Raw genomic sequence first — 144,179 nt, forward strand, 5'->3', positions numbered from 1 at the left:
ATATCCGAGGCCACAGGGTCCATAGTTGGGGGGCTCAGAAAAGTCTGGGGGCCAGAATTTTCTGAGTGGCGTTTTTTCCTGGGTTATAGTTGGTAGGTCTGTTTACAGTTACAGTTTATTGGTTGGGAAAGGTCACTCTTGGAGCACGCAGGAAGGGGAAGTAGCATAGGAAGGTTACATAGATAACTAGGTTAAGAAAGGTTAAGAAGTTGCAAGTTTTGGGCTTTATAAATGGTTGCAAAGGAGAAACTTTAGGGGAGGGGATGGGGAGTAAGGTAGGTGGAAAATATTTAGTGAGGTTTAGTTTTGTACGCCAAGGAATTAGTTTGTAAGGTGCACCTGTCTTTAATAAAGCAGCCTTTTTCACACCAACAAGCTGGTCTGTGGTCTGTGCTGCACCCCCCCTGTTGGCCCAGTCTACATGGCAAATTACATCCAAACAGAAAACACAAAAGGTTTTTTGAAACACAGAAACAATAGACACGGTTCCGGAATGGACATCGATTCAATAAAATCTGTTTGTTTGCCACCCTGGAGCAAAATATGGAAACTTAGGGAACAATACCGACATTTGAATGAGATATTCCTTTTTATACCTAGGAGAAGACTTCCTGAGTCAGCCACTACAGAAACTACTGAAAGTACAGAACCTCTGTTACCAACTTCAACCTATGGCACACTTCCAGTCCGTTTCATCTTAAAGATTTTGGATGCCCAGGGGCAAAAAAAAATGAGGGCCCCAGTACGGAACAAATTTTACTTTTACTAGCAATTTACTAATAATCCAAGCCTGCATGATGCCAAGCAATTCTAAATTATATGTTAAACTTTAACAGGGTCCCCCAAAAACATTTGAAAAGTATATTGCAGGAACTCCCCAGGAATCCTTAATATGAGACTGAGTATAGAGGCAGCCGGAGATAGATGTTGGCAGAGAGGTTTGGATAGAGACTGAGACAATATTTGGAATATCACTGTCAAAAAGTAAAAAGCTTTTTGTGCTGAATCATCTTGAACTAAAATAAGATATGTATTGGTGAAAATTGGTGCTGAACCATTTGTATTGAAGGCTTGGATAGAGAATTAGACTAGACAGAGGTCTAACAGAGACAAGGTTCACTTTCCTAGGTAGCCCCGTGAAAGGTGGGGGCCCTGGGGAAATGCCCACTTTGCCTATGCCTTAAAACGTCTCTGCTTCTAGTGACGTTCATCTTCTGGATACTAACATAAGTGTTGTAACATAGAGAACAATGAAAACAGAACAAAACAAAAAAAACAATTGCAACACATATCTGCTATCATAAAGTTTGAACTCGAACTAAACGCAGACTTCTATATCAGCATCTGGCGCTAAGAAGTCTTCTAGACCACATGCACATGAACAGGCACAAACCGCAACAGCCAAAGTGATAGAAATAGAGTGAATATCACAGAGAATCTGCTAATACATATTCACAACTAAGAGACTGACAGTTGTAAAAAAAAACTGACGTTTACCCAGGGCTTTAAGTGGGATAAAAATGCTGGAGGGTCTTTCAAAGCGGCGTGGCCGATGCAGTTAAAGGCGTGGCTTAAAAACGCATAAGCTAAAAATCTGTGCTTAGCATATTGTGCCACCCGACTGGTAGTTTGCTGCTTCTGTGATTGAATCCAGGTATATAATAGGAGGAGGAGCATTACACCTACAGCAAGCCAGGGCTATTGGCTTTGTCAATGGCTGTTAGTTGCATAAGATAAATAAGCAGCAGTTATGGCTTTGTTGTATATAATATTGAAAATGCTGCTGTTCGGATATAATGACACTGAAAGAACTATAACGAGTCTCTTTGAAGTTACCTCAAAGGCAGTGAAGGGTGGTACTGCTGCAGAGTTAAGATTTTCCTTCTTTTCACCTTGAGGGTGAGGGCAAAAATAGAGAGCCTGATCGGGACCCGTCTCATCGCCTGCTTTTTAGAACAGCCGGTGCTGAGGACCGGCAGGACCCGGCCCACTTAAAGCCTTGCTTTTACCTCTTACTGCGCAAGAAACACCTCAGGGAACAGTACATGGGGAGACCAAACATGCAATACAAACCATTTTCAATTTGAACAAATTCACCATTTTTAAAACCATTTTTCACAGGAGTGGCGCGACATTCCCATTTTAATTTTGCAAAGTGATCTTAAGAGTATAGAAGACCAGCATTCATGGGAACGTATTTGCAATTGGTTAACTTTAAGACTGTGGGGCTAAATCATGGCATAGGATTTATGACTCACTATGGAAAGCTGTGAATTCATTGAGCCTTTCTACCATGAACAACCAGGCACCATTTGCTATACTTTGGAATATCAATAGATGACTCTCTGAAGTCCTGGCAGATGTTCTCCTATCCAGACAGACATAATGTAGACATTGACCTGTCCCAGACAGTCGCACTTTTCCAAATGTTCAGCACAGTAATTTATAGACAGTTCGAAGCGACTGACGTTTTTATACATCAATGTCTGCTCAGTACAGGGGAGGTGTCGTAACTGTGAAAAGAGCGACACCCTTCCGACCACTAAGGGTTACAGCAGATAGTGGTTGCAGATTAGTAATAGTGCAAGGTCTGTTCAGCACTACACATCTCACAACTATCAAAGTATATGGGGCATATTAACAAGCCAGGCGATAAATTTATCGCCGCGTTAGCAGTAGAAAACTGCCGCTAAAACGGCGATAATGGGCTTGATAATATGCTCTATGAAAATCCAGTTGAAGCCCATGTTAGATGCCCTTCACATCTAACATGGGTTTCAATTGGAATTCCATAGAGCAAATTATCAAGCTCATTATCGCCGTTTTAGCGGCAGTTTTCTGCCGCTAACGCGGCGATAATTTTATCGCCTGGCTTGTTAATATGCCCTTAATGCTCCCATTACAGGCTGTCCATCCTTCTTTCAACACTTAATGGTGCACTGCTTTCACCTGTCTCCACGCACCATACTTTGAGGAGGAAACTTCAGTGTTACTCAGAAAGTACTACAGCATAGTTTCACACCCATGGGTGGAAATGTTACCGTTGGTTGAGGCTCAAGAAAAATAAAGGGCAGAAGTGTTCTATTCATGGGTTAGATTCCCGGCAGTAGACAGCACAACAGGGCTATTTCACAAATACAATCAAAACGAAGTTCCAAATAACTATACCCCGTACAAAGAAATAGAGATACTTTTAACATACCAAGAACACAGAAATTGGTTTGATGGCGCCCTACCACACATAATAGAAGACATTATACTAGGTCCCCTCAGTAATAAGGGAGCAACATGGGCAGTCTGAGCTGGCTACACACCACATCCTAATGCTGATAATTTGTCAGCTGTACAATTGTTTAGATTTTATAAACACTTAGTCACAATATACAGATGTTTGACACCGTTTGCTATGCAAACATTGACACAACCTTGCTCAGACTGTTCAAGCTGCACAACCACAATTAGCTACCCCGCGCATCAGCCCACAAACACTAAATTCAGTAATGGGTAAGGTTCCCACCAAATGGGAAGAGATTCCGTTTTGGACTGCACAAAAAGAAGTCCGCTTGAAACAGTATTTCCCCATGTGGAACAGCAGGAAAAACACAGAATATTAGCAATATCCTTGAGATGGGGATGGCTCCCCCTGTGGAAGGCTACACCATGTGGGGTACAGGCTTTGCTGCGGTATATACCAGAGCACACGGTACCCCTTCATTAGCTGTTTTGCCAGAAGTGCTTTAACAGATTCAAAATGAGTATGGGGCAGCACCTGCCCTGGATCTGGGGATTAAACTGATGGGCAATTTTGCAGCGGTATCCGCCATTATGTTAAGTGACATGAAGGGGGAGGAAACAGTGTTGGATATATAACAGCGCCTATAAGATTCACCTCCAGGGCAACAAGAGTGCGAATGAAAATTGGAGACCGTGCGACACTATGAACTGGTGATGATGGGAAATGCTACAGCATTAGGTACGAAGATACGAACAGGCCTGTTAGAAGAAAGACTCATGGTCTCATAGATTAAAGTGAATTTTCCTGACAGAGAACAAGGAATATTTTCTCAATTGCAAAAGATCGATTATGAAAATTATCACCTTGTTCATGACTGGTGACAGCTTTCTGGAAGTTTTAGAAGAAGCTGTAAGCTAGGAGATTAATAAAACGGGAAACAGCCTTTACAACGTGGTTGTTACATTGCGTTACCTGTACAACGTGGTCGTTACAACAACTGCGTTGTTACAACGTGATGCCTTTACATCGCAAGTCATTAGATCGACTTGCTCTAGATGGCGCTCCAACCTAAGCGATTGTATAATTTACTATTCCAGCACTTTCCCTACTGTTGCGCAGGGTGGAGTTGGAATAGTAAATTATACTATTCCTAAGGTCGAAGCACCATCTAGAGCATGTTGGTCTAGTGACTTGCGTTGTAAAGGTATCAGTTTCTAACAACGCAGTTGTTGTAACTACCGCGTTGTAATGGAACATGATGTAAAAGCATGCGTTGTAACATGCTATATTCTAATAAAACATCTTCCACTGGGCAGGATATTTAATTCTATCTACAAAGTTAGAGATCCCAGTTTTCACAGGATTTGTCCAAGGAGAAGAACCCCCATCAAAGTTTAGGCTGAGGACTAAGCAGTTGTTCTGTGTGGAGAGTGGGAGAAAAACAATGTTGGCTGATGGGGGTTATGATTCTTGGGATTGCCTCAAGGATTCAAAACTGTACGTGGAAATTGCCACTTTGTCAAGTTTCATCGAGAGGTGACCCTTCAAAGAAGGGACATCAACCTGGTCAGTGTTAAGGAGGACCTACAGTTAAAGTGAATTGAATCAGGTAGTGGTCTGTTATAGTGGTATTTATCATGAATTATCATGTTGGAAGTTGACGAAATAAGGTCAAAAGTTTGGCCAGCTGAATGAGTGGCCATCGATGTGCGTTGAGAGCGTCTGTAAGTTTCACAGCTGCAGGTTAAATTAAGTGATGAAGGGTATGAAGAGTTGTCCAACCAAACTTCGAATTTGCTTGAATTTTACTTCAGGGCTGAGAGGCCTGCATATAAAGACGAAGTAAAGGAGAGACAGAGAAGAAGAGCAGTAGAAGACACAGTACAAACACAGTATCCCAGTCATTGTTGGATATCAACTTGTGGATGTTCAGAGGAGTAGCAAAGCAGTGAGTGTATGCTAGGCAATGATCACTTAAGCTTGGATCGGTGAGAATCTAAAAGGGGAATGAGCGGGGTCTCTGTAAGCGGGGATCAAGTTTTCCAAATGAAGAGTCATGTTTCTTTAGCTGGAATATGGCCCCATTTGAAAAGGTAAGTGTTGCATTGCTTTAGTAGCACACATCTTGATCCATCAATGCATTTTTGGCACAGTGTTGTGTAAATGGTATTGCTTTTGGGGCATAGTTGGTGTAGGTGTATCCATTGCAAGCATGTATGAAGACTGGTTTTGATGTCAAGCTCCAAAAGAGGTGGATTGGTGAAGCAAGCCTGGCAGGTCTGGAGGAACTCAGACCTAAAAGAGAAGGCCAACATACACTAAAAACATACCATGAGGAAACACCTAATAACAGAATTTGGGAGTAAAAGCAAACAGAAACAAATCAAATACTAGAGTATATAGAAGAACATAAACGGGCTAAACATAAATTACACAGTGATTTCCATACACTAGTAGTGGATGCAATAGCGTAGTGAAGTTTGCAGGCAGAAAGGCAACAGTTGTATACATGATAGAAAACAAGTAGTATCCAGCAACCATCCACCGTTCAACCAAAAACTTTAAAAGTACATGACACAACTTTCAAGTAAGTTCATTATCTTGTACGCCTTCCTATCTAATTGCTAGGATTCCTGCCTGACCTCTGAAAGTAACATCCAGAAACAGGATTCTGTGGAAACATCAACGTTGAAAGGGTCACAAGAGAAAGAAAGTACAGCATGGGGAGCAGTGCAAGATTTCCTTAGCCACTGGGAAGCCACAGCAAATGTACAAGATTTTCCAAACAAAATGAGCATCACATGGCATCATTGAAGTATCCGCTTACACAGAATAAGCACTGCATTGGCAGCATCAGTGAGAACATCCTTCAATCTGATCAGGCACAAAACCCAAAGCACACCCTCACTCGAATCAAACCAAAAATAAGCTTTATTCGATTTCATATTGTAAATCAGAAAAAGCGTAAAAAATATAAAATGCATTATCACTCACAGCTGCAGCTGTGCAAACCACCTTCGCAGCAGGAGCAGTTTCTTTGCCAGCATCCCCCACATTAAAGAAGAAAGAGGAAGGAAATGGATCCTATAACACAAGAACCTGCACCTGACGATGTAGGAAAGATACCTCATTAAAACAACCAACTGGAGACACACGACTGGTGGGATAATTGCTCATGTGGAGTAGGGAACAATATATGGAATAGAAGTAGTTAAGTTGCAAGCCAAACAATGTAGACAACCTAGATGAGAAGTAAAACCATAGTCTTCTTAGGAATTTCACCCATCAAGAGATCACCAATAAGAGATGGAGTAGGTCATGTGCGCCGTGTTAGCTTGGTACCAATGAGTTTCAACTGTGAAGGGTTCCTTGAATATTTTCTAGGTGTGTTGTGCGAGGGTATTAAAAAACTGCCCAAAGGGTACCTAGATGTTTTTAGTAAGTGAGCTGTGGGATTTTATGGATAGTGGATCCCACAAGATGCCCCTGTTTAGGGTATTCAACACTGTGCTTGAGTGGCAAGGAAGAGGAAAAGGCAAGATGTGAAGGACTTCAGACTGCCTCTTCTACTACCTTCCCTCTAAGCTCCCATTCATCACATTTTGTGTCACTCCCATACCATTGTGTGTAATTACAGGTGGCATGGCATGTGTCATGAGCAATGAAGTGCAGGCATTAGAAGACCTGCACTGTCAAGCATTGCACTTCTAAGGTTGACCTAGGGTGTGTTCATCCCTCTATACTCCCTAAGCATCTCCTATTTCCTACCTCATAAGCTGATTGGGAGCCACACCGGCCTGGAGCAGGTGAGCAGAGGCCTCCACCAGAGCCCGTGCATCTTCTGTACATTTCTGAGCTTCCTTTTCCTGCACTCAGCCTTAAAGATTGTGTGCCCGAATATCGTACACATATGGTATGAAATGAACATTATATTAGAAATGTAATTTTCAAAACATTTGTGACATTACCTGGAGATTTTTTATTAGTAACTCCAATCTGATTTTCCAACAGATTAATCGTATCAGACGATATTCTGGCACCACACCCCCATAATCCCTCCCCTGCTCTCTGTAACCACATATGGAGAGGTCAGAGATGCGATGGAGGTCTGGCCAGGCACCCTTAACTCTTCACCTCCACTTCCAGGTCTGCGGGGCAAGCAAAACCCCACGGTTGGAACGCAGCAACTGAGTTCACTGGAAGGAGAAAAAACACAACTGGCAATAATGGAAGGAGAGAAAACACAACTGGCAATAAGAGACTGGGCACAGGCTGACACCACTTCCCTGGCCACCATATTTCACAAATGCTATGGCGGGTCTGGCCTAGGGCTTGGAAAGAGACTTGAGAGGTCGCAAAGATGGCATGTCCCTCTGTGAATGAGGGAAGTGTCTGGCTGTGTGCTGGACTCTCCTCTGGTTCACCTTGATGAACAAACATTTACAGCCTGCTATTTATTTTGACACCTGCAGTGAATTTTGTAGAGGGTCACTTTGTTCTGTGGATGTCAGCATGCACAAAATACAGATTTTTTCAATATTTTTGTGAAAAGGTTCAGGGGAAGGGGCTTTGTAAATTTGGTCAAATACAAGTGACAGCAGAGTCACACTTTCAAAACATGGTACATGGTACTTGGTATTTGTACAGTGAAAAGGTTTTACTGAGATAGAAGAACTCCGAATTTCCCCGAGAGGATCACGAGCCGAGTGTCTTCATTTAGCCTCCTATCTTCTAGTTATAAAATGTAAAATATGCCCGCTGCAAAGAATGTGGGGTTTGTGAAAAATGCTTCTGAACTGTACACACGTCAGGATTTCAAATAGTAAATTGGTGTGGTTCCTCCCGGTATGGTGACGATGAATAGCTGGCTTTGTAAAGCGCACTGTTATATCTATGCTCTTATTTTTTTTTAAACATTTTTAACTTTGTGAGTAGATTGCTCAAAATTTAGTATGCGTTAAACAAAATACTCAAAATACGTATGACGCGCTGCAAAATTCGAAGAGGAGGCGAATCAAAAGTGCTTGGGAAAAAGAATTGCAACACCCTAGAGCTGCCTAGAAACCCCGGCCCACAGGCTCCTCAAAACACAAACAGCAGCGGAGCGAAACGTGGCTAGGGGAAGGGGGGTTAAGGGGGGCGGGATGGCCAAGAGCCATGAGGCCAGTGAGATGCTACCTTGACAGCATTCATTTTAGAAGAGGGCGGGGGCATGTGCAAGAGAGGGCAGGCACGGGATTGGTAATGGGGCTCCCGTTCCCTCCCAACCCCAGGAGTCCTCCAGACTGCCGAGAAATAGAGCAGTGTATGAATCTACATGGCAAATTACTTCCAAACAGAAAACACAAAAGGTTTTTTGAAACACAGAAACAATAATAGACACGTTTCCGGAATGGACATCGATTCTATAAAATCTGTTTGTTTGCCACCCTGGAGCAAAATATGGAAACTGAGGGAACAATACAAAAATATTAGAAAAAGATATTCCTTTTTAGGTCTCGCCTACGCAGCGCACATGTGCTGCGTAGGAAAGAGACCTTTAGCTGTTGATTCCCTTTTTGAGGCAAAAACGTGCACGCGTTGCATTTCTTTGAATGGCACAGCGTGCACGTTTGGCGATTACCTTGCGGGAGCGAGCGCCGCCATCTGGTAGCAATTATCGTGCTCGCTCCCGAAGGTAAACGCAGCCTGCTTTCGGCCGCACTCCCCCCGCCCCACCTTTACTTGTTTAACTTTGAGCGCGAGGAACGCGCGCGGCCAATGCTTGTTGTAAATGGCCAGGGATCCTTGCTTTCTTTTGTTGTAGTGTGTTTTTTCTCATATGCATCAGTGAAGGAGGGCGTGAGGAATTTGACACTCGCAAGTAACAAGTAAAATGTTCTTGAAACAAAAGCGATCTCTCCCTGCAGCACAACTTAAGTACACATTCGTTTAAATACTATTTCTATCCTGATGTGAACTGCTGCAGATAGAGGGAACATATAATATTTATGTCTGTTGGGAAAAGGTAACTTGACTCTTAGCTGTGTCAGATGCCGGAGGATGCAGTTTAAAGACTAAATGATGCCCCCACACTTGGGGTCAGTGGTTGCAGTTTGCATTAGCAGTGAGATTCTGTCCCTAAAACAGCAGGCAAAAGGGATCGTTTAGCAAACAAAAAAAACACGATAGCACTAGAGCGCTGGAGGGAGAGTGACGTGCCATTTATCACCAATTACTTGCTTGTATTACTTCCTAGCATTGCACATTCCATGCCATTTGCAGCCCAGAGATGGGTCGTATTAATTTGAGTAATGGGCAGAGTTGGTTGTCCTTATTGTGCAAGTGTGGAGGGGGAGTGTCTCACTGCCTTTTGTTTTTTTAGAAACGTGTCTTTATATAGCGCCTTTGCGCAATGTCTTGGCTTTGTAGTGCTGTGAATTAGAGAGGCGTTGGTGAAGTGAGGTAACTGGCAAGTGCCATATGAGAGGTCTGTGCGCTGCATTTTGGATAGTTAACAGAGGTGTGATCACTGGAGGTTCAGCCACATGTTGCAAAAAGTGTAAAATTTGCAGGTTCATGTTTAAGTGCCTGTAACATGCACTGGAATAACTAAGAGGGTTGAAGAGCACAAGTGTTGCCTGAGCTGAGCTTGCAGACGAGTGAGGGGGATATATCCATCCCCACACAGCCTTTAATAGTAGTTTATAAATGTTGCCGTTCTTTGGCAGATAAAGCAACTTTGGCATACGTGAACAGTTTGATGCGCCCAGGTTCACACGGCATGGTACAATTTGGCAGGGAAGATAAGAAACCGTGTTGATTGTTTTCACATTGACTTGTCATTGGGTCATAGCTTTTTCATATCTGGCTATCAAAGATGAAACCACTGTAAAATCTTCCACTAAGCTTGTGCAGTACAGCGAGCACTTGGAGGAGCTGCCTTTTGTTCTTGGTCACCCATGTGCATTGCCTCATAATCGGTTTACACTTTTGGTGTGCCTGGAAGCGTGGTTGAACAAAGGGGGGGGAAGCTGCGGACCTCTGCCTGGTACCCAGCCCTGCTGGGAGGGGTTTTGGTGACGGTGCAGGCCGGCCTGAACACACTGACTGTCTGGCAGCCTTTGCTGTGGCAAGGCGTCGGTGCGACCCACGTGCCTGCTGGTGAATGGGCTCGGGCCAGTCACAGCTGACAACTCTTTACAGCCACGCTGGCCGGGGAAGCAGTGGGATTGGTTACAGGGCTAATGTTTTTGCTGGACAAGTGTGACCTTTGTGCACGTTCCTGGGGTGAGTTGGAGATGACTTGTGCGTATGGAGCTATAGTGCTAGGCTCGATTAAACAAGCATTTGCAATGCAATAGGTTTCACATTACTGAAAGTTTGACCTATTAGAAAACTTTCAGTAATGCGAGATCTATTGCATTGCACATACTGTGTTTTTATCTGTCTTCGGTTCTAAATGCACCATTAGCTAAAAGGGCTATGTAGGGTCTTTTCCAACGGGATTTCCCCGATAGATGTTGTTGCCCACACAATAGCATCTGACTTCTGAATCCTGGCATTTGCACAGTTATAATATTTAGCTATGTTGCAGGCAGCACAGCTAAAATCGCCAACCGCTTTTTCTCCAGCATAATATATCTTTTTGTTGTTTTTTTCTGTTTTGTTTTGCAGTTACAGTCTTACACGACTATTTCAAAAGCTTTGTAGTTTCGGACCTTAACATTTCAACATTTTTTAATGTTTAAACACTATTTTACTTAGCTACAAGCTGCAGCTTTTTGTAAAAAAAAAGTTCATTTTCCCATGCTGAGGAACTAAATTGCGGGCACACGCTTTCATTTAAATTGAACAAGAACACAAAGCATTACAAAATACAAATGACACAAAGGGTTGTAGCCGGAAGTTGCAGTTGACCGCTCCCTAAAAAGCAGCCATTTGTTTATTTTAAGTAAGTACAGTTTCTTGCAAACTGTTCACACCACTTGAAAGCAGTTTTATTGGTGCTCTAGGAAGGACACAGCCTGTTATATAGCATGCAGGAGACAGCCCTATAAAGATAAGGATGAGGAGTGAAACACTGTCTCCATTAGTTGACCTGCTTAGCCATTTGGTTGAAACAAGCACGGCTTGTACATCAAATAACCAGGCTGGATGAACAACGTGACCATAGAATTACATAGAAATATTGCACATAGCTAAGAGCGCTCAAACAGAGTTCTTAACTCAACATCTAATTTCTGCAATGATAGCACAGTAGTCGAAATAGGGGATTCAATATTGTTTCCATGAATACATTACACAACATATAGTGAACACTCATTAAGTTTTGAAGAATGTATGACTGGTTGATTTCACTCATGTAATGAGACAAACATGTAACATATTTTCAGAGAACTGTTTAGTATTCTGATTAATTATGTGACACTGAAGTTTAATGAATGTATTGTGAAAAATACAAAAAAGAAACTTTATTGATTCAATTCTCAGTCCAGACAAAACAGAATTCAGCATGGTGGCATCAAGCAGAAAAAAAACAGGTCACCCACATCAAAGGAGAGAGCTACCAATTCTTCTGGAAATAACGTTTTCACTTTTTCAACTATAAAGTCCCATTTTGTTGGTTTGCATTTGAAAAATTAAAACACTGTTGGCTGGTACTTGATGCCATCTCAGAAGGGCCGGCCGGCATTGCACAGTTTCACTGAATGTGCTCCAGCTATGCCACCAAAGGTACTTTTTGGCCAAGAAAAAAACACTGTATGGATGAGGCACTTCGAATATAGTGAAGGGATTGCATCTGGGTGGTATAAGTGCTGCAAAAGAGCATGCTTAGGTGGTCTCTCCATCACACATGGATATAGCTTTAAACCTAAACAAGCATTTGCAATGCAATCTGTCTCGCATTACTGAAAGTTTGAGCTATTGGCGTTCCTAATAATAATAGCTCAAACTTTCAGTAATGCGAGAGATATTGCTTCTTAAATTTTTTCTATTTATTTATTTTTTACGCAATCACAGCACCCGTGCTTATTTCTTAAAAAATAAATAAATAGAAAAAAACATTTGCAATGCAATATCTCTTGCATTACTGAAAATTTGAGCTCTTGGCGTTGCATTATTATTAGCAATGCCAAGAGCTCAAACTTTCAGTAAGGCGAAACCGATTGCATTGTAAATGCTTGTTATACCTAGGAGAAGACTTCCTGAGTCAGCCACTACAGAAACTACTGAAAGTACAGAACCTTTGTTACCAACTTCAACCTATGACACTCTTCCAGTCCGTTTCATCTTAAGGATTTTGGACGCCCAGGGGCAAAAAAAAAATTAGGGCCGAGTACGGAACAAATTTTACTTTTAATAGCAATTTACTAATAATCCAAGCCTGCATGATGCCAAGCAATGCTAAATTATATGTTAAACTTTAACAGGGTCCCCCAAAAACATTTGAAAAGTATATTGCAGGAAGTCCCCAGGAATCCTTAATTTGACACTGGGTATAGAGGCAGCCGGAGATAGATGTAGACAGAGAGGTAGAGAGGTTTGGATAGAGACTGAGACAATATTTGGAATATCACTGTCAAAAAGCAAAAAGCTTTTTGTGCTGAATCATCTTGAACTAAAATAAGATATGTATTGGTGAAAATTGGTGCTGAACCATTTGTATTGAAGGCTTGGATAGAGAATTAGACTAGACAGAGGTCTAACAGAGACAAGGTTCACTTTCCTAGGTAGCCCCGTGGAAGGTGGGGGCCCTGGGAACATGCCCACTTTGCCTATGCCTTAAAACGTCTCTGCTTCTAGTGACGTTCATCTTCTGGATACTAACATAATCGTTGTAACATAGAGAACAATAAAAACAGCCCAAAACAAAAAAAAAATTGCAACACATATCTGCTATCATAAAGTTTCAACTCAACCAAACGCAGACTTCAGCCAAAGTGATAGAGATAGAGTGAATATCACAGAGAATCTGCTAATACATATTTACAACTAAGAGACTGTCAGTTGTAAAAAAGCTGACGTTTACCCAGGGCTTTAAGTGGGATTAAAAAACGGGAGGGTCTTTCAAAGCGCCGTGGCCGATGCAGTTAAAGGCGTGGCTTAAAAACACATAAGCTAAAAATCTGTGCTTAGCATATTGTGCCGCCCGACTGGTAGTTTGCTGCTTCTGTGATTGCATCCAGGTATATAATAGGAGTAGCATTACACCTACAACAAGCCAGGGCTATTGGCTTTGTCAATGGCTGTTAGTTGCATAAGATAAATAAGCAGCAGTTATGGCTTTGTTGTATATAATATTGAAAATGCTGCTGTTCGGATATAATGACACTGAAAGCCCTATAATGAGTCTCTTTGAAGTTACCTCAAAGGCAGTGAAGGGTGGTACTGCTGCCAAATCCTACATAGATCTGCTGGCCCGAAGCTAGCTGAACTCTATAACTTGGCGCTATCCAAGGATATGCTAACACCCTCTATGCGTTAGGCCCTCTTGATCTCCCTCCCTAAGCCAGGACGCGAACCACTAGATGTTGCCTCTTAAAGACCCCTGGTCATGCTTGGCAGCGACTATAAGATCCTCAGTTACATCTAAGTCATGCCCACACTGGTTCATTCAGACCAGAATGGCTTCATACCTGGAAGACCTACGTCCGTCAACATTCGCCGCCAAATAGATTATTAGAGAAGGCCTCCCCGAAGTAGCCCAACTCCAGTTGTTTAGTACTATACTTGCAAAAGGCTTCCACATACTCAATTGGGAGACATGTTTGCAGTACTGCAGAAGGTTGGTTTGCGATGGAGGGTGTTGCAACTCAATAGATTGCTATATTCAAAAACGTCAGCTAGGGTCAAAATTGCCCAATTGATTTCTCACCAATTTCCCATTAAAGATTAAAGGGGCATGCAACAGTGTGTCCGCCTTCACCCCTGTTGTTCGCTCTGGTGACTTAGGAATTAGCTCATTGTTTGCGCCAGTCAGATGGGACTTGAGTATTCCTACTACGGGAGGGACACACACCTAATCCCTATATTCAGATGATATACTTATATGCAACAAGGACATTCACCTGGGAAGGGAGGTGGTGGAACACATCTTACACTCATCTAAATTGGCCTCTGGCCTAGTGTTAACTGGTCTGAAGGATGTATATTCTCTCTAAACCCTAATTGTCCTACACATGATATAGAAGTACACAAATGCAAATTGCGGCCTCCTCCTTTCAATAGCTTGGCATTAACATATATCACTTGAGCAAAGAGCTGCTTGATGAGAACTTAATGAAAGCGGTGTCCCCCCTTCGAGCATAAATTTCATTTTGGTGATCCCTCCCCCTGACAGTACAAAGCCTGGTTGCCCTCGCCAAAATGGCCACGCTGCAGAGGCTTCTTTATTATTTCTTTAATGTACCCATTCCCATACCCAGGAGCTTATTCCGTGCATTGACTGCCATGCTGGGGATTTAATCTGGAAAAATGGCAGACGTAGAGTTGCCCTGGCTGAAATACAGCTCCCCATGGAGCACTATAACCTTGCAGCTCAACTGCAGTGTCCTATTCGCTGGCTGGCTCACCGGCATTCAACCAAGGTGAGAGGCGACGACGTGCGAGGTGCCCAAAACGCCATTGAGGAACACTTCCTTCCCAAATCGATCTTGCCTCAATCCTCAAACAAATTAATACGTATCGCCAACGATAGCTATCAAAGGGCCATGAGGATCCCTTCAAATATCATACTAAGAGGCTCCTGAAATCCCTGTGACGAGCATTCTTATGAGAGAACTCTGGGATCAGCTGGATGGATGATTTGTTCCAGGATGGAGCCCCGACTCCTCTTACTACAATGACGGAACACTTTGAATTCCCAGCAGGACGGTCCTTAACCCATCAGCATCTCATTGCAGAGTTGGAGTCTGTCTGGGGTATTACTGACACTGAGCCACCGACCAATCCATTGCTCCAAACCCAATTCACAATTAGGGCTGGCTGGAGATGGATTTCCTGGTTGGTGAGGTCTATTCGGATCAGTCAAGGGCTCTCGAACGAAGTGGAGGCAGATGCCAGCCGCCCCTTCACACATACAAATGGGACAGGTCACCTGTGCACCTGCATAAGATTCCTCGCACCGTGAGATTCCAGTACATTCAGCATAACATACTCCAATGACCTATTGAACCCCAGCGTGGCTTGATAAAATGTACACAACCGCCTCTCTTGATTGCCTATGCTGTCATATACCAAATGCAGAAATGAAACACGTGTTCTGGGCTTGCCAAATTGCCGGGGCGTTCTGAGATACTGTGTGTGGACTTCTCTCACCCGCCACAGGCCGGAATGAGTTAAAACATTTGGAGTGCTGTATACTGGAGCTGTACAGGCATCCGAAATCTGGTACGGCGACAAGCCGCGTCTTAGCCCTGGCCTGCCGTGTAGCCAGGTTCTCCATCACAAAGAGTGCAAAGGCCTCAACCCTATGCAGCCCGCACACCTCACTGGCTTCCACGGAGGTCAGATGGGCCAAGGCAGGATCTGTATCTCTGTGACGGGAGGAGGCAGGAGACTCCGCAAATATCCCATTGCTAACCTGGGGGAGTGGATTTTATCTTTCAGAGACTGCCTCAAGGATGACAGTAGACCACCTTGCACACAACTGGCTGCATGAGTGCATCCTTAACCTACCCAGATTTCTTCGGGGTCATTTAATTGTCCACAACTTGTGCATGTCCTGTCTCTCCTACTTCAGCTGCAGCCTGAATTAAATGTGGTTCCTGTTTTTCTAGATGTCACCAAGATATTTGATTCCCTTGAATGGAGTTTCCTGCTTGCTTCCCTGGAGTGACTAGTGGTACGGAGGGATTTAGCCTCAAGGCCTGGCTCTTCTGATGAGCCGGCGCTGCCGAAATCCCCACCCCCCCAGCGCCTTGAGACCCTCACGGGTGAGTAGTGTGCTTCACAAATCCCTGATTGATTGAATTGGATGGCATAAGCTACTGTACTCATAAACCATAGCTCACATCAGGATTAATCGGGCCTACTCAGCATTGATTAACATTTAGATGGGAAAAAGACAGGCCGTCCCCTTTCCCCAGTCTTATTTGCCACTGCCCTAAGGTGGCTGGTAAGCGCACATCACTAATATTGTACTGCTAGGGGATACTAGTCAGATCTCACGGTCTCCTCTTATTGCTCTAAAAGGTGACATTTTACCATTCCTCAGAGATCCTGATACCAATCTGCTCCACCATTATCTGTGAGTTTAGCAAACTCAGTCACTTATCTGGGCACACTATAAACGTGTTCAAATCATTGATCTTCCTGGTAACATCCGGCATTAAACGCTTTGACTTGGATTTCCACTGCTTTGGTGTGACTCCTTGGTCAGGTCCTTGAAGATACAGATCCATTGCGACAGAGCAAACCACCAGGCATAATTATGGAGCGGCATTTACAAAAATCCAGGAGGAGGTGAATCAGTGGACTCACCGCCCATTTTCCATAGCAAGCCAATGGCACTTAGATAATAATATTAAACTGCTATATTTCTTTTTGAACGTTACAATACCACTGCCTCATGAGTTCTTCGCCATTCTCAGATCCCCATGAACAGACTTTCCTGGGCTTAAAAAAAAAGCTTAAAATTAAATGGGACAAGTTAACTTTAGCCTGTGAGATGCGTGAATTTGTGGCCCTTGATTTTGAGCTACACCATCTATGTACTCAAGCCACCTTCGTCTACTACTGGTTCATCACCACATTATCACCGGTATCTTATTGCAGAGACCAGTATTATCACACCTAGATCTGAAATATCAGCTATAATAGCGTCCGCTGAACTATCTATCCAGCACTGAATGGAGTCTGAATAGGATTGTAGACAGGGAGGTTCTCTACTCCTGTGATTTGCAGCCACCAGGACATTCATTATTCTCTCTTGCAATGGGGCCCGAAGGGCCAGGGTGTTTGGTACTACTGGGCCTGTCAACACTAGGGTACATCCCTGAAGATCACTTTTTAACCCTACAAGTAATTACGAGCAGTACATGCTCAACCCGCTAGACACATTTCTATACTACCACTTGCAGGATGTCTGTTGAGTACTCTCATCGATGCTCCCCATGGAGCCCACGCAGCTTTCAAACTAACACAGATAATAGTTAATTCTGAATCAAGACTGCTGGTCTCCTGGGTTATACAGTTCCGTACAGGAGGAGGGGGACCCGGGACCAGGATACTCTAGTTACTAGCAACACATAGAAGGCAGATTTGGGAGCATCAGATAACCAGAGGCTGCCTCGTTGAGCTCCAACTGGAGAACGATCATTCAACAGTAGACACTGACTAATGCATTATCAATATTTTACACAGTTTTTAATACACCCCCTGAGAGAAGACGCCAGTTTTAGTTGTTGCCATGACGCAGATGCAGGGTTTCTACACCTGGCCTGGACTTGTCTTACTGGGAGCCTATGTTTCTTGTGATGGGCACACCTTACATCTGCCCCGCTGGAGGCCCTGCTTGGATATGTTTGGGCTATCCCAACAGATTTATGCAAATATGAAGCTACTGTAGTTTGCTGGCAAAATAAGGCTTAGTGAGGGGATGGGGTTGAGGTCGGAGCCCTGACCCTTTAGCTCAGGACTGGTCGATTTGTGAAAGAATAAGTGTCAGGGCCCAAAGATTGGCTCTGAAGCCATCCTTTCACCACCGTATCCACGCTTTCTTCCATCCATGTTTCGTTCAGTCCCTTCACCCTTCCTTCTTCCCCTAGTTCTTGCTTTTACATTTCAATCTACTAAGTTTTTTTCTTCCATCTATACTTTTTTAAACTTTCCCACTCTCACTCTTTCTAGTTGCCTCTCTGGGTTTTCCTTATTTCCCCCTCTTTCTCTGTTTCATTCAATGTACATTTGCTAGACTTTGGCGATCATGACGCCAAAGATTGAAGGCAATGACAAACTCAATCCTCCATGCAATAGACAGCAATTCATGGTTGTGAAAACATACAAATGTCAATGTCCTATGTCTCACTCACACACTCCAAAACACGAGGATCTTAAACAAAACAAAATGGAGCCACCACCAAGCACTACACTGAATGCACAGAGAGCAAACACAAAGGTGCTCAACTTGCTGGGCAATGGGCATTACAGACCTGGCAAACATGAAAATATTGTAACTGTGATGCCAGAAGAATGAGCCTCGGAGGGGCTGGGTGTAGAAGAGGGGAGAGTGTTGAGCCCATCACTACTTTTCCAGCCCCGGTGGCAGTCTTGGATAGGGTGGGTTATAGAGCCTGGGAAGGCTTCAAGAATCAGTCGTATCCTCACCCAGAAACCCTGCACGGGCTTCTGACACTGCCACCCATGTCCTGGGGCGGTTGCTAAACCTCTGATGGGCATCAGAGGCGCAGACTCCACTCTGCCGGGGTTTCCAGCTCATCTTAGGCTCAAAGTGTGAAAGTGGTTCTTCCCGGGACACTGTGTGAATAGAGACAATATTGCGTGACTCATGGTGATCCCATGCGAGTGGGCAGGTGTGCATTGCAAAATCCCCAAAATATAGGCTAAGGGCACCCTTTTATTGCCGAGAGCGCTAAGAGGATACTCTAGTGGCAGATATGTGCTATACAACCATTGCTAACAAAGTAATAAATGGGCACGGTACCAGAAAACAAGCTAAAATGCAGTAGAAGAGTAATAATTTTACTTACACCCTTAAATAACAGATTTTAAGTTCAAATCAACACTTTGCAAGCTATTGCTTGCAGTCTATATTTAAAGTGCTACTAAACAGAAAAAAAACATGTAATTGAAAGCGCCACCTAAATCAAGCGATATATTATTAAAGTGAAGCTTTAATTAGTTTTGGTTGTAAGTTCTTAACATACCTTTAAAAAACCTCAGAAATTTGTAGAAAAAGAATCACAGGTAAAGTATAGTTATTGTTACAAAACAAAACGTAAAAATCACTAAAATGCACCACTTATGGTTAGGTACATTAACCGTAACCCGCACCCCAGTCATGCACTGCTTAGACTCACTTAGGACTTACCACCCAAGACATTAAATGGCATAATGGATGACATCATTGATGACAGCATCCAGACGTATCAATATTCTGCCTTTGGCCATGCAGCAGGAGTTAGTTGTAGGACCAGGTCGAGGGCCTCATTTACGAGGCCCCTTGCGGCACTTTTGCACAACCGGAGCAGCACTTTTTTGACGCTCTGGTGGCTCAATGTGCCGCAGCATATTTACAAGGCCACGCAAAGCCACTTTGCATGGCCTAGTAAATATATGCTCCTTTCAAACAGAACGCTGCATGAAAGGGGGGTTCCATGGATGTTGCTGTGGGTGTCCCAATGCAACACAAATGGAATCTGAAGCATTCCCAGGTTTACGAGGAATCGTAAACCTGGGAATGAGTCAGATTATAACGCCGCCCCTGAGGAGAAATATTTTAATTTCTCCTCGTTTTTTCATCTTTTTATGTGTGCTGCATTGTGCAGTGCACATGGAAAGAGTAAATCACCTCAATTGATTGATTTTGTCCAGTAAGGTGTCCCTTCCTGACCAAAAAACAATCAGCCCCACAACGTAGCCACCGCATTGGCGCATGGCAAACCATTGCGCACCAGCGCAGGGGAAAAGGACAGGAATGTACTTTATCTCATAGATACGCCGCATTCCGGCCCTTTTCTTTTGACGCAAGTCAGCGAAACAAGATTCCTTGCGGCACTGCCCTGCGCCAAAACCTCGTCAATGAGGCCCCGAGTCCTCTAAAAATTGCCGCAACATCCAATAGGCACCCAGCTGTAAAAAAAGGTACCCACAGACAGTTTTTCAAGCACAAAAACTGCAAGATTAGCATTATTCCACACATTTGCACTCAATCTAAAACATTTTTTCAGATTATACAATTTAATGTTCGGAGGCACACGCAGCATAGATTTGCTCTGCCAAATACTTTTTTAATTCATTGCTCGATAGTTCTTCTTTGTTAATTACAAACTTCATATAGTGCATAGATGAGATAAGGAAGTTCCTAGGCAGTTGGGGACTTCTTGGGATAATAATTTATGACATGTGATGGTTCTCCACATGGAAACAACATCACTGTCCTGTTCCTATTGCTCTCTCATAGTAGGTCACATCATTCTTTGGCTTGTTACTATTGTGCTCACCTAGATCACATTCATAAAATCTATGTACTATTTAACCAATACCAATTCAACATGCTATGTAATATAGCCTTACAACACGTATCCCAGAATCTAGCTATAGGAAGCCTTTAGTACCCAGTGTTCACGTTTTAGGCATGTAAGTGTCCCCTGTTTTGTGTGACATCTTTTTCCCGACTGGCCTTTTTTGCCAAGAACTCTTTGGATGCATATTATATATTATACAAGCATGCATGTGTGTGTGTGACTGCACACACATATATATTGATGTCTACAGGCACACATCTAAAGACTAGCTTGTGTTACATAGTGCTTGCCACAGGAGATCTTGCGAATTTAGAGAAGTACATATTCGCAAGTGTTTCGATTATTAGCTCAGTGAAGCCCAGCCATAGACAGGGAAAAACAACATTGCAGGTCACCCAGTGAAAGGAGTGCCTGAATGGGGGGGGGGGGGGGGGGACACATAATGGCGGGTGAATTGACAGTTTTGCGATATAAAAAACTTTTGATGAATTTGACTGCCATCCAGTTTGTTTATTTGTAAGAATACAAAATGTTTGTGGCAAGTGGGTTTATGACATGGGCGGCAGTACTGATGTGCACAAGTCCCAGTGAGACAAACCAAAGCCAAGTCCTCGTGTCTGTGGCGGGTGGATCAAATCTGTAAAGACATGGGGGGCATTCCCAATGGGAAGCCTTTGAAAGCCTGGCAGAGCTGCAGCATGAGCAGTGACTTGTCAGGACATACATGGCAGATGTTGACCAGCTTGGGACCATCTCATCCTTGCCTTTTTAGGGGCAGTACCATTTCGTCTTCGAGCCTCTCCACTTCGCATAGTGTCCACCTAGAATGGCCACATTGCTTGACCTGTAGCTCAACGTTTACCACTGACGTTCGATCAAATCTATGTCCCCGAGCAACCTGGTGGCAAGAAGAAGACTGATGATCTCTAGGACCAGGAGGACAGCTGCAGCGGTACCGAGGAGGCCGAGATTCCTACTGACCCAGCGTGTCAACTGGGGCATGCACCCTCCCAGATAGACCAAGCTCTGTGCCACCATCTCTTCGGCGCCAAGGGCTCCAAAGCCACACTGGGTATTGGCAACTGTCCCGTTCTGGAGAGGATCAATGCAGCAAGAGAAGGGCACCCCACAGGCATTGGCTCCAGGAGAGCTGCAATTGAAGTATCTGCAAAACATTGACAAGGAGATAATGAGTGTCAGGTGGCTGTATGGGTTAAAACAGCATTACACAACTTGGACCGTGCATGCAGGTGAACACAGTCTCGCAGCTTCTCCCTTACTCAGAGTTCCTTGCTTCCCCCAAAACAGTAGCATGGACAGGTGCCCTCCTCTTACTTATATTAAAGCTTGACAAGGGGAAACCCGTAAGGTAGGAAGGACCCAGGGTGCTTACTATTTTGAAAAACAAGAGGTCCTTCAAGAACAATGCATCATGCGATAAATATAGACCAGAATCGGCTCTATATCACTTATACAATGCCCAGCCGGACATTGAAGTTTAATGATCAAATAGAATTAATTTCTGACATACAGTTAGAATGTAGAGTGGGACACAGTCCTGTGTCCTTACAAACTAAACAGAAAGTGCAGACAATTAAACACAAAGAACATACATCAGGCTGAAGAATGAAGCTTATAGCCAGTACGAAATACAAGGGCAAGCTTTCTTAACGGTACAGTAACATGCACAATTTTTAACAAATGCGTTTAAAATGCATGTTTGTACATGGGGTCGACGACGTTTCGATCTATTCAACCAATACATAGATCATCATCAGGACTAGAAGGAGTAAAAGCCTGAATTTACAATTCCTGTACGAATAGAAGGGGAAAAATAAGAGAGAAGGGAGAGGTACATTAAAACCTAACAATACTGTGAGAAAATTACTGTCAGTAACCATGCACGGCATGCCATACGTGAGAAACACACCTGACGGCTGGTTGTTGATGCGAAGGTAATGATATGACCTGTGAAGTGAACCGAATGAACGGTGCAACCACACACGCTCAAGGCTGAGTTGACAAGTGCAAGGGACTAGGATGGTACGTAGTGGAGTGTGCGGTGAAACGCCAGAAGGTGTTCGGTGAAGTAGTACATGAACACGCTAGCGAAGGTCAAGAGGACGTGAGGACTAACGGTGAGCCGGTAGCGTCGTGACTGGGAACGTAATTAAGGCGGGAAACTAACCCAAATCAGAACCGAATCGCTCCTAGAGTAGTTTGCACAAGGGTCCAAGTAAGGAGTTGCTTGCGTGGATCAGCCAGGATATTACCAGGGGTTCAGCTGAAAACTAAGGGCGGAAACCAATTAAAACCAGAAAAACAGGGAAGGGAAGGGCGGAATAGAGGAATATGCGCTCACCAATAGTTCGCTGTAACAAGTTGCGGGAATTTGAGGGAACGACCAACTTCCCAGCAAAGCGGCCTGAGAATCCAAGGTCCGCCTGTGGAGAACCATAGCACGGGAATTAGGGGTAAGGGGAGCAAGGTCGTCGAGAGCGAACACACTAGCGCGCCGATATAGCACTTACCAGCATCAAGGGGACTACACGATCGCCAGTTGGTAGTGACTGGCTAAGCTGGAAGGTAGAAGAAGGACTCCGGAGTCACGTGATAACGGACCAGGGTCATGTGACAGGAAGTGCCGGTTGTGCTGGGACGTGATTACGTGAGTGAATGGATGGCGGCCATGTTGGGTCAGTGTCAGGAAAAGGGTGAAATGGGAACCAGAACGTGGGTCAGTTAAAACAATAAGAGGATTTCTACAATTGTCACAGGCAGGGAAAAAAATAATATTTACAGAATTACCAAAATTAGCAGAAGAGTCTAAATAAGAGAAAGCCAATCCTCATTTCTGTTTAAACCATTGCGAATTGTGTCAAGTTGAATGATAAGTTTCAGCTCTTCTTTGTTCAGGATTAGTGCCAGATCACCACCTCTTGGTGGTAGCTTGATGATTCGCAGGACAGTCCATTTGATCTCATTGTCCTGGTGATTAGCCTGTTTAAAATGTTCTACCAGTGGTGCGTTGGGGACATTACAACGAATCCTGCTGCGGTGTTGACCAATCCTTGTTTTAATCTTCTGGGTAGTCTGTCCAATATAGTTTTTCTTGCATGGGCACTGGATCAAATAAATCACATTACATGTGTTGCAATTTGAAAAACCATTAGAATTGATGATAATGTCACCGAACGAAAAGGATTTACCTTCTAACGTCAGATCACATAAATTGCAGTTGCCACTTGCAAGTTCTTACTTATGCACATACAATATTTTGCAAAGCTGGCCAGATAGAGGAGAGTTCACATTTAGAGGAACAGGAAAATGTATCAAAATCGTAGCACGTGGTGCAGTATGGCGCAGCGGTGCAGTATGGCGCAGCGGGCCAGCAGCTTCGCGCTGAGTGAAAACACAACACGAGTAAAAGGCCGCAGCAGCATTTAATTGGAACATAAATTAAATGTACAAAAAAAGAGACTCAATGGCACCTGTCCAGTTATGTACATAATTTTCAAGAGACAACACTTGCTGAATACAATTATACTTCGATAAGCAGGACACAGGTCATACACAATGAAGGCACAGAGAGCGGACTCCGATATACTCTTCCTGTCACACCCAGGTCCCAAGTTTATAGTCAGGGGTTAGTGAGCTGAAGATAGGCTCAATCAGGGCTCTTTATCCCTCAGAGTAGCAAAGGTGAGCACTCCAAGGCTTACTCAGGGAGGTGTTGTGGGGTTGAAGGCTCAGAAATCAACAAACTGGCCAATTCACGTTAGGGTGTCCAGTCAGCGCTTAGTCTTTAAATGGGTAGTACTTTACTTAAATTGCATACACATACACACACACACACACACACAACATAATACTCTACATAATTGGTTCAGAAATAGCTACTACAAAAATACAGCAGACGTTTATAATCCCCATCTTGTGATTATAGCAGAGATATCTCAGATACCTGACAACCATGTAAAAATGTTTCCTGTGTCACAGTCCCCAATTAGTCTTGGGCTCGCCATATCAACATGTAGGGGGTCTAGGAAAACTCAAGCGGGAGACAGGCTATGATGGGGCCTCTGTTTATTGTCCTTCCTCTTCTAGAGTCTCTCAGGGAACCGGTCGGTTTCCCTTAGTGTGCACAGTACATTGGGTTGTCGGTCAGTTCATAGCACAGGCCATGCCTGTGGCGTTCAGGTGTCACAGCTGGTCCACGCTGCCTGCAGGTTGTGCACCTCAGGGCCCACATAGCACAGCAAGCAGACACCACAGCACAGCTCAGGTCTTCAGCTGAGCACAGGCAGCATCAGCACCAGTCACAGGGTTGGCAATGGAGTCACATCACTCTCATTTCAGTGAATGTTATAGATTAGTATTCTTCCTCGGGGACAGATATAAAACCCACTGCCAAACAAACCCCTCGAGAGTACATAGTGGTCAGGATGTCAGTTCTTCTGCTGGGGGGGGCAGTTCTCCTCTGATATTTTTGTTTGTCTTTTGGGTGGACCGCAGGTTGTGACCTGGTATCCTTTAGTGCCTTGTGGCATTCGGAGCTCCCAACTATCCTCTGACCACAGAGTCCCACAGCTTAGGCACCAGTGGCGGCTGGTGACATCTGAAAGTGGTGAGGCGCAAACGTTGCGATGAGTGGACAGTGGCGAGCCAGCGTAGCGAGTGAGCCCGATCAGCATAAGAGGAGTTCTGGTTGGTGCTGTGGAGAATAGCGACTTGTACATGTTTAGTGGTACAAGGTTCCAGTCTGCGACAGTAAGCACAGACCATGTAAGTCATTATTTTAAACTTGCATTACACTCAGTATAAAATAGAGTGCTACAGAATGCACAAAAATGTTTAAGTGCGGTTTTTTATAATGGTCTTTTAAAAGCACACACTTCACAGTTTAGCTGGTGTTGGTAGCGCCTTACAATACCCCTCAAAAAGAATGAAGGTGTATTAGGAAGCTTCAATTTATTCCATCAATTAAAGTCAATACCTTCCAGGCACCCTTTACATTTGCATACTGACCAGCTGCGCACATTTACGTTTCTTTCAGGGAAGTAGGCAAACTGGCAAGAAGGCTTGTTTAGTTGTCTACCGTCCCTCGGTTTCAAGGCAGAGGGAGACCCCTGCCTTACACAGCAGCTGAAGAATTTCAAATGGGAGGGTCGGGCCCTTCAGATTCCCCCTGCCTTTCGCAGTTTGCAACGTTGTGCAAACAACATTTGGCGGTCATTATGCGCACAAAGAGGGGAGTAGAAAGACAAGACTGCTGTGATACATTGCTCGCAGTGTCCTCACTCGGCCTGTGCAAAATATGATAATATGAAGCAAAATTCCTAATGCGGATACCTGTGCGCAAGTCACGATGCACGCACACTGAAGCCGAAACACGCAGGCACGCAGCGGTGTGTAGACAGAGAAATCAGGCGCGCACACAAGACTTGCCATCAAAAGGTTCTGAGCCACATGCTGCAATCCTAGAACCAAAAGGTTTCTGAAGCTTTGAACCGATAAAGAAGTACTTTGGAATTGCAGCTGGTTTTTCACCTCTGTCATTAACATATAGTTTTGAGCCTGCCTTCAACAGTGCATAACAGCCAACAGCCATGACACCGATATTGATGTACATCACAGAGATGCCGAAATCCAATGTTAAAGTACACTATTTTCTGATTATCAAGAGAATGCCACCGCAGTATAAATACCGTTTTGAAAATTATCGGATTGTTCATATTTTTATTGTGCGAGCGAGACAACCGTAAGATGTTACTTTTACCATGCAGTCTTGTTTTTTGCTACTCAACTGTTTGTGCACGGTGACGTGTTAAATGGTGGAGCTGAAACCCTGCACCCGTGGCCCACAGAAACCTACACATCGAATACATTCAAATGTATATGCACTGTGCCAGCCCAAACCTCACACAAAGGCACACTTAACCTGATAGCAAATCCCACTACATGTACATACATAAAGCTTTCTTTGCACGAATTTCAAACATCTTGCATACTTGCATACCAAGATCAATATACTGCGTCAGCCACAAATCTATACTGGACAGGTCGAGCTTACCTAAATCACAACACTACCTCGCAGACTCGTAGTAGTAGACGGGCTCCAGTTCAATTACCATAAACACGAGGAGGTAAAAACCTCAGCCACTTACTTACGCTTCTTATCTTATTACACCATACACACGCCAAGTGCGTACTTATGCTTATTTAAATATGGGATTTCTGTTTCCTTTGATTTTAAAAGAATAATGCATGTTTTTTGCGCTGACCAGGCCGATTCATTTATTTTAATTAGCCCATTTTACTTCTCTGTATTATGCTATGACCTCTGCTGGAGGTAGCAGAGGCCATAGAAGAGACTAAACACCTGGGAAAAGGCTTGCTGGCAGGAAGGAGAGGCGTCTTACCTTTGAAAGGAGGCTAAGTAGAAATAACATGAACATTCAATTAACATTCATTTACTCAAAATCTGCAAACTCCTTTATTTAAAACAAATAATGCAGCACAATACACGTTATGTAACTGTAATAAAACCTACTTTTATTTGCAGGATGAGTCAGAGAGGTCAGCTAGAGGTGCATTCTAGCTGCACTGGCTCCGTGGCTCGCCTTCTTTGAACTCGGAAGGTCCGTTACTCTCTAATCTGTGGTAGCACCTGCGGCAGAGCGATCAGGCCGGCACTTCAGTTCGAGGCTGGCAGGACAGAGAGCTCGGAAGGCCCGGGGCCCGGGGCCCGGGCAGTAATCCAAAATGCTCCGTTCAGGGTTAGACAAGTAGCGTGCTGTTCTGGGCCATTGATTAAGTAAAATCTGCTGCTTGGTTCTTTTCTTCGATTCCAAACACACGTAATACCACAGTACACGCTGCTGCGACGTGGATGTTCCTTCAGTAGGCCCCAGCCCACCAATCAAAGTGAGCAACAGCAGTTGCAGAGGCCAGTGACACGCCCAGCCTTTCCTTATCTTCATAGACCTACCCCGCCCCTTGCCATTTACTTTAATACACTGCTCCAGGCACGCCCTGGGCCATTGCAAAGAACGCCCATATGGAATTCTGAATCTCGAAATGAACAATCGCCACTCCCACCACTATTGACATCACATTTCAAGCTTATGCTTGCAGGGCGAGCAAGACCTCGCCCGGCCAAGTGTAGGATTGTCACATGCCATTAGTTCAGACACTCACCCCTCCGAAAAACAAATAATCACACAGATTTCAAACGTAAATTTTATTTTAAGCTGCCCAGTGTTATTTTTCATCCTCTTCTTTCTCCCAAAAGGTGGGAGTGCAACGCCCATTCCGACCATTAATGCCAGCCGTGTGCACACTGTGAAGCACTTCAGAGCTTCTCCCTCAGGGACTAGCGCCGATCTCATGCTGGTGCACAATGGACGTCTGAGTCTCGAAGCGCCTCAGATACTTCACAGCCACTCTTCTTCTGAGCAATATCTACCTCGTGCAAGGACACACCCTATGTCCATCCTGGGCAGCCGCTCACAGGAATCTTGATTGTAGTTCCCAGGTTTGTGATCCCAAACTTGGCAAAGGGAGTTGACGGTTGATACCCTAACCTGGAGTACAGAGATTTTGTCCTCTCCACTGGTGCAGAGACCCTGGATTGCTGGTAGAGCAAAGCTGCCACACTAGCTGGAAGCCTCTGTCCCATCTTTATACTATTGTGCCAGGCAGGGGTTGTGTATTTCACTAGTTCAGTTGTTAGACCATTTCTACTAGGTGTGAGCAAGACGGTGGGTTGGAAATGGGAGACTCTAGGCAGGAAACAAGAGTAGTGGAGCCTGCCCTACTAAACTACCTGTTATACTGCGGGGTAGCCCTTCCATACGACCATAGGGCAAGAAAGGGAAGTGGAAAATTCCATATCTTCAAAGGGGCACTTTGTTTCCTCTATTTAACACAAAGTAGATGGAGTGAGCCCTGCAATTCACATCTACTGCCTGGATTTACGACCAACCCTCCGTCTTAGGTACCACTTTAATGTAGCAAATCCGAAATGGATCCCAGTGTGGTTATGGCCATGTGTGTCACATACTCTATAGATGCATCCTCTACACACTGTAAATGGTTCACCTGTTAAACACCCATGTGCAACAAAGATGGGTGAAGGACTCATTTGCAGGGGACCATAAAACTAGTTAAAAAAAAGAAAAGATGAGAGAAGCTGGTAGGTAACTCTCCGTGACAAGGACAGGTAAAAAAAGGCCATCTTACCACTAGAAATGGTGCCACTACCACCACTATTAGTGTTCTGTGGCCCAGTGAGCTGACGCTAGTCACGCTTGAAAAATATGGTGTGCCCTCAAGGCATACGGTTTCAATCTAAGTCACAAATTATCTCCAAGACATATGTATATCGTACTGAGTGCTAGACAGGAGTCAAAAAGCTATCGCTTGACAAACTCAAGTTAGGGATGAATTCTCCCCAGAACAATACAAGTACAGTTCTCCAGCCCAACAGTCCAAACTTGAGAATAGGGCTTGGAGGTAAAGACCAATCTACCAATCACACATTCTTAGTTTCTCAGTGCCTAGACCCCCACACCACCTCAGCTACACTCATTGACTAGTGAAAGATCTATCACTTCTTCTCTTTCATACTCACTTCCAATCTGACTTTATCTCGCGCATGTACTGCTTTTACACCATCTTCTGGTTAATATTTTGCTGTGGTTCATCCCTTCCCTCCTTCCCCACCTAAGGTCTTTGCCTACCTCTTTGCTCTTTCTTCTGATCTAACCTCCTTCTCTCAAGACCTTGACTTACCCTCTTTTACGCGTTTGCTTGGTCCTTCTCATTCTTGTACCCCATGTCTCTGAATCTACCTTACCTGTACCTCACTCAGCAGTGGGTTCTTTTTTCCTTGATGGTTATTGTTATTTGCTTTACCCCGCATGCAGGAGTGCATCTTCAGGTATCTGATTCTCTCATTTGTAGGTCACCCCCTTTTATTTCCTCCCTATGTCACCTGAAAATATAAGTGTGTTTGGCATTGATCCATTTTACATGTGGAAAGTAGTTTAGCTACTTTTCTTTTCAACCTCAGTTTTGTCTTTTGTAAATCTCTCTATAGCACTTTGGCTACATTCGCGTGATATAAAAATGCAAAAGAAATTCATACTTAAACCGTGTCAAGATGTGTTTATAACATAGTATGGACCTTTGTCTCTCTCTAATGTAGAGAAAGCCCTGAGATATAAAAGATTCTTAAAGCAAAAATAATACAAAAGAAGAAACATGTTTATATAATAGCGAGAAGGTACAATTCTGCAAAGCAAGCAATATATAGGTATGTATGCATTAATATGTAAGTGTGTGGTATTTGTATAGTCTGAACCTAGCTAAAAGGCAGCAGAGAGCAGTACAGGGTCAAAAGCAAGTGTATAGTCAAGAAGTGATGAGACGTTGCTTGATGGTGGGAGCAGAAGTGTTTCTGTTATTGGGTTGGGATGTAGTGATCCTTATAAGGAGTGTTCTTCAACTCTTCTTGAAACTGGATGAGCCTTGGTGCGGCCTGGATTGATACATGGGCGTTCTTCTAGATCTTGGGTGCATAAAAGGAAAAGACCTGCTGCTTCCTTTTTTATTTTGTACAATCCTTAGTCTTTAGTTCCTGGATGCTGTGTGTGGAGAGCCATGAGAGATGGTGAGCTTGTCTACAAGATAAGGGGGAGCTGCTGATTATGATGGCTTTGTAAATTAATCAACTGGTTTTGAGGATGGTGCAGGCCTGGAAGGGGAGCTAATAGAGCTCCATCAGAATGTTGCTGATCACCGATGTGATCGTATTTCTTTAGACCCAAGGTGAGTTGTGCTGCAGCGTGTAGACGTGGAGTCTTGAGGGTCCGGAAGTATGACATTACCACTATCCGGATCCGAGAGCACAATATGAGACATTAAGTGATATTTAAACCTATCAGTTTGTCATCTACATCTTAAGTTAATTCTTCTGATTGGGAAGTAGGACTGAGCAATCTCAAAACAATTTTTAATACAATACACCACTTGCAGAAACTATCAGAAAGAGGTAACAGAGCAGATGTCAGAGGCCACTGGCAAGCTGATCTTGATGAAACATCTGACGGTTCAAAGCAAATTGCGCTGCCAAACAAACAACTGACTGAAGGTGCTGTCGCCAAGTTCTGGTCTTGGAAGGCACCCTCTTATATCGACACAGAAACAAACAAACAGTTACTAACTTAGCACACAAAACAATCGCAGCTGCGGTGATTTCAGCAAGGCTCCGCTGCCTGCACTCGGGTTACTGGAGTGCCTCGCTGAGCCGGTGTTGGGTCCGCTGTTTGGCTCTCAGACGCTACGGAAGCCAGAGAGGAGAAGGTTCCTTTGCGGTAACAATGCCTCCCAAGACTGCGAGAGGGAGGGCTCGGCCAAAGATGGATTCCAGCAGCGATGGCTTGAAGCTGGCGGGCTCAAAACTCTGGCCACCGACAGTAAAACATCCAAAACGGATGCAGCCGCTAAAGGACAAAAAGTGACAAAAAATGCGGGTAAGTGCACTATTCCCGCGCTGTTCTCTGCTGGTAAGGTTAAAAGGAAAGGCTCGCATTCCCTTCAGAATGAAGTGGCAGAAAAACACAGTGGGGTTGATAAAGACACAGCCCTCAGTGGAAATGTTAGCGCTCCATCTCCTCATGCTACCGAGGGCACTCTAGGAGCGGGCGCTATACTGTATAATTCATGTAGTGCCTCTACCTCTGAGAATGCCCCTAACATCGATTTCCTGGAGTCAAGTCACATTTTAAAGCCGCCAATGGCCGATATTCAAGGGCAAGGTGGCGCGGGGGTGGAAGTGGATACTTTAAGCTCCAAATCTCAACTGAAGGAGATAGAAACCGGGGATTACTTTTACTCCCTATCAGATCACTCAATTTCATCAAGCGATGATTTAGAGTCGATATTTAAGGCTCAGGTTGATGGTGGTAGTGATCACAGCAGTGTACACCTAGAGGACACGGGTGATACTTCGGAAGGAAGTCCTCGTACAGTTCGGAAAAGATCAGATATTAGAGCTGGTGGTAAGCTGTTGCTGGATAGTAGCAACAGGGGCAGCGCCAATGGTGGTAATGCTCTACAGTGCGACTACTCTTGCTCAGGTGATATTGGCACTGATAAGTAGCAAAATGATGGGCTTGATAAAGAAGACACAGTCAAGCCATCGGAAGATATTTCACTAGCCCTGATCTACCAATCCATTATGTCTCAGAGATAGGAGACACAGGTTGAGAGCCAGAGTGTAGAATTCGTGACGGAAGCTATAGAATTCAGTGCGACGCATTGCTAAAACCTGTACAGAGTTCACACCCAGATTTAATGAAGCGGAAGCTCGCATTTCATGTCTTGAAGATTAACTGATAGCACAGAAGGCTCTGACTGAATCTCTGAGATCTATGAAAGATGACACGCAATGGAAATTAGCCGACTTGGAGAATCGCCCTCGCAGGAACAATCTTAGAGTCTTGCAGATTCCTGAGGATTGGGAAGGACAAGATCCTCGCAAATTCATTATCGATTTGTTTAAAGAGGTCTTCCCTGAGCTAACTAAATGGGATTGGCAGAGAGAAATAGAAAGAGCACATCGTTTTCCGTTTCTTCTCCGCCCCAGAGTTGGTCAAACCTTAGATAGACCTAGAGCATTTTTGATATCTTTTAATAGCTTCTTGGCCAGGGAAGATGTATACCAGTTGGCTCGACCAGATAAAAAGAGGGCTGGGAAAGATGTTGAGTCTTTTGTGAGACCTGACTTTTATCATTTCACTGTTGAAAAACGATGGCAGCTACAACAGCTTATTGATTTATTCCAGGCTAAAGGGGCTCAAGTTTTTTTGTTAAGCCCAGCTAAGCTGAAGGTTATTTATAAAGATCATACTCGATTCTTTACCTCTGAGGTTTTGGCAAAAGAGTTCTTACATTCTTTGTAAAGGGGGTTTATTTGTCTTAGGCTTTTTTTGTGTGTATTTATCAGAAGGGTTAAAGTCAACCTATTCTGCTTCTGGATCAGAAATGTACTATTTCTTCCTTATCTTTCCTTGTTTCCCACCCCATGTGGAACTTTTGTTTACATGTACAAAATGAATCTGATAACAGTTGAATGCATATAGATTTAGCTTGTTGTTTCACTGTTGGTTTTTGTCACACATGGGACGGGGGTATTTGCGGGTGTGAGCTCCCGGGTGACAGGAGCTTGCCATCACAGGACCATGGGTCCTAAAGCCTCTTTGAAGGGCTGGGGTAGGTGGGGCTGGGTGGGCTCGGTGGGGATTGATGGCAGATTGGGGTGGTTGGGGGGGAGGGCCAGGTTGGGTAAGATGGGGTAAAATTGGAAAAAGAAAATCCACAGTATTGCTTCATTTTTTATTCTTATTGATTTAATGTTTGTTTTTAGTTGTATGAGTAAGGGCTCGCTCCCTTTCTTCTCTAATAATTAGAACGGGATTTCAAATCTGTTCTCTAAATGTATGTGATCTTAACAATTATAACAAGAGACATAGAGTCGCTGCAGAACACCGTGTGATCCAGCCTGACTTATTATGTATACAAGAAACACATATACCCTGGGGGAAACTGAAAACGCTGTTAGAAATGGGTTTTGTATTACTGGCCTTTTCACAACAAGCTTCAAAAACACGGGGTGGCAGTGCTAGCTAAACCTGCTGTACAGATATCGGGACGAATCTTAGTGGATAAAATGGGACGTTGGGCTACTGCCAAATGCAGTTTAGGGGAAGCAAAGTTTACTCTGTGTACTGCCTATGGTTCCAATTTTGACGAAGCCATGGTCCTGGAACAATTGAATATAGAACTTGCACTCTGGCCTACTCCTCTGATATTATGTGGGGAGTTTAACATTAATCTGACCAATAAGGAATTCCAACGTGGTACACAAGGCTATAAAGGAAGGAAACCCAGGGTATTTAAGGCATTGTATCATTTAATGATGGATCATGGCTTGGTGGACGCTTGGGACTTTCTCTGTGCGCCCGCTCCCAGGTTCATGTTTTAATCCTATACCCATCTGAAGCTTGTACGTCTTGATTACTTTTTTATATCTCCTGCATTACTTACTGAGGCCTCGATATGTGTATTTCCGAGAGTTTCCTCTGATCATGCACCAGTAGTGTTGGAGATTCCCTCATTGGGTTTAGTTAGAATCCCAAGAGTTTTCTCTTTTGATAGGAAGCTTCTGCTTGATAATGCCTTTAGAGATCACATGAAGATTTGGATCAAGGTTTTTTTCAAAAATAATCGGCATTCTACTTCGGTGGGGGTTCTTTGGGATACTTTTAAAGCCTGCTTTGAAGGCGAGGTCCTGAGCTATGGTTTGTATCAACAAAAGAAAGCTAAAATAGTAGTACAGGAACTGTATACTAAACTTAAAATAGCTGAAGAAAGGCTTGCTCAGGGGATATCTCTTCACAAAAATAATGTTGATTTACAAACCAACGTGGCTAGATGTCGTGCTAATATCAACCTTTTATGGAGCATAGAAAATGCCATTAAATACCTGGTTTACAAAAAAGAATGCTAGGAGTATGGTGAGGTGGTAGGCCGCTGCTTAGCTCATAGGCTATGCTCGAAGGAGGCCTCTCATAGAATAGCCGGTTTGAAAATTGCGTCAGGAAGTATGGTCCTTGATCCCCCAGAGAATCTTAGGATTTTTCATAAGTTTTATACAGATTTATATAAGGAACACAAGCCGGGGGACCACGTGAGTAATATTTGGTTTCAACATGTATTGGAGTGGGTAGATCAGGAGGAGGTAGAGATTTTGGATAGCCCCATCACAATGGAGGAGTTAGAGCTGGCTAGTAATAGCATGACGATTGGCAAGGCGGCAGGGCCAGACAAGCTTCCTGTTGAGGTTAATAGAGCTTTCTTTCAGGATATTAAAATAGATATGTTGACTGCCTTCCAAGCAGCACAAACCGGGGAGGCACCACAATCTTGGGATGAAGCCAGCATTGTTATATTTAGGAAGAAAGAAAAACCATCGGAATTGCCAGGGTCTTACCGTCCGATCTCGCTTGTCAACTGTGACGGGAAAATCTATGCTAAGATTCTGGCAAATCGATTAGCTAAGGTCATCTCTTCTCTAGTCTCCTTAAAACAACACTGTTTTATTCCTGGCAGAGGGACTGTGAGTCATATTAGCAAAGTTGTAACCTTATTTTATGTTGCTCAGGTGGAGTCTAGGGATCTCGGGGTGATTCTACTCGATGCCGAAAAGGCGTTTGATTGTGTTGCCTGGGACTTCCTCTGGGGAGTTTTGCAGTGGATGGGGTTTGGGCAGGGGTTTATTCAGGCTATAAAGGTATTTTATCGATCTCCTGTGGCCAGGATTTGCTCCATGGGGCACGTGTCGGACCCTATAATGATTTCTAGAGGTACACGATAGGGGTGTCCTTGCTCTCCCCTGTTGTTTGTCTTATACATTAATCCCCTTTTAAACATGTTGGAAAGAAGCACTAGGATCAAGCCATTTAGTGTTCAGGGATATCACTACTCTGTCCTTGCTTATGCGGATGATATAGCCATTATAACATCGGACCCTGTTAGTGCTATGCCTGAAGTGGAACGCTTAGCGTAGGAGTTTGGAGAAATGTCTGGCTACGAGTTAAACATAGCGAAAACTCAGATCCTGTGCACAAATAATATTATGGCCAATGACTCTAGAGTGGTTAGGGAAGCCACTTATTTGGGGATTAACATTCGGGCTTGTCTGAAAGAATTGGTTGAGGTCAACTGGGGGGCTATTATTGGTAATGAAAAACAATCTCTAGAGAGATGGGACTGCCTGCATCTCTCGTTGGTGGGTAAAGCCAACGTCCTTAAAATGAATATACTACCCAGGGTTTTGTACTTCTTTAGATCAGTCCCTTTGGAAGTATTGCGTGGTCAACTACAACATCTTCAGGCACTGTGTGCTAAATTCCTTTGGGCTCTTGGGAAACCACGCAGGGCTTCGCGATTTATGACTCTTCCAAGAGAGAGAGGAGGGTGGTTGGTTCCCAATTTTACACATTACTACAATGTGCGCATTCTATATAATATGTGGATATTATTGACAGGAGAAGAGCCGAGTAATTTAGCAGAGGCCCCTTCGATATATCAGATGGCAGTGGGAACAGAGGCTAAGAACTGTTTGTTCAAGAAATTAGATGGTAGTTACTACAAAAAAACGCGCTTTAAAATCTTGGGTGATGTTCTCAAGATTTGGAAAGCTATTCGAAAAAATTTGCAGACTGAGGGGTTAACTTTTTACACACCTACTAATGCAGCGGGGAGACTCCCGTACATTTTTTGGGACTATGTGGCGGTTAGCTGGAGATGTAAAAGTATCACACAAATTGGGAACTTTTATGAGGCAGGGGGGTCATATTCTTCTTTTTTGGACCTAACGGCTAAATATCTCTTGCCAAAAAATCAGTTTTTTTCATTTTTACAGATTCGGGATTTTCTGAGTAAACAGACTACTGTGATGACACTGCACAAACTGATAGAGGCTATTAGGCGTCATTATATATATTATTTATAGCTTCTTCAATCAATCAAATATCAATCAAATAATTTGTGAAGCGCACTACTTACCCGCAAGGGTTTCAAGGCGCTGAGGGAGGGGAGTGGGGGGGGGGGGGTTCTGTTGCTACTGGTCGAACAGCCAGGTCTTGAGTCATCTCCTGAAGGTTAGAAGGTCTTCGGTTTGTCGTAGGTTGAGGGGGAGGGTGTTCCAGGTCTTGGCGGCGCAGTGGGAGAAGGATCTGCCTCCGGCTGTGGTTCTACGGATGCGTGGGACGGTAGCCAGGGAGAGGTCTGCGGAGCGAAGATTCCTGTTGGGTACGTAGAAGGAGAGTCGACTGTTGAGATAGGCTGGGCCTATCATGGCCTTCATGGCTCTAGTCTGAATCACCATCTTTTGAAATGTGGCGCACCCGGTTCTATAGCATATTTAATTTGGAGTTTAGTTTGTATTCTGTTAAAGGACAAAGGAAACGCAAATTGGGTATTTATGTTTGGAGAATCATATGATCATATGAATTTGTGAATGTGATTTTGGTATAACTGTGTGTTTTTCAATGTTTACATTCTTTTGATATCATATGTGTCTGTATTCAGCGATGTTTTGATACTGTGGAATTATAATAAAAATATAAAAATAAAAAAAAATAGGAATGCTCAGATACAAACTCTCCACCCACTCACAGAAAGGCCCAGCCTCTCCTCAGATGATGCCCCTAGAAGTGCATGTTGTTAGTTGTTCAAAACTTGCTCTCTGGCAAAAAATCAATATCTCCTTTATGAGCTCACCCTACATCATAAGCTACATTTCTTCTGTGCCACGGAAATGTTGCTACAGGAGTCCCAGGCCCAATTATGGCCAGCCTCCTCACTTCTAGTAGTGACTAAAGTTATAGAAGTTGTTGTCAAATGGGAGGAATCCCAGTTCTTGGAAAATCATGTTTTACTGGATCCTGTGACTCTTGGATTTCACCTGATCACTGCCCCAACTCAGTTCTGGTGGCTGCGTTTGAATATCCCCAGGACACTTGACAATGGCAACGGAGAGGTTTTTATTCTTCTGAACTTCTGTGCCACCATGGACACTGCATCTGATGATATTTCGTTTGAGCATCTAAAATTGTTAGGAGTGGAAGATCAGGCTACGTGGGGTTGTTATAATATCTTCAGCACAGTAATGGCTAGTTAACAGGAAACTGGGTTTCTGGTTGAGGGGAGTGAAACCCTTTTCAAGCAGAAACCACTACCCCCAGTCAGGGTGAAGTCCCTAGCAAACCCCAAATTAAACTCTGTTTATCCCTCTGGTAACATGGCAGAAAAGCAGCCAGGCTTATCTTGGAAGCAATGTGTAAAGTATTTGTGCAGGGCTTCAAACAGTAATGAAGTGAAAACACAAGAAAAAAACGAAAGCAATTTGAAAAAATAGATTAAAATGTCAATGTTTTATGTAAAAGTAGTGCCTACAAACACAAGGCGCCAACTATGGTTATATGGTCACGCTGTACCAGGACAAAGTCACAAGTTCAGGCTGATCACGATGGAGCACAGGCCAGATACAGGGACCAAGCTAGGCCCACTGAGCAAATTACTTTAAATCCTGGTTTGCAGAGCGTTGCCGGATCTCGCGTTGAGGATGTGTCATGCAGTGGCGGTTTCGTGGGCTGCGATGTGGAGTCCTGCGTCGTCATCGAGGATGCCATCAATGATGGACTTGCGCTTCAAAGGCCTGCATCAAGAATGCACCACACAGTGGCGGTTCCAAGGAAACTGCGAGCTGCGATACGAGGTCCACAGTTGGGGATGCATCTTGCTGCTGCCGTTGTAATGCAGCTGTTGGTAGATGCATTGCACTGCACCGGTTCTGCTTCACAGGACCACATCTGATTAGGCAGTGCACCTTCGGGCCCACTTCCAAGGTTCTAGGTGGATGGAGCTTTTTTTGTTCCTGAGGCTCTGATCAGGAAGCCTACCAACTAGCCCTTGATGCAGGTCCAGTCCATTAACTCAGTTTGCAGGGCAAAAGGCAGCAGGGTAACAGAATTGCAGTCCTTCCTGCAGAGTAGCACAGCAGTCCTTCTGAGGCTTCCTCGGGTCCTGAAGTGTACTAAAGTGCTGGGTCTATGGGTCTAATACTTATAACTGGTGCGGACTTTGAAGTAGGAGAAGGTTCTGGAGGTTTCTACCCCAGAGGTGCCTGGAATTTCCTGCCTCCCTGCCCTGGTCCCAGCTTGTCTGTGGTCACAAAAGACTAGTGTCAACCGTTTTGTGAGTGTGCTCAAGCAGAACTTTTGTGATGTGCAAGTGTGGTAGGTGACAGCTACTCCACCTCATCAAGTCAGAGATATCCCATCCTGCCAACAAATATTGCCCTTTGCCCCACTGTCTGGGATCAATACACACAGACCAACTGCCAGCTACACCTTGTCATGTCACCCAGGATACAGGCTGCAGGCAACAAATGATTAGGACACGAAAATGTCAACTTTCTAAAAGTGGCTTTTTCAGAGTTGTGATTTAAAATCTGACTTTACCATTAAAAAGGGTTTTAACATACCAAACCAGACATTTCTATCTGCTCCCAAATTAAAGTTATCACTTGTTAAATGTAATACATTAACACAATGTTAGCTAGGGGAAAGGTAGGCCTACAGTGAGAAACAAATGTATGAGATTTTCACTACCAGGACATGGAAAACTGAAAAGTACATATCCAACCTTTTAAATACCCTGCACCCTGCCCTCTGGGCTCTTTAGGGCCTACCCTAGGAGGTACTTATATGTATCAAAAAGGGAGGTATGGGCCTGGCAAGAGGTTTATCTTCAAAGGAGAGAGCACAAATACTTTAGCACTACTTAGTAGTGGTAAAGTGCGTAGAGTACTAAAGGCAACAAAAACGAAGACAGACAAAATGTTGTGTGAAAACCACGCCACTGGTGTGAGGTCCAACACTTCTCTACTGTTTCCATTTTAAGAGACTTAAATGTGGAGTGCCTCTTGGACCATCACTAGACACCACCACCACAAAATGTAATATTTACTTCACCCGACATGCTCATCCGAGTCATTCTTCTGCAGTTCAAGCCTACACTTATACAGATGATACACAACTAATTATTCACGTGGATGTTCAGTCCCTCAAGCATCAAAGCTCTAGAAGATTTCCCACCAGCATTAGAGCTTTATCTACTAGCCCTATTTCCACTTAACTCTGAAAAAGTTGTCTATTCTCCTCTTCTTTGCCTTTATAGTTGACTTTTTGGCTACTTTTCAAGGTCACTCATTACACTCTACAATTTCTTATCCTTTCCATGGAAGAAAACCCAAAATAAGGGTTATTTTCTGCACTTTACCTCACCCTTTCATAGCCTACTTTAAACATGACCATAGACGTCATGGTAAGTTCCCATATGGGAACAATATTGAGAAACCAGTAAATTTTGTTCTGGATCAGGAAAGTGTGGTTTGCATAACCGAGAGGAACATTTTTAGTTCTATAGTTTCTATAAAACACATAACATATATGATCCTCACTGAAACCAATGGTATATATGAAGCAATTGAATATTACATTTTAAACATTTTAAATATTATTAATTTATGGAATATACACCAGAGGTCTATAAAATATATATTTAAAATGATGCTGACGAATTAGACATGTTCCTGGTAGGCGCACCATCAATAGTGGTCAGAACAATATTTAGGAATTGCTATATGTAAGTGACATGGTACTAAAAATATTTTCAGCATAAGTAGCAAATGCTTCAATGCGCAATACTTTATAATTAAGATGGCATTTGAAAGATTTTATTGTAGGCAAAACAATCAAAGGGTTGTTTATTTTACACTTTCTTTTATAGATTAGATATAGCCCTCTCTTAAATGAAAGTGCAATATTGTTTTCTTCGATTTTGAAACTCGCCCATAAAATATATAAGTAACCTCATATAAACTGTAGGTAAATGTACAACGCTGCAACTTGACAGCTCACTCATAGGACCTGATTCACAAAGGACCTCCGCACTCCAGGCAGAGTGGCATTCTCATTGCGAAGATTCCACCCCGAGTGCGAAGACTCCTCCATGACTGGGAGCCTCTGCTGAGTGTTGAGGCACAGTGCAGAAGGCCCTCTTTGAATTAGGCCCCTAAATTTTTATACTTTTCAGTATATGACTCTCCCGGTGAGATCACCATGGTTGTGGGCTTATAATGTTGTTCAAAATGCACTGTGGGATATTACCTGCAAAAATATTCACAACTGTTTTGGTTCCACCATATACTTTAAGTAACTGGATATAATTTGATATAGCATGTTAAATAAGGGTATTAAAGTGTGAACTGCCTAGACGTTATAACAATTGTAGTGCGTCCCATTCAATAACAATGGACTCCATGCCTCAGACATGGTGAAAGCAGTGTTTATACTCACAGATTTAGTTTCCAGTCTTGATAAGACTCCACTCCACAGCACTCTAATCCCATTTGGATTTCGTCCATGATAAATTTCATATCTGCATCGTCCTGGTAGCGTGCAATCGCCAGCTGCATGAAGCCGCCTAGAGATTTGCTAATCTGGCCACTCAGTGTATAAAGTACTATCCCAGATAGAACCTGCAGAATCACAAAGACTACAACAGAAATGGTGAAAAACTTTAGCAGACAGGCATTCTCCCGAAGTGCCCCCATACTGCCAGCAACAGAGACCACAGTCATCACAAGGCCCAACAGGAAAACGAACAGCATGGGGTCACTGCCCAGGTGCTGGATCCTCTCCCATATGAGAGATTCCTTGTCGATGAGCCCCCAGATGCCTACGCCCAAGGTCAACAGTCCCAACACAGAGAACCCAAAGTTGGAGAAGAAGAGGATGTACTTGGCACAGCAGCTTTCTGGATTGCATGAATGCAGCTGATGCGGCTGAGAATCAAGTAGGTGCTGCTTTTCCAAACAGGAGTCTGAATCACCATAATCAGTCGAGTATCTCTCATCTTCCGATGCAGCCTGAATGTTCACGGTCTTCAACCCATTACTTGAATCATGCTCGTCATCTTTACCAGAAAAGTGTGATGATCTAGACACCTGAATCAGTAACAAAACAAAAACACAAAGCACAAGGTTTTACAAAAATGTGAATGCTGTGGTATTTAAAAAGCACTGAATACTTGTGGACAGCAGGTTTCTATGCTCTGCCAATGTTTGAAGAGGAAGAGCAGGAAGAGAGATGAGAGTGGAGGAAGGAGAATGCAAAGATGCAGGAGAGGAGGCTATGTGTTGAAACAGAGAAGATGAGATGTTTCAGAAGGTAGGAAAGAGTTCCTCTTGTGAGCTCTGTCAACAATTCAGGCTGTACTTAATTCATGTAAAATGTTCTAAGAAGCCACCTCTCTGCATGTGTTCAAGGACATTGTTAGAAATTGGGTTACTGGTTGACTGGGTAGCGCTGATCAAGAAGTAATCAACACTTTAGTCAGTATAAGGCACAAGCAACCCCAAATGAACCTGTGCTCAACTTCCCTAGTAGCTTGGCACAGAGCAGTCAGGCTTAACTTAAAGGCAATGTGTAAAGTATTTTTGCAACACTTCAAACAGTGAAAACACCACACAAAAAGATCCCACACTAGGTTAGAAAACATAAAGCAAAATTTACTAAACAAAACAAGACCAAAATGACAAAAATCCAATCAGTAGAACCGGAGTTATTCATTTCTAAATAAGGTGAAAAATAGTGCCTAAAAACAGAAAGCACCAGCCCCAGCTATCTGGTTGCGCTGGACCAGGTCAAAGTCAAAAACTCGGGCCAAACGTCATCGAGCGCAGGTCAGATACAGCCCCAGATTAGCCCTGCTGAAGGATTTGCGCCATGTGTCACATTCACGTTTGAGAGGGCCGTGAGGAGCAAGCTGAACATCACAGGCTGTGGTTAGCGTGGCGTGGTGTGAAGAGCAGGCTGGGTGTCGCGGATGGGGGGGGCTGGAAATTCATGCTGCTGTTCTTCTGCAGGCGATCGATGCTTGCTGTACAAGGAGACAGGCTTGTGGCAGTTCATGCTGATTTTTGGTGCAAGCAGCGCATTTCCGGTGCAAAAGGGCACGGTATTAAAGAGCCCCAGCACTTGATTTAAAGTGCCCGTGAGCCACACCAAGGGTCCAGGGCCTGAAAGACACCACTTGGATGGTCAGGAACTCACTGCACCTGGGTCCAGGAGCTGGTTGGGAAGCCTTTTATATGAGTTAGTCTCAGATCAGGAGGTCACCAGACTAGCCCTTTGAGTCACTCTGGGTCCTGGGTACAAGATAAAGTTGCAGGTCCACTTCGTCTTCCCCAGGCAAGAGGGCAGCAGGTAGCTGGTCAGCACAGCAGGGCAGCAGTTCCTTTAGAGCAGCATTCCAGTAGTGTGGCAGTCCCTGTAACAGCACAGCATTCCTTCCTGGCAGAGTATCCATAGGTCCAGAAGTGTTCTGCAGAGTTGCTGTCTAAGGTCCTTCTTTTATACATAGATGTCCCTTTGAAGTGAAGAGAAGCTTCTAGAGGCATGCCTTTAAAGTGCACAGGTAGTTTGCTATCCCTGCCCTGGCTGCCGATTAACAACAGTGGGTATGCAGCCCTTTGTGTGGAGACAGGACACAGCCCATTCAAGTGTAAGTGGGGCTGTGCCCAGCTCCTACCTCCTATCCTGCCAGTGGTGGCCCATCCAGTCACACCTAAGCTCCAATTGTGTGAGGCTGTCAAGGAGGAACACACAAAGCCCAACTGCCAACTACACCCAGTCATTGGACCAAAGACAGGTTGCGGGCACCAAATGGCTAGGGCAAGAAACTGTCAACTTTCTAAAAGTGTCATTTTCAGTACTGTAATTTAAAATTCGACTTCACCATAAGTTAGCATTTTAAATTAGTATTCCAGAGACACCACACATGAACCAGTTATATGTTCCCATTTGGAAATTTACACTTATAAGATGTGATAAGACAACTCCAATGTTATCCTATGGGAAAGATAGGCCTTGCAGCAGTGAAAAAAGAATGTAAACGTGTTTTACTACCAGGACATGTAAAATTTAAAAGTACATGTCCACCTTTTTAAATACACTGCATCCTGCCCTTGGGGCTGTCCAGGGCCTACCTTAGGGGTGACTTATATGTATTCAAAAAGAAAGTTTTGACCTGGTAAAACATTTTTAGCCAGGTCGAAATGGCAGTTTAAACTACACACACAGACTATGCAATGGGGGGGGGGGGGGGGAGGGAGTCTGATAGATGTCTAAAGGGCTACTTACATGGGTGGCATAATCAGTGCTGCAGACCCACTGGTAGCATTGAATTTACAGACCATGGGCACATGTAGTGCCACTTTACTAGGGATTTATAAGTGAATAAAATAGTCAATTGAGTATAAGCCAATTCTACCATGTTTTGAGCAGAGGGCACAAGAACTATACATCTGCTTAGCAGTGCAATGCAGAGTCCTGAATGCAGCAAAAACGAATTTAGCGAAAAGTAGGAGGAAGAAGGTAATATGTTTGGAGATGACCCTGCAGAAAGGACCAGGTGCAACACACATTATTTTCAGTTCTGGAGTTTTATGTGACCAACTGATACATTCTTGTTATTGTATTTATAATTTGCTTTCATTGTGCTAATTAACAAGACACACCTGATTACTATGATTTGTAAGTTAAAAGCTTAAAGCTAGAAACGGTGTCCACAGTGGTCAAAATAGGACAGCTGTACAATTTTTCTTTGATTGTGTTTTCTCTTTTTGTATTCTTTTTTAATTGGAACCTGTTCGTTCACTGTGCCATCAGTATGTTATGGTGCATTTATTTAGAGCTGAAACCCAACCAGGAAGCCGACAACTTGATATTGGTTGGCTCTGTGATCAAAATGACCATGGCAGGTCCAAGAAGGCCAAATCCATGCTAAATTTCAGTATATTCATGTAAGATAAATGTACATAAAATAAATATAAATGGAACTAATTGTCTTACCTCCTGGTTATGCTCCGAATCTATAACACACGAAACACAGGGGGTCTAACAGCCAAATTTGAGAGGCTACACTGTCGATACTGAGTCAACATGATCTCAAAATATCTTTATCGCACACACATAACGTATTAATAAAGATAAAGAAGGAAAAAAGGCTAACACTACATGCATAGAGGAGACCGGTACATCATCGATTATTCGTAAAATGGCTGATTAATCCACAACAGATTGTAAAGCAATGGTGACCTGAGCCACCGATCTGACCACGCCTTTTAAGTGACAGCGATCGCACTGTGTGTTTTGTGACAGAAAGGTACGTGAATGAAAAGCAGCAAATGCACATTCATTGAAAACTCTATGAGGGTTTACGAAAAAAGGTACTGTTTTCTCACTGATGCAGGCGATGATTTGATGTTTTTACGTTATAATGTATGACACAAAAAAATCTGTCAAATCCTACGGAACGGGGATAAACAGCAAGGGAAGAGAATGTGTTCTCTGATATGCATTTTGCACGAGTTTAAAAAAATGTCCCTCCTGTAAATAAAGGTTTCTGCCAAATAGGGGTATATTACGTTGGTTGTTGCCTAGTGTTAAGAAAAGTCAAGATAGGTCATGTTTCTTAGAGTATGTTTTTAAATATTTATGCCTGAAATAATTGCACATGTCAAAATAAACAAACAGCGTGTCAAACTAATGATACTTTTGTAACAGTGCATTTCTCAACAGTTGCTTGATAAGGATGGCATGTATTTGAATCAGCGCAAGGCTTACTATGGCGCGTAAATCAAGTCTATTAATACTGGTACCTCTATATTGCATTGTAAGGTAATGTTATGATAACTATATTGAGGAAAATCCATGTTACCAGAATCTATTTTCCTGTTTATCAAAATGAACCTATTTCTGGTTTTATTTAACTTTTGGTTATCACTTAAGCCACTGAGGGAAAAAAAACAAAGAAGTGACCACAATCCTCTTTTCGATGTAACTATAGGAATGGAAGGAAAACATGAGATGGCAATACTGAAATATTTTAAAATAAAGAGCCTTGATCACTGGCTTGCCACCATACCTAACTCAGGCCTACTGTAAGCAAAAACTAAAAGACGAGGATTTTCATTTCTTTCAGTGAAAGAAGACACCTTCTGTCCAATTAAAAACCTGGTTAGATGAAGCTGTGAAGCCAGGCCTAAAGTTAAGGGGAAATAAACTGATCACCCCTGATGTAAGAAGGTTAGTGGCTTTAAGGTGGGGAAAGGGGCTGTATTTTCAAGTTGAAGTTCACTAGACAGCAGAAACAGCATCTCCACTCCATTCTGCCCAGGACAGCTATCTAGTAAAACGGTCATCCCTCTGTCTTTTTTACTTAGCTTTAGGTCTTCCATTTAGTGCCTTTAAAAAGGCGCAGTATTTTCTTTTCAATGGTTTCTCTTTGTGCCGTGCGGCTCCTCTTGTTTCCTTGCGCTGGCTGGGGGTGTCATCTCAAGTAGCGTGTGATGGTAGTAGAGGGGAGCAGATCCTCGGCTGGTGGGTATGGCCGAGGAAACACCAACAGTCCAGGCAGGTTCAGTTCGGGGTAGTCGTCAGATGGCTGGAACGTGTCTACAGCGTATACTCAGAGTTTGAGTCATTGGGGTAGCATCCCTCTGCAAATCACGTCATTTGCAGAGTTCACAGATGTAAGCACCAGCCAAACAGGGTGACAAGCATCTGAACAGGTCTTCTCTAGCCTAGGCCTCGCCAGGCCTCTGTGTCAGGATTTAATGTGGGACAGATCCAGTGTGTCTTCCAAAACAAAAACAAATACTCGTGATAAGAAAATCCTTTTCAACTGTTCTAGGGAGACTTTGCAGGCTCCCTCCAGGTTGAGCTACCTGGGTGGGAATGCTGTTGTATCTCCCAGAAGAGGTGAGAGGGAGATGGGCACAGGGAGGAGTTTAACAAAGGGTTTGCCAAGAGACCTTTACTAGTCACCGCAATTTGAGCCACAAGAAAAACCCAGAGGGGAGGGAGGGGTGCGAGGGGTGCATCAGCAGCAGAAGGGAGGGGCCTGGGCTTTCCTTCCTTCCATCTTGTCACATACAACTCTAGATGCAAGTAATATAACATTTAAAAAAAGGTAATTTAAGAGTCAGATTTTTCTTTTACTGATTATTTGGCCTTTTGTCTGCGCCCTTTATGCATCTATGCCACAGCATGGCGTTGGGCAGACGCCAGTAACTTATTTGAGGGAAAGATGTTATCTATTGGTGAACGGGGAATGGTAATCTCCACCGCAATTAGTGACATTAGTGACAATTTGTGGCATTGCTGGCTCACGTGCGGCGTCAGTGGCTTGTAACTTAGATGATGCGGCTAGGAGTTTGCCTGTTATACAACTGTGATCGCTCTTGCTATGGATCGTCCGCTGAGGTTTCCCGTCGGCTTTTCCTGTGTCTTCAGGTAGGACGATTTATTTAGTGTTGCTTCGTCCTTTCAGGTGAATAACATAACTTCAGGAGTTATCATGGTGCTTGCCTGATTTGTACAGGCAGGTAATGAATTAGGTGGTTTATTCCTGGTTCTGTACACAATGGTTGTTGAGCACTTCTTCATTCAAAAAACGGTTAAATGATTTTGCAGCACAATGCAGTTAAAAAACTATATAAAGAGAATATAATGACACTTGATTCTGTGTTTATACATTCAACATGTATGCGAAATAAGGTATGTCGAACAACACATTTCTTTAAAATAATAATAGAATATATGACACAATGATATGATACGGGTTTTGTCACTTGCGAGGATACGCCATATTTTACTACTATTTACACCATGGTGTTTATCTGTACCTAATGATGAGTGGGACTTTTTTTCACTGCCAGGTAAGTATGCAGTGGTCTATGTTTTTTCTGGGCCTGGTTTCTTAGACTGATCTTTCATGAAAGGTGATTTCGATTTTTCTTTCCTTGAGTCTCACTTTTCTGACTTTTCTGTAGCAAACTAAAAGGCATCATGAATTACTCACCCTCTCTAGCTTTATGTAATATACATAATTGTAACCAGAATATGGTTTATTTCTTTATATATTTATTTGTTTGTTGCTTGTTTGTTTATTAATTAATATAACTGCTATTTGTTAATTTCTTGTCACTACCTTTTATTTTCTGTAACTCTCTTCTCTTTAATGGTTTGTTAAGGTTGTGACATTGTTGGCTGACCATTTATTGTTAATCTTAGCACTGATGAAGCAACAAACGACTGAATTAAGGTCGCAAAACACGTGTTGGCCTTTCTTAGTTCCATTAAAAAATTTGAGAACAACATAGCAAAACATAATAAAATAATTAAGAAATAAACTTTTAAACTGAATGGTTTCATTCCTTGAAGAATTATATATATATATATATATATATACGACCTCAGAACAACCAAGGTGCTTTACAAGCTATTCCGCTTTGTCAGGCCGGACTGGAGGTTGTACAGTTGGTAGTTTCTTCTCGGCAGACATCATACGTTTTGTAAATCTTCCACTGAGTACTGTATCTTCTCCTTGGAGGCAGGCTAATACTGCCTGTCTACAGGTTTGGATACCTTGTCAAGTTTCAAGTTTCAAAAGACCTTTATTCGAATTTGTTAAAATTCATAAAAGTACCGACACATCAAAGAACATATACATACACATAATACAAAACAGTTAAATAATTTACATTTCATAGTAACAAAGCAATTCATACAGAGGATAGACAGTAAATTCCATTAACTTATAAGGTTTTAGCAGTAGTATTTTTTGACTGAATCTGATTACAAGGACTTTCCATAGTCTTGCGTGCACGTATGGCTAGTCTTAGAAAAGTGCTAGTGCGAAATGTCAGTTCATCATTGTCCAGGGTGAGCAGCAGCATGTAGGATTCCTGAAGTGTAAGAGGTCTGAGCTTTCTAAAATATGGGGTTAAAAGCCATTTGGTATATCTCACATAATATTTACAGAAAAACAGAAAGTGCAAATCATCTTGAGTACTTGTACCGTCACAGGGGCAGGGGGTAAGGACAGTATGGTGTTGATACCCCAGAGGAAAAGAGAGCAGAAATTTAACAGTTCCTGCCCTTAGACGAAACAGTAAAGATCGTTCCCAATTTGACATAGGCAGTGATAGGTAGGGTGGCATGATTTGCATACAGAGACCATTACCAATGTATTTTTTGACCCCTGATTTCTGTAGTTCAATTCCAAGCCGTTCATTCCGATAAAGTGCATAGAGTGCCTTTTGAACCTCATGTTTGTCCTTTGGTTCAATAGCCGTTGGCTCAGTAAACAAAATACCTCTTCCTATTTCATTAAATATTTTAAAAACTTCTTTAAACCAGGGGATCTGTATGCCATTATCACTATTGAGGCAGTCCCTAATGATGTTTTGCGTAAGGGCAGCAGCCTCATTCCTCCAGATTCTGATCCAGAAGAGTGCTGGTCTTGCTTTAATAAAGTCGTTTATGAATGGGAGGTTAAGTTCGTTATGACAGATGAAATTGGAAGAGGAAATTGGTGCTCCCAGCAGTTTCCTGCAAAAACGGTTTTCCTCTCTTTGAATACCAATGCTGCTGGCCGATCCCCAAACTTCGGCTCCATACGTAGCAACAGGGGAACACTGTAATTTAAAAATTTGAACAATAGCTTTAGTGGCGCCGATTTTCTTAGGGCGTGGGAGACTCAGGACGGAGTTGTTGGCTTTCGAGAACTTGCTCGTGGCGTGGGCCACATGCCCACTCCAGGAGCCGTTCGCAGCGAAAACCAACCCCAGATAAGGGAACTTATGGACAGATTCGAGTTTATCTGTTCCAATTTGAATAGTGCCGAGTTTCCTTTTGCCCGGCCCACAAGGCATAATAAAAGACTTTTTAAAATTAACTTTTAAATCCAGTCCCTCCATAAAATTTACAAAACTATGTACAAGCAGACGTAAGGCGTTTGGTGTACGTGCCAAAAGGACAGCGTCGTCTGCATATAAAAGTACGGGCAAGGGATTTCCTAAAATGATTGGGACATCGGGGGTAGCTTTCTTTAAACAGTTGGACAGGCCATTAATATAAATGATAAACAGCAGGGGTGCTAAAACGCACCCCTGTCTCACCCCCCTCCCTATCTTAATGGCTCCCGATACCTCTCCGCCCATACCAATACGTACCCGAGCTTTCAAGTCAGTATGGAGATAGGCTAAGAATCTAACAAGAGTGGCATCGAGACCATTTGACAGGAGAGTTAACCATAGCTTGGATCTATTCACAAGATCGAATGCGGATGAAAGATCCATAAAAGCTAGGTAAACGGGGGATGAGCGAGCAATGCAGCATTTATCTATTATCAATTTTAAGTTTAGGCATTGCTCGACTGTTCCTACCCCACTCCTAAACCCCATCTGGCAGGGGTCTAAAAAGTCAGAATCAGACGCCCATACCAGTACCCTATTATAAATTATTCGTCCTAGTATTTTTAAAGTATTGTCCAGGAGGGAGATGGGACGATAATTTACTGGGTCAGATCTGTCTCCCTTTTTGTAAATGGGGACAATAATACTAGTAGCCCAGGTGGCAGGCATGGCTACATGTGGAAGACTATTAAAAATATTTAAAAGTATTGGTGTCCAAAGATCAACGTTAAATTTAAGGATATCTATAGGGAGGCCGTCTGGCCCGGGCGCCTTGTTGCCTAGGCTCTCTTTGATAGCTTTCCTGACTTCTAAGTCCGAAATCTCTAAGCCTGCTGTTTGGTTCAGGTTAGGGAGAGGTTGCTCATCAGAGGGGGCAGCATAAATATTAGAAAAATGGGTCTCCCAGGCTGTACTGGTTATGTTGCAACTAATTTTAGTAAGCTCTTTGCCCATTTCCCTCGTTCTCCTAACTGCCGTCCAAAATGGGCCGCTGCCACCCAGATTGGCGCTGATAACCAGCTTATCCCAGTGATCGGAGAGCAAATTTGCCTTCCTTTTCGATGTTTTATCTTTATAGTTTTTCCTGGCGGCTCGGACAGCGTCCTTACACCTGGGATTGGCAGAGAGGGCCTTTCTTAACTCTCTATTGGCCACGGAGCAAGATGTATCAAACCACCGTGGCTCTTTATGGTCAGTAGAGAGTGGGACTGACAGGAGAGTTTTTATATTGGTGCATAAAGCTTCAAAATCAGTAATCAGTTCTTCATTATTTGTACTGGGGGAGGAGAGACATTTCAATAGATCCGGATATGCCTCCTGAATCGTATCTATAATGGCCCCACAATCAATTCCTCTCCATTTAAGGCGAAGACCATCAATTGAGGGTGTGATATCCCTAGCTCCATTTAAATTCATAAAAATCGGACTGGGTGCGAGGTTAAAAATAGCAAACAAAGGATTATGATCGCTGAAGGACGTTTGCACCACAGAAGATTTGATTAAACAGTCCGTTAACACAGGTGATGTAAAAATGTAATCGATAATTGAACCGTTATCCCTGCCCTTAAACGTAGGGGCATAGGGAAAATTCATATCATACCCTACACTCATTACATCAACAAGATTAAAATCAGAGAGTATGCTAATCAGTTCCAAACCCCTGCGGTCATTACAGTGATCAAAGTTAGTGGATCCATAGTTATCTATAAGTTTCACATTAAAATCTCCCCCGATCAGAATACTAGTCTTAATATCTACTGACATGGAACAATCAATTATATTTAAAACCTTAGATAAAGCAACAAAATTTTTGTTCGGTACACCATTAAAATCATTATTGTAAAAATTGATTAAATAAATTGTGGTCTTTGATTTCAATTTATATTCCAGAATTTGAATGTTGGAATTAGCAAGGTTATCTGACTTCAAAACATTAATTGTACCGCCTGCCAAAATTCTAATCCCCGTAAAGAGTCCACCCACCGCTCGGCCAAAACTAGGTTTTAGAGATGTCAGGCTGAAACAGTGGTAGCCTTCGATATACAGGTTATCAACAGCCCAAGTCTCTTGGAACATGAGTATGTCTATGTCCTTAATTAGTTCGGTCCAGGCAGGGTCAGAGAGCTTGGATTCTAAACCTGCGACATTCCAGCTTAGGATTGATAGGCCGTGTTTGAACCCCTGGTTAATAAATGTGCACCTAGTATTCCCATTATCATAGATAGTTGATTCGTTTGAAATGGCCGGAGTGCTATCCGACAATATGATTTCTGGAACTACTGTTTTAGCATGGAGTGATGCAAGTGAATTTATAATTGTGGCATCCTCTTGGTTACAAGCTTTTGCATTCTTGCATGATTCATTATTAAGGGGTATGCTCAGTCAATCCTGTTCGTCTAATGATGATAGATAGTCGAACCGATTGAAAGTTGGGATATTGTACATTTGCCTAACTTGTGTCGTCTGTGCAAACTGGAATGGGTTAGGGATTGGGTAAGACCTATCCCTGTGATTGCTCTGATGCATATTTGGGGCTTGAAAATGTTGTGGATGGTTGGGGGTAAGAATTGGCATTAGAGGTTGTGGATGCCAATTGGGGTTGTTGGAAAAGGCGGCATTTAGGTTCTGGTTTTGGGCAAAAAAGGGTGATTTGACCCTTGCACCAAAATTCATCTCTTGGTATGAGTTAATGGGGAAATTGTTGGGAGGGTTAACCGTGGCTTGTTCTGGAGGTATCAGGTGTCGATAAAAATATCCTAAGGGAAGGAGCGTGGTGTTAAATTCCCATGGCGATGGTAAAGGGGCGTTGGCTAGTGTTTTCTCTGCCCAATGTGGTTTTCTAAAACTAATAATGACACAGTCGCCCTCAAATTTTTTCCTAAGGGGTCCAATCCAACCCACCCGCTGTGTGTTAATAATCTCCCTTGCACCATCAATCGGGTAATTGCAGTTAGTAATTAGCCAGTGCAGGGTTTTATTTTTGAGTGATATGGGATTTTCATCCTGATCCTCTCTTAGTTTAGTAACATTTACTAACACTAATACATATGCACCGCATTCCGGAGGAAGATTGATGCGGGCCGGAACTTGTCTGGGCGGTTTTGGGATGGGTTGGGTCAAGATAGGATTGCTTGTAGAAATTGAAGGGTGACCTGTGGTGCTCGCAGTTGAGAGTGTGGTATTCGCGGTGGTATTGATGCCAGGATCCTTTCTTTTATCTGTGGATTTGCTATTAGTGTGTGGTGTTGCTGTTTTTTGTTTAGTAATTGGGCCATTGGCCAGCGCAACAGGTACAACTTTATCTGCATTATTTGGGGCGGCTGGGGGTACTTGTAAGATAGTTGTTTTGGGGCCTACTATATTGGTGGGGTTACTATTTTTTGTACTGGTTGCAGGACCTCCCTTTAGGAAAATCTTAAGAGGGTTGCTCAATTCATCTAGCTGTTTTTCTAATCGAGCAAGCCTATTATCGATTGGGGATAGATAGATGCTTAATAAATCCCCCAGTCTTTCCAACAGGGGGTCATATGCCTTGTCTATATTTCCGTTAGTGTTCGTTGTTCTGCCCTGCTGAACAGTTTCACTATCATCCCTCTGGGGTATTACCGTAACCTTAGTCGCGTTATGATTATTGTCAGGGACAAAGTTGGTATTTTTCCCAGGTTTCCTTTGTGCCCGGCCATATTTCCTGATCGTAGTTACCCGGGGCTTGGGTACGTGTAACTTCAGTTTTTGAACTGCCCCCTCACGCCTACCTCTAGCATGCCTGGTGTTATCAGCAGATTGTACTTTGGGAGAGGGGTTAATTAGTAAGTCAGGCGTTTTTTCCAGGTCTGTGCTAGTGTCGGTATCTGTGTCTAACAGGGGAATTGAGGCTGAGAGGTTAACCTCGCTAGGAATGGTGTGTATGTCAGCACAAACATCAAGTAGGGGTCTGATGTTATTAGGCATAATTTGTGCAGGTGTAGTGGCGGTAGCAATGAGGCCAAGCGAAGAACGTTTGGCATGCGCCAAGTCTTGTGATACCCTGCGTTCTAGTAGGTTTATGCCCTGGTTGATGGCATCATTGGCCTTAGAAATAAAAAGGTCAATGGGGCCAGTCACAGCGGCAGCAGTTTTGCTGCGGGTGCCTCTTGGGGCCATGCTGACAAATAATAACCCCTGTTCTGCGGTTTGGGTTGTTACGCAGGACTACAGATACAAGTATCAATGACACATAGCAAACATTATAGTTATAAGGCAGATAGTCCCGGAAATGATAGCAGTACCCACAGTTCCCAAATGAGGAATGGCCAGTGAACCAATGAACAGTACCTTCAAGTTGTAACGAATAGGTGAATAAAAGGAGGTGGCCCCGTCCCGTCCTCCTCGTGCCTCTGAGGGCCTCAGAGGGCCCGCCCTTGTCCCGGGCTTCTCCCGGCGCTGCCCGCGCGCGTCCCGCGTCGCGCACAGTGTTGGGAGTTTATTATTAGGAGGAGGAGGGGCTAACTGGCCACAGGTGCTCCTGGCTCACCGATTAGCGCTGGGCTGCTGGGAGTGGTAGTCCGTGTTCTTCCAGGTACACGGAGGGTGGATACCTTGTCTTATGGAGGGAATCCTTAGTGACCGTCTTCATTCCTCCACCAACACTGAGCATATGCAGAAAATATGAATGAAGTCCACCCGCACAGCCCAGAAACAGTCTCAAGAGAAGTTCTTTTCGAGTGAGGGAATTATGTTGGATGGCGAAGTTGCCCAGTCCATAGTCCATTAGCTTCAATCGTACCTTATATCCATAGGGTTCCCCAAAATAACTTTGCAGTTTCAAGATCTGCCATGGAGGAGGCTCATCTGCCAGGCCAGAGTTCTACCCCCATCAGATGACTCCCAAATATGTAGGTGTCTGTTTATAGCCATAAAAAAGTAAATCAAACTAAAGTACTGACTGAAATTTGCGGTAACATTATTTGAAGCAGTTAAAACTGAGTCACCTTCACAAAGGGATATCCATTTTAATAAATGAGGGATCTGGGCTCGCTAATTGGCCGAAATGCACCAGGACAACCATCGCCCAGTTGTGGTGTTGTATTCAACATAACTGTGCTTGAAATTGTACCTCATTTGCATAATGCGTGGATTACTTATCTGAATCTTAATTTCTCTGATTCTTCCTTCCTCGTCCAGTACTACTACTTTAAGGTTTGTCCTCGTTTCCCAAACTGGCCACCCCTTCAAAAGCTTTCTTCTCTCTCTATGCAGCATGACAATCGTGCCCTCAGCTAATCAATGTGAGATGTCAGCGAACAGCCAGATGAAAGAAGACTAACAAAAAAATAACACTCCCCCTCCCCCTATGTGTTTAAATGGTAATTTCTCTTGTTCTAATATCGAGCACTTGAAGCAATGTGAACTCCGTCCTGGAGAGAGATATTGTGCTATTCTACCATGTGGACTGGATGTTTGGTTTCTATAGTGTATTACATGATGGATTTTATCCAGGATTGGGAAGTCAATCCGACTTGAAATCTGATTACCACCAGTGAAGAAATACATGAGCAGTACTGGGGAAAAATGGACTCCTAGACTTTCCAGCATGTCATTTCAGTCTCCCCATATGTGGTAATGCCACGTTATTCCCTGCAATACATCCCTATCCACTAAGCCTCAAATAGACAGGACCAGTTCAACATAACACCACTGCCTCTCTCCTGTGTCCCGCTTTATACTCCAACCCTGCTGGGAGGTATATTTTGCCATGCATCCCTTTCCTGGTACATTAAAACTTCAGTATATGGCACTAGCACAACTTCTTAAAGGTGCATGCCTTCAGAGGAGGGCCGGTCTACTCGCCCTTCGCTGCTTGGGATTGGATGCCTCGCCACTTTCCTCCTCCTCGGGGGCCTGGAATAGAACTGACGGGGCTTGTGAACTGGGCTGCCTCTAGGCGCATTGTGGAGGGACGATGCGCGAGGTTGCCTAGGTTGTGGTCTTACAACAGAGGGGTTATGTGTTTGCTGTTTTCTTCACTAATTTGTCTACTTAGGAACTGTCAAGATGCACGCATTCTTTAAGGTACAGCCCTTTTGCTGTTTCTTACACACACTCATCCTGCACCATTTTCATGCACAAAAAATATTCACTCTTTCTTTCACCCATGTAGAGCAAATGTATAGCTCTTCAATTCCTAGTGGCACAGCACCCAGGATAATGTGCTGCATGGCTAAACACTTATAAGGTCCAAAAGGCGAGACCTATTGGCTATGCCAATGCTTGTTACATTTTGGACTGTTCCTATCACGAAATGGACTAGGGGACATAAGTAGCTGGGGGCATCTCATATTTTAATGAGTCAAGCGCATGGACATGTAGTGGAGTTGAAGCCCATTAATACTTTTTAGGTTCCGTCTGCTGGACAGCGCAATCCTGCCCCCTGCTTACCATTGGTTGGCTTTTTTGTCACTCATTTTCTTGTTTCTTAGTAATTAGCTTGTATGGGATTTATTTTCTCTTACTGCGTTTGCCCTCCCCTTTAGCTTTTCCACATTATTTGTGTCTTTCAACAGCTCACTTTTTAAACACTACTTTTTTCTTTTACGTAAGCGCACCACAGGGGGCATGTTTTCCAGCTGTCTCCCTTGCATTCTTCTCTTCCCACTAAGCTATGCTGAATCCTGCTCTCTTTCACCCGCCTGCTTCTCCCTTGCTTTCCCTCAATGATTTTTTTTTTTTAAACAGAATTTATCAGCATTTTCATTTCTTTTCACATATCAGTATACATCCATTTAAACATCATTAGCAAATCACTTGGTTGTTACGCAGCGTACTCGCTACCTAGTTGACAATAGTTCCTGGTGTTTATTCTCCTCACTATTCATCGTTGTTTGTTACTAGGGATCATATTCCTAGCAATGCTGTTCTCCTGATTTCCGTTAAGAACCGTCCCCCCCCAACTCCCCAACTAGTCCCCCCTCCCACCCCCGCGCTGCTGTCCACTAAGAAATCTATGGTGCTCTGTGTGTGCGTGGTCTGGATCTTCTTCTACTATGGCCAGGTGTGTTGGGCCGTGTGCTTCTCTCCGGGGCTACTGGTGCGGCCTGTCAGTGCATTCCATGCTACTCATGCTGTCCCCCCTCTGGCCTACTGGGGCCGGGCTCACAGGGTCGGGACTGTCCGTGCGGTGTGCCAGGCACAGAGTCCTGTTCCTCGTTCCTTATGTCATCGAGTATTGTTCCCCACGCCTGTGCCCTCTCCAGACTCCCTATTCCTCGTTCCGCATTTCTGAGCAATATTCTGTGCTCACCGCCTGCCCATCTTGCTAACTCGCTCTTCCACCTGTCGACCCCAGGGCCCTCTGGAGCCTTCCACCTGCTGGTCAGTTCTCGCTTCGCCAGTTTGAAGGCCAAGTCCTGGAACCTCGCAGTCACTTTAGTTTTCGCTGAGTGGGGGAACAGGTTGAGCAACACGTGGCTTGGCGTGCATGGTACCACCCTTCCTGTGTGTCGTGCTGTTTCCCGGGTCACTTCCTGCCAATATATGTCCAAGTGTGGGCAACTCCATAGCATGTGAATGTAGTTAGCATTTGTTTCTCCGCAGCGTGGGCAGCCTGCATCATCCCTATGGAAGTATTGATTAATTCTATCTGGGGTGATGTATGCACGATGTAAGGTATAGAAACTGATCAACCGAAATCGTTCGTTATGGGATACTTTAGTAGCCCTCTGAAGTGCATTTTCCCATTACTTATCTTCCAAAGGGTGTCCCAGGTCTGTTTCCCATTTGGTTCTCAGCCCCTCCAGCGCTTTGATCACACCGCCCGCCAGGCTAATGTATTCACATGTGGAGTGTGTGGGTGGGTCTGTCTACTAATCTAGGGGCTATCTCCGGCAGATAGGTAGCGTAGAATTCCTGAGGAAGTCCGTCAGTACCCGGGGTTTTCCCCCGCGCCATGGCTTTGACGGCCACTCTAATTTCTCGTTCATTGATCTCAGCCCCCAGCAGGTCCGCCTCTTTGTCCGCAAGTGTGGGCAGAGGAAGTTCCGCCAAGTAGGCTGCGATCTCTCCTGCTGCTCGAGGTCCAGAGCTTTTATACAGATGTACGTAATAATCGCGAAATCGGGTATTCATCTCTGCTTGGCTATATAGGGGCTTCCCCATCTGATCGTGAATTGCTACAATATTATTACCCCGCCTTAGTGGATTTGCAAGCCACGCCAGCAGTCGCCCCGCCTTATCCCGCTCTGCATGTGCCCTATCTGTGTATGCCTGATAGTCAAAGCAACGCAGTTTTTCCTCCTGCACTGCCACAGCCTCTTTATATCTAATAGTTCTTGCCTTAGCTCCGGGTGTTCTGGGCGTCGTGTTTCTAGGTCCCTAAGTGCCTTGTCTGCCTTATCTATGTCCGCCATGAGCGTCCTGCGCACTCCAATCGACGTGGCCATGCACCTGCCTCTAATAACGGCCTTAAATGCCTCCCACTCTGTAGCCCTAGAGTCCGTGGAGCCGGCGTTATCGGTGAAATATTATTCAATGCGGTCTTTAACCTCCTGTCTGAATGCGTGATCTTCCAGAGACTCCGGTTTGAGCACCACATAGGGATTAGTTGTGGCTGCACCCCCCTTGTAATCTAATCAGTAGTGGATTATGGTCAGAGACTGTTCTATTCAAGTATTCTGCTCCTCCCAGCGTGGCGTGTATATCGGGCGAGCTCAAGAAGGTGTCTAGGCGGACATGTAATTAATGGGCACGAGAGAGGTGCGTGTATTACCTGTGGAGTGGTTGTGTATGGCGCCATGCATCCACCAATCCCCAATGAGTTTGCCATTCCCTGAAAGTTCTGGCCACGTTATGTACTAGGGTGTCTCGGAGCGGAGGGTGTGACCTATCCAAGTCAGGATCAGCAATACAATTTAAGTCTCCCCCTATTAGGACTGGTCCGGTCATGTATGGTGCTAGGACCCCTGACATCTGTTCCAGAAAGCGGGCCTGATCTATATTCGGGCCGTATAGATTAATGAGGGTAATGTCCCGACCGTCCAGTCGCCCGCTCACAATTACATATCGTCCCTCTGGATCTATTTTGTGCCCAACCAACTGGAAGGGCACCCCTGCCCGTATCGAAAGCAACACCCCCCTGGCATAAGTCGAGTAAGATGTGTAGAATGCCTGACCCCTCCATCGTCTCTGTAATGCTGCCCCCTCCGCGGCCAGTGTATAGGTCCCCTGGAGCATAGCTATGTGTACTCCCCGCCGAGTCAGCTGGGGAGAATATTTGATACCTTTTGTGCATGGAGTGCATGCCCCTGATGTTCCAAGATAGTATGTTATATGTAGCCCGCGGCATCTGTGGTATTGCTTAACGCCACCCCCCCTTGGGGCTCCCATACCCAGACCAGCAATATGATTTTCAGGATCCCCCCGGAAGGGATATTGTGGCTTGTTTCCTTCCCCCGTCGACAGCAGTGCCCCCGTGAATCTTCTAAAACTATGAAAACATCCCAACTCCCCCTCCCCAGGACAAGCGAGAACAGCTCCCCCATCCAAACCCTGCACTCTCGTGCCAAAACAGTCAGTATCTGACAGTGGTGGCTAGGCCAGCATCGGCTTGGAGGGAAGCCCTCCGCCCCGCCACCCCAGACTCCCCCACCTAGTATGTATTTCATATGTTACTGTGTTGGGGCCCCACACTGTATTTCTCATTGCAGTGGTAGTCCATACCCCCCTCCCTTGCCAAAAGTGTCCGATTTGTACTTGCCATCCGCCGATCTGGGGGTTACATCTGGGAGGATCTGGCTGGCGTACCCCATTGTACTCGAGCTGGCCTCAGAGTCTGAGTGTTTTTCCTCCTCCCCAGAAGGCGAGGAGGCGTCTTGCGAACTTACAATGCTCAGGGACGCCACAGCCGCCAGCGCATTCTCTCTGTCTCGACGAACCTCTGCAAGGGTTGGGTGGCTCTTGGGCTGCATCCCTCTTCCCAGTGATCGCGTGGGCCCTTTCTCCGGTGACGATGTTCCGTTTCACCTTCGGTCACGCGGGTCCTGCTCTTCCATCCAGTCCCACACGTCCTGAGGCGCAGTAAAGGATATAGTCCCCTCTGCCTGTACTATGCTGAGTCTAGCTGGGAACACCATGGAGTAGTACACCCCCATTTGGCGCAGTTTCCTTTTGGCTGGGACAAAAGAGGCTCGCTGTCGTTGCACATCCTTGGAAAAATCGGGGAAAATCCTGACCACACTATTGTCTATTTTGAGTTGCCCTTTGAGTCGTGCTTGGCTCAGTACATGGTCCCTATCCTTATAAAATAAGAGGCGAGCCACCACCGGCCTCGGTGGTCTTCCAGGTAGTGGTGCCCTGGCAGGAACTCTATGTGCCCTCTCTAGGGCGAAGAATGTCGAGAGGCCCTCTTCTGCCACCTCAGTGCGGAGCCAGTTCTTGAGGTATGCCACCATGTTGTTGCCTTCCACTTTTTCGGGCAGCCCTGTGACCCTGATGTTGTTTCGGCGCGCCCTATTTTCAGCGTCTTTGGCACGTTGCTCTAGGACTTGGACTCATTTTTCAAAGTCCGTGACTTTGTGGGTGGACGTGGATACTAGTGGCTTCATGTCTTCGATATCTTCCTCCACTGTCATGACCCAGTCCGCCAATTTTCTATGGTCTGCTCTCAGCAAGCCCAGATCTTCCCGGAGTGTGTCTATCTTTGTTTCCACCGCCATCCGTGGTGTTTTAATGGCTTGTAGGATGTCGTGGATTGATAGTTCGCCCTGGGGTGCGGTCTTTTCTGATCGAGTCCCTGCGTGTGCGCACGTGTCACCATTATCCTCTCCCGCTGATTCATGTTGTTCTGCTTCACGTCTCTTCTTGACACGTCCCATGGTGTGCTTGGGGCACGCGCCGCCTGCCAGGGCCGAGTAGCAGAAGTGTCGTCCTGGGCGATGCAAGGGTGGCAGTATTGACGTTGCTTCAGGGATTACGAGCTCATCAGACCACTACTGCCCGAGTTCTTTGTGCGTCCTCAGTCGTTTCGGTGTGTATTTTGCTGCCTGTAGGTTCTTGCCTGCCTGGTAGAGATGGTTGTGCAGGCCCGGGAATAGTGCCAATTCCGGGTCTCTGTGGTGTTCACCCTCTGGTGGTACTGCGCCAGTGGCCTCTGTCTTGTGGTCCTATTCCGGAGACCGCGCAATCTCCCGAGGTGCTGAAATGCTGTGTGCGCCCAAGAACAGCCTCTCGTGCTCTCGGGCCCAACGTCGCACTTGATTCACACTCTCGCAGTGTCAGTTCACCACAGGCAGCCCAGGATTGTATGCACCGTGGTCGCCGCAGCGGAGGGGCTGCCGCGCCCCTGCAGGTGTCATCACTGCCCCCGTGCTCGTACCTTGTAGTGTGGTGCCAGTCCAATGCTCTCTCCAGTGTCCCCAGACCGTTATGCACAGTTTTCCAGGCTCAAGCCGGCCCCTCCAGGTGCAAGCCCCAGTCCTCAAATGTCTATCCCCCCTGTCTTCCCTTCACCGCTGTCTTGCCATATGCCAAATAGTGGGTTCACAATGGGCCGTCCACAGCTCGTTGCCCACAATAATGTGCCTGCCTTAGTGAGGTCTCACCGCTCCGTTGTCCTTTTCTATTGTCAGCCTCCTGTCTGGCCAATCGCCTGTGGGCTCCCTCTGTGTCCCGGGCTCTCGCACCCGCAGAGGGAAGGACCGGCAATACCCCTCGTAGATGTCCTTGTGCTGTCTCTATCTGCCGCGTCGCTGGCTCTTCTCGCTCCCAATGCCCCAGAGCACTATGAGCGCGAGCTCGGTTGCGGCCTCCTCCCCATCCAGCCTCGCTCGTTGCTCAGGGTGCCCGCATTCGGCACAGTGTGCGATTGCTCCTCCAGAAGCGGTCCCAATTGGCTTCAGGACCCCGCTCGCCGCGCACTCTCCGCCTGCTGCCGCTGACCTCTATGCCGTCGCTATGCTCCCCGCAGCCCTGTCGGTAGCAGCTTCACCTGTGCTGTTTTGTTCCCGGCTCCTTACTGTATATTCGGCAACGGTGGCTGCTGCACTGCCCCTCCAGTCCCAGTGGGTGGCAGGCACCTCTCCCTCTATTGACGGCGTCTCCGATTATTGCTGCCTCTGCCGGTCAGGCCGCGGCCCCCATTTTGCGCAGCCTCGCAGTCCCGTCACAGTCCGTATCTACTTGCTTGTCTCCTGCAGTCACCGGCTTCCGCTGCAGTTCCGCAGCACTCCCAGCACTTCTGGGATTAGGGGGTACTTCGCCTATGTCCGGGGCTCTTCTACATCAGGCAGGATGGCACCAGTTGGGGGATCACCGACGGGAGCTCAGGCTAAAGCTCCCAGCTCCATCGGCATTCGGCCACGTCCCCCTTTGCTTTCCCTCAATGATGTGCTCACCCCAGTGGCGGCTGGTGAAATTTGAAAGTGGTAGGGCGTAAAATTATTGCTGTACTGCACTGTGGTGAGCGAGTGTAGCGAGCGAGCCCGAACAACCTACGGGAGCGTTCGTGGGTTTTCACACTGAGAAAATTTTGAAAAAAAAGTGGATAAATGGTGCATTCTCATGCAAATTTGGGGAAGCAGGAAGGTTAATAAAGCAATACGATGTAGTTATTTATCATTTAAGAAATTGCCAATTTTCATGAGCTATAGAGGGCAATATTTGCATATGCTGATGTTATGACCATCAACTGAAGAACAGGGATTCATTTCAAATAAAACGTAGTGTGTGGTGCGCACACTCTAAAGTCCTATTCAGAATACATGGACATGCATACTTTCTTGTAAGAATAGATCAAATACATAAAATGACACTGCAGAAAGCCTGAATTGCATAAGCGTGATGCACATCAAAGAACTGAAACATGCTCTTTTCAATGTTTTCTTCTTACTTCACCGTAACCTAATTTACAAAATGTAGTACGTTCTTAAAAGATTGATAATAATTGGCGGATGTGAATTATCTATCAACATACAGTGTAGATCTTAAGGACTCAACATGAGACCGACAGTCAGCAGCACTAACTGGCTGCAAGGAGCTATTTGCAAGCCTTGGTAAAAAAATACAATGGAGGAATTCCAGTTCCAGAAATAAATACGTAGGTGTAAAGTATCAATATTTCACCTTTTGTCTGCCCAACAAAAACAAAACAGGAGAAATACAGCTGGTTCGCATCATAGATCTTAAGGGTCCCTTTTCACAATGCATTCTTTGTTTCAGTAAAGGGTCAGATCTGCCATTACAGCTTTTTCCACGCGCTGCCTGCGCTTATGCTTTCCGCACAGAGCCTTGTAATACATCTTGTGAGTTCAAGCAAGCTGTACATGCCGTTTCAGGTAGCTTGTCTGTGAGGTCCACAGAAGCGACCTGAGAGGGCCAGAAAGCAACGTCGTAAAAACGTATTCGCATGAGAACATTGGTTAAGAAACAGCGATGGATGCAAAAACTGCTGCGAAGTGTTCGGTCCGTGCAAACTTCCTCACAGTCACAATAAAGAGTGCTGGGATAACAGACGCAATGTCGGATATTGCTGTCCAAAATTTAAGTTGATCACATTAGAGACAGTGATTTAGAAAGTATGTGGAGCACACGCCTTTATCGTGCCCCCACCCCACAAACAGACACACACCTTAACAGGACAAGAACGGCAGATGAAAATCTTGTTCTCACGCGTCCTTTGCTTGTGCAAAAATTAAAAAAATAAGACAAAATCGCCGGGGCTGCACTTTAAGCTGCTAACTGCTGGTGCCCTCTGCAGTTCTAGTTTGAATGTGCTTAGACATGTGTAGAATCTATTAAGCGTAACCCACTTTTGGATATGTGGTGCCCATGAAGCTTTGCTATCCAGCATTATTCCCAAATATTCAAAGTTGGAGACACGTTCCAGTTTCTCCTTGTCCAAATATATGTTGCCTCTCAAACGACTAATCGGTAAGAAATTGTAATTCCTTATGCCAGCTCCGGCAAATAACATTTCTTCATCAACAGCGCAGAGGCACAAATCATTTGATGTTGAGGAAAAGCCCAAAACACGCAGCCCATTTCATTTATCACATAGTTCTGTTTTTCCTTCCAGTTCGTACCTTCAAACAAACGTGAATAACACGTCACTGCAAGAATATCTAACACATAAACTGAATACACGTTAGTCAAGACATAAAAAAACAGTTGTTTCAATAAAGCAAATTGACACAGCTCTGAGACACAACCATTTGGTGACGTTTAAAGGCTTTAATGTGAGGTCCAAATTACGATTAAAATAGGAGCAGCGAGGGGTAGAAAAAAGGGTACAGCACACACATATACACCAAAAGACCAACAACGTGAGTCACGCGCGCCAGGATTGGCTGAAGGCACAGCCTACGCTACGCCCGCCGCCTGCCCATTAGGAGACCGAGGGGCTCCTAATGGGCATGCGCAAGGCAGCAAAAACACAAGTACGCATGACTGGGCACGGAGTAAAAATTAATCTCCATGCCCACTCATGCGCACTTGTGCTGCCTTTCCCTGCCTTGTGACAATGCATGTCAGTCAACATGACGCCGGACCGCCCACGGTCCGACGTCATGCTGACTGACATGCATTGTCAGTTAGTTCTCCCCACCCTCTGCGAGACACCGACGAAGCTGCGGGTGCGGGCGGGGGGGCTACGCCCCAACGCCCCAATGGACGATCCGCGCCTGGCTCACCCTTGTGATCTTCTCTCCCTCACATGTTGCTTTCTCGCCCATGTGCTTCTCTGCCTGGAAGGTTCATATCACCCTCTCTCTCACCTGTTTTCTTTCCACCTCACCTGCTGCTCCACGCTGCTCTTTCTCACAATTGTTTGCTCCCCCTTCCACACCGCTCCTATTGCTTCAATCCCCCCTATAGTTTTCCCCCACCTACTTTCATTACTTACTGATCCAACTTGGATCGGGAAATGAACAGAATAAAAAGGGCCGCCATCATTTTCTAGGCGCAGAGCCAAAGGCTTTTTTAAATTCTTCTTTAGCCATATGCAAAAAGGGTTCCATGCATTTGGCTTTTATTGGCTCATCAAGTGCCTTTGATCTAGTGAGTCGTACCCATTTTATGGAACCTGATGGGTAGGATGGGTGTTGAATTGAACATCTTACTCTCATCAGATGCCTACACCAAGACCTCACAGTGAGGCTGCGTTATGGCCCTTCAGGCGAACGTTCCCTGCACATTAGTTCTATTCTCGGTGTTAGACAGGGGTGTATATTGTCCCCTTTCTTTTTCTGCTTCATATCAATGGTACCAACAATCACTTGGGGGAAAATAGAAGGGATGTGCCATGCATGGAAAATAAATCTATACCCATCCTGCTATACACCGACGATGCAGTGCTGGTTGCCCATAAAGCAAATGGCCTTCAGACTCTAATAGATTTGTTTTTTGCTTACATTAATGATTTGGACCTCCAGTTAAATTACTCAAAATCTTACCTCCATGTAGAACTGTTTAACTATTTAGGGATTCTTTTTAGTCAATCCCTCTGCTGGGCCGCACTTTTTTATGTGAAGACTGCAACACGTCAACAGCAATATCAAGTCCATGTTCAGATTTGCCCACAAGCTAAAGAACAACCCAATCACAGAAATGTTGAGAAATTTTGAGCCTATAAATAAGTAAATGCATTTCAGTTTGGGCATATGGTGCCGGGCTTTGGGACTATTGTTGAGCGGGCATCCTCCAACGGGCTGAAAACCGCTTTACGTGTAGAAAATTGTCAGTCCCAGGGGTCACAGCCACCTTCATATACTACAAGGAACTCAGGATGCCATACCTGGAGGATCTGATTGAATTTACTCCATGCTTATTATGGATTAAAGTTTGGGAACCCCCTCCCCTCCCCCGATGCTGGCCTTGTCAGAACCTGTATCACAGATTGCCTGTCACTCGATAGGGAAGACCTGATACTGTGGCACTTTTACTTGAGGGAATCATTTAAGATCATAGGCCTTCAAGAATTATACAATAATCCCTTTACAATCGGGCAAGAACATAAAATACGGGTCTAGAAATGCTTCCTGGAATAGTATATGAACCTGCGCATGGAAAAGGCCAATGCTAAGGAATAGATAGTCAAATACTCATTAGTGTCAACAACTAGTGGCATAGAAACTTACTTAGGATGGATCGCAAATCCCACACAGCGCTTTTGGCACACACTTTTTAGGCTCTGCATATTGCACTTTAAATTTGCTTTTCCCACGCCAGGGGCCTGGCAACTGGATTTACCTCCATACGGTTTTGACAATGTCTTTACACAAAGCACTAGTCACTCTACTTTGTTTTGCACTTTGTTTTCAGCCCTGAGGCTTTCTTTTTTGTTCCCAATTTTGCGAAAGTCTAACCTGAGACATCGCAAGGATGGGCTTGTATTCCTGCAGTGCCTTGGATCTCCAGAAATTTGTTATATGATTTTAAATTTCATAAGAATAGCTCTTAATATAAGGAACATATATGAATCACAATCACTAGCCTAATATTTGGGATTTGTACTACATTAAAGCACTTTATATTTAATGAATGAGCTCATGTCTATGCTAAAATGCTTTCTATGCTGATGTCAGGCTTTTAGTGTTAAGGAAACCATTTATGATTTTTATATTTTGTGACATACATGTCCCATAAATCTGCACTTCAGCACTTTAGCTTCCATTGTATTGAGTATGCCATTGTTGAAATGTTTTGTATTTTTAGGTCTCGCCTACGCAGCGCGCAAGCGCTGCATTAGAGTGACCTCTTGGAATCGCTCCAGGCTTTTGTTGAAACTCGTGCATGTTTTGCACTGTTTCCTATTGGTACTCGTGCATGTATGGCGTTCACCTTGTGGGAGCGAGCAACGGTGCCATCTGTTTGCAATTATCGTGACCGCCGCGGCTCGCTCCCGTAAGGTAGACGCTGTAGATGTGGACTTTCACTTTTGCGGCTGCTGCGCACACCTCATGCTTTTCTCCCTCTCCCCTCAGCTCGCTCCCTCCCCTCCCCTCCCCGTCCACCTGTCTTCCTCTGTGCGGGCCTCCAAGCTCCCATGCTTGCCTTTCAGTGCCTGTTTTTTATTTATTTTGGCGTTATACCGAAGTCACTGTGCTGTATTTTGGAAGGTAGTGACTTAGATGGCTTGCAGAGGCGGCCTCTCTCCACAGTTGGCACCCTCTTGCCATAATCCCGTGCCCCTTCCTCCTGTCCACACCGGCGCACTTTCTGCTCAGCCTCTCTGTAAGTGCAGCGCGCACCTCATGCTTTTCTCCCTCTCCCCTCAGCTTGCTCCCTCCCCTCCCGCCTGTCTCCCTCTGTACGGGCCCCCGAGCTCATCTGTCTCTCCTCCGAGGAGCTGCGGTGCCCTCTGCACCTCTCTCTGGCCTGCCTCTCTCTGCTCCTGCGCTGTGTTGTTTCTCTCTCCTCAGAATACTTCCTGTGCTCACCTGTTTGGGCTTAGACTGGTTGCATTCTGGTTAAAGCTGCTCGTGAACCCTAAAGCCAACCCTCCTCTTCCTCCTCCTCCACCCCGCCCCTCCTTGTCCTCGATCTCCGGGAGCTCTGACGTCCTCTTCCACCGCAATGACCTCCACTGACTACATCCTCCTCGGAGACCTGAACTTTCACCATGAGAACAACAACAACTCCACAACCCTGATCGATAACCTCGGACTGAAGCAACTCGTCACAACGCCCACCCACTCCGCCGGCCACACGCTCGACCCAGTCTTCTCCTCAAGCCCGCACGTCTCCATCAGCCACACCACCGAACTCCTCTGGACCGACCACCACTGCATCCACTGCCCCTTCCAGAAACCCACCACACACCACCACACCCAACAGAGCCCCCCACCGCTGCTGGAGCAAAATCACCGAAGACCAACTACATGCAAACCTTACTCTCAGCCCACCCACCAAACCCTCCAACGCCTCAGACGCTGCCCACAGCCTCAGACGCTGGATCGAGGACTGCGCCAACACCCTCGCCCCACTGAAGAAACCCCCCCACAGAGACACCAGCAAGAGGGCCAGCTGGTTCACCCCAGAACTCCTTGCCTCCAAGCACGCCTGCCGGAAACTAGAGAAGGAATGGCACAGTGAACAAACTCCGGACAGTCACGCAGCACACAAGGACGCCATCTGCAACCACCACCACCTCATCAGAGCGGCCAAGAGGACCTCCTTTAAAGACCGCCTCGACAACAACGCTCACAATAGCAAGGAGCTCTTCAACATCGTGAAGGAACTCTCCAGCTCCAACACCAACGACATCCCGCCGTCGCAAGCCCTGTGCGACTCCCTTGCCACCTTCTTCCAAGAAGATAGCAGACAGCCCGGCACGCATAGCAATGGTTAAGCTAACAATGGGATGGTATGATGGGGGAATAGGCTTGCCAGACCTGCGCCTGTATTACCAGGCCTCGCAACTGACAGCCATCAGCAATTGGGTGTTCGGGAGACATGACGATCCGAGCTTCCGCAAGGACCACTGGCTAATGGGGAAGGGGGGCTATAACAGAGCCCTTTACACCAATCACAAGAAATTGGGACTGACAGGCCCGACGGCGCGCACAGTGGAGGTGTGGCATGGGGTGCAGAACCGGGATGGGATGTCGGGAACGCCTAACGAAAGCAACCCCACTATGGGAACCGGACATCTTGGGGAGACTGAGTACATATGCGGGGTTCGATAAGTGGGAACTGATCGGAATTTCCAAGGTGGGCGACATGTGGGTTAAGGGAAAAAAGGCATCATTCCCGGAACTTGAGGCCAAGTACCAGTTAGCTCCATCGGAGGGATTTCGTTACCTGCAGATTAGCCATGCCATAGAATCGGCTCGACCCAAAAATGCACCCCTTCCGGATTCCTCTCCCCTGGAGGATAGGCTCTTGTTGGGCCCTATGAACCGTAAGGCCATATCACTCACGTACAGGAAGCTGATTAACAACCGGGCAGACCCGATGACTAAGCTCAGGGCGGCTTGGGAGGCAGAACTTGGGGATCTGACTGATGAGGACTGGCGTGAGGCACTGTCCTAGCCCAGAGAGGTGGCTATCCCAATGCGTCTTCGCCTGGTGCAGCTTAAAGTCCTACACAGGGTATACTATGATGCCATTTTGTTGCACAGACTTAATAGGCGGCCAGACTCGCTATGCCTTCGGCGTTGCGCTCAGACAGGAACATTCCTTCACGTGTTATGGGGCTGTCCCCTCATACAGAGATACTGGGTCAATGTTACCAGACAAATAGCTAGGGCATGTGGTAAGGCAATACACCCGTCACCCACACTGTGTCTACTTAATATATGGGAAGCGACGGACCTCACACAGATTGAGCAAGAGTGGGTCACAGTGGGGTGGTGTGTAGCAAAGAGGAACATTGCCCAGCGGTGGGGAGTAGATACCATACCACTAATGACAGAATGGGCCAAGGACATGGATCATGCCATGCTTGCTGAGAAAACGGTGTTCAAGGGGAGGGGGTGCCCACGCAAATTGTATCACAAGTGGGGAAAATGGAATAAGTATAGAGGAAACATATGTATCTCTCCGACGATAGAACTCAGGAAAGAGAGACAGCAGATACTTATGGGGGGAGCACGGGATCAATAGCACACTGGGTGAAAAGTCCTCAATGGTCAGAGAGACACGACAACTCCTAGCTCGGAGACATGTAAGTCTTGTATAAGCTTTATTCGAGACAATTCTCATAAAAGCACATAAAATCAACACAGTTATACAATAATACATTATTACGGATTAAAAATTCATTAAACATTGAGTACAGCTCATACAACATTTTGCATATAAAAACCATATTTACAAATAGTATTACATTAATCATTGTTGAGAGGAATACCTTGTTACCTGCTTCCCCCCAGGGACCGTCTTCTAATTGCCCATGCCCAACCCAGGTATTTAGCTACCCCTATGACTATCGAATCCTGAGTTGTTGTACGTAGGATTCTTAGAGCCACTGTGCTGTCTCGTGTCCCCAAGTTTTTGCATACCGGCGAGAGCCATTTTCTCCTCGGATTCACATAAGCGTGGCATACGAAAAGAAAATGGCCTATGCTCTCCTCGGCATTTTCGCATGCTGGACATAAGTTATTGGTGGGTCTGTGCCAGCCAGATGTCAGTTTCTTGAGGGGGATAGATCCTGATCTTAGCTGAAATACAAGTTTCCTGTCCATTGGTACAGTGATGTTGTCCCAGTAATTTTCCAGGGCAGGAAAAAATTTTATCTCCAGGAAGCGACCAGTCATAGAGTCGGCCCTGGTGGCATTCAGCATCTTACCGCCAACCCAATCCCAGTATTGTTCTTTAAGGGCTTCTTTGCTAGGGAAGATCTCTCCCTCAGGGTTATTCCAAAGATTTGAAAACCCTAAGTTTACTAACATGGACTTCAGATGTTTTAGCCATTTTATCTTATGGAAGGTATCTTCCTTGATAATCCATTGAAAACCCTCCGCATATTGTCTTATTTCTGGAGTCGTCCAGAGACGTCTCCAGTAAAGGACTGGGCGCAATCGGGCTCTATCTACAATGGTGCGTCTACCTAACTCCAAAAACAGTGGGGTTAAGGGGGTACTCTGTGGGAGTCTTGTAATCCCTCGCATAAACTTGTTCTCTGAAGTCTGAAGAGCTGCTAAACCATCCCAGGCCCATAGCTCCGCGCCATATAATGTGGCACCCAAAATCTTCGCGTCATACACTATTAATGCGGGTTTTATGGGTTTTGTTTTGGATTTGCGGTGTTCCCCCCTTAAAGCACCAGAAAGCTGCTGGTGCTTTAAGACCACTTTATCTACATGATGCGTCCAGCCAATGCCCTCTGCGATCTGTACACCCAGGTACGTAAATTCTTTGACAATGTCTAACCTACTGCTGTTTAAGGTTACCTTGGGGTAGTTCCTGCGTCCGGGGGAAAAAGCCATTAGTTTTGTTTTTCCCACATTTACCTCTAGCCCATGCTCAGTGCAAAAAGCATCAAAAATGTTTAATGCACGTTGCAGCCCCATGGGGGTCTTAGACAAGATAAGAGTGTCGTCAGCGAACATCAGGATCGGAACCCTGGTGTCCGCTAACGATGGGGCATCAACACTAGCCTTCAGCATCCTCTCAACGATTCCGTTAATAAATAACGAGAAAAGTAAAGGGGCCATGGAACAGCCCTGTCGAACACCCCTTTCCACTGGGAAATCCTCTGTTGTCTCTCCACTTCCACCCCACTGGACTCTAGCGAAGTTGGATTCGTACAGTCGCATAATTAATGTTAGCAGATCAGCAGGGATCCCCAACTTTTGCAAAACCAACCATAACTTAAACCGGGGGACTAGGTCGAACGCCGTCCGCAGGTCGACGAACGCGACGTACAGGCAGCCCCTTCCCAGTACAACGGTCTTCCACCTTAATATGGTAAAGCAGAAGACCTGATCGATGGTACTGGTTGCTCGCCTGAATCCCGCTTGGTATGGAGAAAGGGCGTTGTTGTCTTCAACCCAGTCCATAAGCTGGTTTGTTACCATTCTCCCAACTACTTTCTGTATGGTGGCTATTAAGCTTATGGGCCTATAGTTTGCAGGCAGTGAACGATCTCCCTTCTTGTGGATGGGGATAATGGTTGCGCCTTTCCAGAGGTCTGGGACCACTTCCCCCTTGGCTAGGGCATTCGCTACAAGGAGGGTATATCTCGCCCATCTGGTCATATCGTGTTTAAAAATATCAGGTGGAATGCCATCTGGACCTGGCGCCCTCCCACATTTCGCGGAACCAATGGCAATTTCCACTTCTCTAAGGGAGGACAAATCGTCGGTTGCATAAACCGGTGTTATACTATCAGCTGCCACGGGATGGTTAACTTCCGCGTACTGAGGTCTGAAGTAATCAACCCAAGCTTCCTCTGCTACATTGTTGTCTGGCTTCGCAGGACCGGCTCCACTACCCCACTTGATGATTTTCCAGAATGCCCTGGAGTCTTTACTATCAGAGGCCTCTTTTAGTTCGGCCCAGTGGCCTTCATCCCATTTCTTTTTTGCACGATAGATGGCCATCTTGTACAGTTCCCTATTCTTTGTCACAGCGGCGCGGTCCCTATTCCTTATGGCTTGTCCCAGGGCTAATCGTGCTGATCTACAATGACTATCAAACCACCTTCCCACTTCTTTAGATTTCTTCCCTTTCCTTTTTTTAATGAAGAAGCATGGTCTCAGGAGGGAGAATAACTTATTGTGGATTTCGGTGATTCCACTATCCCCTGGAACCACTGGAACCGCTGTTTCCATCGCGGAAATTGCACAATCAACAGCATTATTGATGTAAGTCATAGTGGCCTCGTTTGCCAGTACCTTGGGCCATTTTAACCTGCGTTCATCATTACTCATAACAGGGGTTTCATCGTATATCACTAGAGGGTTACCCGCACCAGTATTCCACCACCTATGAGTCACACAGAGGGGGTTGTGGTCACTTTCAACCCGGGGCCTAACTGTCATGTCAACAACCCCTTTCCACAGTTGGAGACTGCACAAAATGTAATCGATTCGGCTCCTGTTGATGCCATTGTCAAAAGTGTAGCTGCCCTCCTTGTCCCCAGGTGTCCTCCCGTTCAGTGCTCTTAAGCCATGTTCCATACAAATTCCATTCAGTGATAAGATCTCTTTTGTCCATCTCCTTACAGGTTTTAGGCATAGAGGTGGTACTCCCCAGAGATTGTCCTCTTCGCTCTCCAAGAGGTCATTTGTACAGTCCAGAGGTTCAAAAGTCCTGTTGAGGTCCCCTACAATTATTGTTACACTTTCCTGGGACTTGGTCTCAATGGCAGTAGACAACAGCTCAATGGTGGGTAAATTGGTTACGTTGCTACCTCTCACGTAGACATTGTACAAATCTATTAGTTGACCCTTTGCTACGGAGATTCTTAATAATTGCAAATCACAATTTCCCAGGTCCAACATTTTGATGTTGACCTGCAGGTCCTGTCTAACCCAAACAGTTAAGCCTCCCTTGGGCCGCCCTCTTCCCCCTTTTGACGCTGGTATACAATAGTTCAAATAACCAAGACAGAAAAGGGGATCACAAGCCCAGGTTTCTTGGAAGCAACAGATGTCATACCCACTTATAAAATCCACCCAGGATTGGGAATCCAATTTACTTGCCAGCCCAGCGACATTCCAAGATAAAAGCGTACCAATGCTAGCATCTAGCCCATCTCGGGTGTTAGTCAATGGAAATACTTGGGCTAACATAGGGCTTTCAGTAGAATTAGTCTGCCTTTCTTGGTCATCTGTCGGATCCACTGTCGTATTGGCTGGGTATGTTATCTTGGCATTTGTATTTAGGGTTCCCAGTCTAAAACCACCTTCTTCGACCAAACCCCCCGTCTCGATGTAATTGACCAATAAGTTTGTAACAGTTGTATTACCATGAACATCACATTGCCCTTCTGGCTCGTTAGTGTTCCCTCCTAAACTGTCAGTACTGGTTTGTCAATATCCCCATCCCGGCTCCTGCCATCCTACATGAGGGTTGTAATATGTGTAAGTGGTATGATTATGACCTGCAGGAGGAGGTGGTAAGGGATTGACTGGCCATGATACAGTAGGGGGAATAAGGGGTTCATTGAGTAAACTAGTCGTTACACTAGTCGGTCGGGGGTAAAAAAAGGTAAGGTCTACAATTCCGATACCTCCCTTATTTGTTCCCCATCCCTGCCTTGTTATCCATCCCGCCACCCTTGGGTCTTGGAAATTGACCACTATGCAATCCCCACCCAAGGTTTTCGATGTATATCCCATCCAATCTATTCTCCTTACCCCTATGATTAGCCCGTCGATGTCGCCAGGCAGAGGACGGTTTTCCTTTAGCCAGTGCATGATCTTGTTTTTGAGCATCTGGAAAGTTTCTCTCTGTCCTGGGGGTAATGGTGGGACGTTTATAAGAACTGCTACATAGGGAAAGGAGTCTGGGGTGAGATTAATTGGTGGTTTTCTGTAGGGTTGTTTTGCCACGGGCGGTGGGATAGATTTGGGAACTTGGGGGACATATTGGGGGACAGGCTTCAGCGCCTGTTGTTTGTTATTTATTTGGGACGGTACTGAAGTTTTACCTACCAACAAACCTGTGTTAGCCCTATTCCCTCCCACCGGAATATTCTGAGCTTTCTGCGTGCTATTAGTTACGTTTGCGTTTGTTGGTACTATTCCCGCTTGGTGACGCACTGTAGCCTCAGCACTCGTTGCGATTGGTGGATTTTGTGTCGGGGGGATTGTGGGCTGTGTAGGGTGTATTACGGTCGACTGAGGTAAATCAGGGCCAACGTTTGCTCTCTCTGTTCTGTCTGAGGATTTTGTAATGGCTTTAACTGTAGGCTTGCTCAGTTTGGGAGGTAAAGGAGAGCTATTTCGGGGATTTCTTCCCTTATCCTGAATAACAGGGTTGTTTAGGACCTGAGAGTTTGTGCTTACTTCCACCCTATTCGCTTTAATCAGTGATTTTGTGGAATAAAAATTGTCTAAGGTAGTCTGTTCAAAATGGTTTAGCCTATCTACAAGCTTTGCAATTCTATCCTCAATGGGGGTGAGTAGTGATCTAAACAATTTTTCCAGTTCAGGGAGAACAATTACAAGTGATTGCTCCTTATCTTTACATGGTACAGTGGAGTCGGTACAAGGATTGTCATCTCCGTCCTGGCTGTTCAAGGAGACAAGATTAGTAGGTGTAACACTTTCTGTGCTATGAGTTTCGTTAGTAGCTACCTCTCCTGTGTTCACGAGTTTATGTAACTTCCTGAGTTTTTGAGGGGGTTTGACCACCCTTTTACATTTTCTTACAGATGCTGGTCGTTTCCGTTTGGACCCGATTTTGGGTTGGGCCAATGTAACCTGGGCGCCAGAATCAGTGAGCGGTGCTGGTAGGATTTTGCCGCCACAAGGATTATTTAGTTCTATCACAACATCCTTGTTTGGTTTTTGGGCCTGGACCTCAAAATGGTCGTTTACAACTGGCAGGTTCACTGATGACAGAGGAGTTACCAGGGTGGGGTAAGCTAGATTTAAAAACTTATCCGTTGAATTCTTAAGTATTTCGATTGACAGCCTACGCTCTGCGCGCTTCTCTGCCAAGGTCAACTCTTTGTCTATTACCAGTGAACGATTAAAGAAAAATTTATCTAAGGGGCCAATTGCCAGTGGACCAGACTCTACAGGAGGAGTTATTTGATGGCTATTTACAGAGTTTGTTGATGTAGACGTTGCCATGTTAAACACTAAACAAATCCAACTTTTCTAAGCCACTTACTTGAGGTGATACTATATGTCACTGGTAAGGGGGGTGGCCCAGCCCGGCCTCCTTCGGCCCCGGACGGCCACAGACGGTCCCGCCCTTGTCCCGGGCTTCTCCCGCGTGCTCTCCCGCGCTGCGGGAGTACTTGTGGCTTAATAAGGAGTAAGAACACAATAGGTGGAAGGGGTAGGAGGGGTCGGGGAGAGCGGCCCAGGTGTAGCTGATCAGGGCTGGCGGGTGCTCCTGGGAAATGCAGTCCCAAGGAGCTCACGCACTCGCTCGCAGCCCCGTGCAAGTACTTCCCTCGGTGTCCCCTTCAAGGCGCTGCGGTCAACACTCCTCACGCAGCGGGACCCGCGGAGCGGGTTCCGCAAGAAGTAGGCTGGCAGCAGGCGATTCCAAACGGGCAGAAACAAAAGCAGCAAGGCGTCCCACTCGCCGTCTCAGCGAGAGCAGATGATAAGGGCTCGGTGGAAGGGTAGGAGGGGTCGGGGAGAGCGGCCCAGGTGTAGCTGATCAGGGCTGGCGGGTGCTCCTGGGAAATGCAGTCCCAAGGAGCTCACGCACTCGCTCGCAGCCCCGTGCAAGTACTTCCCTCGGTGTCCCCTTCAAGGCGCTGCGGTCAACACTCCTCACGCAGCGGGACCCGCGGAGCGGGTTCCGCAAGAAGTAGGCTGGCAGTAGGCTGGCAGCAGGCGATTCCAAACGGGCAGAAACAAAAGCAGCAAGGCGTCCCTTGACTTATGATATTGGGGATGCGAGGAATTGAAAAGCTCCGACGGGTGCAGACAGGCCTGCTCTTGGCCAGGTCGTCGCACGAGACATGTAAGTGCATATCGTAGGGAGCGATTGGCGAGGTTTGATTCTCAGATACCCTGAACTTCAGTGTGGTGGAGGGGCATTGAGGATGGGTGGTAATGGTATGGGCTGGCAGTTCTACGTTGTCAATTTATCTGTCTCTGCTGTTGTCTTTGCTATTAATAAAAATGTTTTAGAAAAAAAAAAGATAGCAGACAGCCACGATAGCTTCAACACCCAGACAGCCCCAACAGACAGCAACACAACAGACCCTCCGCACACCATTGACCACGACCCCCTGCTAGCCTGGGCCAGCGGGAACGTCGATGACACCATCAAGACCATGAGCACAATCCACTCCGGCTCTCCGTCTGACCCATTCCCGCACCACGTCTTCAACAAAGCAAGCAGCTCCATCGCGCCCCACCTGCGCAACGTCATCAACCTCTCCTTCGAGACCGCAACCTTCCCAGAGAGCTGGAAACACGCCGAGGTAAACGCCAGGCTCAAAAAACCTAAGGCAGACCCAAGAGACCTCAAGAACTTCCGGCCCATCTCTCTGCTCCCCTTCCCGCCCAAGGTCATCGAGAAAATCGTCAACAGACAGCTAACCCGATACCTCGAAGAAAACAGAATCCTGGACCCTTCCCAGTCAGGGTTCCGCAGCAACCACAGCACCGAGACTGCCCTCATCGCCGCCACCGACGACATCAGGACCCTGCTGGACAACGGTGAGACCGCAGCACTCATCCTCCTAGACCTCTCCGCCGCCTTCGACACCGTCTGCCACCGCACACTACGCGCACGCCTCCACGCCGCAGGGATCCGAGACAAGGCTCCTTCCTCTCCGGCAGAACCCAGAGGGTCCGCCTCCCCTCATTCCATTCCAAAGCCTCCGAGATCATCTGCGGCGTACCCCAGGGATCCTCCCTCAGCCCGACACTGTTCAACATTTACTCTGCCCCACTCGCACACGTCACCCGACAGCACGACCTCAACATAATCTCCTACGCAGACGACACTCAACTGATCCTCTCCCTCACCAAGGACCCCATCACCGCCAAAGCCAACCTTCACGAAGGAATGAAGGCCATCGCCGACTGGATGAAGATCAGCCGCCTGAAGCTGAACTCGGACAAGATGGAGGTCCTCCTCCTCTTCTCCAACCCCTCAGCCTGGGATGACTCCTGGTGACCGACGGCACTGGGGGCAGCTCCGAGACCCACCGACCACGCACGCAAGCTGGGAATCATCCTCGACTCAACGCTCTCAATGACCAAGCAAGTCAACGCCGTCTCCTCCTCCTGCTTCAACACCCTCTGCATGATCTACAGATGGATCCCGACAGATACAAGAAAGACAGTCACCCAGGCCCTCGTCAGCAGCAGACTCGAATACGGAAATGCCCTCTACGCGGGAGCCCCGACCAAGCTCAAATGACTACAACGCATCCAAAACGCCTCAGCACGACTAATCCTCGATGTACCACGACACGGCCACATCACCCCCCACTTGAGAAACCTGCACTGGCTCCCCGTCAACAAGAGGCTATCCTTCAAGCTCCTCATTCACGCACACAAAGCACTTCACAAGACCAGCCCAGCCCACCTCAACAGACGGCTCTCCTACATGCCCAACCGCCAGCTACGCTCCGCTGACCTCTCACTCACCACCGTCCCGCGCATCCGAAGAACAACCACCGGCGGGAGATCCTTCTCCCACCTCGCCGCCAAGACATGGAACACCCTCCCACTGAGCCTACGACAGACCCAAGACCTGCTGGCCTTCAGGAGGATACTCAAGACCTGGCAGTTCTATCAGTAGCGGGCCCCCCCCGCAGCGCCTTGAGACCCTTGCGGGTATGTAGTGCGCTTTACAAATGATTGATTGATTGATTGAATGGACAGTTAACGCCAGTAAAATACCTGGTCCCGCCCACCCTCTTATTCCTCAGGTGCACGTGCTCAATAAAGCCCTGCACAACAATGCTTTATGGTGCAGCTAATTAATGACGTAGCAGCCGCTGCTGTGTGGCACATGCAGGGAACCGTATTTAACAGCCTCGCAAAGTATCACCATTTCACTTGACAAACCTTCACCTAGTTGTGGATTTACTTCACAGATGAATTTCCGAGGCACTACTTTTAAGTTGGGGGGAGGGGGGATAAATACACCATTACCAGAATGAGAAAAAAAAGCAGGCAGTGAGAGAAGTCTGAGCCTGCTTCATATGTTCATGATACAAATGTAATCATTTATGTACAGATCGGTGATAATATCTATTACACTTTTGCTGTTTTTTCAGCACTGTATACAGGGCCACTGGAATTATGCGATTCCGGGGCCGTTGCTTTTTAATAGCATATGTGTGATTTTGAAGTATTTGCCACACAATCCATCATCTGCTGCATATTGTACAGATTTTAGCAAAAAAAACCTTTGTTTCCTGCTAAAATGGATAAAAAGTTACTAAAAACGTGGCCCATATTTGTGCACAGTGGAAGTCCTTTCTCAAAGGTTAATTGGTCAGCTTTCAATTACTTATTTCTGTATTTGGTTGTTAAACTTGTACTAAAGAGCGGAAATCTTTGCCTAGACAGCATTACCATGTGTAATAATTACTAAGTAATGAATACTATAAAAAAAAAGATACTACATTGTGCCGCATAATTTCCCTCTTTTTACCGCCTAAGTTAGTCAACCAAACCACGTACATTTGTCCTTCCCTACCACCTAATTCCAGTGGTCCTGACTATACTTCTGCCACGTGTAAACACCGTACATAACAGGTGCTACTATTTCTCCTTTTTGAGCTTCTTAGTTTACCCACCTTGAACGACTGAAGGTTGCATTGGTCTTGCTAGGATTCGTATTACAAAACAATATTCAGTAAACATAAGTGAGCTCTGTCTCGCCTATCTTTTTCTGTTCTGCATCCTGACTGCAAGGGTTCTACACACGTAAGTGTATGTTTTAATAGTAAATATGGGAAGGACAAAGAGAATACTGACAAATAAAGGGGAAGAGTTAAGGTTGGAGTATTGTACAGTTTAGGAAGGGATGTGCACCCATCCACAAAACAGTAAGCTCATTCCCTTTCCCAAACTACACTTAAATAGATACCACAGCGAAACAAGTATTGGCATAGCCAATAGGTCTCGCCTTTGGGACCTTATAAGTATTTAATGATGCAGCACAATATCCTTGGTGCAACATCAACTGTTGCATGGCTAAACACTTATAATGTCCCAAAGGCGAGACCTATTGGCTATGCCAATGCTTGTTTTAGTATTGTTATTCCTGTGCTTTTATAGCTTTGGCTGAATAAAGATTTGAATTGAATTGATTGAATTGCCAGTCGCCATCATAGGTTTTTACAGTTTGCAGTAGAGAATCATCACTGGCAATTCAAAGTCCTCCCCTTTGGTCTGAAGTCAGACCCGAGATATTTACAAACATTATGGCTCCAGTTGTGGCTCATTTTGATCTACAGGGAATTCTAGTATTTCCTTACCTAGATGGTTGGTTGCCTCATGCTCCAACAGTAGATCAAACAAACCAGATCTAGAAATGAATAAGATTGATCAACCCCCATCTAGATCTCCTTCTCAACATTCCGAAGTGCCAACTACATCCGTCCAAGGATCTGGTGTTCATTGGAGTTCAGATCAGAGCAGGCCTGGGAAAGGTCTTTCTCTCAAAAAAAGAGGATCATTCAACTTTAACCAGTGGTTCTCATGCTACTATCCACCACAAAGGCTCCCTCCAGCCAGCTTGTGGTTAGAAGCTCAGGGTTACAGGGCTGCATGTGTACACACAGTCCAATGGTCAAGGCTTCATCTAGGCCGTCTTCTGTGACATTTCACCATCCTATGATCACCAACTATACACCCTTTAGACAAGTTGGTTCCACTATGTACAGAAATCAGGGACAGCATTTCCTGATGGTTGGATGTGGAGAATCTATCACAGGGTGTGGAAATGCATCAAGAATCTCCAGTGGTTGTGACATCGGATGCCAGCTGTCTAGGCTGGGAAGCAACGTTGTTGAACAAGACCTGTCAGTGCAAGTGGTCCTTCCTGGACAGTCAGAAGTCATTAACTTGGAGCAAGCTGATGGCAATCTTCTGAACACTGAAACTTTTCCAAGCTTCACAAGAATGTGCTAATCAAGACACACAACACCGTTGTGGTCTCCTACATACATCGTCCAGGGAGTACTTGCTCCAAGAGCCTTTTGGGGAGAGAAGAACCTGTGAAATCTGACAGCAGAATTTCTCTAATTTAATCAAGAGTAATTGCCAGCATGTGGCAAAGACGCCAAGTGGATCCATGTTCCCTAGCCCAGCCCTGGGCTGTTGTAACAAAAGGATCTTTCAAGATGGGACTTGTAAGGCCACAGTTCTAATAGAATAATTGAAATAAAAAGTACCTATCATGCAGGCAGCTTGGCTGATGTGCAGCATTATCTTCAGAGAGCGAGATGCCTGCCACTGGATGCTTCTACGCACCAAGGCATCCACTTGACATTCGTGAGAGCAGAACGAGAGGGGTAGAGATATTGGCAATATAGTCTTTTATATTTTATAATTAAGGTCAGTACCAACGAGACAGGTTTGCGTATAAAGATACAAATAGGAACCAGGGTTGGACTGGGAACAGAAACCGGCCCTGGCAAACTGCTTGGTCAACCTCCCTGAGAGGGGAGGGGGGTGCAGCCGAGCTGTTTGGTAGGGCCGGTTTTGGCCGATTTTGTTACAGGGGGCCGATATTGCTGACCCCCGGTAACAAAAATGGCCCCCCAGGGCCAGAAGACCGGCCTCTGCCCTGGCGGCCCCCTGGGGAAATACCCGGTGCCCGCTACAGCCAGTCTGGCCCTGATAGGAACTCATGAGATCCTCCTCAGACAGTTCCAATCCATTACGTTTTTTTGTAAATACTGAAGGGGGTAAGGTTTTGAAGATCAGATTGCAAAGTGTACCAAAGGGTCTCGCTCAGTAGCTCCATAGCCACCAGTGCGCCAAATGCCATGGGGATGACCAGGGCATGAGTCGGGGGTACACGCAGGTCCACGGCGTCCACCCACTATTTTCACAGGGTGGACGCCGTCCCCCCCTGCCAAGAAGTTGGGCCCCACAGAAATATGCTGAACTTGTCCTGGTGTAAGACACAGGGACACGTTTAGCAGCGCCTGCACGTTGTCTGCTTTCCATTTCCAGCGGCAACGTGAAGGCAGGAAGGGGTGTTTTATGTTTTTTTACCTCTAGCCAGGCCGAAGTTAAGGGGCCATCAGGCCTCCTTCTGTTTGAATATCTTGACTGGAGGCGGCCTGGAACCTCACACAAATGTAAATGCCACGGAAGGAAACAAAGGCACACAGCTTGCTATCTCTTCACAGGTACTTAAGAGAAGCATGCTTTTGCCTTTGTTCAGTCCCTGTATATAAGTGCAGACACTGTAAGTTTCAGATCGGGTGGTCTGTCTCAGTATTTACACAAATAATTTAAATAAAACTATTTTATTTCTTTTATAGCGCTTGGTCAGTCCCCCCACTTCTTTTTATAGGACCTGTGCCCTGGGGATGACTTCGAGGCAATCTTGGGTTTTCAGCAAACAGTACTTGGGGGATTATTTACAAGCCCCTTGCGCCGCCAGTGCATCGCTTTTAATATGGGAAAAAGTGACTTGGGTTGGGAAAGGTGAAACTACAAGTTCTATCACTGTAAAGCCAAAACTGACTGAAAGTCACTCCGGTGAAACGGGGTTAGTTAACAGGTATGCACCTCACTAAGCTGTCAATAAAGGTCTCCCTGCTTTTAGGAAACAATAAAATACAGAAGTTTAGAAAATTGATATCAGCTGGGATATGATAAGGGAAGGAAGTTCTCCAGAAGATTTATGGAAAAACCAGCGTCTGGGATGCTGCATGACTGCCAGATTGCTTCAGGTCTGCAGGGCTTTGCATGCCAGCTCCTGGGTCTTCATTTAACAGATATGTGCATTTTGAGAGTTGTGGTCATTATTTTCTTCAATGTAATGGATGCGCATCTTTGTCAAGTACTGGCTTTTTTTATAATAACACTTTGCATTCTGGGACTTGTCGTTCTCTTTTACCATTCCAGATACGGCCTAATAATCCAAGCATGCAGAGTGCCGTTGACTAAAATGTCAGCCCTTGGTTTAATGTATCATTCATGACACTGTCCCAAATAGCAGCTATACACACTTTCTTGTTTAAACTCAGAACTCCAAAAAGTGTGTTGTTACCTTAAAGATAATTTTTACTGTCCAAACAACAAAGATTGTCAGCACAGTTCTCTAGGTTGTTCTGGGTGTTATATAATACTTTTATCTCACATCACTTTGCATTCTGGTATTTCTATGTATTCCTTTTACGAATACTGGACCAAGGGCCAGATGAACAAAGGTTACAAAATCACAAAATGGCTTTAGACGGGAATAATGACTTGGTATTTAGAAGGTGTGTGTTCAAAGTGTCTCTTCCAAATAGCAAGCTGTTATAAAACATTGACATTTTACGATTCCAAACAATGGGTGAAAAGTAATTTGCAAAAGAGAAAGGGTCCCCCAGGTGTGCCCTTGGGGCCACTTCCCCTTTGCCAATGGAAAATAATGTTTAGGAGTAGACATTGATCCAGTGGAAAAGTTAGATTTAAAAAAAAATAATAATAAACCAGCCCTATTTTCTTTAAGGAAAACAGGATGCATTTTTTTTTTTTATAAAGTGTACCACATTGTAATGCGATCACAGGCATAGTGGTCTGCTGACTCTGGTTCACCATCATTCATTTGATGCCCACAGACCAGAGACCTACCTCATTAACATCCATGAGGCAGATTGTGAACCACTGCAGTTCAGAATTTACCAAACTGATATCTTAAGTTTCAGAATGCAAAGTGGTGAGGTCCAAAATCTAGGATTAGCTGATCACTTTCTCTTAATGTAGTGAGACCTTGGTTGTTTCTAAGGCAAGAAAATGTGCAAACCAAGCAGAGATTTAAAAATGATCAACTGAGTGTTACAGCCAGAAGAACTACGCCTCATAAGCAAGCAGACAACATAATATGCTAGGAGACAACTTGTGCCAAGTCAAGATAAGACATGAGCGACAATATTTCAGTACTGTTGTTTTTTTTTACAAATTGCTGGTCATTTGTAGTTAACCAAGGCTACAGCTCCCAGAATTCATTAGGTTGTTGAGCAAAAGCTGAGGATCATATATGTGATCGTTCACCGGGACACGGAGCAAGTGGTTATTTTAGAACATAATAAAATGTGCTAACAGTTCCCATGCCCCACCTTCCATCACCTTGCTAGTAAACACAGCTTTGCTTCCTGCTTCTGGGAAAAGGGAAAGATCAAGTCACAAAAGGGATCCGTGTAGGAGAATGAAAGGCATAAAATATAGAGAGCCTCGTTTTGAATTTGCCGTCATTTGTGATGAAGAATCCCCTCCCCCTAACTCTAAATAAGCCCAGAGTTCTCATGTGTCCCAGTTTTCACACCTGTGCAGCTCTACCAATTCCGTTGTATTTCTTTCCATTCTGAAAGCCATTATGATATCAGGGCTGAAGTGCCTGATTGCAAAGATAGAAAAAGATGGACTGAATGAGCTACTCATGCAAGGCCCTCGGACGCTTGAGAGCTCTGTAGAAAAGCATCAAGAGGGTTATAAGAACATTTTTATTTTGTTTTGCACGAAATGGTCAGCGAAGGCATAGCATAGTCTTCCAGCAGATGTGGACAGGAAACTTTGGGTACAGAGAGCAGTGCGGGAAGCTAACACGGGAATGCGGTATTCTGCGGCCCTGCCAATTAATATCTCAAGTCCATGGTAATGTGTTGCACCAGATCAGGTTTTTTTCTTTGAATTCTGGGACTTGTGGTCTTGTTTTATTTCACTATATAACAGGATTACAAGTCCCAGAATTCAAATCAAAATGTCTGGACTGGAGCAAAACATCACGCATGAATTTGACACCTATGAATTGAGCCCGGGTAAAGGTACAGAGCATGCAGACGGGGCGGAAAGAAAGCTATGGCTGTGACTGCCTCTTACCGTGGGTAGCAAAGGGCTGTCTTCCGAGGACGCCTCCTCCATCTTTGCGGACGACAGCGCACGAGTCACCCTCGCCCAAACGGTCTTTAGCTTCATGCCCAGCCTGAAGGGCGCCAGCTTGCTGTAGATGGGATGGCGAGTCGAGCCGTTCTCCGGGGAAGCCTGCACACTCTGCCGCTCGCACCTCAAGTCATACAGGCATCATGTGAGGAAACAGCACATTCCTAGGGCTCGGCCAGCGAAAAAAGGCCGCAACCTTAACCAATCCGACGCGCTTCATCGAGATACAAAGGGCTCATTAACAGCCAACAACTTCAGAAAAAAAAATCTGAGCTTGAGAATTTCCGAAGAATATAACTTTTTCTAAAATTGCTTGATGGTAGGTGGTAGCTTGTCTTCTGAACTTGTCTTCTGAATCCGTATTCTATTGAAATGTCTTCTTTTCTTTTTGAACGCTGGCTGGAAAACAAATGAGACATGTTTTCAAGAGGCAGCAGTGTGAAGGGATATCTAGAAACAGAAGTAGAACATATCCAGATAAGTTTTACGTAGGGAGATTTTGGCAGAATTTTCAGACCAGTTTTTTGTTTTCAGAGAATGCTTTTGTATTTCCCAATGGCAACCGCATAATTGAAGTTGGTGTTGAGGAAATGCGGACTGAGAAAAATCAAATTGCTTCTCTTACTAATTTGATTTTTGCAAACTCAAAGATAGTATTATTTTTTGTTAAGCATGGCATCAATGTTAAGTGGTCCATTTCACCTGTTGTAGCCTGTCTTTGTAGCCAGCAACACATAGGCTCTTATTACGATGTCGGTCAAAAAGGCTGTCCCATACGGATTCCGGTTACGAACATGCATCAGTTGTCCCGCTGAGCAGATTAGGATGCATCCGACCCAGGTTTGGAACCATGGCGGTTTGTGTGTCACATGGCAAGTGCAAAATAGAAAAATTCAGGCCTTACGACAACAAAGATAGGCAGTGCCCAAAAAAAAAAAAAAGTAGACACACCCACCAATCCACCTATCTAAAGGCCAAAAAAAACCATGATTCTTTGTTCACACAATACTGCTGCAAGAACTACAGAGAACGTTTGACAATCACTGCTGTCAGTCCCGCACACACCCACACACTGCATTCACACCACTACTTGCATATATCACTTTTTTTTTCAGATTCCTTTTCTTAGACACACTCTCTAATTCACATTCACACTCACCCTCAGCATGTTCAAGAAGAAGCAGCCACGTTTCACAGATGACGAGTTGAGAGAGCTTGTTGATGAAATCCCTAGAGTAGAGCCACATTTATTCAGGACCCTAGTCTAACAGACCCCCATCAGCCAGAAAAATAAGATGTGGGACAGGATAGTCAACAAGGTGAACGCTGTACCTGCCCTCAGAAGACCTTTGACCTCCTGAGGCGAAAGCCGGGAGAGACGCTTGCCGAATTTTAAAACTTTTGAGTGTATTCTTGTTGTGATTTTAATACAATACTCACCTTTCACTCTCCCCTGGGCACCCCCGCGCAGCGGATTCTAGCGCTGCCGCGGGATACTTTCTCTTGTTGCCGCCATTCCCTGGGACACAGGCCACGCCCACTACCATCAGGCCACGCCCCCCTGATCAAGGTATTTAAGGCACGCTGAGTAAGAGCGCGAACAGAAGACCTTTGATCTCCTGAGGCGGAAGCCGGGAGAGACGCTTGCCGAATTTTAAAACTTTTGAGTGTATTCTTGTTGTGATTTTAATACAATACTCACCTTTCACTCTCCCCTGGGCACCCCTGCGCAGCGGATTCTAGCGCTGCCGCGGGATACTTTCTCTTGTTGCCGCCATTCCCCGGGACACATAGGCCACGCCCACAACCATCAGGCCACACACCCCTCCCTGCATACTATTTAGCATGTGCATCTTCCGGACGCGCAGCGGACGAGCGCAGCGGGTGCGCCGTTTGCGCGCCGAAGGCGCGCCTAAGACAAGCCCGTCTGCGCCCGTCCGCGCCCGTCTGCGCCTGGACCGGGCCGAGGGCCATACCCCTTACATCTCAGTCACAAAAGACCAGACAATATAGCGCGGAAACTCTCCGCAGCATAAGGCCCTCAGGAACTGATTGTGGCTTGCACTGTTATCATGCTACAGAGCTCCCAGATATCTGTCCAAAATGTAAACTATCTCTTAAACCTAAGCAGGTCCAAGATGCGAAACAGGAGTACTGTATGTTTCTGTTAAACTGCAGATCCCTGCCTAAACATAGGGTGGAAATTGCCCTTTTGTTAGAGGAACGCATGCCAGATGCAGTGTTTCTTACTGAAACATGGCTCGCGTCGGACTCCGACCCTGTCTTAGTGACAGCCCTCCCTCCAGGGTTCCAAATTATTCGGCAGGATCGTCCTGAGGGGAGAGGAGGAGGCTTAGCAATTATATATAAAGAGCAATACCACTGTCGAATTATCCCTGAAGCAATTCCAGACTGTGAGAGCTTAGCTTTTATTCTGGAACTCTCCCCTAACAACTGCTTTTCAGGAACAGTAATATATCGCCCCCCGGGCCCCCCCAAACAGTTTCACAATCTCCTTCCTTCGATTGTGGCTGAACGCGTTAGCACTGCCTCTAATTATACTTTGCTAGGGGATCTCAATTTTGATTTTGATACTGCCCTGGACCATACAGCTACGACACTTGCAGACGACCTAGCTGCTCTACAATTAGTCCAACGAGTGAAGACCCCGACTCATGCTAAGGGCCACTTACTGGACCCTGTGTTCAGTAACTGTGCAGACCTCTTGGTTGGGCCACCAATCTCCCACCCGTGGACTGATCATCTACTGATGCCTTTCACCTGGACCACATTTAAGCCACCCCCCGTGAGACCCGCGGTAAGACACGCCAGATCCTGGGCGCGGCTACCAGCCGATGAATGGGCAAGTAGACTCGCGATTGACCAGCCCTCCTACAATGAGGATCCATGTTTGGCCAACCAGAATTTCGAAGACTGGATCACACAATCCCTTAAAGCCACTCTCCCCCTGAGTAAAATAACGCTGAAACGTTCCCATAAAACTGCCCCCTGGTACTCAGAGGCTCTCAGGGAAAAGAAACGCCAATGCAGGAAAATAGAAAGACAATGGCGTCTAGATTACTCTTTGGAGGAAAAAACCCGATACCGAGAGGCAATTAATACCTACAAAGCCGAGGTCAAAGCTGCCCAATCTGTATACTTCTCTGATAAAATCATACTAGCTAAATCCAAACCTAAGGAAATTTTTCAAATACTGAAAAAACTTACAAAACTTCCATCTTCTAGCTTGCACGAGGAAAAAACAACAGCCCACTGCAACGACTTGGCAGAATTTTTCCACCAAAAAGTTAATAAAATCTATTCATCATTCTCCTCTACAGCTACTGTCCCTATAGCTCAGGACCAAATAAATCTGGGAGACACTTTATCAGAACCCCTACCAACACTGGACCACTTCCCCCCCTCTAGACCTTGAATCCTTGGAGCCCATTGCCCGCAAGGTAAAATCTGGGTCTCCATGCGACCCAGCACCTCCAGAAGTCATGATGTTAGCATCTCAGGTCACTTTACCAACCATTATGGACCTCCTGAATGCCTCCATCACCTCTGGCACTGTCCCTCCCACTTGGAAGCGGGCCATGGTCCGACCGCTGCTAAAAAAACCTAATCTGGATCCCTCTGACTTTAGCAACTACCGGCCGATTTCTCTGCTCCCCTGGGTGAGCAAAATCCTTGAGAGGTACATCAATCTCCAGCTGGTGAATTTTCTCGAAAACAACCAGCTGTTAGATGCCACCCAGATGGGTTTTAGACCCAGACACGGAACAGAGACTGCCCTCCTAGCAGTCACTGAGGAAACCAGAAAAATCCTAGATCAGGGGGGGGTCAGTGGCAGTGATCCTCCTTGACCTAAGCACGGCATTCGATACGGTCAGCCATGACACCCTGCTGAGCCGCCTCTCGAGTGTCGGAATAGTGGATGGAGCTTGGCTATGGCTCAAATCCTTCTTGAGTGACAGATCACTCAAAGTATTTGAGGGAGAGACAGTGTCCATGAGTAGGCCGTTGAGTTGTGGAGTCCCACAAGGCTCCTCTTTAAGCCCTGCGCTTTTCAACATCTATATGAGACCACTGGCTGAGGTTGTTCGTCCATTTGGGGTTAAGATCATTTCTTACGCGGACGACACCCAGCTGGTGGTCTCCTTGGCGCAGGAGGCCGACCTGCCGTCGTCAGGGGGGCTAAAAAAGTGCTTAGAGGAGGTAAAGGGCTGGATGACCTCCTCATCCCTTAAGCTCAATGGGGACAAAACGGAGCTGATGCTCCTGGGCCCCTCAAACCCCACCTTCTTCAACTCCTTGTGGCCTCCTTGTCTAGGTACCGCCCCAGTACCCAAGGACAATATTAAGAGCCTTGGGGTGTGGCTGGACAAGACCCTCTCATTTAACATCCAGGCTACAAAACTCTCGGCTACCTGCTTCGGACTTCTTAGGATGCTAAAGAAAGTCCTCCCTCTTTTACCTATGGAGGCAAAACAGGTGGCCATCCAGGGTCTGATACAGTCCCACTTAGACTTCAACAATGTCCTCTACCTTGGCGCCCCGGAGTACACCTTGCGTAGACTACAGATAGTGCAGAACTGTGCGGCCCGCACATTGTTACAGCTCACACGCAGACAATCAGCCAAACCTGGTCTGATCAGCCTGCACTGGCTACCAGTGCGACAGAGAATCATCTTCAAGGCCATGTGTATTGCCCATCAGGCCTTTTGGGACACAGGTCCTATGATTACCCTCGACCTAGTAAAACAGTACCAACCCAGCAGAAACCTTCGATCTAGCCAGGCCTTTATGGCTATAGCTCCGAGAATAAAAAAGGCAAGGATGGGCGGCAGGATGTTCACCTATAATGCCGCCAAGACCTGGAACTCACTCCCTCTTCATCTTAGATCCAACCCTAACCTCTCCTCATTCCGAAAACAGCTGAAGACTTTTCTGTTTAACCCCCCTCAGTAATTTCAGCAAGTTACCTCTGTCAAGCTATTTCTATTCTGGTCTCTAGCGCTTGGACGCCCCTGGGCAGCAACCGCGCTCTATAAATCTACTTTTCATTTCATTTCATTTCATGTGTACAATGAAGGACATCCAGAAGAGGTGGTACGACGTCAGAAGGAGGGTCATAAAATTGTCCGCCAGGGAACACCGGGCTACACAACGGACTGGTGGTGGCTCTCCTGTACCACCTGTGCACTGTACTTCCTGGGAGGAGAAACTGCACGGAGTGGCAAGAGGCACAGACTGAGTGGCATCTATACCCTTGAGGAAAGTGTGACTACAGGGGGATGCTCCCACCTGCACCCCATTTTGCGCACCTAAATGAATAAAACTGTGCCTTTTGCAAAATATCGCGAAACAGCAAAAAATCTCCGCGATCACACGAAATTTCGCGTGATCGCGGAGATTTTGTGCTGATTAATGCGTTTCTGAATTTGACCTTCAACTCGGGCACCTGCTTTATTTATATCTGTAAGACTTACAGAATAAATAAAGCAGCTGCCCGAGTTGAAAGTCAAATTCAGTATAAGTGCTTCCTGTTGAGGTTTAATTTTTGTGACAGGAGCATCGTGCCAGAATGAATCCTGCCCTGCATATTTACCCAAGAAGATGCCACCGTTTTGTGCAATACCTCTACTCAACTGGAGTACTTTCTACTGGCTAATCAGTAAGTGCTACCTCGTTGGGTAAATGTATAGTGCTTTTCCTACACTACAGCTGCGGAAAGGGCCAGAAGAGTTGTCTCCAGCAACCATGTGTGTCTGTAACTTAGCCACAGCCCCGATGGGCGCCGGGGTCCCTCGAGTGAGCAGTCCATCATAGTGGGGAAAGGGCGGGAAGACGTTGCACACTGCCAGTGTGTGGGGCGGGGCTTCTATGCATTTCACATGCCTCTTGTTTATGAAGGGTCAGAGACCGACCAGAGCAGCAGATGAGGAGACCTCCTGGTGTCAGGAACTACACGGGGATTGCGCTCGAGAAACCCATGGATGCACAGACCTCCGTCAATGATTACAGCAAATTGCTGACGGTAGATATGGGGAGAAAGCACACCTGCCTAGCCAAGGGTGGGCGACAATTTCCATTCCCTCGCGGATCGCGGAAGTTTCAACATTTTCGCGTTCCGCGCAGAACGCAAAAATGTCAACATTTCGCAATTTCTGCGAGCGGAACGAAAATTGTTGCCCACCCTTAGTTCATATGAGAGTGTCTACCCAGAAATTGACAAGCCAAGTCATTATATGGAGTAACATGTATCATGATAAAACATATTCCCTTGAAGATTTGGTGATTTACCAGGAAAGGTTTTCTCACAGACCAGGATCACTAGTCCTGAGGCAGGGCAAAACGACCCTTAATGTGTGATGGTAAAGGACGAAACATGTCGACATAGAAGCAGTAAAGGAGAGGAAAGGGGCCCTAACTTCACCTAGTCCATCTCCGATTTTTATCTTTTAATCCTTTCCAGGGAACCCCGAACTAAAGAGTTGAGAAAGGTTATCTCTGAGTTAGTTTTAATACTCAACTTTTTACTATCTTTTTGTTAATTGCATGGATCCCAACACATTTATATTTGTGATGTCCTCCCCTCCCATTGATCCATCCCAGGTGTTGGTCTGTGCAGGGGTGTTGTAGCAGCCCTATGACGAAGCATGCCACTATCTAGTGGGTGAGGTCCGTCTTTTAAAATCCTCACGTTTTCCCAAGATCACAAAAGAGACAGGTGATAGCTTTTGACCACCAATCTCTTCCGCCTTTTCCTAATTTTGTGGTTATAATATGAAGATTGCAGAGAGGATGGAAAAGGAGTAGTACCTCTCTCCCCTTCTTTTTGTGTGTTGAAGGAGAAAGTGCGTGCCATCATTGGGGACAGCATGTGGTCTGACGGCTAGAGCTGCCGACTTTGGTGCTGGAAACCAAGATTCGAGCCCTGGGGTCGCGTCCGCCTCCAGTGATTTTGGGGAAATCACGTAATCTCCCTGTGCCTACCAAAAAAAAAGAAAGAATGTGTCCTTGTGTAACGTAACCGGTGCTCATGTAAAGTGCTCCAATACCTTAGGGTCGAGTTTGCGCTATATAAATCTGCAAAAATAAAAATAAAATAAAAATTTGGCCGGAGATCTTGTTTGGGATACCAGAAGGGATGGAGTCTGATATGTAGGAACTCCACATTTCACATACGTTAGCAATGACACTCCTGCAGACATCTCTGTATTGGTCCCAGTTAGCTAAATGAACGTTTTTTGATTTAAACAAACTGATAGTTAAAAATCATGCAATGTGTATGTAATACAGATAACCCACATACCTGCAATGAAGATCAAAAGGCTCTAAACTATTGCCATGTACACACTTCTTCTAAAATCCCAACAAGGACCTGTGCTCCAAACACCAGTCACCAGTGTCAGCCATCTTACCAGGACATTTCCACTCACTGTCAAAAAACAGAGTTCCAGGTAGGCTGTTTTGGATGGGTGGGAGGAGGAGTATTTGCTATAACTACATCTCCCTTCAACCTCTGTCCTACACACACTGCCAGCCCATCAGGTTTGGGTCGGCAGACAGCACCAGCAACAACAGCAGGATCCACTGCGACAACTCCCGCCTCAGCTACCAACATTTAGCTGACCCCTACCCTGACAGACACAGCAGCCACGGCAAGTGACAATGGCACAGAAACACAGAGCACTCTGGAGTTGACCGACAACAACAAGAAAGTCAATGAGGACGGAGGCTCAAGGTTGACTATGCTATCGGAAACTGTGCATGCTTGTGGGGGCAAGGTTGGTGGGAGGGGTCGTGTGGATCCACGTCGTAGATCAGCTGGTGCTGCGGATGACCACTCAAACCTCTCCCGGGTACTTAATGCTTATGAGGGGTACCAGGGAGACATGGGCCAGGTTGTTCGATACCTCCAAAACATCGAACAGCTGTAGGCCTCCCAAAACCAATGGATGGGCTGTTTCAGTGAACAAATGGACAACGTCATAGGGGTGCTGCGGGATATCGGTAGCAGCCTCCGCCAGATAACTCATCACCTAATTACCCCTCTCTGTGTGCCTACTACATCTGTTGCAACATCTGCACAAGCCAGAAAGAGGGACGTTGAGCCAGGCAGAGAGTCTCCAGTACCCCAGGAGCCTGAAGCGGTGGGTCCCCCACCCAAACATGGGTAGGGGCGTTCAAGGAAAAATCTGTGAAAGTCAGATGGCAATGCACCACTCCCAGGAAGTTGAACAAGCATTTGCAATGCAATAGGTCTCGCATTACTGAAAGTTTGAGCTATTGGCATTGCATTATTATTTACAACACCAATAGGTCAAACTTTCAGTAATGCGAGACCTATTGCATTGCAAATGCTTGGTGTCAATTGTCCTAAAAAAAATTCTCAACTGGCTTTTGTAATGTTCTGCCGTTTTACTCTTTTATCAAATTGTTTTTATATTTTTATATAACTTTTACTTTATGATCATTTTTGTATTTATGACTCAAATTGTCAAAAAAAGCAAATGGAATGCACATCTAAAAAAGGTTTGTCTAAATTCTATTATTATGTTTTTAGCTGTGTGCGATTTTGTGATGAAGGCAGCGTAGGAAGTTACATGGAGCGCTCCACAGGGATTACACACCCAGGCTTTTATGCTTCATATTTACCAAATAAAGCTGGAACTGTAAAAGCAGCTTGTGTCCAGAGAAGTTCTTTGTTACTAGCACTTCACAACAGACCCAATCTATGTTGTACATTTTATCGACACATCAAAATTAAATGTTTTGCACTGATTTACACAATAGTGAGCTAAGGCCTGGATCGTAACCTAGTTCTTCATTATAATGAGTCTGCAGCCCTACCTATTGGGCGGGGCACATACCCTACCATGAAATCTCGGCTCGCTTTGGCCTTGAGGTTTTAAAAGGACCTCAAACCTGGCTCCAGAGACTTTTTAGGGCATGGGTAAAGTGGGCTCTGGCCCAGAGCCCCAGCCTTTCAGGGAGCCACCTAATAGAGCCCAGTCTGTTCTGTTATAAATACCGTTTTCATGCAACATCCATGAAAAAGTGTTTTTTTTTCTTTTTGACCAAAACATGACTCACATATGGGAGGCTGTCACAGAGATTATTTGCAGTAATATTAGTGAGCTGCTGCTGTGTTACAATACTGAAAACACACATCACTATCCCAGGATATTAGATGTAAAAACATTTAGAATTTGGACGAGTGTGCCCACTGTCAGTGACCTGGCCAAAGAAGCCAAAAAAGAGTTGAAATTGGATCATAAAACTAAAGTTGTCCGAACAGGGGACCCCAAAATTCTTTTGGCCCAGGGCCCCCAAAATTCTTCAGCTGTCCCTGCCTGGCTCGAACTTTTAGTGGCTTGCCGACCTTTAGTTAGCATTTCTGTAATATTAAATTTGCATTAACTAAACTTCCTCACATTTTAAACCTGGAAAGTAAACCCGCTGATTTCCTCGATTTTCTCCTAAAACGAATAATATGCTGAAAATACGGGCATTGTTAAAAATGAACAGGAATCACACGTGATATTCAAACTGATCCGATATGAGACTGTACTAGTACTACCTATCAACCCCAAATTCGCGCACATGGCACACAAAAGATCCCTTGATGTGCCGGAGCGCGAAGCACAGAAGTCAAGCAACTAACCATGAGTAGTCAACCGCTGCCACTGACGTGATGATCCTTACCAAACAGACACGCCCAGCGACAAGCAGAGGCCACCAGTCATAAATCGAAGTGACGCCACCTAGCCAATCACAGTGTTCTACTGCAGTGATTTGCCTGTTGCTGCACCAGTTTTTTTTCCACTGTAGAATAAACTGTTAAGAAACTGAAACAAGTTGTAAACCTGTGAAAGGCAGGATGCTGGAATCGGTAGTCAAGAGTAAAATAGGAGGGTGCGGTTCTTGTACCAGTGAGCAGTGTGGAAGTAGCTGTCACTGGTGGATAGCGAGGTGCTGGCATGGTGACGTACATGACGCTGGCAGGACTGGCACCAATGAAGAGGAGAGCTCTGGTACCAATACGATGAGTAACGGGATGCACCAAAGGCATGGCTGGGCTGCGTGAGTAGGTGCAGGCAGGTGTGTGCAAAAAGAACACTGCTGGGCATTCTGGGGAGCTGTTACAGGTGGCAGTGTTGATGTAAGGAGATGGCACTGGTGGGCAGTATAAGAAGGTGGCAACAGTAGACCGTGGGAAGAACAGCTGGCACAAGGGAATATTCTGAGGAGGTTACAACGGTGGGAAGTGTAGATTAGCACCAGCAGGTAGTTTGAGGAGGTGGCACTGCTGGAGCAGAGTTTTCTGTTTGAAAATTCGTTGGTTTTTGAAGCTCTGGCATGTCTATTTGTCATATTAATTTTATTAATTACTAGCAATTAATTATTTGTCTTGTGCAAGTGCGTTTATATTAATCAATCCGTTTGTCCTAACAAGAGAGAGTTACACGTGGGTGCGCATAAATGTGCTGTTTAAAAATAACGTGCGTGTTTTCATGTTTAAACGTTGCTATGTGCTGTTTATTTTTTTAGCACAAAATGCTTTCCGAATTAATGCTTTTCTATGTTGCAAGTGCTAGATAGATGCATACACATAAGGGTATTAGTGGGGTTAACACTGTTTAATCACTATGCTGTGGTAACGTTGTTTTTGTTTCTTTTAATTAAGATGGTCTATTGTGGCCTATGGCGGCCTAGTTAAAGATGGCCGATTTTGTAAGCCTGGCCTCGAGTTGAGAATAGAAAACTGTGATGGAAGAGAGCCCAGCTGAATATGGTCCTGAAGTCAGCTGACCACAGTCCTTGCTTGCCTTATAAAATTTTCCGTGAGGACATCAGCAGCCGGGGTAATCTTCGAGTGAAATGGAACGCCCTTGGCAACCTTGGGAAAACAAAGGAGCCTTAGAGAAAGACTCTGAGCATTGGTCTCATTGCCGAGGAGAAGTAGAACTAACAGATACATTTGAAATTCTTGGTTCCTGTTCCGTAGTCTTTATTTTGTGATTTTCCTGAGCGGAGATTTTCGAATGTAGCAATGTTACATCCTTTCCTTCTCGCTCTGCTCAGCGGTCCAGCGGACATTACAACTTTTCTTTGTATCTTTCTTTTGTTCGATTTAGTATAAGAATTGTTAGCCTAGAGAGGGCTTTGCCACTTGCCATTTGCCTTTGTCGCGTATCGAATCTGCGTTGCTGAGGATTGATGCTGAAGGGACTTCGTCTTGAGAGACTTTACCAAGAGACTTGTCCTGACCCGTTCTGACATTTAGCTAGAATAGGTAACTATGAGAAAAATGATTTATGCTGCTTGATTTTCATTTGACTAATTTTAGATAAAGCAATATAACTTGAACATGGTGTTGGATATTATTTCTTGTCAATTATTGTGTATTATATTTTGATTATTCGTATAGGTTGTATAGATTATGTTTATGGACAGTCACAATAACCAGATCTTGTCGACCTGATATAGATGCAGGGTGACTAGGAGTTTTCTTTCCACAGGTTTATTGCTGCTGGTAGAGTATTTGAGCGTATGTTAGTGAAATGGGCCCTAGCGTATGATGAATGTATGTGCGTGTAACTGGGAGATTACTCTATCTGTGGTAGTGGGAATATTATACACACCCTGATCTCTATCAATTTCCTGGTAGCAGAGTAGGATGGTTATTGATGATTGTCTTGATCTGATAAGATTGCATGTACATTAGCTTATTGATTATTGATTATTGATTGATGTTGGTATATATACTAATACTATATGTTGGAGTCGTAATGTTGAGTTATATGTAGTGCTTCTGGAACTTGGGAGCTGGTAGCAGTTCTGTAGTAGGGCAGAGGGAAGTATATGCTGCTCTCGGGAAAGACGGAATTGTAAGGAATAACGTGTGACAATTGAAGTTGCGCGTCACATTGTCTGGGTTCGGAATAAGTGACATCGTCGTATGTTACTATTAGATATTTCTGGTATATAAGGAGTGTGTATGATAGTGAAGGTTATCTGTGAAACTCTGGTCTTAAGTCCCAGGGATCCGTAAGGATTATCGTTAAAGCTTATCGCGGGAGAAGTAATAGGTATTCTCTGAGCTTATTTGAGAAACTGAACAGAGGAAAGCTGTTTAGTTGATGTATGTTATAATTCTGTAGTGGAGCAGATTGTCTGTTCTCGGGAAGCAGGATTCTGTGCGTATGTACTATATTTCCTTGTATGAATGTGCGTGAATGTTTGTACATTTAGTTGATTGTAAGACTCTTTGGACAAGTCCTAGAGGAAACAGTTAATGAATGTATGTTAGTAGGGCAGAGTAGAGGAAGTGCTACTGTGTCAATGAGAGGTTTCTTGTGAAATAGACTCTTTTTTACTATTCTGTGGTTAGCGAAGCAGACAATGGAGATGTTTTTATGTTGTAACTAATAGATTTTGTAGAAATTTTGACACAAAGTCTACTGAAAAGATTTTGTAAAGGAGGGGTAGACGAGTGACAGAAGACAGGAGACAAGAGACTGCAGCGACTGTTGACGTCAGAAAGACCGCGCTCTGATTGGATAGTAGATCAGAATAGTGCTCGCGCTAGGATTGGTGCGTCAGTGTGAACCGCGCAAGGATTGGAAGGGCTATTTAGTGACGTAGACGTTCCAGGATTGGTGCGTTAGTGTGAGTCGCGCTGCAATTGGTTGAAAAATTCGTATTGTATATTTATAATACGGAAAGAGTAGAGAGTTTTTTTTTTGGTAAACGCTAAAATGTATTACCAAGAAGAGAAAAAGAAGAAAACATTTTTTGGTAAAATTAAAAAGTGGTTTAGCAAGGATAAAGATGTTAAAACGAGAGAGGGCGAGTTGTTACCTCCACCGAAAACACCTGCATCCTTCATGGCTGCAAGACATGGGTTTCATACCTGTATATGGTTGGAGAATTGGGTTAGGTATACTAAAGAAGATGGTGTTCTAGCATTTCCAGAACATGGTTCATTTAATCTGGCCGTGTTGAGAAATTTACGGGAAAAGATGTTATGTCTGGACCCGAAACCGAGACCTACACAGTTCGAGGCTTTAGTGGAATGGGAAGAGGAAGTACATGAGAGAGAAAAACAGAGATCTGGAGGGTACTACAGGTACATGTTTGGGAGAAGACATGATCGTGAGACTCATCATGATCGAATGAAAAGGTGGCGAGATGTTAGTATGTCAGAGGGATTATATCCGATGAGAACAGTTGAAGGAGGAGCAGAAAGGGTTCCTGAGTCAGAAATGGGAAAATATGGAGTTAATGAGTATGAGGATGAGGTGTTGAATGACATGATTTACAAGAGACCACCTCCATATAGACCAGAACCAGACAAAAGTACGCCAGTTGTTTCTCCGATAAGAGATACAGTTTGTGTTACTGAGACAGAAAATGAGACGCCTGAGGTAAGAAGTGATCATTACCTTGATGAGAATGCCAGACAATTAGCCAGAACTACAACAGAGTTGACTGAGAAGATTAGGGAGTTAACGAAGAATCTAGAAGCTGTTACGGTGCCTGTAACAATAGGTCCGGTAATGCCTGTGTTTGACAAACAGAGGACAGGTGAGAATGGACTAGTGATTCCATATGTTGGGAATAATTTAACAAATTCAGTTGGTCCTTCAGGAGATTCAGGCAAAAGAGCAGAAAGAAGTGACCTGAGACAATCAAGACATGACACATGTAGTGAAATATTGGATGCTAGTGAAGCTAGTTGTTCAGGGATGCCAATTTTAGAACCGCAGAAGAGAGTGGTTCCAGTGAGAAAAACTGCTGAAATAACAGTTGAGGATTTGAATGATTGGATGAAAGTTCTACAGAAAAAGGATAAAGATTCACAAGTAATTGACGTGGCTAGGTTGCGTGTAGAACTAGAAGAGCTTGTTACAGGAACAGTTCCAACAGAAATTCTGAAGAGTCATCATGATGGTGAGCTAATGTTTATGTGCAAGAACATTACCTGGAGTGCAAGAAATACACATGACAGGCTAAGAGCAATAGCGAATGAGCAGGGAGTTGACATTGATAAAGTGAAAGCTTTACAAAGAACTTACAGGATGGATTTTACAGAGAAGGATATTGAGAATTTGAATGCTACTGGTAGAACAGGACAGATTAAGGAAATGGTAGCATTATTGCGAAGATGGGGTGATGTAGAAAAGTGGAAGGATAGGTGGTATAAGAAAAGAGATGAGGCTGAAGATAGAACAACTTATTCAGCGTTTCCAGTGAGAGAAAATGAGAAACCAGTGGATAATTATCCTATGAGAGAAATACCTGGAGGAGGATATGTACATGTTCCATGGACCAGACAGGATATTTTATCATTCACGAATGATTTCCCTCGATTGAGAGAAAAGCCCGTCGAGTGGTATAGGCAGGTAGATAGGTTTGTGAAATTGTCAAAAGTGCTGTGGGTTGACCTGAATAGTCTGTTTGATATAATTGTTCCAGCAGACTTGTGGACTGAGTGTAAAATAGTTGTGAGTTGGCCTACTGAGGAATATCCAAGAGACCCAAGAACAGGGGCACCAGATCCAGAGGTAATGAGAAAGTATGATCAGGTGATGGTATACCTGAAGAGTAAAGTTCCTGCAAAAGAGACAGACTGGGTAAAGATAGATCGAACACAACAGGAAGCGAAAGAATCAGTTCATGCTTTTTACGAGAGGCTGATACTGGCATTCAAACAATTCAGTGGAGATGAACACCTGGGTGACAAAGATTTGAGTCATTTTGTATACAGATTTGTATATGGCCTTAAACCTGAAATTGGTGAAAGAATTCGTGAGCATACAGTGGATTGGCAGAGTAAGAAAGTAGATGAGATTCTGAGACATGCAAAATACTTCAGTGATGAAATTGAAGCAAAACAAAGAAAGCTGAAAGAGAAAGCAATGTGGGCACAAGTGAAAGTTGCGGAGAGACAAGAAGCACAGTTAGTGGAACAGGCAAATAATCCAGGAAATAATGCAGGGAATAGACCTAGATATGTAGGGAAAGGAAAAGGAAGTCTTGAGGAAGCGAAAAAAAAGTTTCCTTGTCACAACTGTGGCCAATTGGGGCATTGGAGATCGGAGTGTCCTAATCCACCATTAGTGAGTAATGAGAATAAATCCTTAAATCAACAGGTGCAGAATGAAGGAAATAATCAACAGCAGCAACAACAGAAAGTTGTGAGACAGCAGAGTCAAGAGCCAAAACCGCCCTTGCCGCAGAATAAGGGGTTACAAAAGTATAATCAGGATTCAGGATTCTACAATGATGAACAGGTAAACAAACCGAGACGTTCAAACAAGGTACAACAGTACTTGTTAAAAAGTGAAGGGAGTGAATCTGAGGGTGATTATTGACGGTGCCGAGGAGAGGAAGAAGAGTGCATACTTGGTGCAACTCTAGAAATAGACCAGGCAGGACCATTTGTGGATGGGAAAATAAATGAGGAGAGTGTTACTTTTTTGGTAGACACAGGTGCGACAAGATCAACTGTCAGGTCAACAGATGTTAGAAATCTTCCTCTCTCGGATGAAGCAATCCAAGTAGTTGGTGTAGCCAATACGCAAATCAGAACACGTCTTACTGAACCTGTAAGAGTACAGATAGGGAAATTTTCAGACATGCACAGATTCATTGTCTGTGACACTAGTCCAGTGAACCTATTGGGTAGGGACTTGTTGTGCAAGATGAACTGCACAATTTTTTGTACACCGGATGGGATAGCCTTTGAGACACCAGATGAAGATGTTTTGTACCGAGTGACTCTAGAGAATAGAGAGAGTGAGTTAATTGGTGCATTTGCTGTGTTTAATCCGGAGGATTTGCCTCGAGAGCTGAGAGACACAGTGAAAAGGACAGTTTGGGATTTTACTGGAGAGGATGTGGGATTGATGAATAATGTAGATCCAGTGAAAATTGCAGTAAAAGAGGGAATTACATATCCTAACATTCCTCAATACAAAATGACACCGGAAATAATTGAAGGGATAACTCCTATAATTGAGAAAATGATTCAGCAGGGAGTCCTGAGAGAACTACTGAGTAGTCCGTGTAATTCACCGATAATGGGACTGAAAAAGCCTAATGGGAAATTTAGGATCGTACAGGATTTGAGAAAAGTTAATCAAATTGTGGTGGCATGTTGTCCTATCGTGCCAAATCCATCAGTGATCCTGTATCAAATTCCACATGATGCCGAGTGGTATACAGTAATTGATTTGTGTCATGCGTTCTTTTCAATTCCATTACATCATGATAGCCAGCCGATTTTTGCATTTAGGTTTGGCCAGCGTATCTTAGCATGGTGTCGAATCCCACAGGGGTATACGGAAAGTCCTTCGATATTCAATCAGTTATTGAAGAAATCGTTGGAGAGTTTGATCATGCCTGAGAGCTCAGTACTAGTGCAATACATTGATGACCTACTTGTGGCATCAAAGACACGTGAAGCTTGTGAAGTAGATACCATAGCTTTACTGAATCATCTGGCAGATGGAGGGTTAAAGGTATCTCCAGCCAAATTGCAATTTTGCAAGAAAGAGGTGCATTATCTTGGACACAATATTGAAAGGGGTCTGAGAAAGGTGACGGATGACAGGATCAGAATAATCAGAGAAATGAAAGCTCCAAAAACTCAGAGAGAAGTGAGAATGTTCCTGGGTATGGTGGGTTATTGTCGTCAGTGGATAATTAATTTTTCCTTGATAGCAAAGCCACTGATTAAACTGACAAAAAGTGAGATGACAGATCCATTGGATCTAGATGCAGAACAAATGGCAGCATTTGAAGAGCTCAAAAGTAAAATGTGTGAGGCTCCAGCTTTGGGTATGCCTGACTACGAAAAGGAGTTTGAGCTGTACTGCAGTGAGAGAAATGGATGTGCACTTTCAGTGTTAATTCAGAAACATGGATTACTGAGAAGGCCTATTGCGTACTTCTCATCGACACTTGACCCTGTAGCTGTGGGTTTACCAGGTTGTCTGAAATCTGTGGCTGCAACATGCAGGAGTCTGGAACAAAGTGAGGGAATCATAATGGGATATCCTGTAAGGGTATTCGTACCTCACAATGTGGCAATTCTTTTGACAAGAAGCAGAACTCAGTACATGTCACATAGTCGGTTGACTAAATATGAAAAAGTGATTCTGGGAGCATCAAATGTAACTCTTGAGAGATGTGTGAATGTGAATCCAGCGACACTCTTGCCGGATTTTGAAAACGTGGGTGTGAAAATGGAAGATGATCATGATTGTTTGGATGTGCTTGAGTACTGTACAAAACCGAGACCAGACATAAGGGATCTACCCTTACATGAGAGTGATCATGTGTTGTTTGTGGATGGTTCATGCCTGAGAAATGATGATGGTGTGCTATGTGCAGCATATGCGGTGTGCAAAGTTTCAGAAGTCATGGAAGCATCACCATTGAAAGGAGTGAAATCTGCGCAAGTTGCTGAATTGATAGCATTGACAAAAGCTTGCGAAATTGGGAAAGATTTGAGGACGACTGTGTTGACTGATAGTCAGTATGGATTTGGAGTTGTGCATGACTTTGGCCAGCTTTGGCTACAAAGAGGTTTCTTGACATCGAGTGGAACTCCAATAAAGAATGCTGAAATGATTGGTAAATTGCTTGAGGCGATACAGCTGCCTAAAGAGTTAGCAGTTGTAAAATGTGCTGCCCATGGACCAGGAGAGGATTTTATCACGGTTGGAAACCGTTACGCTAATGATGTTGCGCAATACTGTGCCAAGACAAATCAGTCCATAAATCGGGACCGAGAGGGGGAAATGTCTTTTCTCTCTGTGATGTTTACTAATGTCTTAGAAACCTGGGATGAAGTGAAATAGTTGCAAGATGAGGCAGGAGAGGAAGAGAAAAAAGATTGGATTAAGGCAGGATGTGCTCCAAGAGAAACAGACCATGTTTGGGTCTACAGAGATGGCAGACCAGTAATGCCTAACTCCATTTTGTCGTCAATGGCAAGGATGTATCATGGCCAGGGACATTTGGGGAGGGATGCGATGGTAAGGTCATTTAAACAGACCTGGTACAATGCAAAGTTCAGGACAATTGCAGAAAGCATCTGTCAGAGGTGTTTGGTTTGTCAGCAATTTAACACTGGGAAAAAGACAGTGGTGAGTCTGGGAACAATAGGCAGAGAAGGAGGTCCTTTTACAAGAATGCAGATTGATTTCATTGAGATGCCCCAAGTAAACAGACTGAGGTATGTTCTAGTGGTAGTCTGTTTGTTTTCAAGGTGGGTGGAAGCTTATCCGACTAGAAGAAATGATGGAATAACAGTGGCAAAGTTACTGTTAAGAGAGTTGATTCCTAGGTACGGGTTTCCAGTAACAGTTGAGTCTGATAGAGGTGGACACTTTCAAAATGAACTTATGGGTTTGATTTGTGAAGCATTGAAAATACAGCAGAAGCTACATTGTGCATACCGACCAGAGGCTTCTGGTGTGGTTGAGCAGATTAATGGCACAATAAAGAACAGGATTGGAAAGATGTGATTAGCCACTGGCATGAAATGGCCAGATGTTTTACCTTTAGTGCTGATGACTATTAGATCTACTCCAGATAGAACTACTGGTTTGAGTCCGCACGAGATAATCATGGGACGTGCAATGCGCCATGCATTCGTGCCTGTCAATAAGTTGGTGACAATAACTGATGACATGATTTTGGATTACTGTAAAGGCCTGGCTGACGCAGTTCATTCTGTGTTTCACCAGGTTGGAGAAGAAGCTACCACACTTGAGAAGAAGCAAGCCCATGATCTGAGTCCAGGAGACTGGGTGAGGATAAAAGTTCACAGAAGAAGAAATTGCTTGGTTCCAAGGTGGGGAAGGCCAAGACAAGTTATTCTGACTACGACGACTGCAGTGAAGTGTGCTGGAGTAAGACACTGGGTACATGCAAGTCATACTCTGAGAGTTCCAAACCCAAAAGAAGGGACTGGTAAAGAGTATTTTGAAGAGTCAGATTCCGGTGATGATGAAGATACAGAATCAGTGGGGAAAGAAATAGGAAAAGCTTCGAATGAACCACTGCGAGTATCAGAGAAGAGATCAAATTCTGTAAGAGAGCCTGAAGTTTCAAAAAGCAGTGAAGGAAAAAGAAAAGAAAAGAGAAATTTCACAGAGACTACTCCTGAATCAGAAGAGGAGGAGATCGAAGAACCACTTGAGATTATACTTGAAGAAGTAGGGTCAGAAGAAGATAGAGAGGGAAAGATTGCGGAAGAACCCCGAGGAGGTGTAGGGAACATTCTTGATGAGCCAGGTGAAGGGACAAGTAGACAGCAAGAAGATTGCGTGTCGGAGACTCGAGGAGGGACAAAAGTAGGGAGATCTCAAACAGTGGTGGAAAAATCTGTGGAAAAGAAGAAAGCTGCTGGAAAACGGAAACAAGAGGCACTTGAAACAGATGATGAGAATGAACAAACTGAAGGTCGAGTTCTGAGAAAGAGAACTTGGATTGGAGAAAGAAGTAATAAAGAAATAAAGCCGAAAAAGGTGTTAAGAGGAGATCGTTGGCCTAACAACAGAGTTAAGAGGCTGAGATACAAAATAATAAGAGCAAGTACATCGAAAGCTGAACAAGTGAATGAAGTTTCGAGTCAAAGTTCAAAAGCTGAAGGAGAAGAATCAAAGGAGTCAAAAGAACCAGTGGAAATAAAAAGAGTAAGAAGACCCAACCAAAAGTACAGATCACCGGAATGGTCTTATGTGGCATTGTCTGAAGGAGGAAAAGAAGAAACAGTGACTCGAGATAATCCGGAAGAGATCTTAAGAGAAGTGGTTGAGGAAGATACTGGTGAAATTCTGAAAGTACTCTTGACTGACATTGGAGAAGAGTCGAGTACTGAGGATTTTGATGTCGGAGATCTAATACAATTTGATGTTGAAGAAATTGAAGTGAAGAATGACAAGTATCCAAACTGAATAAAGGAGGATTCACTTGGATTAAGTGAACGAATGATCATTTGGAAAAACTGAAAGCTGAAGAATTGCTGAAGAATTGAAAAGTTCCAACAGTAGTGGAGTAGTAGAGACTAAACTAAAGTAGTAAAATGGCTAACATAGAGGATAATAGAAATAGATGTGCCTTCTTTAAAAGGTGGTGTAGAATGTGCTGCTGCTGTACTGGATTATTAATGCTTCTATGGGGTGTTTTAGTTTTACTAGTTACTTTTAAAGTAGAGTTTGAGATGCATACAGAGAATGTGACAAATGTAGAGAAGAATTCGCAAAAAGTAGTTCCAATTAGAATTAGTAATACTTACATACACAAAGATAGGTCAATTAATAACTTTTCTAGTAATGTTTTTTCAAAATTGTTATATGAATATGTGAAAACAATGGAAGTAAGGGATTGCTACGTCTGTATGCAATTACCTGCATCCGTTTCAGAGGGTGTTACTTATCATCATTTACCAGCTACATATGGTATTTCCTGTAGTATTTTAAGTAGTGTTTTTTATTTGTTAGGGAAAGTAGATTATAAGATGTCTAACAGAGATAGTATTTTTGGGCACTTGCCAATGAACAAAGAGCTGAATCCAGCTAAAGAAGCTAACACTTTTGGTGAGATTTTTATTGAAGAAAAAGGATTAACATTAGATTACATTTTTAAGAATAATTTAACTTGCAGTTTGAAAGGAGAGGAGAAAGCTTTCCTGGATATGGTAGAAGAAAGGAGATTGAACATGCAGGAAAAAGCAGGAAAATATAAAGTGAGTGAGACAATTTGGGACATTGAGATGGGAAAAGAGTTGAAGAATGGGGCTAGTCCAACTTTAGCTTTAGATGCACCACAGAAAGGTAAACTTTGCATTACAAGAAGGAAATCCCAATATGATACATATTTTGTTGGGACTAGTGAGTGCCATGATACATACTTCATTGCAACAGGTTGAGGTTTCAGAGGTGGAGAAGATACAATTTTTCCAGGAGTATATTATGTTTGTGGGAACAAGGCTTATTACAAGTTGCCTGACCATTGGTATGGCACGTGTTATGTGGGCCTGGTTTTTCCAAAGATTTTTCATATAGATAAAATAACAGATGTAGAACATATTAATTTACTAATGCGTTTTAAGAGAGAAACTTGGTCTGAAATAGTGGGTGACATTTTTGGGGTTTTGATTCCAGCAGTGGGAATTTCTTTGAATGCTTATGGAATTCGGAAACTGTCCACAGTGGTTGATCGCTTGTCGACAAATACCGCTGGAGGGTTTCTTTTGGTGAATACGGAATTAAGTGCCGTACGTGCCATGTCTATGCAAAATCGACTTGCCCTTGATATTCTATTGGCCAAGGAGGGTGGAGTCTGTGGAATGCTGAAAGTTCAACATTGTTGCACTTACATTCCAGACGAAAGCAAAGACCTGAAGGTCTATATCAAAAATATTACTGATTTGCATGAAGAATTAGTACCACTTGAAGCTGAGAATTTATGGACTAAAATAGCTAATAAAATGATAGCTGTTAAGGATTTTATTGCAAAAATAGGTAGTACTATTATAGGTAGAATATTGTTTCCTTTAACTTGTATAATTGTTGCTTTATTGATAATAAGATTAGTGTGTGTGCGTTGTAAAAACAGGGGAGGGAGGAAGAAATTGAATAAAGAAAAGAAAAACAAGAGGTTGAAAAGAGAACCTCAAGAAATTGAATTAGAAGAATTGAGGGAGAGTGTTTACTTAGAGACAAAAAGGGATGATGAAAGAGTGACTGGTGTGTAATGTTGTGTAAGGGGAAAAAGACATTTCCGATTTCTCCTAAAATGGGACTAAATTTTCACTAATTTTTTTTTTGGGTTTATTTGGGGGGGATTGCTGGAGCAGAGTTTTCTGTTTGAAAATTCGTTGGTTTTTGAAGCTCTGGCATGTCTATTTGTCATATTAATTTTATTAATTACTAGCAATTAATTATTTGTCTTGTGCAAGTGCGTTTATATTAATCAATCCATTTGTCCTAACAAGAGAGAGTTACACGTGGGTGCGCATAAATGTGCTGTTTAAAAATAACGTGCGTGTTTTCATGTTTAAACGTTGCTATGTGCTGTTTATTTTTTGAGCACAAAATGCTTTCCGAATTAATGCTTTTCTATGTTGCAAGTGCTAGATAGATGCATACACATAAGGGTATTAGTGGGGTTAACACTGTTTAATCACTATGCTGTGGTAACGTTGTATTTGTTTCTTTTAATTAAGATGGTCTATTGTGGCCTATGGCGGCCTAGTTAAAGATGGCCGATTTTGTAAGCCTGGCCTCGAGTTGAGAATAGAAAACTGTGATGGAAGAGAGCCCAGCTGAATATGGTCCTGAAGTCAGCTGACTACAGTCCTTGCTTGCCTTATAAAATTTTCCGTGAGGACATCAGCAGCCGGGGTAATCTTCGAGTGAAATGGAACGTCCTTGGCAACCTTGGGAAAACAAAGGAGCCTTAGAGAAAGACTCGAGCATTGGTCTCATTGCCGAGGAGAAGTAGAACTAACAGATACATTTGAAATTCTTGGTTCCTGTTCCGTAGTCTTTATTTTGTGATTTTCCTGAGCGGAGATTTTCGAATGTAGCAATGTTACATCCTTTCCTTCTCGCTCTGCTCAGCGGTCCAGCGGACATTACAACTTTTCTTTGTATCTTTCTTTTGTTCGATTTAGTATAAGAATTGTTAGCCTAGAGAGGGCTTTGCCACTTGCCATTTGCCTTTGTCGCGTATCGAATCTGCGTTGCTGAGGATTGATGCTGAAGGGACTTCGTCTTGAGAGACTTTACCAAGAGACTTGTCCTGACCCGTTCTGACATTTAGCTAGAATAGGTAACTATGAGAAAAATGATTTATGCTGCTTGATTTTCATTTGACTAATTTTAGATAAAGCAATATAACTTGAACATGGTGTTGGATATTATTTCTTGTCAATTATTGTGTATTATATTTTGATTATTCGTATAGGTTGTATAGATTATGTTTATGGACAGTCACAATAACCAGATCTTGTCGACCTGATATAGATGCAGGGTGACTAGGAGTTTTCTTTCCACAGGTTTATTGCTGCTGGTAGAGTATTTGAGCGTATGTTAGTGAAATGGGCCCTAGCGTATGATGAATGTATGTGCGTGTAACTGTGAGATTACTCTATCTGTGGTAGTGGGAATATTATACACACCCTGATCTCTATCAGCACCGGTGGTAAGGCATTCGTGGGCAGTGTAAACTGGCACGGGTGGACAGTCTGAGGAAGAGGCACGAGAGGGCAGTGCGAGGAGCAAGCACTCACAGGGAGGGCTGCCACGAGGCGAGTTTGCACCCACTGGCAGAGTTAGCACCGCTGGGCAGTGTGAGAAAGCGGCATGGAGGGCAGTGTCTGGAGTTGGCAGAGTTATCAGTCTTGGCTGGGTTATCGGAGCTGGGCAGCACCTGTCTGGCTGCTGTGCTTCAGTCTGACCCTTTCATCACCAGCCACGAATCCACGTGCAACATTTCCCAGGCGGCCGGAGCAGATCTGCCTCAGTCAGTGCACTGCACTCAGCGCTCTCTTACTCCCTACCTGCCGAAGAGGAGGTGGTGCGATAGATGGAACCCTGTGACCGTCAGGACACAGAGATCGCTGCAGCCGGAACATTAACCGAGTCTGCTATCTAATCATCAGAACAATCCAGAAAGGAATGTCGTAGACTGAATGCAGAAAAATAAGCACGGATTCGATACCAGTGGTGTGCGCCCACCACAGAGGAGCGGAGACGAGGGAGTCTGTTGTCTGTGCCGCTGCTGTGCGTAACAGACACCACTGGGAAATGGGCAGTTACATTTGGAAAGAAGCTGGGACATTCACACGCCTTTAACCAATGGCGTGCTGCCTTTTTTACAAAGACGCATGCTAAAGCCAATAGCAGCTGACGAAAACAAAAGCACACGCACAAGCGTGTGGTCAGCTTTCAGAACCCCCTACATGAGGTCTCTTGCTGCGCGAGCAGTGCTGCGCACTGCAACGCTAGGCGCGAGACCTAAAAAGGTGCCCCTGATATCATCCATTGTGTGCCAAGCATTCAATTTGTTGACCGTCCCAAATAACTGTTCCATATAGGATGGAGGGTCAAAGTTGGACTTTTGGCTTGAATAACTGTGGCTAGGCTCTGTAGGATTTAATCAGCAAACACTATCAACTCCAATCAGCACTCTTTTTTTTGTTTAATGAGCACATCACCATTGTGTGGCTTCACCTATGCACTATGTATGTCAAAATAAACCACTTTACACAGCAATACTAGCTCATGTTGTGACTTTGACTTCAAAATGAAAATATTGTCATCTCCTTCTTATCACAATGAAAGTGTCACCGACATAGGCAATCAAGTAATAAACTAAGTGCCAGTAAGTAAATGAACTTATGCACAACATGATAGATATACACAGAGTATCAGACAGACTGTAGTACACAATACATTTTCACAGAAAGTCAATTGTCTACACAACTATCACTATTTGCCTGCCCAATCAAGAATTATTATTAGCCAAATAGTTCATCATGGTCAAACTTAGATTAGAACTTGTTTGGATGTGAGATATCAGACAAGGCACACCTCAATGTGGAACACTTTTATTGGCCAGATACATCCTGGTGCCTGAACACAACCTATATTTATATCACACAGTACTGAAAGGCACTAATAACAAAACCACCAGACTATTATGTCTGAAGGAAGTGCGTGCCTGGGAGTTTAGCAATAATTACATGTCGGTGTCTGTCACAGCATCATATGTCTGGTGAAGTCACAACTATGCAGGTCCAGTCTGTAGATGACATAGGAAAATATCATAAAGAACAGAGTTTAGAAAACATAAAAAATGTATCACAAGTCAGAAAAGTATGATACCTCTACCACAACAATATCATTGTTAACACTAGCTAGGCTTCACTGAAACACTCTAAAGGTCAAATTTAACATTTCAATAACCATTCTCTAAAAATACTTCAGAACGTCTATCCTACACTCTTAAGCATACATACACATTGTCCAACAGCTACACAAAAACAACCAATGGTGGTTAGTCACCTCCAGTCATTGCATACTTACAGTCATGTGAAAAAGTTGTGGATAAGCTGTTGTCTCAAATCCACTCCATCATCATCATCACCACTGTCATCATTGCCCAGCCCTGGATCCTCCTTCAGTGGCACCTGCTGGTCATCAATTAGAGGTATGTTGTTGCATATTGCTCCGTTGTGTAGCATGCAGCAAGCCACAATTATCTGGCACACCTTTCCTGAGACATATTGGAGGGCTCCACCTGTCTTACCCAGACAGTGGAATCTTGACTTCAGGAGGCCAAAAGTTCGCTTTACTATCCGCATGATCCGCCCATGGACCTCAGGAAAGTGCACTTCTGATGGGATGACTGGGTAGCGCAGGGGTGTAAGTAATTATGGCTGGTTGGGGTATCCAGAGTCTCCTACATTGAACACAGAAAATAGTTCAGTTGTCAAAAAACACATCATTATTTGGCATACAACCAAGACACTACAACATTCATATACAACATCACCTACCAACAAGCCAGACCCATTCAGTCTGCAGTTGACTCATCAATTGTTGGATGATGTTGTTACGCAGGATAAAAGTATCATGTGCAGACCCAGGAAATCGGGCACAGATGTGTGAAATGCGGGAAACAACCTTTACAACGCAACTATTACATCGCACTACACTTACAACGCAGGCATTACAACGGAACATCCTTTACAACGCATGACACTACAACGCATACCATTACAACGCATACCATTACAACGCAGACACTACATCGCATGTCAGTACAACGCAGGCATTACAACGCATACCATTACAATGCATACCATTGGAGTTAGAATATTAATTTTTAACCCCTACACTATCCAACACTTACCCTACTGTTGCACCCCCTGGAGTTAGAGTAGTAATTTTTACCCCTATACTATCCAACACTTACCCTAGTGTTGCACCCCCTGGAGTTAGAATAGTAATTTTTACCCCTATACTATCCAACACTTACCCTACTGTTGCACCCCCTGGAGTTAGAATAGTAATTTTTACCCCTATACTATCCAACACTTACCCTACTGTTGCACCCCCTGGAGTTAGAATAGTAATTTTTACCCTTATACTATCCAACACTTACCCTACTGTTGCACCCCCTGGAGTAAGAATAGTAATTTTTACCCCTATACTATCCAACACTTACCCTACTGTTGCACCCCCTGGAGTAAGAATAGTAATTTTTACCCCTATACTATCCAATACTTACCTTAAATGCAATGTAACATTATGCGTTGTAATGGTATGCATTGTAAAGGTAGTATGCGATGTAATGGAATGCGTTGTAAAGGTAGTTTTTTAAAATGCGTTGTAGTGTCATGCGATGTAATGGAATGCGTTGTAGTGGATGTTGCGTTGTAAAAATTGCGTTGTAAGTGCATGCGTTGTAAAAGTATGCGTTGTAACGTCATACATCCGTGAAATGCACATGTCAGGGAAACACACCACCTGGACATTGATGGAGTGGAAATGTTTCCTGTTGCGATAAACCTGTTTTTTGGCCTGTGGTGGTATCAAGGCAACATGAGTGGCATTAATTGATTCAATTACATGTAGTATCTGTCCAAATGCAGAGAAATCACCCTTGATGGCAGCCAAGTCTCCAGGTTTCACAAACTTTATATACTGGCCCCTGTATCGGGTAGATGCCTGCAACACATCCCGAAGAACATTATTGAACATGAGCTGGGGCATTCCACCCGATGTTGCCATTGTTTAATTGAATGTTCCTGTGGCAAAGAAATGCAGTGCTGCCATCATCTTCACCTTGGGGGTTAGGGCTGTTGGATAGGTGCGCTGAGGCCGCAAATAAAGGTGACAACTGCTGGCACAACTCATCAATTTCTGCCCTTGTGAGATGGTATTTTTTTTATTTATGTCTCGCTCTTCCAATGTTTGGAGGTCCGGAAAGGGCCTGTACACAGGAGGTTGTCTTCTGGCTCCTCCGCGATACCTATGTGTAGAGTGTATACACAGTTGGTGTTAGTTCACAATGTATCAAGCAACATGCACTTAGACCAAACAGCGAAGAGCAATTAACCACACATAACACTCCATGTCAGTGAAAAATTTTTCAATGATCAATGTCAACCGTAGACACATATCACAGCATACAGGTCATTGCTAAACAGGTCTGAAAGGTTTGGTGACACAACAATTAGAGTGCAGTAGTGTAACCTTCACTAGTGTCAGTTATTGTTCATGTAAATCAAGCAAGACATACTCCAAAACTCACAAGCCAAGAAGCCTAAACTTATGTTTGTGATATCAATTATATGTTCATCTGTACACACAATAGGATCATGTAATGCATGACATCTGGGACACAAAATACATCAAGTGTATCATGATGCACAAAATGCATACTGATGTCAAAGGGTGGACACTGTCATGTTATCATGTCTGAATTCCACAAACAAGTACATACGCATACCATTTACAATGTAGAAGTGACAGAAAATGCACTTGTACACTTAGGGGTAGCACATAAAGGTGCCCTAGAAACTCACATATCAAAGCTAAGCGTATGTGGCTGCCTAATGTCACGGTGTAGTCATTCCTCTGGGAATGTAGCATCCAGGACTTGAAACACACACCACCTTTCCAGTTTCACATCACACAGATTACACAATGGGTCACACTGTCCTGTAATGCTGTAACCAGGTGAAACCTGTACTTGAAATGCACCAAATACGCGTATTGACTGTGATCAAACCTAAGTGGCAAAATGGAGTTATTTCATTCCATTCCAATCAGTATGTCATGTGCCCTTCAAGGTTAGGTCATCATGGGATTGTGAGTGTTTCACCATCCCATTCCATCCTCTCTATTCCAAAACGGAGTCCATGTTTCTGACTCTATAATAGTGACAATACATGCCATTCAGTGGCTAACAAAGTAGGTTTCTGGTGGAAACAGGGTTTTAATTGAAAGGTGTTAGACCTGGCACCATTGGCGTGGGTCACCCTTCCATTTTGTCTGTGCCTCAATGTATTTTTGTGCTGGTGTTAGCTGCTCAGGGCACTGTGCCACTGCCATCCAGTGCCACAGTGCAAGTGCTCCCTATGGGAAAATGTATTATGTGAATTGACTTCCATGTTTGGCTTATTTGGTTTACTATCAGTCCCTAGTAGAGTGCACCAGGGGTGCCAAGGGCTTGTATATCCAAATGCTGCTAGTGGGCTTGCAGCACTGGTTGTGCCACCCACAGAAGCAGCCTGGTAAAATGCATCTAAGGTCTGCCATTGCAGAACCTGCATGCAGTCTGGTACTGTCATGCCGACTGGGCAAGTGTCCACACTTGCCAGTCCCTAAACCTTCCCTTACCTTCATGTTAGTCACCCCTATGGTAGGCCCTAGGGCAGGGTGCATTGTAAGGATAAGGTAGGACATGCCCTGAAGTGTGTGGCATGTCCTAATAGTGAATTACAGCCATTTTCGTTTTTCACTATTGTAAGGCTACCTGCTCTCCATAGGCCAGAATGGGCTGCTAGATTATAACACCCTATAATCCTAGCAGGCTCAGGAAGCATGGTAGAATTTCATGTTTAGTATGCCTGAACTCGGAATAATAAAAGACATCTTTTAGCAAAGGTTATTTTAAAATCCTGGGTTTGCAAATGCTACTTTTAGAAAGTTAGCCTTTGCGTGCCTAACCATTTCCGTCCGCCTCTGGAGGGAGGGGCTATCTTCTTTGTGTGTAGCTTGAGTGACAGGGCTGGGAAGTTCCAGGAGACAGGCTGGGGCTGCCAGGTGGTGAATAGAGAGATTACACCAGGATGGGTGGGAGGAGTGCACCTTGACTCTGAATAGGGCTGTACTCTGCCACCACAATGCTGGCTCCACCCCCTGGGGAGCGTCTGATGTCTCTGCCCTGCCTGCTGAAAAAAGAAGCCAGAGTCCCAACAACAAAGTGCTCCTCGCTGAAAAGAACTGGGCTGGGATTAGGCTAAGGCCCCCCTGACCTGTAAAGACAAAATAAACTTGGTATAAATGTAGGAGCCCTGCTCCTAAGAAATCAGATCCTGATTGAACCACGAAGAAACTCTGCCTGACCAGAAGGACCTGGAAGAAGCTGAAGGAGGAGTAACTTTCCCTAACCTGGGGGATTGGCCTGCAGTTGGTGCCTTGCTGAGAAAGGAGAGGAAAAGACTGAAAGAGACTTTGCACTTTGTTTCAACAATCTCCAAGGGCTTGGAAGAAGAGCTGACCCCCTGAACTGAGTCTCAGGACCATTGGACTCATCTGCCTTCCAAAACTGAGTTGCCTGGACAATTCTTGCTTGTTTCCCGCTGGATTTGGCCCCAGTACGACCCGTACTCCATCCGCCGCGAAGCCGTGTCTTTGCCGCCCGGCACCATGTGTCTACGCTGATTTAAAAGCGTTAGTACGCACCGTATCCCTCCCGGCCTCATCGCACCTAACCTTCCCCGCCGATTCGAGTCGTACAGCCCTGGCTGCCGGACCCAAGCTTCGTTGTCCCGCAGGTACGGTCCGTACGCTGCTGAAACGTACTGCACTGTGCCATGCTCAGAGCCGAGAAGCCGCATCGCACCGATCCTCCCCGTACGCTGTACGGTTCGCCGAGAAGTGTCGCCGCCTATCCGCACTGATGGTACGGCCGTTTGAACGCCGAACGCCACGGACTCTGCAAGCCGATCCGGGCCATCCGCAACGTATCCCTGAAGGTCCCGTATCAACACCGCGTACTGACGCCGCGACCCGACCAGCATCCGAATACGCTGCCGAGCTACGACCCGGACCCATCGACTTGTCCCGCACTGTCCGTCGCAGACCCTACGAAACCAAGGTACTTTGTTCTGTTCGCAGCGTGCACAATTGTTAGACTCATACTTTCTTTGTTTTTAATGCCAACGAGTCGCACATCCAGGTACGAACCGTACAGAGCCTTGAAAGAAGCGTATTTATGTGAAAGAAGCGTATTTAACCAAAAGAAGCCTATTTTGTGTTTTAAGCCTTTCTACAAGAACATTGAACTTTAAAATAATACTGTGGTCATTTTTACTCGTTACTCTGGTCTTGTGCTAAGCCTTATATAAAGAAACCTATTTTTATACAACCTTGACTGGTGTCCATTTGTGGTGTGTCATTGTAGTACTGTATGTGTTCACAAATGCTTAACCTATGACGCCCTGAGAATAGTCTTGACTGCTTGCGCCACACTACCTGAAGGGTGAGCAGGGGTTATTTGAAGAGTGATCCCCTTATCCTGACTTAGAAGTAAGAGTCCCTGCTTGTCACAAGTGCATACCTGTGCCAACCAGAGATTCCCAATTCTAACAAAAGGGATGATGTAAAAAACACATTCACAATGGTTCTCATGAGTGTAAATGCTCTTAACTGGTCATACAAGATGCTTTGTAAACCATGGTTTAGTTGCCTTACTGTTAGATTCAGAGATGCCACATGAACATCATTCTGAAGTACTAACAATAGCATTTAAGCTGTACATTGTGTGCACGATGCAAGAACTGCAGTTGTTTCCCCCTCCATCTGTCCCTCCCACTGAAGTTGCAGACCGCCCTCCTGATTCCATCCCTCTCCAAACCCAACCCAGTCCTCCCTAGTCTTGTCCCTTTGGTGCCTGGCCTGCCCCCTAATGCCCCTCCCAGGGGAGGTGTCCCTTTGTAGGAAAGTGGAGGCAAGAGATGATGGGCATGAACTTTGTGGCCCATGTGAGGACGGAACTTTCTTGGACTTTCTCTTTTCACAAACCCATTATTTTGCTGAATAAAGAATGTTCTAATTTCGTTTTCAGATTAGTGTGTCCCCAAAATGGATTTGTTGCTAACTGTCATTCATGTGTAATCTGTGATGTAAGTATACCTTTATGTTAGTATGGCATGGATTGCATATGGTCCATGGAGTATGAGCACTCAGTTAGAATGTAGTATAGATATTTGTGCCTACATTTGCTGGGTGTCAATTTCAACATTAGTTTTGTCTAGTAGTGTGACATGAATTCACAATCCTTTGCTTTGGAAATTAGACTTCCTCATTGTTCCTGTTTACAGATGTCAACTTAGTCAAAGTGTGGCAAAGTACAACAGTTTTGGAGAAGCATGGTAGTGAGTTTGGACGCACATATGTGCACAGAGTAATGTTACAATTGATGTATGTGAATTGATAGGGGGGGACCAATCTCAGTGCCTTCAATGGATCTGGTTAACTAGTTTCAATGACCACATTACCACAAGCGGCTGCCACTAGAGGCCAATGCCCTTTCAAGACAGTTGACCCATATTATACATGCCCTCTGCCTTTGGTGAGTGTGAAGTAGGTATTGTTCTGACAGTGTCCTGACCCTGTTGCTTTCCAGGACTCCCCTTGCTACAGATATTCATGTTAGGCAAGGTGTCTGTGGTCTGTATTCTCCGGTGCATTTAAAATTAGATGTTAGTCATTACATCCTGATATTTTTGGGGTACATCATGTGGATGATGCGTGTGTCCAGGACATGTCTCAGTAAGTCACAGTGTGTTTCTGTCCTTACAGAGACACAATCGTTGTATGTGTTAGTTGCATGTGGACCCAGTGTATGGTACATGAAGGGTTGTCACACAGTTGCAATGGGCGTTCCCAGTGGTGAAAAAAAAAAATAGGACTTGCTTTCATTTATACTAAGGCCTGAAAGCTGCGCAAAGGAGGCGAAGATGCCCGCAATAGGTGTGAGAGAAGTGAGGTTGTTGGCATACAAAATAATATCATCCGCGTATGCGGAGATTGCATGTGTTGTCCGCCCCAAAGAAACCTATTGGCTATTTTAGTTTGACATTGGTTTGGTGTGTGGAGTCATAGGGATGTGTATCATGAGTATGTAGCTACTGTTTCCACCCAAATGACCAACTTGCTAGTGCATTTCACATATAGGCACAAGTTCTAAAGATTGTACTTATGAGCATGTGATGAATATGAGATTGGATTTAACACACCTAACATGGTACCTAAGATGGCAGACAGTTTGTCTTTGGCAAAAGCTGTGATAGTCATATCAGTTATGTGACACACGTGTGACTTTGCTCCATAGGGATTTGGAGTTGCAACGATACTGACAGGAGTGGATTGTGCTTGTTGTATCTAAGATAGTTCATCAACTTGTTCTGGGGCACTCGTGGGTGCTGCATGGGCTAAGTGTGTTAATTATGTTTCAGACATTTCGCCAAACTCTATTTAAAGGGTAGTTTATATGTTCATCAAATTGACATGTTGGGTATGCTAGGCTATGTCAGGTCCTGTTAGTATATTGTAAGTGAACGACATTTGTATGTGCTTGGTCATCCAATGCCTCATCTAGCTCCTCATGTGATACAGCTGAAGGTATACCTTTTCAGCATCATGATGCAGGACAACAATCTCCTTCTTGGCTCAGTTTATGCAAGCAGACTGAACCACATTCATTGTTAACAGGAGTGGTGTAGAGGATATTTAGTTCAGGGTGGACGCTGTGTGCCAGTCCGGGCTGGCGCTTCCCATGGACAGCTGCCCAGGGCCTCACAAATGCTAATGACTACAAGGCCCGGCAACAGAACACTGCCTTTAGTGGGCCATCAGTTTTACGAGCTACAGGTGGTCAGCCCCCTCCCTTGGCTTTTTCAGCCATTGTGCAGCAGGGTGATGCACAATTAACGCACAACACCCCTCACCTGGGTCCCTTAGGAATGTGCTGAGATGTCAAAATGTTTGGCACTAACAGCCTTTCAGTTTACAAACTGGAATGAGAAAGATCAATTTGAGTTTATTTTCCTGCCAGCCTTGCCTTGCTGTCACCCCTCACTCTGCATAAACAATGCATCACCGTCATGACAGGAAATAGACACAGCACTTGAGGGTGCTATGGATGTGACTAGCACCTACCCCTGCCTGAATGAACATCAGGGAATCCTATGGGATGCCCACAAAACATAAGACTGGCAGCCATTATGCCATTGTATCACAATGGACACTGCTCACCAGGGATGACGGCAGAGGGAGAAGAGTGGAGAATGGATGAGATTTGGGTTTTGTTCACACTTTTCCACTGATAAATCTTTTGTTTGTACAAGCTATGACTATAAACACACATTATCTGGAGTTGAGCATATGATAGGTGTGTATGTAGTAATTTGTGTATTGAAGATAATGAAGGAGTTTTGAGAAATGGTTGATGGTGGCACAGATCAAACAGAGATGACCTTGGTGGGTTGTTAAGGCTCGTGGATTGCCTTGTGCTACATGTGGTCAGCCGAGTGGACTGTGAGTCCCTAGAATGCTGTGGGCCCGTCTGCTATGAAGGTGCTACAGGAGCCTGTGTTTCACCCATGCACTAAATTGACAGACAAGCGAGCAGTTGGGTGTTGAAATGTGAAGCGTAGCTGCACATGTTGTTGGAGAGGTTAATGTTGGAGGGGCTAAGATAGCTAAACAAGGGTAGAGGTGAGAGTGAGCTGTGATGACATTGTGTGCCTGGAGGGGAGACTTATACGTTATAGGGGCAGAACAAGAGAGAAATTAGATAAGAGTGGAAGGGAGGAGTTAAGGTCAAAGGCAGTGCTTGGATAAGATACGTAGGGTATCCTCATTATTACAATGGGAATTGTAGGAAATGCAGGAATGTGGACATCGGATGTTGGACCTTGAAGAACTGGTTAAAGCCTTGGCGTGGTATGCTAGGAATAGGTAGATGTGAAAGAGGTGGAACCAGATAGACAAAGTTAGAGGTGAGCAGGAGATGAGAGCTGAAGTATGTGGCACTACAGTGAAAGGTGGCTGACATAGAGGTAGGTTCCTTGAGAAAGGTAGTTGTTAATATCCCAAAAGAAATAGAGGTATGGAGCATGGAACTGAGATGTGGATGTAAGAGAGCCACAGTGATACAAGGTAAGAGTTTGGTATGAAACAAAGTGGATAGAAGGATGTCAAGGGGATACACCAGTGTGTAAGTTAGGATGCTGGATGGAGAGATGCTAGGTGTGGACCAGTAGATGGATGGTGTGTTTGAATATGTGGATGCTCTAGTTTGTCAAATGACTATTAGTAGGCCTTAAGCAGGGTAGAGTAAGTGACTGGTGACAGGCTAATGAATAAGGGCAGATTCATTGAGCAATGTAAGTGTCTGGGTGAGAGATGTGGTGAAGTGTTAAGAGTGAAAGTAAGAATTTGATATAATGGTGCACCTTGGCCAAAAGAGTGTCCCAAAGCCAGTGGAAAGCGGAGAGATGGAGATGAGAGGGGTACATTTGCCATGATACTGTTATCGTCTGCTGAGGAGGTGATGAGTACAGTACATTGTGTGTACAGCGTAAATGGAAGAGGTGCTGTGTACATGGAGTTGAAGAGTGGTGCAGGGAATGTAGGTGTGGATGTAAGAGGTGCAGCACCAGAATGAAAAGGTGAGAGTCTGGGTGGAATAGTAAGAGTTCAAGGGTAGAGCTTAGAAGAAAGAGATGGTTTTAAGAATGGCAGTACCAGAGGATAATTGCTTGTGGATGAAGGAGAGATTGAGAGGTGAGCATGTACTTTGAGGTGGATGTGTGAGGGTTCAGACCAGCACAAGTAGGGAATTTGCAGGCCAAGAGGTAATATGGAAAGGTACACATGGAGAGGATAGGTATATTTGCCAGATTAAAGTAGGAGATGTAGTTATGGTTCACTGCTGCTTGCTGTCTGCCACTGATTGTTCATTACAGATTGTTGAAATGGCTGCTAGGAAACCACTAGCATATGCGAAACCTATCGGCATCACAGGACACATTCCCTCCACCCTGCATGCCTTAGCTGAGTTGTTTGTGGGCATAACTACTAAGTTTCCCTTTGTAGGTCGATGTTGTCACTGATTGCTTAGTCTTCACCTTGGATACTGCCATAGGATGGAGGTATTGAAGGTTCATGTTTTCTTTCCTGATGCAGATTAATTGATTAGCAGCCCATTAATTAGGACCCATAGCCCCAGAGGAAAAACTCCAGGATGTGTGTCGGTGACCCACCCTGGGGGCTGACTACTCCTGAAACACCTCCCCACATTTCCCAGTACACTACACACGCATGGGTATTTATGGCATTATGACTTTGAATGTCAGAGGTATGGGGATGAAAAGGAGGAGACATACAATGTGATGATATATCACGATGCACAGACAAAACACATTGCACTCTTACAAGAGACCCATGTGGCATGGGAGCAGGAGAACCAGGTCCAGAAGTGCTTGCAGAGTCATTCTTTTTGCACAGTCTACTCTGGTTTGGCGTGTGTGTCCATACGGGGTCCCATTTAGCCCATTAGGCACTGCCATGGAGCCTAAAGGGCAATATGTCTTTGTAGAGGGGCTCCTTGAAGTTTGCTTATATTATTAGGCAGTGTTTATGTGCAGAATGTGGCCAAACGAACTTCAGTCTGCACCTATCACACATCATCACGAGGTGGAGCCATAGCCACTGGTTTGAGGATGGCAATTTCAATTGTGTCCAAGAGCCGCAGCTTGACGTTCTCACCCCGCCATCCTCTCCGGTGTTGGCAGCGTGCCTTACACAATGGGCTGTGCACTGGTCCCTCCAACACTGTTTTTGTATCCTACATCCGGAGATCCAGGAGTACTCCTACTACTCTGTAGTACACAATCTGCACATTTGGATTTGTAATATTTGTTATCAGCACACACTACAGCCTGAGGTGCTAGATGCTGGATACCTGTGAAGATCATTCTCAGAATATAATCCTATGCACATACACATTGGATGTGGTGCTCAACGGCCCCCAGTCCACACATGGTAACTGCTGCCCGCGTTGTTGTTGCAAACAAATGATGGACGGAATGCTGACAATGCAAACATTCTCCCCCAGTCAAAAGATCTGGGTTAAATCCATCGTTCTTTTGCCCACTTCGCTACCCCAGTTTGGACCCAGCCATATGCAAATCAGACTTGGCCCTGTGCCTTATGGGAACAGTCCAGACCGAACTGCCAGGCCAGGTCCTCCCTGAACTGGAAACAAGCATCCTGGGACCGGTTTCAGGGTATGTCAGCCTTCTTCAGCCAGACTAGCTTGAATCCAGTGGCACAGTGAGCAAGGGACCCATGTCTGGGCATACCCATCCCACTTAGGGCAAAAAGTGTTACTGCAAACAAATAATGGATGGAATGCTGGCAATGCAAACATTCTCCCCCAGTCAAAAGATCTGGGTTAAATCTATCGTTCTTTTGCCCACTACGCCACCCCAGTTTGGACCCAGCCATATGCAAATCAGTCTTGACCCTGTGCCTCATGGGAACAGTCCAGACCGAACTGCCAGGCCAGGCCTCCCTGGACCAGAAACAAGCACTGAGTGGGGTGAGTGCTTGCAATGTTCAACACTCCGTCCATCATCCCCTTTGATTTTGCTTTGTTCACCCTAAGTTGGCAGGGTATGCCCAGACGTGGGTCCCTTGCTCACTTTGCCACTGGATTCAAGCTAGCCTGGCTGATGACGGCTGATTCGCCAGAAACCAGTCCCAGGATGCTTGTTTCCGGTCCAGGGAAGACATGGCTTGGCAGTTCGGGCTGGACTGTTCCCATGAGGCACAGGATCAGACTGATTTGCATATGGCCATATCTGAACTGGGGTGGCAGAGTGAGCTTAAGAATGATGATGGGGAGGAGCCTAGCGCGCAACCAAGATGGCCACGTAGGTGCGAGGCTCCCGAGGACCTCCGCGACCTCCTATCACTATCCTGAACATATCCTGTCCCAGATGAGGGGACTGTGTTGGTGAGCCCGAGCTGAGGTGGCGCCCGTTTTCCGTTTCCAAATCGGACCTCGGACACCGACTTTACCACCGATCGAGGTTTGCGGCCTTCTCCTAGCCGAACCCCGGATTTGCGTTGTGGGGCGATCCAGTGACGAAGTGAATAACAGCGGCGGGCAGGGCTTGGTGGCTCGCGGAACCCGCACTTTCACTTTCGCTTTCGTACCCTCCTGGCTGTCTATGCGAGGTTGGGTCACGGGGCTTTGTGTGTTGGTGTGGCCTCTCTGGGGGACCCCACCTGCCCGCCAGCTGTGATCCGCCCTGCAGATCTGGGGTGGCACCCCCCCGGAGCCCGTGGACCGGCTTGCATGCCCTTCACGACGTGGCTGGTGCGATCGGGAGACTGGGACCATGGCCACGAAACAAGATGGCGATCGGGCAAAGGTAAAATCGACCCGGCGTGGCACAGCCCAACAGTCCAACAGCATGGATCGCTATACCCTCCAGAAGGGATCTCCTGAGGTGCCCCGCAAGTCCCCTGAGGGCCCTACTGATGCCCCCGATCTGCCCACGGATCTGACTCTGCGGGATGTCATGGGCGCCATCGCCGAGATGAAGGCCTCTGTGGGCCAGCGTTTTGACACACTGGCGCAGAAGATCGACTCGGTCCTCGTAGATGTTGGCCTGATAAGGGCCGATCTCTCCAAGACCAACGACCGAGTTGATTCTTTGGCCCACACCGCATCGGGCCTTACGACAGATGTGGCGGCCCTGCAAACGGAGGTGCGCCGACTTGCTCGGGCGAGTGCGCTAATGGATCGTCGCCTGGAGGACTCCGAGAGTCGGGCCCGGCGTAACAACATCCGTATCATCGGGGTGCCTGAGGGACGTGAGGAAGCGGCGGTGGACCTTTTCGTGGAAGACCTGATCGTCAACCATCTCCAGCCACGGGGGCTGAGTAAATTCTTTGCTGTGGAGAGAGCCCACAGGGTTCCCGGGGGAAGGCCTAAGGTCGGAGCCGCTCCGAGACCTCTCATCGCCCGGATTTTTAATTTTCGGGACAGAGACGCTATCCTGCAATCCTCCAGACTACAGGGACCGCTTAGACTTGATAATATGGATATTAATTTTTATCCTGATTTCACCCCTGCGGTCCAGAAACAGAGACTGAGCTTCCTTGGTGTCAAGCGCCGTCTTCGGGACCTAAACATCAAGTACGCCATGCTCTTCCCAGCTAAGCTGCGAGTGGAGGTGGAAGGTCGCACACACTTTTTTGATCGTCCCGAAGCGGCCGGGGACTGGCTGGATACTCTGTCTGGAGATCGGGATCGGGGTGGCGGGGGGGGGAGCGGCCGGGGGAGAGGGCTCGCCGGATCAAGACTGAGGGACTAATATTAGGCCTCGCTCGGGACAAAAATGATGCCACTTTTTGACTATACGTCGGATTGCTTAATTTCCCCTCCTATGGAGGTTGTGTGGGGTCTCTTGGGGGTTCTCCCTCCTCCTCTGGGGGTCTAGTTAGTTTAACTATCTATGGGGCGACAGGCACACTGCACATTGGGGGGGCTGTCTGGGCTCATGCAGGGGTGCAGGGAGGGGGGAGTTTTGTTGGGGTGGGTGGGTAGGGATGGGGCGTTGTTTGTTATTCTCACAAGGCAACCCTTTTTTTGTGTAGGCTCTACTGTGCTCTCGGGGGGACGAATGATGGTCTTTGTGTATGATGGGGGGTAGGGAATTGACTTTGTTGTCTTGGAACGTTAATGGACTGGGGGACAGGATCAAACGAGGTGTGGTCCTACAGTATCTGAAGCGACTCTCGCCTGATGTGGTCTTCCTGCAGGAGACACACCTTATTGGCAATTCCTTCTGCGCCATGAATCGGCGTGGCTACTGCCTTGTGGCCCACTCGGGCTTCACGTCAGGCTCGAGGGGTGTGGGTATCATGGTAAAGAACTCGCTCCCGTTAGAAATTGATGAGGTGCTCCATGATGACAGGGGACGTTACACTGTCTTGATGGGGAGAATGGAGGGCAAAGTGGTTGTCTTTGTGTCAGTGTACGTCCCACCGGGGTTGCAGTCGACCACCTTTGCAGATCTGGGGCGCCTCCTCCTTGGCCTTCCGGGGGGGCTTCTGGTGGTGGGGGGGGATTTCAACGCGGTGGTTTCTGGAACTGTGGATCGTCACCCCCCTAGGGACCTCCCCCGGGCACAGGCGTGGCTATCCGGCCTCTTGGATACACTGGGATTGGTGGACTGCTGGCGCTTAAAACATCCCACACAGTTGCAATACACTTTCCACTCGGGGGCCCATGGTAGTCTCTCACGGCTTGATTATGTCCTTGTCCCGGCGGCCCATGTCGGGAGGGTGGGGGAAGTGCGCCATTTGGCACGGGGTATCTCGGACCACTCCCCGCTATTGTTGCATGTTGATGTCTTTCCGAGGGCGGAGAGCAGGGTGGTCCCAATCAACTCCTGGTACCTGCGCGACCCCACCATTCGCGCTGACTTGATTAAATCCCTCCAGCGCTATTTTGAGGAGAACGTGGGGTCAGTGCCTTCAGCTATCTCCCTGTGGGAGGCCTTCAAAACAGTACTTAGAGGGGAGGCCCTATCCCTTATTTCCCACGCCCGGAGGCGTGAGCGGGAAGAGGTGACCCGGGTGGAGGCTGAAATAGCGGAGCTGGAGGGTAATCTAGAAGATGGGGTGACGGACGCTGCACTACATGTCCTCCAGCTCAAGCAGGCGGCGTATAGGGCCCTCGTTACGGAGGCGGCCAGGGGCCTTAGTAGAGAGCAACAGGGGCGGCTGTATGATGTGGGTGATAAGGCTGGTAAACTGATAGCGTGGTTGGATAAAAAGGAAAGAGCGAATCGTGTGGTCCCACTGATTGAGAAAACGAATGGTGTGTGTGTAACTGAACCAGAAGAAATTGTCTCATGCTTCGCGGAGTATTTCCGCGAGGTGTATTCCCCGGTCTCTTCTTGCTCGGAAGAGGATTCCCGTGCCCTGCTCAGAGATATCGCACTGCCTTCCCTGTCCGGGGAGGACAGGGTGTTGCTGGACGCCGCTCCCACCTCCGACGAAATTGCCCTCGCCATACGCTCGGTCGCTTCTGGCAAGGCCATGGGCCCGAATGGTATCCCTATCGAGCTGTACAAGCTGCGACCGGATACATTGGCACCTCACCTCCGCGCAATGTTCCTTGCGGCCCACTCAGTGGGCTCCCTCCCGCTTGACCAGCGTCTGGCTACAATCGTGGTGATCCACAAGGAAGGGAGACCTCGAGATCTGGTTACTTCTTATCGGCCTATCTCACTACTGAATGCGGAGCCTAAAATTCTCGCTAAGGTACTCGCCAATCGGCTGGTCGGTGTGGTGGGAGATTTGGTTCATCAGGACCAGTCTGGCTTCATTCCCCATCGCAATACAGCCCTTAATCTTCGGCGTTTGCATGGGGTGCTTGCGCGCGTCCCATTCATACGGGAACCGGCCATTCTGGCGTCCTTAGACGCCACCATGGCGTTTGATACGCTTGAGTGGCCATACATCTGGGCGATGCTTGCTAAGTTCGGGTTTGGCCCAGGATTCATCAGTTGGGTCAAATTGCTGTATGCGGGCCCATTGGCACAGGTGGTCGTGAACGGAAGAGTATCGGCCCCGTTCGAGCTGGGCCGGGGCACGCGGCAGGGCTGTCCCCTGTCGCCGCTTCTTTTTGCGCTTGCCTTGGAGCCCCTGGCGGAGTGGCTGCGGCGGGAGCCTTCCATCCGAGGTCTCCGTTGGACCCCCGAGTATGAGGATCGCGTATCCCTATACGCTGATGACATCCTTCTGTACCTAGCCTCCCCACGCAAATCACTTATAGTCCTAGTTGATGTTTTACACTCGTTTGGTCGTAACTCCGGTCTCGTCATCAATTGGGCTAAATCGTGTGTGTATGTTCTCTCTGGGGTGGCTCCTATTCTCCCGCGGGGCTGTCCGATCCAGATCGCCCCGCAGGGATTTCGGTACCTGGGTGTCTTCATTACTCTGGACCCGGAGGCCCGGTATGAACGGAATCTGCTTCCCCCCCTCCAGCGTCTGCGGGTAGATGTCGCACGCTGGCGGCGCCTGCCGCTTTCGCCGCTCGGCCGGGCAGCATTGTTCAAGATGATGTCTCTGCCGCGTTTTCTGTACGCTTTGCAGAACACTATGGACTTGGTCCCGGCGCGCTACTTCCGCGAGGTGGAGAGTCTGCAACGCCGCCTGTTCTGGGACGGGAGGCCGCGCATTGCTCTGGCTAAGCTGACGCTCCCATGGTTTGACGGGGGGATTGCCCTCCCGGATATTAAACGGTACTATTGGGCCTCCCAGCTCGCTGCCATTAACCATGGCCTCTACGGGCCCGCCTTAAACCCGGCTTTTGAAATGGACAAGATGCTCCTGCCAGGTGGCGACTACAATCGAGCGCTCTACTCTAGCGCGCCCGACGCTCGTCTGACGGGCCCCACGCGTGTCATGGTGCAAGTCTGGCACGCGGCCAATGCAGCTATGGGGTGGAAGGACCGTTTGACCCGGGCATCACCACTATACGCGTCTGAGCGGTTAGGTTCCCTGTGGACCTCTAAGGGCTTTGAGAAGTGGGACATGATACGTATCAGTAAAGTGGGGGATCTTTGGACGAGGGGAGGATTTAAAACGTTCGATATTCTGCAGACGGAATTTCAGTTGCAGGGCAGTGAATACTTCCGGTATTTGCAGGTCCATCATGCGCTGGGTTCTGTCTTCATGGATGTTGCCTCCATCCCGGAATATTCCCCCCTGGAAGATAGAGTGCTGGATGGGTATGTCCCGGACAGCACGATCTCACTTATATATAAAAAGCTGATAAATGACCGCTCGGGCCTGTTGACTGCCCTTCGTGCGGCTTGGGTTGCCGACGGGCTGAAGCTGGACGACGAGGACTGGACCTCCGCGGTGGCCTCCCCGAAGGAGGTGGCCATACCGGCTCGCCTTCGCTTCGTCCAGCTCAAGATACTCCACCGGGTCTACATGACGGGGCCAAAGCTTCTGCGTATGGGCTATGCCGGAGATGGGTTATGTAAAAGTGGGTGTGGTGCTTTGGGGACCTTTATGCATATTTTGTGGGAGTGCCCGGAGGTAGAGGGGTTCTGGCGTGGTGTACATGAGGTGCTGCGTCTGGTTACGCATGTGGCGCTGTTGCCTGAAGCGAGAAGATGCCTGTTGAATGTGTGGGAACCGACTGATTACTCAGCGCCGCAGACGTGGTGGGTGACTCTGGGATATATGGTAGCCAAGCGTGATATTGCTCAACTGTGGGGATCCCAGAGGCCTCCGACGGTCTCGGCCTGGAAAGAACACATGGACTGGTGCATGTTTCGCGAAAAAGTGGTGTATGTGGCGAGGGGTAAGCCTGGGACATGGGTGAAAGTATGGGGCCTCTGGAACGCCTACCGCGGGGGTATCTGTGCGCCGCCGCTGCTGCCTGATCCCTCGCCAGCCCCATCCCCTTAGCCGACTCATTCCCCCGCTGCCGGGCATTGGGTTCCCCCAGTCCTCGCTTTGCTCTCTTCCCCCTCTTCACACTTCTGTGTATAGTTGGGATCCCCCCTCTTGGGGAGCACGTACTGCTATTTTTGATTGTGGGTTGCCTTGTGGGTGTGGTTTTAATTTTTGTTGTTTTAATTTAAAATGAAACCGCATAATGGGGCCTGGATGATGTGGTTTTTCGACATTGTTATCTATTGAGAAATGCTCCTCCTGTAATACCACGTGTTCCATGTATATATGTTGTGTGTTCCTATTATTGCTAGCGGCCGGCCGGAAGGTTGTGGGCCCATACTTGTATACTTTTAAGACCTGTAATAAACGGTTTCAAAAAAAAAAAAAAGAATGATGATGGATTAAACCCAGATCATTTGACTGGGGGTGAGTGCTTGCAATGTTCAACACTTCGTCCATCATCCCCTTTGGTTTTGCTACGTTGTTGATGACCCATGCATTTTGTGATTTACTGAGGGATTCTATCTCCAATTATTTCACAGACAACTGGGACACAACCACTTCTGGATTGTTAGAGTGGGAAGCACTGAAAGCAGTACTGAGTGACGGGTTCATTGGGACTTTGGTGGGGGGCTAGGGCCAATATCCACAGGGCTTTGATGCTCACGGAGGCACCACAAGGTCAGCATGAGACTGCGGTCCAGTTGCAGCCTGGGATGTTACCCATGCTGACAGATGTTCAAACACTCCACACGCATCTCATTGAGCAACTGCGTTGTTTTTCCTTTGAAACATGACAAGCTGAGATGTACACGGATGGAGATACGTCTGTGCAACTCCTGGCCTGCCCCCCCCACGCGGCATGACACCAACCCAGCACATGATGATGATTAGGGATCACCTGCACAAGATATGCTCTAGTCAGGCAGCCATCCATGAATCCTTCACGGTGTATTGTCGTAGGCTATACAATACCCCATAGTCTGAACACCAGGTAGATATTTCCAGATTCCTGACGGGATTGAATCTTCCTGTACTTGATCCTGCAGCATGTGCAGGGATCAACAACCCCGTTGGCTGAGAACGGAGATACACAGACTGATTAAGCACGTTGCCACGTTGACAACTCGTTGTTGGATGGCTTACCATCCAAGCTCTAGAAGACCTATGAGCTTTTACTTACCACCAGGTGACTGCACCTCTCTCAGGCCACCTTGAGTGATTGGAGACAACCGCAATCCATGTGGAGGTCCTTGTTGGGATCATTTATTAAATCCAACGTTGACCCGACCAAATTGACATCCTACCATCCATAGTCCATGCTAGCAATGGATTTTAAAACCTTAGTACGGTAGTGGCTCCTCACCTGCTAGTACACATGCTGTATCTAGTGCATAGGGCCCAAAAGGTTTGTATCCCTGTTAGATCCACAACGCTTAATATTCGGTGGCAAAAAAGGGTGCTGTAGCTGGTCCAGGGGAGCTGTCCCTACGTAGCCTGCTTAGTGCTGGGCTTAGTTAAGGTATTCCACACCATTGATTGGGAATACCTGTTTACTACTCTGCCAAAACTAGCCATTGCGTGGGGGCTGCAACAAGACATTTGTTTTTTTCCTATTGAGCCAACTGTCCAAGTCAGGTTTTGAAAAGACATGTCACCCTCTTTTATATTGGTCAGGTTGAATTGTCAGGGCTGTCCCCTTTCCCCACTGCTCTTTGCCCTGGAAATGTAGCCTCTAGCCCAGCAACTTTGTCAGGGGTGGTAAGCATGGGGAGTTCCACTAGGCAAGGAGATCCATGTAGTATCCATTGATGCAGACGACATGCTGCTCTATATTCAGTATATCTGCAGGGAACTTCCAGTTATTTCTGTGAGACTATCAGATAATCAGAGTGTGTCAAGTTTGGGTGTTAACTGGGCCACGTGTTGTGTTTTCTCCTCTGTGTGGAGTATCCTCCACAAGAGGTAATGATGGATGAGCAGAGGGTGAAACGTGATCTTCGTGTGTTTTAGTACTTAGGGATCAGTAACTATCATGATGCAAACAATCTCATTGTGGAAATCTGACCAGGGCTATATCCTACTTTTGTCCACAGATGGATTTTTGGAGCACTCTCCCAGTTACAGCCCAACGATTTATATCACTCTCCAAAATGGTAATGCTCCCCTGCATCTTGTATTTTTGCCATCACCCAACGGTGGCTGTGCCTTGTACCACCTCCAGAGAGTTAGACATCATGCTGCAAGGGTTGTTCTGCAATGGGGGCAAGATTAGTGTGGCTCTGCAGAGGCTACAGCTGCCGGTGTGAAAGGGTGCCCAGGGTGTGCGTTTTTTATAAAACATTACGTGGCAGGACCGTTTCAATGCCCGGTGTGATGTTTGGCTGTGAGGCAGTTGTACAAAGTGGGCATGTTCTCAACATGCAGGGCACAGGAGATGGCGGGATAGATGTTGCTCCCTGGAGCACAGTGTGATGTCTCTTCTCCTGTTCCATGAGATCCAGGTTCTATAGAACATAGAATCTGGAATCCAGCTTGTACCTCAGGAGTCAGTTACTCATATGTGGCTGATGGATGGGGTGTTAAGGAATAAACCTCCAACTTTGTCATTCACCTGCGTGTCGTAATTATTTAAGAACGTTACAATGGCGACGATTACGGGATAAGAAAAATGGAGACTTAAGAATCAACACCTCAACATCAAGCAGGAACCAGTTTGTAACTTAGACAGAGAGTAGTCACAATATTACTTGGTTCGAAATTTGCGGGTAGTTCGGACCCGTAAGGTATTGTAAAATTTCTTTTAATCGGTGTATGAGGCATAATGGAGTAACGGAAGAAGTTCCAGTCTGAAAGGAAGTTTGGTTAGATCACACAAATAAGTTCGACGTAAGATGAGCAGCGTTTGAATGTACATTGTCAGTGTGAAGAAACGCGCCATATGGTATAAAAAAAAAGAGAAAGTGACTCTGCTAAGCAAGTTAACAAACCCACCTCCTCCAGCGGCTGTATAGATATGAAGAGAAGGTTATTTATACTTCTCCTGCGGCTGACTCACCCATTTATGTAAGCGGAGAGGAGATCGACAGAGGGGGCTGTTGTTTGTTTGGCTGGTTGGCATAACTCTTTTGTAAGTGCGTGGCAAGTTGCTTCAAGGAAACCGTGTTCAGCAACGATTGCGCAGATAGATTGTTAGAAACAGGAGCTCTTTCCCCTTCAGTTGTCTGCATTGTCTGATGACGTATTGGAATCCTGCCGAGGGATTTGGTCATTGGAATGAGTCATCAGTCCTGTGTACTTCCAGCTAAGTGACGTTCTGGAACTGGATTGGAGAATCTTCAAACGCATGTTTGGAAGACTTTGGTAAAGCTTGTATACACGGAATGCTTTACACTTGTTGAAGGAATAACGTTGTGTGTTTACACTTTTGAGGAACATTGCAAGTACTGAACTTCGTATAGACACCGTATCAGCTGTTAAATATTCTCCTAAACTCAGGATTAATTAAGTATTTGTAGTTTAATGCATTTTAAAATATAAATAAGCTTGAAAGGTACTTTAAGGTATTGGAAAGTGTAAAACATTTATCTTGAATTCTCCCTTCAGTAAAGAAGTGTTCCTTTCCTGTCAATTAAAGGAAACAAGCATAAAATATATCTTAAAATATATTTTAGTTTAAAAAAAAATGTTTTTAGGGATTATATTTTTGTATTCACGTTTAATATTAGAAAGTAAGTGATGCAGAATGTGACTGCGCCACCATTTATTTAAGCTCACCAGGGGAGCCTCCTGTTAAATGGAGCATATGAAAAAGAATCTTTTCACACTATGCACGTGTTTGTGGTACGAATTTAAGTGCAGAAAGAAGGCATTCATTACTTTTACACTGCTTAGGTGGTGAAGGTCAAGAAGTGCTAAAAACTTTTTCCCCGATTTATCTACAGAGGAACAAAGAGGATTAAATGAGTATGAAATATGTATACTTCAGTTGGATAAACATTATTTGCCCAGGGTCAGCACCATCATGGAAAGATACCATTTTGGCTTAAGAGAACAAGGGAAAGAAGAAACAGTAGAGGATTTTTTAACTGGGTTAAGGAAGTTAGCTTCAAGTTGCAAGTTTGGGGCAGCCAATGAGGAAAGAATCAGAGATCAATTTGTGTTAAAGTGTAGGGAAGAAAAAATAAGGGAAGAGTTATGGCTTAAGGACGAACCACCCTTAGAAGAAGTAGTAATAATAGCAAAAAGGGTTGAACACATGTTAAAATGTGTTAAGTCATTAAAAAGTGAAAAAAATATAAGTACACCTGCAGTAGAAGAGGTACAGGAAAGTGTTAATCTTGTCAAAAATGTAAAATCTGATTCTAAGGAGGTAGCTAAAGAGGAACATGCAAAAGATACATTTGAATGTTTTCGTTGTGGAAAGTATGGTCACAAAGCTAATTCTAAATCCTGTCCAGCTTTTAATTTTGTATGTCATGGGTGTGGCAAGAAAGGACATTTTATAATATTTTGCAGATCGAAACAGAGGAAATTGCAAAATAAAGACATAAAAGAAATATTTTGTCAAATTGGTGATAGTGAGGGTAACAAACATCCTATCGGAAGTGTTAAAGTTGATGGTATTGATCTGGAAATGAAATTTGACTCATGCTCACATCTGACTATAATTTCAAAAGTTGTTTTCTGCAAATGGTTTCAACACAAAAATAGTTTGAAAAAGATGGATGTAAATCCAGGAGGGTATTGTGGTCAACCCGTTAGTATGTTGGGGTATTTTGATGCTTGCATAGAAATGGAAAAGAAATTAATTGTTGGAAAAATGTATGTTTCAAAAGTAGGGGATAGTTTACTTGGCTGGTCACATCAACGTTTGTTGGGAGTTACATTGAATCCTAATGCAGAACCTCAAGTTCAGATACAGAAGATTGAAGGTAAAGCTAATCACTTTGTGCATGAATTTCCGTGTTTGTTCAAAGATGACCTAGGTTGTTTGAAAGGTTATAAACATTGCATCAAACTTAAAAATGGAGCTGTACCATCTGTGGCAAAAGTAAGAAGAATTCCCATGGCTCTACAGGAGAAGGTGGAACAGGAAATAGATAAGTTGCTTAAACAAGGAATAATTTCTCCTGTAGAAGCTTCTGAGTGGCTAGCTCCGGTCGTCGGTGTGAACAAACCTAATGGCGATATAAGACTTTGTGTGGACTTGAGGTCCCTTAATAAGGAAGTAGTTGTCGACAAGTTCCCATTGCCTAATATAGACGAAATAATGTCTACTTTGGGTGGTGCAAAGTTTTTTACTACCCTAGATCTTACTCAAGCCTATCATCAAATAGAGCTGACGCAGGACTCACAGGACTTGACGGCATTCATCACTCCCATGGGTGCTTTCAAATATAAAAGAATGCCGTTTGGTCTTGTGTCTGCTGCGTCAGTATTTCAAAGGGTCATGTCTTCAATTTTGAAAGGCGTAAAAAATGTAAAATGCTATCAAGATGATCTTTTGATATTTGGTTCAACTCAACAGGAACATGACATGTATGTGAGATTGGTACTTGGAAAACTTGAGAAACAGGTCTCACATTAAAATTTGGAAAATTTAAATTTTCAGTACAACAGGTAAATTATTTGGGATATTGCATCACAGCGTCTGGAATAACTCCAAAGAAAGAGTTGGTAGAAACCATTATCAAATTAGCAACTCCTGTGACAAAAGAAGAAGTTGTCTCATTCTTGAGAATGATTGAATATTATGGGAAATTTGTTAACAATTTAGCAAGTAAATCAAGTAACATGAGACAGTTGCTTGGAAAGAACAAAGAATTTATTTGGTCGGATGAGAGTCAAAAATTTTTTTTAGAGTTGAAAGAAAATTTAAAGAATGCACCAAGTTTGCAAGCATTTATTCCAGGGGGAGAGACCACTGTGGTGACTGATGCAAGTTTGAAAGGGTTGGGTGCCATTTTAAAACAAACAAGATGGAAAAGAGCATTTAATTGCATGTGCATCAAGGAGTTTACGTGGACCAGAATTAAATTACTCAGTAATTGAAAAAGAAGCGTTGGCTATCTTCTGGGCTCTCAATAAGTTTTGAAATTTTGTGTGGGGAACGTATTTCAAGGTGTGTTCAGACCATAAACCGCTAAAAGAAATTTTCACGAAGAAGGGGCTTGATTCCGTTTCCTCTTGCATAAGACGTTGGGTTGTGGGTTTGCAGGATTTTAATTTTAGTGTAGAGCATCTTCCTGGTGTGGATAATGTTTCAGCTGATTGTCTGTCTCGTTTGGTTGGTGATGTTGGCGAAGAACAGGTTGATGATGATTTTTTGGAAGAGGAAGTCAGTGTTTGTGAAATAACCTCAGGTGTTATAAAAGAGAATGAGTGGAAAGAAGAATTAAAAAAAGATTGTGAATTGTTAAAAGTTATGAGCATGATCCAAACTAAAGCTTCAAATGATAATTCTGTACCAAAAGTTTGGCGAACAGTGGCTGATGAGTTATCAGTAGATAAAGAAATTTTGTTGAGAGGAAATAAACTGGTTCCTCCTTCCTCTCTAAGGAAAAGATTGATGGAGGAGACACATCAAGGTCACTTAGGAATAGTGAAAACTAAGGAAAGATTGAGAGTTGGTTTCTGGTGGCCCGCCATGGATTTGGAAATTGAGCGTGAGGTTAGAGAATGTCTACAATGTAAAATTAGCAATAAGGTTCTTACCCCTCACACTGTGCCCATGATTTGTCGAAGACTTCCAAATGGTCCTTGGGAGGATATTGCTATTGATATTGTTGGTCCTCTCAATGGAGAACATTGTACTCCATATTTAATTGTATTGATTGATCTTTATTCCAGATGGGTCGAAGTTATGTGTGTATCAGATATCACCTCAAGTTGTGTCATTTCATTTTCACAAGATGTTTTTAAGAGAGAAGGTTTCCCAAAAACTCTTTTATCAGACAATGGCCCTCAGTTCTGCTCAGGACAAATGAATGATTTTCTTTCATCATGCAGTATTATTCATAAGAGATGTTCTGTATATAATCCAGAAGGAAATGGGTCAGTAGAAAGATTTAATAGAGTTATAAAAGAAAATATTCAACTATCTAGAATCAATTGTTTGAATTGGAAGGATGAGTTACAAAAATGTATTTTGGCACATCGTTTCACTCCTCACACCTCTACAGGTAAATCGCCTTTTGAGTTATTTAAAGGCAGTGCTCCCAACACGAGACTGTGTCCTGGTTGGATGACTTGGGGTAAAGGTGTGAAAGATAATAGCATTGGTGTTTGGAGGAAAAGAGAGGAGAATCTTCAGCTTAAAAACAAATTTCATTTTGATGAGAGGAAAAAGGTTAAACAAGTACTGGTAAGGGTGGGTGATCTAGTACGTGTGAAGGCTCCTATAGGAGCATTGTCTTGGTCGAACTTTACTGCTCCTATGAGAGTAATGAAATGTTTAAGAAATGCTGTCAAACTTGAAAATGGAAAAATCTGGAATTTAAATCGAGTTATAATTGCAAAGTCTAATTCTGATTTGGATAAGTTATGCAACAATTTGTCTGGTGATACAGATGAGTTATTGAAAACTAATCTGAGACGTAGTGGTCGAAAGACTTCAGTACCTGTTTATATGAAAGACTATGTTAATTAATGTTCATGTTGTTTCTTGATATTCTGTGATAATATCTTGTATGTATCTCTCATTGCATCTTTTGTTCAACTCATTATTGGAAGGGAGATGTGTGATGTCTCTTCTCCTGTTCCATGAGATCCAGGTTCTATAGAACATAGAACCTGGAATCCAGCTTGTAGCTCAGGAGTCAGTTACTCGTATGTGGCTGATGGATGGGGTGTTAAGGAATAAACCTCCAACTTTGTCATTCACCTGCGTGTCGTGATTATTTAAGAACGTTACACACAGCTCCCCTGTGAGGCTGACAACCTGGTGAAAGTGACTTATTTGAGCTATACGGGCCTGAGGCTACTGACGGACATGATCCCGCACTCTACGTCTGTTGGTCTGCACTTCCTACCACTGTTCCATACAAGGATTGTTAGGGAAGGACTGATGGCATGGAGAGACACGGGATTGACTTCAGTGGGGGACCTATTCAGGGCCCAGGAGCATATTACCTTTGGCCAGTTGCAGGAAGATGCCAACATTGACACTGAACCAGAGCATCACCCCTAACCCACACCCTGCATGTCATGGGTGAAGGTCAGAGATGGGTGACCTTGTTTGTTAATGGCTTTGCACACACGACGACTGACCCACTGTCACCCAAAGGCTGGCTATGAGACACTGATAGAGAACGAGCCCTCATGGTCGAGGAGTGAGAATGCATTAGGCACTACTATGTACAGTATCTTGTGATGCCAAACTCCAGTCCATTCAATTTGACATCCAGCACAGGGCATGTCTCACCCCAGCTGTCCTACCCCGAAAGTTTCTGTCCTGCCTTCTGTGCCCACGATGTTATGAACCTAATTTGGATTTGATACATATGTCCTGGGCATGGCTGTATGCTGCAAACCTGTGGTCCAGAGTCACATATGTACGTGACACAGTGACGGGTTGGGTCTACTCCCTTCCATTGGAGGGGATGCTTCTAGGGATATTCATGCAGATGAGGTTTTAAAAGGTATCCAACGAAAGGATGGATTTATAAATGCTCATAGCATGCCAGGCCATTTGCATGCATTGTTAGGCCACTGCACTCCCAACACTTGGGTGCAGCGACTCTCTAATGGGGTAGGGCTGAGGCAACTGTGCTGCACAGATAGTAAGTTGTGTGCCTCCACAGGATACCAATAGTTAAGCTGTAGGACAACTTGTTACAGGACTTAAAGGATACATAGGCCGAGCCACTGGATGGGTAAAGGACTTTGAAGGGCCAGGCTCATGGACAGGTGGTCATGGACCTAACAGAAGTGGTCCGGACATGGCTAGATGAAGCAGCTGCTCTGTCATGTGAGGCAGACTGGGTGCCTGACATCTCCTCCTTCGATCACATGGAGGGGGGTCTCTTAGAATCCACATGTGCAAAAATGTCACAGTCTCACCACCCATGTCTAAACTGTGAGGTATGTGGGATGCTGACCTTCTAAAATGCACACGATCCCTCTGTGCTCATCTATCTTGTTATGATTATGGTGTTTTTGAAGTTGTTCAGTATTGAACCATATGCTCCAGTTGTGGTACACTTGACTCAGTGATGAATGTTTGTTATGCACAGCCAACTGGATCTGCATTGCCTGCTTAATGAAAGATGACTTCCATCCATACCAATTTGTTGCCAAGACACGATAATGAGATGAAAGTGAGAGATTCCTTTGGATGTTGAAATGTCTTGTGACCTATGTGCAGCTACATACACTGAGCCATACACCTCCAAACGCAAATCCATGTCTCTTTCTTTTGTATGTGAGAAATTGTCTTAGTTTTGAGATGTGTGTCTTCCTTTCCCAAGGTTTTGTATCATGAACCATCCCTTATGTGCCTGCAGACTTGAAGCCTGCTTAGTGTGGACTCTTCTTACTCTAGACTTTTCTGAGAATTGTAACTCCAAGTGGGACATTTTGATAACATGTCCTGACTGTACATGTTGGGACCTTAGCTCATGTCCTGCTGGCTGGCCTCAGTGAACAGTGATGGGGGAATGCCACAGGTCCACCGGGGACATGTAAACCTGGCCTGACAAATCTTACTGGGCCCCAAGATAGTTGTGGCCCAATGTATTGGAATGAGGTGTGCGTGCCTACAGACCTGGGTGCATGATATGGATTGTATGGAAGGGATTCATATATCTGAGTCCTGCTCTGGATATGTGCTGGGTCCTTCAAATTCTGTTAATACTGACACATACAACATTGCATGCTGGTTGTGACTCCCTATAGTGACCTGGCTACCTGCCCTGAATCATGAAGGATTGGAACCTGCTCCAATACTGCTGTACTCATCAGGACACAGGATGTGGGACTGCGCGATTGGGCTGTTGGGGGATGGCAGGCAAGGTTGGACTATATTAGTCAGTTTGGTGTTTAGATTAATGTATTGATCTGTCAACAATTAGTGCATCAGGTTAAGTAAGATGTTAGATTGCAAACTAGCTAGGCCTAGTTTTTCCATCCAATTGGGTGGATGTATTTTATTGGGACTTGACAGAACTGCCCTATATTTTGACATCATTTTAATGTGTTTTTTATACATATTGTTGGCCAATTTCCAGATATCCAGACTAAATAAAGTGCTTCTTGCAAAGCTGGTTGAACCATGGCAGGGTAATTATGTTAACTTAATGTCATTTCCTGCAATGTGACTTCCTATGACATGGCATCTTATTGAATTTATATGCGTTTCATATATTCAGGTTCTGCCCGGGCAACTAATGAATCTAGGAACGGCCCTGGCGCCAGTGCATATGTTTCTGTGGACATACGTTTGTGAGTGCATTGATATTCTATTGCCATGTAATATTGCTTTTTGTGCTTTGGTGTACTTATCCATACATTTAGGTATACATACATATTTATAGCTATAGCCATTTCTGTTCAAATGTTAAATTTGTGTTTCTCCCAGTATTTCCCGGTTAGACTGTAGATACCTGATGATGACATTCCCTCATTTGCCATGCTCAACATGCAATGGGCCACTTTAAACTCTAGTGACTTTCGCTTGGAAGTCACCTTAATGTGTAGGGGTAGGTGTCTTACTTACCAGAGGTGACATCCGCGTCGGTTCGAATTCGCATATTCATTGATGATTTATAGTAGAGGGATGACATGCATGTTGGGCTCTATGGCTGCTCAGCAGATTTCGTGGTAAGCGTTTTGTGACGAAATGCAGACTGAGAAGGCTCCCCTTCTGCCTGTTCTGACGAGGTGGGTTGGACCGACAGAGACGGCACATCGGAAATACGTATCGTAATGGGGCGGGTGGTTCCGGAGTCGGAACTGGCTCCAATCGGCTCCATTCGGCCTTTCCGAGAGCTTCGCGGTCGGAAATTCTAGTCAGAGGAACCGAGTCGGTCGGTAAGCAATGGGTTTTTGGGCCTCATAATACCGCGGTCGGAGCAACCGCAGCCGAAGCGAGATCGGTCGGGCCAACCGCCTCCGACAGGACAGCGGAGGCACTTCCGATCGACATCGTAATCGGCCCCATAGAATGTAGAGACCTAGGTGCCTAGTGGTTAAAGCAAAACTCTTAAGTTCTAGAATACAAACTGTTCTAATAAAAAAGATAAAGATGTCACATAAGGCTAGAGTGGTCACCTCACTCTATGTTATTATGGACAAAGTTTCAAGTTTTGGGCATTTGTGGGTCAACATAATTCATTCTGAATGTTGAAATCTTGATTGCTGCCATTTAACTAAATAGGCCAGCACACCTGATAGCAGGGATGATGTCAGGACTAGAAACACTGTCCATGATGACATAGAGGGCCCGATTCACAAAGCTACACTTAGACGTTTGGTCTAAATTTAGACCAAATGTCTACATTTACAACTTTGGGAATTCACAAAGGGCATTTACGAGTACTATATTTATGTCCACATCTCCGCCCGAGTGCAGAAAAAAACATAGTACCCATAAATGCCCTTAGTGAATTCCTAAAGTCGTAAACTTAGACGTTTGGTCTAAGTTTAGACCAAACGTCTAATTTTACCTTTCTGAATCGGGTCCTGAGTGATATGTCCACTATCCTGGAGGTCACCGGGTAAAGACGGGGCTGAACCGGTGAGGGGCCCTTCCCCCTGGGCCGTAAGGAGGAGACTGCTTGGGATTGATACCGGGCGCGCTTGTACTTTGGAGCGGCCCTGATGAGGCTGCCCCCCCCCCCCCCCTTGAGCTACAGGTCCAAATTTGAAAATCTGCAAAAAGACGCCCACCTTGCCGCTGAGCTGCGGAGGTCCTGGGGGTACGGAAGGCCATTGTGATGCAGAGCTGGGAAATCCTCAAGCTGGGGACCTGCTGACTGCGTAAAAAGCCAAGGTAGGGGGAACACAGTGGGAGGGCAGAGGCAGGCAGTGAGCCTTTACCTGTGACCGGTGCCCCCACGGCCCTCCCGGCAGCCAGTGGCGCGCTCCCTCTAGTCGCAGTGAAGCCTGGAAGGATTAGATCTAGTTGTAGGCCCAAAATGGCACCGCGCACCTTTCTCCAGTTCGGCTGGATGCAGCGAGGGCCCTTTCCTACACGTAGCAGCTGAGAGAGCAGGCTGAGGTCCGAAACACAACGTACGACCCCCACACTGAAACGGTAGAAGAACCACGGGAGCCCCCTCAGAAGGGCTGACTGCTCCGGTCCACCTTCCTTTGCTTCCCCCGTGGCCTTGGAGGATTGATCATGTGGTGAAAGCACGCGCAGTGGAGTGATAACTGCGGGGCCTGCACTGCGATGAGCTGGCTGACCACCTGCTGACTGGGGAGTTGGATATTAGACTGGACGCCGCACCCTGTTGCCTGGCACTGCAACCTGAGGCCTTCTAGATTTGGTGGTACAGACGGCTAGGGGCCTGGGTGGAGGGACATACCTTCTTGGATCATTGTGCTGTAGCAAGTGGAAACTTGCAGATGGGGTAGTGGTACACCCTTTCTATGTTCCAATTGCTCTTGCGGATCCTTGACATGGGGAAGACAGACAAGTCTCAATACAAGTGGCAATTCCAACCACGAAAAACCCAAAGGTAGAGAGACGCAGAGAAAAATGCTTCGGAATCAGGTTCTGAGATGGGAGACTCAGCCGTTGATACAGATTTAAAACAAATACTTTCAGCTATGTCGCGCAGCTTAACCTAGATAGATGGGAAGATAGACGCCCTCACTTTTCGGGTGGATCGGATGTCCGAACACCTGTACAAACATAAGGAAAGACTAGTCACAGTGGAGAAAAGGGTCTCGGACATGGAAGACGTTCTGAATTCCAACCAGCTCTCAGCCACAAAAATGAATAAAATACTGCTCAGTGTGCAAGCTAAGGCAGAGGATTTGGAGGCACGCTCTAGGAGAAATAATGTGCGCATAGTTGGAATTGCGGAATCCTCCAATATCCAGAATATGGAACTGTTCATTGAAAAATTGTTGGTAACTCTGCTGGGTTGAGATACATTCTTGGACATTTTCATCATAGATAGGTCCCCTAGACCGATACTGGGTACCCCCACACAGCCCATCACCGCAGGAGTACTCAACTAAAGGGATGCAGCGCTTCGGAAAGTCAGAGAGTTGCAAACCTTGAGGTATGAGGGAATGAACGTATCCATTTACCCAGACTTCACCCAGCAGGTGCAGGAGGCGCGCCACCAGTTCCTGACGGTGAAGCATCAGCTCAGGGAACTCAGCCTAGAGTACAACATGGTATTCCCAGCGAAACTGAGGATACGCGCTGATGGAAAGGCACATGTCTTCGCTGAACCCAAGCAAGCTTTACAATTTTTGCGAACACAGGAAAGTAAAAGCCATCGTGGGGGATCCCCGAAAACCCAAGGGGAGCAGAACAGTGCTTCTCTGGACCCAGAGGAACAATTAGATATGTTGCAAGCTGCACTGGGAAGCACAGGCAGTGAGTGTCATGTGGCTCACTATGCGAAAAAGGGGTTGAAAGTTATGACTAGGATGTGAAATGTCTAAACTAAGCTGGAGTATATAGACACTGCTAACACTCAGGAACAAATGCGGAGGCCACGGCCTGGTCTTCTTCCATCTCCTTCTCTGACTACGACACCCCAAGGCTAACAGAGGTGAATCACATTAATAGCAATCAACAAATGCGGCTCAAGGCTGAGTCTTCTAGACTGGATACTAAAGGGAGACGCTAGCTGGATACTCTCCCAGCCACACGGACTCACCTGATTATTTTTAGGAAAATACAGATGCATGGAAAAGTGTGACAATGGGGTGCGGGTTAATGGTATGGCGGAGGGCAGAGACTTCTGTATGACCAACTAGGGAAGCATAATATATTTTTTCAGACGTGGGTTGGACTGGCGATAAACAACGTAGACTGCCAGCAACATCTGCCCCGTCTGTTTTACACCAGATGTCAATGTTGTTAGTTGTTTCACCACAGAGGCGTGTTTAGGTTTTGTGGGAGAAGAGATATACTTCGATTATGCTAGGTTGGGGATGGCATAGCGTGGGAGGGGGAAGGGATTGGGTGCACGTCCTAATTTTGCACTGATAGTTACGTACACAGAAGACTTGGAATAAGAGGAGCACTACACAGGGAACAGGCATATTGAATCACGTCGCTCTACGGAGTTGGGGCGCCCGGAACTTTTCTCAAAAACGTCAACTATAACAAAAAAGGATGTGTAACTGGTTAAAAAAGCATTTATTTGCACCAGGAAGCTAGAAAGAGATGAACAGGAATTATGTAAACCAAGTGTCCGTAAATTTCTGACCCTAAAAACTCATCCATTGGCTGAGCCATACCTTTTGGGAACATTGACCACCTATGAGCGGTTTTTACTGTTCAGGTTTCGTCTCGATTTTTTCCATCTTTTAATTGCCGTTCTGAAAGGGTGTAGCAGAGGACAGGTGTTAGCACCCTGTGGTTGCGACAACCTGTCTCCACAGGACCTGCTACACTTTATGTTCCTCTGTAAATTCTATGAAGTACCTCAGACACATTTTTTACTCCCCCTCTTAACCCCTTCCATGCTGCGCAAATTCCGCCGCTGTGCTGACGGAATCTTGCGCGGGCGTGGTCATGACGGAACGGTTCCGTCATGAGCACAGCTCAACCGTGGCTCATGACGGAACCGTTCCGTCATGAGCACCGAAGGGGTTAAAGAGGCTTAATTTTAACCAGGTTCGCCCCGCTATTTTTGTATTTACAGCTGTTGAAACCAGACTGTATAATCTTTATTGTAGGCTATCTGAAATCTTTGGTGAGAACCAGGGCATGCCTGGAATATTAGTTATTTCAGGGGGAGGAGGTACTCATAGTCATAGTTTTAAGGTATATCTCTTATGTGTTCTCTATTTTTAGCACAGAAACGTACTTATTGTACCTGCCATATTTTATTTGCAATCTTTTATGCCTATGGACTGTAAATTATTTTAATGTATTTTTTTATGGGATGTGTATATACATTGTGACTTTTATGGTTTTCACATTGTAAAACCGAATAACGTTTTATGAAATGAAATGAATCACGTAGCAACAATTCGTAGCTGAAAACCCAAGAAAGTTGAGTAAAACAATTTGTCACGTGGCCGATGGAGACATCAAGTTAGCATGAGCCCTGCAGCCATGATGCAGCTTTTGCGCACGTTACTACATAGCTTTGTTTTTGCAAGACTCTGTTTATGCCTTTCACATGAGAACTTTCTGCTGTGTTCGTTCTCTGCCTGTACTTGGAGTTTAGTCTGAACATTGTGAGCAAGGTCAATAAACAATGCCCCTTGTTATTCTGTTCTGGTCAGGCCCTAGCACCTAGATAAAACATACTAATGCAGCTGCTGCTAGAGACTTGTACTTTGATATTATGAGGATACATGTTGGAGAGGGACCTTTCCAGGGAGAAGAGCAACACGAACCTACGATTTAGTAATACAATCTATAGTCTAAGGTATGGGGTCTGCTGACAAAGCCCAGAGATCATCTATTATATAATAACACTTCTTTTTACCAAGGGGAGGGAGATTTGGCAATATAGTCCTTTCTCCATTGTCTTTATATGATGACATCTCCCTTGATGATATATGGCCAAGCTGCAATACTAACTATATATGTGTTATGCATTTTTCTGCTTTTTGTGGCCTGTATACTGCATGTTAGAGCACGATAGTTAAATTAAACATTTTAAGCTATATTCGTGTCTCGGTCAGGTCTTATAGTGGACAGGTACGAGAGTGTGAGTGAAAAGGTGTGTCTCGTTACCACGATTCCTGAGAGATCCGGGAGTGTTGTGTTCTGGGGTGTCTAATCATTTGCTTCTTCGTGAGTGAGTCGGAGAGCGAGCGAGACACTATAGCTAGTCAGTTCTGGCCTTGTGGGCACTAAGGTGGTAGGAAGGCACAGTCCATATACACCCAGGTTCCATAATCTTGCTCATAGTTCTGTGTATGTGCAGAATCCCTGCAACAAATTAGGTTCTGAACATGGAACATTCGAGGTCTAAATGACTATAGAAAACTACGCTTCCCTCAAGTGACATCAGGTTGATGTGGCAATGATTCAGGAAACACACTTAGCCCCCCAGAATGCGATATTGTCCACGAGACGCCTACAGGGTCAATTCCGTGCTGCGGGCTTCACTTCACATGTGAGGGGCGTCCTTACATGGGTAAGCCCTAAATCAGGTCTCCCTCTACTAGACGCTGATATAGATCTCAATGGTAGATTTGTTGTCACGCGATGCCGTAAAGAAGGGTTTAGTGCAATGCTCGTTAACATATACGGTCCGAACCATGATGATCCGCAATTTTATCATGCGCTAGTGGCCCGCCTACTAAAAGTTTCTGACCTACCACAAATTTGGGGCAGGGACTTCAACTGCATATTAGACTCGACATGTGACAGATAAAAGGGTCAGCCTAGGCGGCCTGCTGTGGCGGCTGTAGCAATAAAAGACATTATGGACCAACTGGTACTGGTTGATGTATGGAGGCAGCGCACCAATACTACCCCAGGATACACACACTACTTGGCACCTCACGACACGCACACCAGGATTGATTATTGGTTGACATCCAGGAGTCTCTGCCCTCAAATTGAGTCCTGTTTGCCCCTTCCAAACCTATTCTAACCACTCCCCCGTCCCGTTCAGTTTGATTTAGAAAAGACATCAGAGCACTTTGCCCCTTTTACATGGAGGTTCCCTCCCTTCTCCCAGCTGGACCTGGTGTTCCACGCGGAAATTGTCACATCCATAGAGTCCTATTTTGAGGATAATATAGGTTCAGTGGATTCATTCCTGATGGTATGGGAAGCCTTCAAGTTATACATATGGGGGGAAGCCATTTCGAAGCACGCTGGGGTGTTACATTCCATCCGCAATAGACTCGCAAGACTAGAAACAGAAATAGAGCAGCTAGAGAGGGAGCACCAGCGGACTGGAGATAGGGCGAGACTAGATTAGATTAAACAAACCCTAGAGGAGTAGCATCTAGGCAAATACGCGACTGCGAGGGTATAAGGGGAGGGTGAGAGGTCGGGGACTATACTAGCAACCTCCAGTGCCCTAAAAGGACAATAATATTGTGGTGGAAATATGAACGAACAGGGCGAGCTGGTCCACGACGCAAGGGGGATAGCCGAAAGATTCAGCAAGTACTATGCAGACTTATACAAGACTAAGATAGTATAAGACCATGCCACCATAGAAGATTACTAAGCACACATAAAGATGGCATGGCTCGCAGACGAGCATAGAGAGCATCTTATGGCTCCATTGGAACGTAGAGAGATAAGAGTCGCACTGTCGTCTATGCGATCGGGATCAGCGCCCGGCACTGATGGTCTCACAGTGGCCTTCTGCAAAGCCTACCTAGACCTGATCATACCCCATTTGGTTACTTTATTTGAGGAGATGGTAATGCAGATAAAGATGCCCCTGTCAATGAGAGAGGCTATAATAGTCACTGTACTCAAGCCAGGAAAATCCCCCCACAGCCTGTTCATCATACAGATCTTTGATCCTCCTAAATGTGGACACAAAACTCTTTGCTAAAATTCTTGTTTACCACATAGCCCCCCTAGTCCAGAAGCTGGTTGGCGCAGAGCAAGCTGGATTCATCCCGGGCTGCAATTTAACCCATAACCACAGAATGGTCTTTGGCGTTGCCCCATTTTAGTGGTGGTGCTGGCTGAATGGGGACCCCCTCCTAATTTACTTAATCTTCCTGCCAAATGTGGGTCAGGAAAGGGGGGTTGGCATCCTCCACTAGCTGGAGTCTCCTGGTGATGGCAGGCTGGCTAAAACTAGTAAGAGACCACACCAGTGCTTGGTAGGTTTTATGGGGACCCTCTAAAGGGTCTCCGTGTGCATTTATTAATAAATCCAACACTGGCATCAGTGAGGATTTATAAATACAAGAGGTTTGGTACCAAACATCTTAGGGTACACTGAAGCCATCATGGAGCTAGGAAACTCATAATGACAAGTATTCAGCCCATGTACTCTCTATGGCTTCCCTGTGCACTTACAATATCCAAGAATGGACTTGATATTGTAGGGTCATATCTGCTCATGCAGATATATCCACATATGGGATATAGTGCACCCTGCCTTAGGACTGTAAGGGCGGCGGTAGGGGTGACTTACCTATACCTCATGCAGTGTAGGTGGGTGTGGCACACATGGATGTGTGCCATGTCGACCCTTCAGTTTTCTCTGTGCCAAGACATGCAGCCTGCAATTGCATGATCTTGGTGAGGTGCCCCTAGCGTAGCACAATCTGTGCTGTAGCCTAGTGGACCCTCTTCAGGCCCAATGCCCTAGGTATGGGTACCATTTACTAGGATCTTATAGGGGTTGCTGAAGTTGTGCCACTGTGGTACAGTTTTGGGGAAGGAACACTGATACTTGGGATATTGGTTAGCGGGGACCCAGTATACCTCAGTCAAAGTTGCATCAAAAACCAGGCAAAAGGTGTGGGTGGTACTGCAGCAAGAAACCAGTTCCTCACATTTTGGCTTATGCTAAATGTTGCTAGTAAATTGTAGGTTCAATCTATTATCATTAATATTCTCAATAAATTGTTAACCAAAACTTTCAGACCCCCCTCCAAATAATAAACAGGTCATCGATAACGGGTCCCCCTGAC

General features: G+C 45.3%; 1 protein-coding gene across 2 annotated transcripts; it reads right to left on the minus strand.

Annotated features, from left to right (window-relative positions):
- Positions 1–18,905: 18,905 nt before the first annotated feature.
- TSPAN10 (tetraspanin 10) lies at positions 18,906–83,337 on the minus strand. Of its 2 annotated transcripts, XM_085617372.1 has the most exons (3): positions 83,008–83,337; positions 40,419–41,068; positions 18,906–21,589 (listed from the first exon to the last, which is right to left on the minus strand). In XM_085617372.1, the coding sequence occupies exons 1-3, from the start codon at positions 83,101–83,103 to the stop codon at positions 21,283–21,285; spliced, it is 1,053 nt and encodes a 350-aa protein (XP_085473498.1). In that variant the 5' UTR covers positions 83,104–83,337; the 3' UTR covers positions 18,906–21,282. The 2 variants fall into 2 exon arrangements, 1 of the variants encoding a protein (XP_085473498.1); XR_014966583.1 differs by lacking the exons at positions 40,419–41,068; positions 83,008–83,337 and adding an exon at positions 26,978–27,389 and having other exon boundaries at positions 21,452–21,589.
- Positions 83,338–144,179: the final 60,842 nt, after the last annotated feature.

This window comes from Triturus cristatus, chromosome 7 (genome assembly GCF_964204655.1).
Source record: "Triturus cristatus chromosome 7, aTriCri1.1, whole genome shotgun sequence".
In the NCBI taxonomy this organism is placed as follows: Eukaryota; Metazoa; Chordata; class Amphibia; order Caudata; family Salamandridae; genus Triturus; species Triturus cristatus.

Excerpts from the sequence above, each read along its gene's own strand:
- TSPAN10 (XM_085617372.1), bottom strand. The coding sequence starts at position 83,103 with ATGAAGCTAAAGACCGTTTGGGCGAGGGTGACTCGTGCGCTGTCGTCC. Across the intron at positions 41,069-83,007 it reads ACAGCCCTTTGCTACCCACG|GTGTCTAGATCATCACACTT; the intron begins GTAAGAGGCAGT and ends TTACTGATTCAG. Across the intron at positions 21,590-40,418 it reads CAAGACTGGAAACTAAATCT|ATACTTCAATTGCAGCTCTC; the intron begins GTGAGTATAAAC and ends AATGTTTTGCAG.